General features: G+C 42.9%; 2 protein-coding genes across 6 annotated transcripts; one reads left to right on the forward strand and one right to left on the reverse strand.

Annotated features, from left to right (window-relative positions):
- Nucleotides 1-9,056: 9,056 nt before the first annotated feature.
- Nucleotides 9,057-68,749, reverse strand: ACOX3 (acyl-CoA oxidase 3, pristanoyl). Of its 4 annotated transcripts, none has more exons than XM_074951762.1 (18): nucleotides 68,640-68,749; nucleotides 60,854-61,038; nucleotides 55,709-55,942; nucleotides 54,415-54,489; nucleotides 51,977-52,066; nucleotides 49,611-49,754; nucleotides 47,330-47,418; nucleotides 34,087-34,183; nucleotides 33,616-33,798; nucleotides 31,275-31,397; nucleotides 29,973-30,093; nucleotides 27,950-28,072; nucleotides 26,988-27,101; nucleotides 21,108-21,223; nucleotides 17,779-17,953; nucleotides 16,902-16,969; nucleotides 16,042-16,128; nucleotides 9,057-10,906 (listed from the first exon to the last, which is right to left on the reverse strand). In XM_074951762.1, exons 2-18 carry the CDS (start codon nucleotides 61,019-61,021, stop codon nucleotides 10,787-10,789), a joined length of 2,127 nt encoding a protein of 708 aa, XP_074807863.1. In that variant the 5' UTR covers nucleotides 61,022-61,038; nucleotides 68,640-68,749; the 3' UTR covers nucleotides 9,057-10,786. The 4 variants fall into 4 exon arrangements, with proteins under 4 accessions (XP_074807863.1, XP_074807862.1, XP_074807861.1 ...); XM_074951761.1 differs by having other exon boundaries at nucleotides 9,058-10,906; nucleotides 68,636-68,699; XM_074951760.1 differs by lacking the exon at nucleotides 68,640-68,749 and having other exon boundaries at nucleotides 9,058-10,906; nucleotides 60,854-61,057.
- A 786-nt stretch (nucleotides 68,750-69,535) lies between these two features.
- On the forward strand, nucleotides 69,536-101,868 carry TRMT44 (tRNA methyltransferase 44 homolog). Of its 2 annotated transcripts, XM_074951764.1 has the most exons (11): nucleotides 69,536-69,787; nucleotides 74,566-74,683; nucleotides 76,560-76,779; nucleotides 79,644-79,712; nucleotides 83,371-83,478; nucleotides 85,225-85,296; nucleotides 88,785-88,891; nucleotides 89,544-89,727; nucleotides 90,235-90,640; nucleotides 91,673-91,789; nucleotides 100,438-101,867. In XM_074951764.1, the coding sequence occupies exons 1-11, from the start codon at nucleotides 69,586-69,588 to the stop codon at nucleotides 100,668-100,670; spliced, it is 1,836 nt and encodes a 611-aa protein (XP_074807865.1). In that variant the 5' UTR covers nucleotides 69,536-69,585; the 3' UTR covers nucleotides 100,671-101,867. The 2 variants fall into 2 exon arrangements, with proteins under 2 accessions (XP_074807865.1, XP_074807867.1); XM_074951766.1 differs by lacking the exon at nucleotides 74,566-74,683 and having other exon boundaries at nucleotides 76,589-76,779; nucleotides 100,438-101,868.
- The last annotated feature ends 42,311 nt before the right edge of the window (nucleotides 101,869-144,179 follow it).

Below are 144,179 nucleotides of genomic sequence, written 5' to 3' on the forward strand. Positions count from 1 at the left end.
ATTTACAGTTGATAAGACAATGAAAAAGCCAAGTGTTTGTGTGGGATTTTTTTTAAAAACTTCATCTGATTAAAAATACTCAGTGAAGTATATTTCAGGGAGAACAATTTTAAATGGCACCAGCTGTTCTGAAAAGGAGACTTCAGAAATCTTGAACCAGGATTGAACAAAACCATAGGTTGTTTTTAGTCTTTCCTTTGGAGGAGTCGGAATCACACAGACATTGCACACCCATCTTCTCAAAGAAAGTCCTTTGCTTAAATTACTCCTAAATGATTGACAACAAAATGGTTTTGTTTTGACATACAATTTTCCATTTTTGGAGCAACAGATTAAAGAAGAGCTTTTATGTGGGACTAATCCAGGAATGGCTGGACAACCAATTCCTCAAAAGAGTAAAGTAGAGAGTCGCAAAATATTTGTGCAGTGACAGCCTGACATTGCAATTTAATGGTTTGCATTCTGGTGCTATGGTTGTCACCACTCAGTTGTAATTGACATGATCTATTGCTGTAACACACCATGGAACAAAATGTTAGGGAATCACATCCCAATTATTGTGTACCTTCAATTTTATGCATTTTTTTTCTCCCTGCTGTTTAGTGGGGAGTGTGGGTAGGAGCAGGTTTTTCTTTTCTTTACTTCCTGCCCCCTTAGAAAGAAGGGGAAGTATTCTGGAGGCTTTTTCCATTTCTTCATCATTAGCAGCAGGCAGCATGGGGAATGGTCTTCTCATGGGTTCTCCACTCATTTTTGTTGTACCTGAGACCTGGCAGGGAACAAGGGCTGATCAAACAAGAAAACTCCATGGAAGTTATATGCAGGGCACCTAAAAAGCTGAATGTGACATAGGTTGTGTAACACTGGTTTATAGCTTCATAATAGTTACTAAGAAAACTGCCTTTGCTTGTGTATAGTGTTTTCCTGGGAGAGGTAATTCTTGATGCCATTGCAGATTTCTTGAAATATGTGAGATGTTGGTCATGATTTGTATCTCTGCATAAATTATTTTACCAGAAGTATGTGTGTTAAGGGATCTATCCGGCAGGACAGTTGGTCTCTTGCTTGTTTTGGGCCATAACTGCTGATAGTTTCCATGTGTCCCAAACCCAATATTAAATGTAAGAAGGCTACAGTCTTTTGGCTTGAATAGGATTAGAATTATGGATACAGAGAGAACCTTAATCCTGAATTTTGTGTTGATGGATTTGTTAGAAGTAGTGCTTTATTAATACAAATTGATACTATTAAGTCAGGGAGCACACTGAGATGAAGAGTCAGTGTCTTCTCGAAGCAAAAAGACATTTTTAAATACCACCAGCATATTCAGTGCTGTACAAGACCTAAAATAAGCCATTCCCTGTACTAAGGCACTTATCTAAAAGATCTACACAGAGAAAAGAAAGGAGTAACTTGGAGGATTTGATTGTTAACCGTTGACTTGGCGGTAATGCAGCAAAAGCGAGTCTTTACAAGAGATGTGGAGGAGAGGTTGGTGAAGCAGGATGAGGACTTTTGGTGCAGAGGGGGAGCAAGGAGCAATGCATGAAGATGAGTGGGTGAAGGAGATGATCCTCTATTGCCAGTAAGCACTGTGATTATTTAACAAATGTAAAAATACAGTAAATAGCAAAGATTCAGATACTTTGGGGACAGACATATCCTTAGTACTATGAGAATTTTTATGGCCATAATTTTTGAAGGAATGTAACAATGTGCACCTTCACTAGAAGCTGTTCTAGCCAGACACTGACAAATGCAGCAAATAAAATCCTAATGGAAGCACAGTTTGCTTGTGCCATACTTCAGTAGACAGACTCATGCTGTGTGAAGGCTGAAAAAACACAACCAGGCTGCAAATCTAACAGGAAAAAGTCACAACAGCCAACAGAAATCTTGTTCACAGAGAATTTCACCCCTCTCTTCGTACTAGGAAAGGAAAACTCCTATTGCATATTACAAATCTGTGTCTGTATAGCTTGAGGAAAAGAGACTGTCTGCTTCTTTTCACACTGAACTAGTTCTAAGCAGCCTGCTGTGATCACAGCTGACCTCACTCACTCTATCTCAGATTATGCTCAGTCACACACACATCTCATGCTCTGATGCTGAACTCCCTCTCGAGCTAAATAGGCTCCTTTAGCCAGTGAACCAAACCAAACAGATTTGGGGCCTCACTCTGATCTCCTACTAATGAGAATAAGGACAACTGAAACTTCAGTGGAGTCCATGACAGGCTGCTGGGTTTATATTTTGTTGTATCAAAGAGAAGGATGCTCATCTTGATAAATGTACAATAAGTGTTTTAAATTTAAATATTAAATCACCCCCAAGGCCTGAAAGCACCCTGACCCAGATTGCATCCTCCTGCAGAAAACCCCATGGATGGGGCTAAAGAACAGCAAACTTTGCGAGTGTCACCTGGCAGAATTTATTATGAGCATACCTCAAGAGGGAGGAGCAGAGGTGACATCAGGCGAATCATTCCATTTATCCTTGGGGATGGAACCCACCCAGAATCCACAGAGATTGTAGCCCATTCTGCAGGGATGGTTGAATTTCCATTGGCTCGCTCATCCTTTCCCCTGGCAAATGGCAGTACAGCTGTTGTTGCCAAGTTTCCACTCTCTTGCAGCAAGGCTATTAACCTGCTTCAAACAGCACTAACTCCTGCTAGGAGAACCAAGTGTTGAATGGACACTAGTGTCTTAGACCCCAGAAGTTCCCATATTCTCAAACATGCTTCCTTCTGTGAGAGGGCATCACCAGAGAAGCTTCTGCATGGAGCAAAGGTGGAGTAGGGACAGGTATATTTGTGTTCTAGGCAATAGTGTCTCACCCCTCCACTTGGGCAAAGATATTGTGTGCATAGTAGGCAAACTAGTGAAGGAGATGCACCCGCTCCTTGGGCAAATGGAATTTTTCAGTGCTGGGAAAGGGATATAAAAGGGCTTCAATGCTTTAATGGATTGTGCAGTCAGACCTGCAGAAAAAGGTTGTCACAAAGGGAATAGTTTTAAAGCGCATTTGGTATTAATTATTATTAGGTAGTTTTACAGACAAAACACAAACCAGGAAAATAGGAATAGCTTGGAGATGTCATGGTTATGGGGTAGGTTGTGCTTTAGACCCCTTTATTCCCTCTTGAGTGAACCTAGCCCAAATGTTTCTCTATCATTGTAACATAACTGGCCCATTTAATACCTGTAAACCCTCTTTCCCCAGAGGCTTGTGACAGCTGCTAATTAAGTGACTCAAGCAGCTTCTTCAAAACAAAGCATGCTTTATTCATCAAAGGTACACAGCAAGCACTAAGAAAGGAGAAGATGAGAAAAGGCCTGGTTCTTACCCACTCTTAGGCTATGTCTACACTGGCAATTGAACAACAAAACTTTTGTCTTTCGGAGGTGTTTAACCCGCCCCTCCCCCCAACCAAAAGACAAAAGTTTTGCCATGACAAGCACCAGTGTGAACAGCATGTTGTCGGCAGGAGCGCTCTCCTGCCGACAATGCAAATGCTGATCATGGGGTGGAAGAAGTTTTTTGTCTGCAGGAGAGCCAACAAACAGCAGCTACATGGTGTGACTTTTAGCAACATGGCTGTGTTGCTTCAGCCGTGCCGGTAAAAGCTGTGTAGTGTAGACATAGCCTTACTGACACTTTATTCTCTTGCCTTGTTAGTGTTGGATAAGTTCCACTAAGCCAGGGCCTCCCTCCAGCCCCGCCCTGCTGCTGGTTCTCAGCCAGCGGTATGCATACTGCTGGGGGTACACAGAGGTCTTGCAGGGGATACCTCAACTCATCTCGATATTTGCCTAGTTTTACAACAGGCTACATTAAAAAGCACTAGCAAAGTCAGTACAAACTAAAATTTCATAGACAGTGACTTGTTTATATTGCTTTATAAACTGTACACTGAAATGTAAGTACAATATTTATATTCCAATTGATTTATTTTATAATTATATGGTAAAATGAGAAAGGAAGCAATGTTTCAGTTATAGTGTGCTGTGACACTTCTGTATTTTTATGTCTGATTTTGTAAGCAAGTAGTTTTTAAGTGAGGTGAAACTTGGGATACGTAAAACAAATCAGACTCCTGAAAGGGGTACAGTAGTGTGGAAAGGTTGAAAGCCACTGCTCTACAGCATCCTCTATGCCAGGCTCCTCTCCAGCTGCTGCTGCCCACTTTGCACCCTTCCCCCTAGGCAGGGATCTTTAAGATTTTAATATCACCTTTGATCCTAAGTTCAAGCCTGGGAAGAATAAACCTTGCTAGCTTAGTTGGAGCCAGGCAGGTGCATAGTCCCTCAGTTAATAGCTTCCCAACTGTTTCCTCAAAGACTATTAGTATCAGGGGTACTGGAATAGGGAGTATCAGAGGGCCATGGCCCCTTTACTTTTTACCGGCCATAAGGGAAAATGATGTGGGGGGAGAGGCCAGAGAGGAGCAAGTGGAGGGGAAGAGGTGGTGCATGGGTGGGGTCTCGGGGGGAAGTGGCAGCATGAGGGGGTGGCATGGGGGACGGAGCCCCAGGGGGCACTGGTGGCCCCCCCACTTTTAGGGAGTTTCTGCCATTCCTGCTTAGTATTCACTGTGATATTCTTATCTTTGCCATTGTTCCATTTGCTTTTGGCTTCCCTCTGCCAACAGCCTCCTTTGAGTTAACTCTCTATGCAGTCAGGCAGAACAATATCATGAGTGCCTCAGGGCTTGTCTACACTGACACTTTACAGCGCTGCAACTGTCTCGCTCAGGGGTGTGAAAAAACATCCCCCTGAGCGCAGGAAGTTTCAGCGCCGTAAAGTGTCAGTGTAGACAGTGCACCAGCGCTGGGAGCTGCGCCCCTCGTGGAGGTGGGATTTTTTTTTTTTTTAGAGCACTGGGAGAAATCTGATATCTATAAAAAGTACTACAGATATTTTCCTTGTTCTCCACTTAAAATTGCTTTGTTAGATGTGTTCAGAGTGAAAGTGGACAGATAGACTCCATTTCTACTGAGACTTGGGGGTGGACTTTCTTTTCATAAAATAAAACATGAAGACAAAGACGGTCTTACAATGAGACATGTAGCCTGAGAACATAACAGACAATAGATTTTTGCAGACTTATCCACAGGTACCAAACCAAGGCAAACATGTATTATTTAATGCCTTGTAAAAGAAGCAGAATGCTTTTAGCAACATTAAATGCTGCAGTAGTAATTGAGTCTCTGCCATGTGATTTAGTACAGGATGCCAAATTTCATTACATCTCTCCTTGCTGCCATTAACTCTGCAAATTAATCTCTCACTTGACAGTTAATTCCAGCTACTCCCAAATGCTCCCTCCAAAAGATCTCCAGAACCATTGAATCTATAAGAAAAGGACATTCCATTAATATGAACATACAGCAACATTAAATCTAAAGAGATATCAGTCACTGCTCCACGTACTCCTAAGTTAATAGTTATTAAAACACCTACACAGAAACACTAGGACCCAGATCCACAAAGGGACTTAGCCACCTTGACAATCACTGGAATCTTTAACCTTGGGTAAAGCACCTAGACTCCCTGTACAGTGCATGGGGAGAGATAGATGAAGGAGAGTAGGCTTCACAAAGGCTTATGGGAGATGCTGATGAAATGGGTCTTGCCTAAGCCTTGCCCCTCTTACAGAGTTGGGTCTCTATTTATGCTTGAAATCCACAGCCAGGAACCCTGCATTAGATTCAGGGGCCTAAGCCAGTCTTGTTTGCCCAAAAGCAGCCGGGGGGAGGAAGAGGCTGAGGAGGAACCAGCCTCCCTTATAACCTCTGGCCTAGTAGTAGGGAGCTCCCACAAGATATGGGAGACCTGGTTCAGCTTGCCCCCTCTGCCTAAGGAGGAGCAGCGATTTGAACAGAGATCTCTTGCCTCTCAGGGGAGAGCCCTAACTACTGGGCTAAAGAGTATAAGGGAGCTGTTGCTGCCATTCTTGCTCCTGCTGTTGTATGTGGCATTAGGTATGTTCTGAGCATGCCTGCTGGACTGGGCCCTGCAGGTGAGATATGTAGGAGAACACCTGGTTTGAGGATCATGCTGGGGCACAGGTATGAGCTAGGCATCCAGGTGCCTGCCCGAGGTAGCAGTGTGCGTGCCCGGGGCAGCAACTTAGGCACCTAGGAGATTTTTACAGCAAAAATATAGGTGCCAAGTAAGTTTAGGTGCCTATAGGCAGAGGCTCCAGAGACAGGAGAAGGGTTATTGCCCCTTCCTGCTTTTGAGAACCTGAACTTGGCATAAAATGCGGGAGAGACAAGGAACCCCTGACCAGAGTGAGGTGGTGTAAGGAGCCCCTTCCCTGCTGGCATGATGGAGGGTTGGTGGGGCCAAATTTGAGTGAGTGGTGTTGCAACCTGGTGCTTGGGCTCCCTCCCTTCTGGAGTCCTTCCATTGCCCCCGCGTGCAGGGTTAGGCAGCAGCTGAGTGGGGGTTTGTGGATTGCAGTAGCACCTATATAGGGTTTAGGCACCTTAGTATCTCTTGTCATGCAGTGGGTGTCGATTTAGCAGGTCTAGTGAAGACTTGCTAAATTGATGGCAGAGCGCTCTCCAGTCGACCCGAGTACTCCACCTCTCCGAGAAAAATAAGGGAAGTCGACCGGAGAGCATCTCCTCTTGACGCAGTGAAGACACCGGGGTAAGTAGACCTAAGCTATGTTGACTTCAGCTACGTTATTCACATAGCTGGAGTAGCGTAACTTAGGTCAACTTACCCTAGTAGTGAGGACACGCCCTTAATGGTATTTAAGCACCTAATTTGCACTGAAATTAATGGGAGTTAGGTTCCTAAATACCATTGAGAATCTGGGTCTTAGTCTTAAAAGTACCCACCAGCCTTTTTAACAAAATCTTATATAACAAACTCAGCAAACCACAGCGAGAAAGCAGATCCTTTCCATCCCTTACTGTATCCAGGAACTTACTACCTTCAACGGTCTCCAAAAATCCCTATCAAATTAATGGCTTTTGCAACATGCTGAAAGTCATCAAATCTGGGCTATTTCAGTGCATGTTCCATAATCCCAGGGCCCTTACAGAGAGCCTCCTCTTTAGGAGGTTTCAGCTCAAATGCTCTAATTACCCCTGCTGTGGCAGTATATCATGGGGGTGGGAAGGTGATCACTCACATAGGTAGATTCCAAACTTCATAGGTCACATGCCCTTATGAAGGTGTTGATTATTCCCACAGCCTGTGCACGTGTACCTCTCTGATCACCTATCCCCAAGCACCGGTCGTCTAAACCTGCTCTGCATGAATATTTGAACAAACCAAGGTTCCAGTACATGCTGTATATACTCCGAACAGTGATTAGGTGGGTTTTTAAAGCTTTTTACCCATCCTTATCCCCCTTTCATGAAATCTCCAAATGAGATTCATTTCTCAGGCTCTTTGTATGCTATACCTTTTTCTTCCCATGCACATTATTCTTTCAGTTTGCACATAATCCTTCCACCCATGTTTGAAATTTATTATTATTTTTGTCTTACCAACATGGTTTTGCGAAGAGGGTTTGCTAGTTGACTGTTGCAGCAGAGCCAGGTGGTGTTGGCCAAAATTACTGTCTCTTACAAAGACAGAACTATTATTTAGTTCGTCTTTTTTAATTTTTTTGGCCAGAGTGGTGAATTTTAAAAGACTAACTGTAATATGGCTAATGGAAAATTTCCCCTAAGTCATATGTGCACTGATGTGATATAGCAAATATCAAGTTCCATGTATAAGTGTTTACAGGGTGTACTTCAGTGGTGCCCATCTTTAGTGTTTTTTTAAAAAAGTATTTCATGTTAAGAAGTCTGAATTTCAGTATGTTTCATTTGGGAAGAGCTGATATTTAAAAGAAAAATCAGATCTCTCAAATGACCCACAGCTATCAAGTTATGCAAATACTATAGTTAATTTCTGTGGTTACACGAGTTACCGTATTTTTCCCCCCTTCTTCCCTCCTGTTAGTTGTGGTTTCACATTTAATTAAAAAATCTTCAGAGCAAGGACTATGTCTTCCTGTGACTTTGTCCAGAACTTAGCATGATGGGGTCTCAGTTCTGATTGGGGTGCTACCACAATACTAATAATAAATATATTAATAGGATCATGCGTTGGGGTATTTGCGCTGTGTGCTAACTGGCCATACCTTTGACATGCCCATTATCTCCCTCTCTTCTCTTGTGGAGACCAATCACACAGGTCACAATAATGGGGAGAACTGGGATGCACAATTCCCTTGGTGGTCACTCAAATATTTGATCATCAATGTAGCAGGAACACACAGCATTAATGTAGGCTTTTGATTCTTATCATGACTGGGCCTCTGCTGTATATTTAAAGTTAATGTAACATTTATACAAACAAAAATAGTCCAGTTGCAAGAGTCCCTGCCTTCCACGTGTATGGATCTAAGCATGGTAGTGCTGTGTCTGCTTCAGTGGAACTGTGTTAAAATTTTGTCTATGGGATGATGCCACCTATTGGATATTCTTAGAATTAATAAGCTGAAGCAATTCAAAGAAAAACAATTCTGATATGCATGAGGAGTTCTAATAAATCTGGCCATGTTTACCTCTATTTTATATAAACCAGTTGCTAGAAGAAAGTGTCTGTTGGGACACTCTGAATTTCGGTGTACTGCTACCAAAATGAAAGGATATTGCTAGAAAAAGCAGTTGGGAAAAGAGAACTTGGATCCTTTGCCACACAACTGGAAAGAGAAAATGAAGAACAGAAAAAAAGAAAATGAGAACTACAGACAGGGCTTAAAATAAGAAGTTTTCACTTCGAGGCACTTTAAACTAATCTCTTGAATTGCTCTTAGCAACCTAAACTGAAATGTTAAAAGGTTTCTGCTTTGGAAAATGTACCTTGAGATTCTCCGAGAGCACACTGTTAAAAATGAAATGCCCTTTCAATGGCTTTTCCAGCAAACACCTTCTAAGTTCGATCTGATTTTGGTGAAACTTTAGAAGGAGCAATATAACTACTTGATCATATGGCAAAAACTGAAAATACCACTTTATTTTTTACTTTGATTAAATGTATTCTAGTAATATTTGCACACAAAAAACCAGCACAATAACAGTTATGTAATATTTGAGTCATAACACTATAAAGACTTACAAACTTTGGAATTCTGGCATAGAAACACTTCATCAGAATCATAAGTGTAGAGCTGGAACAGAATGGTGACAATTAAAAAAAAAAAAATCCACTAAGGGCCAGGGGTTTGATCCTGCTCCCATTGAGAGTCAATAGCAAAACTCCCATTGACTTTAATGGCACAGGATCAAGCCCTGAATCCTAGACACCTTCCTAACAAATAGTCCCCCTGGCCTGAACAGGACAGCTCACGTGAGTACAGTGAGCAGGATTTGGTCCTTGATCAGTTCAGAGTAACAGGGAAATCTACAGTATAGAAAAGCAGGCAGTATCTTTCCAGATTTTATTTTAAAAATATAAAATATTCAGCACTTCAAAAACTTACTAGTGCCTCTTCATTTGCAAAGGAAACTACTCATTACTTGGGGAATATTTACTAAACATATACAAACAACGGTTCTCCCTCAGCTGCAGTAATTATCATTCTACTTTCTTGTCCCTGACTAAATGTCTACAACATCTGGCAACAGACATCATTTTGTTTATTTTTAACAACCCACTTCCAGATTATTGGACTAAATTTGGACATGAAGGAAGCAGGTGGAGCTCCAACATGTGTTGACTTGCACTGATTGATCTGTTGAGCTTAAAAGCTAACACTGTATAGAAGGGAAAACAATAAAACAATCTAACTACTGGTGAGGTTATACAATCATTTTACATTTACATTACCATAAATTAATATAACAATGACAAGTGAATGAGAAACTTTGAATTAGTGATATCTACAGTGATACAAAACTTGAGGGGATTAATCAAAACCTCAAACTGGAAGTCAATTTATCACATCTCTTGCATTGAGAGAACAATCAACTATTTTAAACGTTGTGGAACAGATAGTGTAAAGTAGAGTAGCTTCATGGACTTCAAAGAGACTCTCTTACTCAATTCCAGGTTTCAGAGTAGCAGCCGTGTTAATCTGTATTCGCAAAAAGAAAAGGAGGACTAGTGGCACCTTAGAGACTAACCAATTTATTTGAGCATAAGATGAACTAAGCTGAAGCTCACGAAAGCTTATGCTCAAATAAATTGGTTAGTCTCTAAGGTGCCACTAGTACTCCTTTTCTTTTTACTCAATTCCAGTGATGCTATCCTAGTTTATCTCCACTGAAAATCCTGCCGGGTTCTAAATACCCCTTTGCTTTGCTAATACTCCCCCAGAAACTTGAAAAAGTAAAACTGGCCTGTCTGTTCATAGTTCAAGGTAGACTTTTTTGCATGTTTAACTTTTGTAGCATGCCAGCAATTACAAGACTTTTAGACCCTATTTGCTCTCAGGACACTGATGAAAGTAATATTTAGTTTTATATGTACTGAAGCTGTGAGAAGCAATTAACTGTAATGAGACTTCTTTTTCTTTTAATCTGTGACTGATTAACATTAGCATGATTACTATGAACTGCATGCAGATGTGTTGCACTGTTCTTGCCATTATGTCAACAGTCCTTAAGATTGGGTCATATCGGATTTCAAACTCATTCTACCTCTTGGCATCTTCTGTATGAAATCTCCTTCATTTGCAACATTTGAAATATGTGCTTCTTCACGCTCAGTGTCTGAAATATGTTCTCAATCGTTGCTCTATCTGGGCCACTCTTAAATGTTTGATTTACATCCTCGACCTCAGCTTGCCGACAACGGGTTTATTAACACAAAATTCTGCCCACCATGATGGTCTCTCCAGCACCTTGCTGCCTTGAAGGACTATTGTCCACAGATTTTTATACAGCTGCAAAAGAAGAAGAATGTAGATTAACATAAGCAGAAAATCATTTAAATTTCACAAAAGTTTAAACAATTCAAATAAAACCAACTGAAATGGAATTGCAATTGCAACTGTATTTCTAGGAATACAGAACAAGCACAAGGAATAAGCACAAAATAAAGTGCATAATTATGTGAAAGCAAGAACAAAACAAATTTGGGATCAGATCTTCAGCTGGGGTAAACTGGACTAACAGTTTGACTTAGCTGAGTGAGGCTGATTTGTGCCACCTAAGGATCTGGCCTTTTAACGTTCTAACTGCTATGAAACAATCACAAAGCAAAAGAAAAACACTGAAAACGCAGTTCATAGAGGAAAGATTAAATGAAGCTGTTTCATTCTGTCCATGCCTCTGAAAGTTATAGCTGAAAATACTCTGTTTTTACCCTTCTTTCTATATGTTTTTGGCAAGTTACAGAATTTTTCTCCCAGATGTGAACACTTCTGTTTGAGCATCAGAAATTCCTCTCCCATCAGCACATTGTTAATTCTTCAGTCTTTCCCAACTTGTTATTTTATACAGCCCAGTTAAAAGCATTAAATGGGAAATAAATTCTGCAAAAGGCCACTTTAATAGTGTAGATCTGTTGAGCGCTGGTCAGGTTATACTTTTTGCTATTTGGAAATATTTGACAGTTTCACAATTAATTTAAACTTTTTAATACCATCCTAAAAAAATGGGAGGAGGTGAGGGAGACCAGATCCTCACCTGGTGTCAATCATCATAGCTGCAATGACTTCCATGGTGCGACACCGATTTACACCAGCTGAGGCTTTGGCTCTACATGTTTTAAATAAAAATGTCAAAGAATCTCCAAAATAGTTAATACATTTGAACTTTGATTTTTCTGGACTATGGTTAGCTGAGACACTTGGGTCCATAAAAAAGTTCGTTTGACCTCCAGCATACAAAATGTTCGATTTAGTACTGAAAAGCTAACGAAAACTTTATACACTTAGGCTGAGATTTTCAAAGCTGCCTTGGATGGGAACTGGGCATCCAAGTCTTCCAACTTTACTCTTGAATCATTCAGTCCTAAAGCTGCACAGTAAGTTCTAAAGCCTCTTTCCTGCATAGTTTAAGAACTGCAGATTCCTGACCCCACCAACCCCACCTTAACAGAACCTTGATTATCCAAATGAAATTCATTTCCCTGTTACACTCAGATGATCTGGCGTGTACAGTCCTGCAATTTGTACTGTATTTTTTCCATTGCCTTTCTACTCTTCATTCTCTTTATTTTTACCTCTGAAATACAAGCTGTCTGTAATTTATTAACCAGTTAAATCCACACTCTGTTCAGAATACACATTCTTACTGTCATCAATTTCTTCTGCTTCTTACTGGATATTTTAACATTCACATTTACAGTCATTTGGATACCTTTCTTTCTAATTTTCTGCTTTCAGTTATTTTGTCTTTGGATTCTCTGACTCATAGCTGTGGCCCTAATCTTATTTTAAGAACCATAATTTCCCTTTCCCGCTCTGTAGGTGGTTCATGTTTTAGTCATTTTTTAAAATTTTTTCCCTCTAAACCACTTCCTCAAAAACATTAATTGGATGTTCAGATTCTGTAGGAAACTTAGCAGGCAATTGGGAGCCTAGGACTCTGACTGTCCATGGGATTTAGGCTTCTAACTGCATTAGGGCCAGATTTTTAAAAGTATTTAGGTGCCTAGAGATGCAGGTAGGCACTTAGTGGGATTTTCACAAAGGGATTTCACTCCTATAGGAGTTAGGCACTGAGGTACTTTTGAAAATTCCATTTTGAATGTGGGACTTAGGCTCCTAAGTCACAGAGACACTTTTGAAAATTTTACCCCTAAACTTTAATAAAGGCAAGAATCTGTATAACTCCACCAAGTACCCTAACCTTATGAGCCACCCAGACAAGTGGCTTTACTTTAAGGACCTGTATGAAAATGAGACCACTGATTTAGATGCCCAAATAGGAAGTTAAGTACCTAAAAGCAGACATGCAAGTGTGAAATTCTGACCATGCAATTGCTGACACTTAGCCACAGGGTGAGTTTAGCCCTTTCCCCCCATGAATAACCCTCCCATTGATGGGGAGTCCTATTCTTCGGAGGCCCCACCCCAAAACCACCACATCTAGAAGAGTCTAACAAAGTCACAGGTAGACTGTGTTCAGTGCCATGAAAATGACCACCTCCTCCTCCTTTCTCCTAATTCTCATGCATCTGACCCTCTTTGGTAACGACTCCCCTGCAATTGAATAAGTGAATTAGAAGCTGCTGCTTTCATTTTGGGTAGCTGCAACAGCTTGATTAAGAAGAATGTGGCTCTTTCATTTAGACAATTTTTATGTTCTTGATAGTTCAAGCAGTAAACAAGGAAATGGAACAAAAACTGTCTTCGGCATTTTGATGATGTGTCTAAAATCACATTTTAATTGGTGTCTGCACAAGATAAAGCTGAAAATGCAACTTAGGGTTCCTGGAATGGAGACATCTATTGGAATAACAGGGCAGATGAGTGATCTTTTGTAGAAGGAATGAAATACTTTTTAAAGGAGCTTTGCTACCACATGATACAGGGCCAGATTTTGCCCGGCCCTTACCCAAGTACACAATATGGGTGACAAAGGGAACGATGTCAATATAGTACAGCATGGATCAGACCCAATATTCAAAGAACATTCTTGTACCCTAGCATGGCCTGCATACAGGCCAGGCAGAATTGCCATGTGTCTGCTTATGAGCTCAGAGATTGTTCCATTCGTGCTCCCAGGAAGGGGAACGCTGAGGAAAGCAGCACCTCATGAAGGGGTGGGTATTGTAGTAGGTGCTCTCTGCTGCATACTACAGAACTAAAGGGGGGCATTCTTAATACTTTTCACTGTTCCTTCAGGGAAAGTGCAGCTCTGCACGACCCTGTTCTGTGAGCTGTCCTATCAAGTGTATTCACTGTAGCTCTCTGAAAACAGTACATATTGTTTTGTTCAGCCTCATATGTAAGAGGCTAGTAAGATCCACTAAGAGGAATTTTTAGAACAGAAATCTTACAAGAATCATCCAGCTGTACAGAAAGACACTTTCCAAAGCCCTTTGCTTTTAACTGGAAGGAAGAAACTGACATGCATAAAGAGAAGAACAGACTGCCTCTAGGGATATCTGCAAATGAGCAACACTTCCCGGACCCATGGCACAATGGTATTGCTTAGGTGGTGCTAGAACTGACTGAATGGCACTACGATGAAGGCAGACACTGAAACACTCGGGCCAAGATTTTCAAATGTGATTTTGGGTGCCCAACCTGAGACACGTTGAAGAGGCCTGATTTTCAGAAAGTGATGCGAATCTATCCCCTTCAAAATCAGGGCCTCTGAAAGGTGCCCCAGGTTGGATACCCAAACCCCCCAGTCACTTTTGAAAATCTTGACCTGTTTTTTTAAACCAAATTGGTTTGAGGCTCCGTTAGTTAATGTTTGTAAAATACTTTGAGATCCTCCCAATAATGGTGTAAAGCACGGTGGTGGTGTTATTATTATTTCTGGTCTATAAGCGTACCTGTTACTTTTCAAGCTAAGGGCTGTCTCAATCCAGCCTAGAGAAAGGTGGGGTGAGTTGTGCATCTCTGCCATTTATACCACACACCAATTTCGGCAGCATGTCGTGTATGTGTAGCTACATGCTGCAGTTTAAACGGCTGCGGCCACACTGCGGTGGGTAGCTACATGTGTCAGTGAAAGGCTCTGGCAGGGAGGAGGCGGCAGGGAAAGGATCAGCATTTTCTCTGCTGCCTCCCCCGCTGCCAGAGACTTTCCCTGCTGGAGTCTTTCCCTCTGGCAGGGAAGGGCTCCAGTGTCAGGGAGTTGCTGGGGCCTTTTCCTGCAGAGGGAAAAGGCTCTGGCACTGGGATGCAGCAAGACTCCACACTGAGAGTCATGGCATGAGTGAGCAGACAGCATGTAGTGTATGTACTCCGGGTACATTCCTACACCCTTCCGGCATACTTTTACTTGCTTACTCCATGTCTCACGGTCTACACTGCTATTTATGTCTGTGCTAGGAGGGCTCTGCATGTACATACACTACGCACTGCTGAAAGAATCCTGCAGTGTAGACACACCCTTAGGGAGCAGCCTGCATTGTGTCTCTGTTTTTTGATTCTTGTGTGTTAAGGTTCTGGATTTTAAGAAATAAAGTAGTGTTAAATCTTTCTGGAAGGTTGCAATGTAATTTCTCTGTTTGTAGGCCATGACCATAACGCTTCTTAATTGGAACAAGTTTTAATTCCACTTTGCTCTCATATTAGATATTTTCATTAAAAATCAGGAAAAGAGGGTAAATTACATTAACAGATGACACTAAAATGAGGGTGTTGTGAGCACCAGTAAGATCAGAGGAATCATTCCTAGAAAAGTTAGAAATATGGGCAAGGAATAAAAACACAAGATTCCAACTGGTAAAATGAAAGCCATTACATCTGATGAGACAATAATTTGAAACAGCAACAGAACTAAACAAAAACAACGACCTAGGATGAAAACCTAGCCCAATTACAATCAATGGGAGTTTTGCTATTGACTTCAAAGGGGCCAGAATTTCACCTTTAGGGTGATACTGGATGGCAAATTAGACTATGCTGGGCAAAGTGATAGAGAAGTAAAAAAGACCAGACCACCTTTGGGGTCTATGTGCATAGGCAGAGCATCACGGAACAAGAAGATAGTAACAGAGAACCTGACTCAATGAGTTTGGGAATCAGAAAGGCTGGCAAAGTTAGAAGGATGTTGGAGGCCCTCTAAATATTTAAATATCTAGAAAAGAGATCTTTCACTGTGGAATTATGGGATGTACAGTAGCTTCTTCAATCCAGGGTATGCACAGAGTTCTACCAAAGCAATACATTCTGAACAGTAGCATGTGACTTCCCCATATACTGGAGCATATCCTCAGCTAGTGCAAATTGTCATAGCTCCATTGAAGTCAAAGAAGCTATGATAATTTGCACCAGCTGAGGGTCTGCCCTTTTCTTCTAGCTGTAAAGCTTCTTAATTTAAAATATTAGTCCGGTTACATAAATGCCTTTTTAATTATTAGCTTTACAAACACAGGAAGGTTTCTCTTTACCTCTCCATCAGCTCTGCCAATAGGCGAGTTCAGAATGAAGTCAGGAGGTGCAATGACATCCACCAAGGCAACTGCATCATCTTTCAACTGTTTAAAAACAAAGAGCATAAATTTGGCAGCTCTTCTAGATTTCTATGGTTACCTACGAACAACAAAGCAGTGCTTCAAGAAACCAGCCAATGGTAACTTAAGTTGTTACACTTTTAAAGATCCACTATCAACACACTGTCTATTCACACTATTTTTGTCTTTCTTCCAGAGCAATAAAAAAGAAAAAAAAGACCCAACTCTATTTTAGAAGTTTTCCATGCTTTCCTTAAAAGCATTAAGTTTTATTTTCACCTAGGCAGTACTGTGTATGTTCATACAAACTGATCAACACACAACTCATTCATTAACATACAATTTCCAGATTCTTCTTCTTTACAATTCATATCTTGCCTGGTCAAAATGTGTGCTAGCTTGAAAAGCTATGTGTTGAGAAAAAAATAACACAGACAATATTTATGAGCTGAGATGATAATGAAATAAATAGAACGGCACTGCTGCTCTCAAGTGTTTTATTGGCCTCCCATTTCATCCAATAAACACATTACTTCAAATGACAAATGAAATCCAGAGCATCATCTTCCAAAAATTTCCCCTCAAAATATGAAATATTACTTTCTCTGAGCCCTTGTAGAATACTCAGGCTTTGACCCAATGCTACTAACCTTCCCCTTTTTAAACAGGCTATTCAACTGCAAATAGGATAGCATCCTGGTAATCTCTTGAAGTGCAGAGTAAGTGGTATGTCTTTCTTCTGTTACTAGCATGTTGTGTTGCTGTCCATCCACACCAAAATGATATTAGAGACTTACCTTGGAACAAAGCTCCAGAATAGCATGCTGTATGAATCGACCAGGCTGTTCACCTGAAACATATCCACCTGCAAATATATTTACAATGAAATTAAATGGTGAAGCTAAGATTATGTTGCTATATTCCTTTTACCAATGGCATGGTTTTATAAATCTGTTTGGTATTTATGAAGATGAAACTTGTGAGAGTTGTGATGACTCTCTCACTCAAGAGGTAGACTTTAAAAACTCGCTCCCTCAGGCACCTGGAGCCTTTTACATGTGTAAGTCACAAGGCTTGTCTACGGTCCCAGGGTGTGTGAATTAGAGCATGCACTAGGGTGCTGCACTGTAACTGTCCCATGTGGATGCTGTGGGCATGAACTAAAAGGTACCTAGTTCACAGTAACATAGTCCTGTTTGAAAGAGAACTATGTTAATGCGAACTAAGTTCCTTTCAGTTTGCACCAGCAAATGTCCACATGGGACAGTTACAGCACAGCATGCTAGTGTGCACTACAGTTCACTCCCCCAGAGTCTGAACTGCAGGGCCGGGTAGACAAAGACGCACTTGCAGTATGGCTATATATCATCCCTACCCCAGGGGCTGGATCTCACAGAGGTGTATAAGTTCACTACAGCCCTTGTGCTAACAGAGCTGAGGCTTTTAGCTTAGCTAATAGAGTCTGACTCTTTTAGATCCAGAGTTGAATCCCTGCTTCTGACAGCCTACCCAGTAATGTTGCATTACACAGGCAATAACTAAATGTTCTATCATATACTCCAGTCAAGATTCACTTTCTCCCTGCCAAAGTGCAATGCACTATATAGAAAAAATGAAGGTTACAATTAGGGCTGTTTAAAAAGTGATCCACACTGAAGATAGATTTGATCTCACCTTGGTAGAGCACGGCCATGTGTTTACTTAAAGACCACAGTCCATACAGAGCACTAAGATGCTTTAGCACAGGCTGGAGTGTAGATGGTGTGTCGGGATCATGAGTGTATTCGTGATACCTTTGTAAGACTGTTTGCTCGATAAAAGCGATGGCTAATGAACGACAGTAGTATACCTTAAGAAATAGAAAAGGATTAAATAACATGTTGACAAACAAAACACACAAGGGCCAGATCCTCAGCTGCTATAAAATGGCATAGCAACATTGAAGTTAATGGAGTTATGCCGATTTACACCAGTTGACAATCCAGCTCAAGTTTTAACAAATAAACAAGACTCTCTGGGAAGTGTGTGCCTAAGGAAGTGCTTTCAAAGTGTGCATTTCAAATGTCTGTTTGGCTAGGGACAATTAGGTTTTTCAGAAACGCAGTGGACATATCTACTGCAACTGGAAATAAGGTTCCTAATTCTCCACCACCTCCCAACTCGTACAGTCACTTGTACCCCTTGTACAAACGGCAGGGCAAAACTGATGTATAATATGCTACCGTTCTGATCTGGAAGCATTTCATACCCACTTTGTACAGGTGTAAATGACTACATAAGGTGGAACACAGTTGAGAATCAGGTCCAAGATCTTGTTAATGCCCATTGAGCCCGAACAGAAAATGCTATAGAAATTAATATGAATGATACCAGTAGGGTTCTATGGAAATGATTATAAAATCTATAGTACTGAATAGAGACTGCTCTCCTTTCAATAAATGTTTTTAAACAATCTTATGGAATTCTGTAGCAGGGATAGAATTTTCTACTAAATTAGAGGAAAAGGAAGGGTCTGATCCTATAAACACTATTGGACATAGTGCTTACTAGTCCCCATTGACTCTAATGTTGTTTGAAAGAATGACACAACTAACCCTTTGCTCTTACCTTATTAGCAAGGTAAAAAAAAATCACTACCTCTTACAATATTTTTAATACACGGGATAAAAATATAGGGTGTGAGTATTTGCATAGGAAGATTTGGTAGCCTTTACATATCCACTTGAACTGGAATACCATTTAAATTTGAAAGAGGATGTTATATGAATGAATATGTATATGAGAGTGAATCCAGAGCTGAATAGGAAGCTGTTTGTGTTATAACAGTTTGTTACACTGCTCTCAATTGTTTCATACAGGCATTAATTTTGTATTAATCAACTTGTTGGGTTTGTTCTATGTTCAGTAAACCACAGTTGGTTGGGTTTCTTTTAAATCACTGCAAAAGACGGGATATTTAAAAAACCAAAGACCTCTTCCAAATAATTCCACTTTCTTTGTATAGTTCTTTGATAGCACCCTTGATCAGTGTCACAACCAGAGATAAGCTTGAACCACAAAAAACACATCTGAACACCCATAAACTTTGGGAGGGCAGAGAGATTTTTTTCACCCTCAATGGCTGGACCTGAATTTAGATCAGAATTTCATGATTAGACCAATTCTCTAGTCACAATCAAATGTCTCTCACAGTATCCCTGTTGGAGCCCTGAGAATGAGTTCCCTCCTCCCCCCACTTCTTCCTACTTTATAAACCCAGTCTTGTAGTCCTGCATTTTCCCCATTAACCTTGTGGCTGAGAACAAATGGACAGGACTCCCTTCTGAGCCTGTTAATCCTGTTCAACCAGAATGAGACATCAGAGATGAGTGATACAAAGCATTCCCTCCCCTGCTACCCTGGGATGTCTTCAGTGAACTCTCAACTCATAACAGCCCAGGTATAGGCCAGGAATCTGTCCCAGATCTCCTGCAGCATGACTGAACACTACATCATTTCTCTGCCAAGGGGTTGACAGAAAGTGCTTCTTCATGGCCTGATGTTTTAAAATCAATTCTGCAAAGGTCTCCAAAGCTCCAGCATGCTAATAATTTTCAGATGTATTTAATGCACATTATTTACAAGAAGAAAAGGAGTACTTGTGGCACCTTAGAGACTAACCAATTTATTTGAGCATAAGCTTTCGTGAGCTACAGTATGCATCCGATGAAGTGAGCTGTAGCTCACGAAAGCTTATGCTCAAATAAATTGGTTAGTCTCTAAGGTGCCACAAGTACTCCTTTTCTTTTTGCAAATACAGACTAATACGGCTGTTACTCTGAAACCTGTCATTATTTACGAGAAAAATCCTCCCCTGTGCTGCACAAGCATTGTAGGAAGGGAAGAGAGCCTAATGAATATAAGGAAGAAGTAGGGCAGGGCACCTCTATATTGCTCAGCTTCTTAACACACTTGGTTATGCACGACATTCCCAAAGGGGTGTAGTCATTCGGTAATGGGCCGTACCAGATGCAATCGTAGTTGTATTTATGCTGCTGTCAGTAGTAAGTGCTAGCCAGGGGACATGTTGTTGCTCTGATACTGACCCAGCAAAGTAGACATTTCTCTCTTATTCTAAGCTGTTGCTTTGATGAAGGCTCTGATGGTGGTTACTTCTACCATAGCTTTTGCAAAGTCCCAACCAGCAGAGCTATCCTGGGTGGTGGATGCCTGGGTGAAGCCAGGTCTTCTCTACTTGGATACAGAGTTGAGTGTTTCTTGTTGCAAGTTTTCAATGTACTTTGCAGGTAAGGTTGGTAAGATTGGCTGCCTTCAGAGCAGCAGATCCCCCTCAGGAGTGACAAATGCCAAGAATTCTGTGCTTTTGGTTCCAGCCAGTTTTGCTCACTGAGGATAGAGATGGATGGGGAAGTGCTGCAAGCTGTGATTTGGAGCCATGCCCTCCTTGGCTGTTAAAATCTTGTTAGGGGACAGTGGATCCACTCGTAGTATGACTGTCAATGTTTCCTTTTCAGTTTCCAGTACTGTCAGTCTGGTATCTTTCATGAGGGCTCTGCATTTGAATTATAGACATTAGAGACGGAAAAGACCTATTAGGTCATCTAGTCTATCTACCTGCCAGAGCAGGATTCTTTCCTACAGTATGTATTTGGCCACAAGCGCAGCATAATAAGCAGATGTAGATGTACTAATTAGGAATGGTAGTGGATTTAACAGTAGTAGGTGTAATTTTAAACTCCTCTTTTGAACATTAAGATTAATTTGAATTTATTACACAACTATGTCTGCATGGTTCTGAAGGAAACTATTTTCTGAAAGATTTTACTGATCATAATTGTCCTCCTTTAATACTGTTTAATACAACGCACATGAATGGGAATACATTTTTATTAGTTACTATGATTTGCTGCTTTATGAATGACAGAAGGATACAGCAAACAAGATCTGGCAAACTTGGAGGAAAATAGACAGTAAATAAGGTAGGACTCTGAATAAAGTGTTACCTGGCTGTTGTTTTTTGCTTCAAAATCACTACTCCCAGACTGTTTCTCGTGGCTCAATTTAAGGACACTTTCTCGGAGCAGGTAACAAACCAGCCATTTATATGCAGCTAACGGAACTGCAAGACAGAAGAAATTTTCCATGTGGGAAAGAGAGGAAAACTGAAATATTGCATGTTGATGCTCCCATTGCTAGTAATCACAAACAGAATCGACTTTATTCTAAACTCATGTTATGTGGGATGGACACTGGATTCCTATAGGAGGCTTACATAAATCAATAAAAATCTCCTGCAGCCATCGCATCACAAATATTCAACCAAACAGTGTTGGGCAGTGTTATTCCCTGGACAAGAACCTCTGAGGGCCACCTAAGCACTGCAGCAAATGATTCTCCTTTCTCTGAGCTGACACTTAACCAAGGCACCAGCGTGGTCTTAGGGGACACTGTGTTGCTGGAGATGCTGGGGTAGATTCTCCCTTGTGGACAAGTTCTGCTAATTGCAGAGCATAGGGAAGGTTTCAGGGAGTCAGCTGTGACCCCCATTCCTCTGCAACCTGACCCTAGCATAAGGAGCTGCTCTAACTTATCCCTCTGAGGTAAGGTCCCTGAATGACTTATGAGAGTGGAGGGCAGGCATAGCAAAGCTCCACTCTGCCATGACCCTTCTCTGCTTTCAGCCTTTTCCTCCAGCATCCTGGAGATGGGTGTGGGCAGCTTTCACAGGAGGAGCTATGCCACCTCCACCAGCTTGTGACCACTGGAGAGTTTCCCTTTGCTAGGGGAATGCTCTGCTGGCAACCCACTGCCACAAAACTGCAACTTTGAAGTGCCTGACTGGGGCAAAAAGAATCCTGACAATAGTCTTTGAAATAAGAATAAACAAGGTCTTGGCCACGTGCATTGATTAAATGTCCCATGACACTTTTCACAAGAATGGGTTGTTTCCTGTAACAGAGTCAAATTCTCAGTTTATTATTTATATTCTGCCTCCCTACAGGTTCAATCACGTAAGTTATTTTCTCTTCCTCTTCTAAAAATCAATCCTGAAAGGTACTGTGTATCTCCTTGCATTGAGGATAGCCCACAACTTGTGGGTTGAGCCCTCAAACGTTGTGGAGTGATGGTACATGCCATTAAACTGTTGCCATGTTCCACCCAGATGGGGCTGCATTTAAGTGACAAGTGAAGTAACCACTGCATATCAGATTGTTAAATTTTTTAAGCACTCTGGGATTATTAGGGAAGCAGGTATTACAGAGTACATATGGGCATGTTTAGTGTTGAGAAAAAGAAGGCCGAGGGGGCACTTTATAACCGTCTTCAAATATATTAAGGACTATTATAAAGAGGATGGTGATCAATTCTCCATGTCCAGTGAAGGAAGGTAGGACAAGTAGTAATTGGCTTAATCTGTAGCAAGGGAGATTTAGGTTAGATATCAGGAAACACTTTCTAACTATAAGGATAGTTAAGTACTGGAATAAGTTACCAAGGGAGGTAGTGGAATCCCTGTCATTGGAGGCTTTTAAGAACAGGTTAGAAATACACCTGTTAGGAATGGTGTAGGTACACTTGGTCCTACCTCAGTATGGTGGGGGGCTGACTAGATAACCTCTCAAGGTCCCTTCCAGCTCTACATCTCTATGATTCTTGGCTGAATCCTGGTGGCCTAAATCCTAGTCAGAGACTTAGTCCAGTGCTATTAAATTACTTCTAATAGAAAATTAATACAGATGAACAGATTTAGTGTTTTTTTTTCAACTGTGATTTGGCTGCTTCAGTAGGTATTAACTGAGGAGACAAAAATGTGCTTAGTTATTAGTTTGTGCTGTCCAGCATGTCACAAGCTTGAGATTTATCACAAAGACAAAGCAAACATTTATTTCAGCAAGTCTTTCTTCTAAGCCTTTGCATTTTGAAGCTAATCAGATGTTAAGTTTTTGTCATAACTATTGAGGCATTATCTCACTTGGAGCTCTGCATCATTACCGAGACTTCAGTAATCCCAGGATTTCTTCATTCAATTAGCTGAGCACTGAAGCAGTTATTTGGATTCCAGGAAATAAGTAGATTGCCTGTTAATGACATCTATAAATTAAGGTTAAATTTCTACCCACAATAAGTTCTCAGTTTCATAGACTGACTTTTGTCTTAAATCCTCATATAGATCTAATTCCCTCTAATTTCCCCCTAGGGCCAGTTTGGGTAAATAGCAGCAATAAAATCGTGGGAATGGCATGTACTGTCTTAATTTGATTATAGCAGAGAAAACTAAGACAACTGCTGAAGTTTTTTTCTCACTGTTTCTCCATTTTTTCCAACCAAACTAAAGACGATTACTACACCGTGACATACTTTGTCCGTGCCTATTGTACTATTCAAAATGTTGCCCTGCTCTACACTGTTCTAACTCACATGCATTTTCCTTATAAAGCTATTTCAAGGCCCCAACCTAATTTCATCAAATGGAGATCTGGCCCACATAAGAGTCTCTGGCCATATCTACACTACACAGTTTTGTCAACAAAAGTCAGGTTTCATAGACAAAACAGCGGAGGTGTACACGCAACAATGTTCCTCCCACCGATTTAACTCTCCTGCTATGCCAACAGAATAAAACCACCTCGACGAGAGACACAGAGCTTTTTGCAACAAAGTTACAGTGACACAGTGTCAGTGTAGACACTGCACTTGTTTATGTTACCCTCAGTGGTCTCTGGGAGGTGTCCCACAATGCCCATCATGACCACTCTGGTGAGCAGTTTCTACTCTGCAAAGGTACTCAGGCATGCACTCCTCCCACTTTAAAGCCCTGAGTATGTTTGAAATTCCACTTCTTGTTTGCTCAGAGTGGACAGCCCACATCACATCTTCCCATGCTGGCTTTCCACAGCAAACAGGCTCCCGTGTGGAGTACAATGGAATTTGCTGGATCTGTTGGGTCTGTGGGGAGAGGAGGATGTGCAGTTGTAGCGCCAATCCAGCCATAGGAATGTTGACACCTATGAGCAGATTGCTTGTGGCATGGATGAAAAGGGGCAAAAAAGGGACATGTAGCAGTGCCGTGCGGAGATAAGGCAGGCGTACCAGAAGGCATGGGAGGCCAACCATTGCTCTGGTGTGGCACCAAAAACATGCTGCTGCTACAAGGAGCTGCACACCATCCTCAGCAGTGACCCCACCTTCCCCGCCAAGAGCCCCATGGATACTTCGGGGGGACTGGAAGCAGCAGCCAGTGGGTCAGCCCTGAGGAGGTTGAGTTGAAGGAGAATGTGGGGCAGGCGACAGGCTCGTCTGGTGGTATGGCGAGCCAGGACCTTTGACTCCGGAGTGGTCTAGCCTGTTCCAGCAGTCCGGCTCTGGTATGCCTGAAGCAGGAGATGGGAGCTCTGGTATGCCTGAAGCTGGAGATGGGAGCTCTGGTGAGTACTCATTTTACTTTGATAGTGCATGGTTGCATAAGGTAGAGGTGTCTTTTATTTTGCTACATGGTGCATGTGGGAGAAGGGATTGAAATTAACAATACTAGGTACTGTTTGCGTCTGCTTCACGTTTTCCTGTGCAGCCATGCAGTGGAGGTCTTGCAAAACAGTTTGTTAATGCACACTGGGATCTCCTGGGAATCCTCCATAGAGATGAAACGGTTACCCACCTTCTTGTAACTGTCGTTCTTCAAGATGTGTTGTTCACATCCATTCCAATCAGGTGTGTGCGCATGCCGCGTGCACAGTCGTTGGAAAATTTTTCCCTTAGCAGCTCCCATCAGGTTGGCTGGGGAGCCCTCTGGGGTGGCGCCTTCATGGTGCTCAATATATGACCCTGCCAACCCAACCCCCCTTCAGTTCTTTCTTACCATATGTGGCAGCTGTTGGAACTGTCTTGCTTGCCTTGCAAGTACTCCCTTAGCTTAGTTATCTAGTTCTCTTTTTTTCAGAATACTGTTACTAGGTGCTTGCAGTGATCCCTTGGGTCAAACCCTCAGATCAAGCTCACCATGATTAGCGCTCTGGCCATGCTTGCCAAGGAAAAGTGAGAAAGAGGCGTATGTAACTTTTATGCTTTTATGATTCAAGACTATGAGTGAAATCACAATACTGACTGTGTATTGTTTCTTTTGTTTCTGCAGATGTGCTCTTGAGGGCCAGCTCCTACACACTGTCAGATAAGGAGGTGAATGAGGAAAAGTAAGGGCAGCTCTCATTTTGTAGTCCTTGTGCTGTAGGGCGGGTATGAGCTCTGCACAGAGTTGAAGGAAGGTGGCTTTATGCACATGAAAGTTCTGAAGCCATTGCTCGTCATCCCATATCTGCATCACAATCTGATCCCACCACTCAGTGCTTGTTTCCCGAGCCAAGTAGCAACAATCCACCGTGTGCAGCTGTTCCGTGAATACCAACATCAATCTTGAATTGTTTCTTTCCATGGCACACAACAGCTCATGAAATACTGCAGGATCAGCAGTTCATAACACTTCTCACTAGACTGGTGAGCAGTGCAGGATCCATGCTTTCAGGCAGAGATGGCAGGTGCAAAGTTTACAGGGGCAGTTGAAAAATGTCCTGAAATGCAGCTGGAAGACCTTGGAATTTTGGGATGGAGAAAACTCCCAGAACTCTTAGCAGGAGAAGGTGATGATTTGCACAGTGGGATAGCTACCCACAGTGCACTGCTCTCTCTGTCGGTGCTAGAACACCAACTGTGGACGCACTCTGCTGACACAAGGAGCATTGTATGAACATGCACAGGCGATGTAATTATAGCAGTTTATGATAATCGATGTAACTTAAGTCGACTTAACTCTGTGGTGTAGACATGGCCTCTCCTAAAAACAATACAATAGTGGAGGACAACTACCAACAAATACAACTTTAGAGGAACAAGGATAACATTTTACTTGAAGAATACATGCAAGCCAATACTGCATGAAACCATTCTGTCTAGCAATTTCATGCTAGAATTCAATTTGCACATTTTGTGCCAATGAGACATATTAAGAAATGAAAATTTGGTCCCTAGTAAATTGCAGTGTGCATCACACAACATAAATAAATAGTAAAATGCAATTTGATGGAGAATATATTATAAGAAGTGATGGTTGACCTGAAAAAAGCACTGGATCAGGTGAGAATTCAAATGTTCAGCTGTCAGCTTATCAGATCTAGAGCTGGATGAATAATACAGAAAACTTTGTACATTTTTTTATAGGATCTTTACATTTTTGAAAAATACCAACTCTATAAGTTGGCTGAAAAACAGCAAATATTTTTGCCAAAAAAATCATCAAAAATTTGAAAATTTTAAACCAGCTCTGTCTGATTCCTTTTGCTGTCTAGAAAGCAGGCTGAAAGGACGTAGCACTTCTCACGGCCACTCAGGTTACAAGTAGCTCAAGAATAGCACCTGTTTTTAGTGTGTCTGCTTTGGAATGAAACCAAAAGGTGAAGAGCTGTGCAAAAGTAGGAATAAAAACACCCAGCAGATCAAGTTAATTCACATTTTAATCTGAATTAGTTTACCCATCCCAATTCTCTTGCAGTCAAGGCTCTACACATATCATAATAAATACCAGAGGAAAAACATTGCTTATTAGGGATCATAGAATCATAGGGTTAGAAGGGACTACAAGGGCCATCTAGTCTAACCCCCTACCATGATGCAGGATGTTGTGTCTAAAAGGATGTGCCGTAGTTTGAGCTCCCTTGAATACTGTGAGTTTGGAAGCATCACTCAATCTCTAATGCTTATAGGTAAGCTGTCTGCTTATAAAAGATGGTGGAAGAATACAGAGCGGACAAAGAGAGAGAAGAAAAATCAGCTGGGCGGGTGGAAGGGACAGAATGAAAATAACTATTTGTATCGAGAAAATAGAAAATGGCTACCTGAGGAGTCCATGCAGTCTTCAACACTGGAGGCTGTGAATTTCTGGCCAAGAATAAGATTGTAGTCTTCCAAAAAATTTAGTGTTCCAAGAGGGGATGCAATAGGAGCTTTATCTGGAATACCAATGATGAATTGATTAGTTACAAAGTCGGTGTCAGACTATTTTGAGGTAAAACACTATCCTAGGGCTAGGTTTACTCTTTCTTGATAGGCCAGGTGCAGAAATGCCAAAATATTTAGCTTATTACTGCCTAGTGGAGATTCAGCCGAATAAGGAGAGGTGAATAAGTGCTGAGGAGCTGACCTGGCTGGTTGCAAGCTCCCAGTGGAGTGGAGATTGTAGATTCAATACCCATGAATGGGTTTTCCACACCTGGAAGATCTTGGCCAGAATCTTTGCCAGCAATTTGTCCCGTGATCTTTTATCCAGAAAACAACAAAAGGCTTTAATAATAATTATTCAGTTCGGCTAAACATTCTGCAACCTGTACTCTCAGTGCCTAGCACCAGAGTTCATTTGGAATGAATGACACGGATTCAGATGCTATTTAATGCGTATAAGGGTGGTAGGAGATAGATAGCCTTTATATTATTTTTCAAGGACCACAGAGCCCCCCCTCTCTGTGCAGAAAGCTTCTAATGACTTCCAGTGGACTTGGGAGTTTGAATCCCTAGCAGATACAGCACCAAGCCCTACATTTCTTTTATCATGTTAATTTTTCAAAATTACCTACTTACAACATGGAATACAACTAGTTACAACGAGGTCCAGATACTGTGGAGATTGATGCAATAGAAATATATATAGAGAGATCAAGACACTTGTTTATGAAGGTACCTAGCACGTTATTTATGATCTACAAATAATGATTAAATAAATTCTGTCATTATGAAATTATCTCCTAATCTTGTTACCAAATCACCACTAAATCTAAAACAAGATATAGTATGACATGCTAACCTTGGTGTTTAGCGTTCACCCAGCTCAGTAAGTAGTTGCTGGTTTGCTGAAGCAGAACGTTATTGTCTCCTTCATATGTGCAGTTTGGGTCATTGTCATTTCGAATATCACCTAGACGATTCACTTTTAAAAGAAAAGTCACAAATTTTAATTCGTAATGTAACTCAATCATTATAGAAACATGGGTCAAAAGAACTTGGAAACAATTATTCTGTGATTAAAAAAAATAAGAAATTGGAATCAGTTTCCAATACAATATAATTATTCTTATCAACAGATGTCGCTGAAAAGTTACCCTTTGTTTACAAACCTAAATACATGGGAGCAAATTTTCAGAAGCATGACGTCCATTTTATGAGGGCAATCTGCATGTGCAAAATCTGCATCTGTATTTCTCCTCCTTTATATGAATTGCAAGGGCAGTCTGGATAGTTGTAACTGCCTGATGGCCAGTGCAAATATTCCACTTCGCACCTGAAATTCATTTTGTGGGTGCAGATTTTGCATCTGCAAATTGGATCTGTGTGACACTGTACCTCAAAGTAGCACCCTGGAACCCCCATCTTCACCACTGTGATATGATTATGATATGTTTTGTCCAAAGAATGCCTTGTGAGCTATCATTTAAAAAGTTTTGATCTGTTGAACATTAACATCCTGTTGAATTGTATGTGCTATCATTATATGTGACGTTATGAAGTACTGCTCTGTATGTGTTACTGAAATATGTTGTGAAGTGGGGAATGCCCACAGCTAGCCTTTCAGTAGCAACAAAGGAGCAACTATCACTGGCCAGATAGGCGTTGATGGCCCATCAAGAAGAATCCGCTCTTCCAGAGGCTTCTCGGAGAGGGCACGTATGCAATGAGGGCTACCTAACCCCCACATCACAGCAAGTATCTTTCTAGCAGCTGGAAGAAAGTATAAAAGAGGAACAGTGACATCATCACTTGGCCTCTCTCCTCCCCCATCTCAACACCTGGGAGAGCATCTGGAAGACAAAGAGTTTGAAACAGGGAGATTGGTCCCAGGATGGGAAGGGAATGTAGCCTGTGTATTAAGGACTGTGAGCTGCCTGTAACACCTGTTAGGGTGAGAAGAGCTATTTGATTCAGATCTTGCTTAGGCCATGTCTACACTTACAAACTTACAGTGGTACTGGTATAGCTGTGTGGCTGAAAGAGCACTTGTGTAGCTGCGTTATGCTGACAAGAGAGAGCTCTCCCGTCGACATAATAAAACCAGTTCAATGAGTGGTGGCAGCTACGTTGGCAGGAGAGGGTCTCCTGCTGACACAGCACTGTGCGCATGAGCACTTATGCCAGCAACACGTATGTTGCTCAAGGGGATATTTTTTTCACACCCCTGAGCGACAAAAGTTTTGCCAACATAAATGCTAGTGTAGACATGGCCATAGTCTGTTAAAGTTAGAATTTAGACTGCGTTTCTATTTTTATTTCCTATGTAACCAACTTCGATCTCTGTCTGCTACTTATAATCGTTTAAAATTGATCATTCTGTAGTTAATAAAACTGTTTTATATTTTATTTAAAACTGTGTGGTTTTGATTAAAGTGCCTGGGAAATCTCAGCAATGGTTTAAAAGGACTGTTGCACGTCCCTTTGTTGGAGTGACAAACTAATTAATGAGCTTGCACTATCCAATGGAGTCTTGAGCAGTGAAAGATGGTATATTGCTGGGGTGCAAGGCTGGGGTGATTGCTGGGTGTGAGTCTCCACACGCTGATGGCTGAATGATAATAGCACCTGGTGGGGTTGGCGGTTTGTCACTGGCATAGCATTGTGAGAGACCGCCCAGGCTGGAGGGTTAAGGGGGCATAGCAGTCCGACAGCTCCAGGTTGTACCCTGGGGACACCATCACAATATGTAAAAAGGAAGATGGGGCCAAAGCTCTTTTGAAAACTTACTGCCACTGATACATACACCTGTACCCAACAAAAACTGTGACAGAATTGTGTGCAAACAATCTTTGACTGTATCTATTCAGGAATTTGTAACTTACTGGCCAGGTAACCATGTCCTCCACAAGCTTCTCGACACTCCTGTGCCGCCTGCTGGGCAGTCCAGGAGGCCAGTGGTTTACCACCAGTAGACAAGGCATGAATCTCACGTCCAATTTCAGCCTTTGTAAAAAAAAAAATAAGCTCATGGTAAATAATGTTTTTTAAACAAAACAAGTCCAAGAGTACACCCAAAAAGCTAAGGGTGAAATTCATCCATGCGACTGCCAAAGTCTTGACCAAGACCAGGGATTGAATCAAGTACTAAAAACATGAATACCTCTTGAACAAAAAAGAGCCAGGCTCTCTAGCTGTGAGCTGTATACAGACCCACATCCTCTATGGACTGGTCACAAAAGGAGACACACTAACCGGGGTGCAAGGCCTACACCATTTAACTTGGCCTACACAAAGCCTGAGGGTTTAAGTGAGAATGAAGTGATAAACAGTCACTGTGCAGACACAGTGTGTCAACACAGACCTTGACACAGGGGTGAATTCCACCTTAAGTTATTACAAAAATAATTCTATTTACAAAAAGACTATAAAAAACTATATAGTGCACTTATGCTGGTCAGAGTCAGGTCCTGTAAAGTGCAGAGAGATCAAAATATTTCCTTGACAGAGATTGCCAAGAAATTCATTGTACTGCTCATTTAACCCACATTTCATAAATGTTAATATTTTACGTTAAATTATTTTCAAATGTATTAACTTGAACTGCAAACTTGAGCCTGACTCTGAAAAGATATTGTTCTGGCTTATTACAGAAACTCTCTGACATGTATCTCATGCAGTGTCAATTTCAGTTGACCAAAACTGAATCTTCATTAAGGCAATGCAGAGAGGCCAGGGGGATGAGGTAATATCTTTTATTGGACCAACTTCTGTTGGTGAAAGAGACAAGCTTTTGATCTTACACAGAGCTCTTCTTCAGGTCTGGAGAAGGTATTCTATGTGTCGCAACTAAATACAAGGTGGAATAGATTATTTAGTATAAGTAGTGCATATTGCAAGAGCCCATTGAAGGTGCAGTGACCAGTAATTACTTAGGCCTCTATTCAAGAAGAAACATCTCTGTTTAGGAAAGAACTCGAACGTATGCTTAAATCCCATTGAAGTCATCAGAACATAAACCCATGATCAAAGTTACCTGCTTTCCTGGCCTTTAACACTAATGTTTCTCACCACTCGTCCCCTCATTTCTGAGCCACTTGTGTATACAGGTCCTTGGTTTAACAATTGGAAGTTTACTGCATTGAAAACCCGAGTTGCAATTAAAAGGATATGTATAAACATTTCACCTGTCTTGGACTCTTATCCTTCATCAGAAGACCTATGTGAAATTCTATGAAGTTCATGAACAAAGACTTGGAGAAATGGTCTAAGGCATATGTAGCTGCCAGATAGGGAAGCAGGCGCCATTGCTGGAATGAAAATTAAATCTGTGTGAGGGAAGGTTGATATATACATATTATTAGGGGCTTTTCCAAGGATACTCAGAACCCCTGTGGTATATTTTTTCAGTTTCTAGAAAACTACCATATTTCAACTTCAATCTTCTAATTATTAAGCATCTGCCCCGCACCTGAAATACCCTATCCAAATACAGACTATATTGTTTGTGGTTATGTTCAATTAGTAATTAGAGGTGGATGGGAAACAATTTTCCTGTCCCACAAAAATTTGAGATTTCAAAAAAAAATTCCCATCCCAAATGAGGACAAATCAACTTTTCATAAACCAAAAATCCCCACCCCCCAAAAAGAAGAATTTGGGTCAACTGAAACATTTCAATAATTTTGAAATGTTTTGATTCTGCTTTTGTTTTTTTCCTACCACAAGTAGTTTAAATTTCAAAATGAAAAGTCATTTTGTACCAGAAGGTGGAGTTTTTCATTTCAAAAATAATTTTGACAATTTAAAAACTTCTTTGGATTGAGAAATTTGTTGAAATCAGCCCTCTCCAGTGAACAGTTATGGTTTTGACAAATTGGCATTTTTTAATGAAAAATGTTTCATTGAAAAATTCCCAACCAGCTATTTTTGTAATGGCTCTTTAAATCAGTAAAGTAAATAAACCTTCTTCACAGGAATGCTCATGGTGAAACCATCCAAGTTCGTGGTTCCTATTAATTTCTGATAAACATCAGATTAAACCAGCACATTGGTTCAATGAAATTCTTTGGGGGCAGAGATCATCTTTTTATCCTGTGTTTGTACAGCTTCTGACTTGGGCTACAGCAATACAAATAATTATTTCTATATTTTCAAAGGTTAATAAAGAAAAAAGGCTAAAGTAATGCACACAAACATGATAACAAACAATTGGTGCATTGACAAAACCAATGGTAAGGTGGAGGGTATTCTTCTTATTGTTTTCTTTAATACCCACAATGTTGTAGGCAATGTTTACACACAAACACCCTACCCCCAAGAGCTTTCAATTGATGATGACAAGCCAAATCAAAAGGTGAGAAAGAGAAATATAATCAAAAGAGGTACAGTTGTTATATAAGTTATGCACTTCTTGGTTTGTTAAATAATTTACACTTCAATGGTATCTGACTGCCCCTAATTTATCTATGATTAGTTTGCCTGTTTCTTGACGGCCTCAAGGAAGAAGTGGGTCTTGAGGATAATATAGAGTACAGCCCTTATGGGTCAGTTGAAGGAAGGTGCTCCATGGATAGGGAACAGCATGGAAGTAGGTGCAACACTGGTTGTGGGAGATGGGGAAAAGAGGGTAATCAGGGCGAGCATCACCAAGGGACTATGGAAGAAACAAAATGTGAGACAAAAGCAAATAAATAGAGAGGGGCAGAGCTGTGAGGACCTTGAAGGTCAGGATAAGAAATCTTGAATTTGATGCAGTGGAGAAGTAAAAGTCAGGAGAAGGATTCAGCAGATGGGGTTACATGTTCAGAACAACAGATGAGGAAGATGATCTTAGCAGCTGCATTTGGAATAGACTGGAAGATGACGTCAATGTAGGGCAGACCAACCCAAAAGAAAGCATGATGAAAGTTGATATGAAGCCAGAGCTTCTGAAAAGTAACAAGTTCCCTCCCACCAATGTCAGAAAAGTGCTTCTAAGAGCTCAATAATATATTTGGGTTTCAGTATTCCAGGGTCTGATTCTTATTCACACAAAGCCAATTTACACCTCTCTGGCAGTGAGAGGTGGGTGCTTTAAGGCCTCTTTACATTGCCAGATTGATGTAAAGGGGCCTAAGGGCTTGTCTACACTTACAGTGCTACAACAGCTAGTGCTTAGTGAAGATTCAACCTATGCTGACGGGAGAGATTCTCCAGTTGGCCTAGGTACTCCATCTCCCCGAGCGGCAGTAGCTATCTTTGTGGGAGAAGCCCTCCCAATGACATAGTGCTGTCTACAGTGGGGGTTACGTCAGTATAACTATGTGGTCGGGGTGTGGCTAGAGAAGTTGGTAGTATAAACCAAATCTTATTGAGAATCAAGCCTTCAGAACTCTATAGGGCCAGACATTCAGCTAGTGTAAACTAGTGTAACTTCATTGCTTTCAATGCAGCTATGCTGATTTACATAAGCTGAGGATCTGGCTTTATATTTGAATACATTCCCTAGATTTGAATGAAATGCCGTATTGTAGATTTAGTTAGTACCTGCATTTGGTATTCCAGGACTGGTATTTCTTCTTCATCTGTTGGTCCAAACTGACGGCGTGTGGCTGAGAAGCGAATGGCTATTGATAGGGCAAGCTTTAAATTAACCACAGACATGCCTATGATCATAACTCTACCACTGGACAAAGCCCCAAGAGATGCGCCAAAACGCTGCTTGAGATCCTGAGGGAATAAAAGACACACTAAATGGGCAGGTTCAGCCATTCCATAGCTTCATAATTGCACTGACTGCAACATCAGAATCCTGGTAGTTATGCCAAATGCTATACTTTCAAAGGCTCACTCAAGGAGTTAGCACCCATTGACTTTAATGGCCAATGCATTGCTAAAACCCCATTCAGCTCTGAAAATAGAAGGGAGCAGTTAATAGGTTTGAAAAAAAAATACAAACAATTCCTTCATAGCATATTTGATAGACTGGATTCATTGCACATACAGTTCATTGCATACCTTAAATGAGCTGACGTATACCCCCTCAGCTGTGACATCTCCAGTTCTGTTCAAAACGTTTTCTTTAGGTATCTTGACATTATGAAACATAGCAAACCTGTTCAAGTAAATAACTATATTAATAATAAAATAGGAAGATGCTTCATGACATAGCTTGGGTATATGCCCCAACAGATGGCCATGATGCATTAACAGCTGGCTGCATGAAGATTTCATGCACAACAGTGAACTGAAAACAATATCACACCACCTGTATCTTTAGAGTCAGATTCAGCCACAGAGAGGAGGATGCCTGCGAGAATACAGGTCTCCACATAAAAAAGTTCTATGAAACGCAAGCTGGGTACGTTTTCTGTTACTCTTTTTATTTCTTATGTTAAATTTGTTTTGGTTTTTCGAAATAAGTATGACGCCTCCAGGAAAGACCCTCACTGACTGCACTTGTATTTTCTTTCTGCTGAGTTATCTGACCAGCTAACATTTAAAATATCATGTCCTGTGATTATCTTTAAAAGAAAGAGATTTTGCAGAAAGAAGAGCAATGAGAGGAAGGACTGTCTTCTGGTTAAGACACTAGACATGGACTTATGCAAGCTATTTCACTCTGTGTCTCTATATACAAATGGGGACAATGAAACCTTTGTCTACCTTGTCTATTTTGAGTCAGATTCTTACACTCATATTCAGGTCAAATCATGTGTTACTCCACAAATAATACCATTGAACTGAATGCCTCATTCGTGATGTAAAATACTGCTCAATATAAATAAGGAAATCAGAATCTGGTTCTGAGTTTGTAAATTCTTTGGGGCAGGGACTGTCTATTACTATGTGTTTGTACAATCCCTAGCACAACAGGGCCCTGAATTTGATCAAATATCTAACATCAACAAGAACAATATAGACTCAACACAGTGAAAGGGAACTGGAAAAAGGCATTATTGTACAGGAGCTCCAGCTATGATTTTTGCTCGCTGATACGATGTAGCATCTTAAAAAGAAATTAATATTGATAGAAGCTGCATAAACAGGACACATCTTTTTCAGAAAATCATGTACTAGTCATTTTCAGTCAATTAGACAATAAGGGCTGGCATAGTATCATAACAGCAGCTCTATTTCTGAATATCTCAGCATCTAATATTGCTTGAAAATCTGTATTAATAATCAAAGCAAATTCCTCATACTTGCCAATACAGGCAAATATATTTAATAGCACACGAGAGAGCCAGGTCTTTTACATCAATAAATTATATAAGCTTTACAATGCTACATGTACTTTAAAAATATGAGTAATTTCCAAGGAAACATATCTGCATATTGTATTTATTCTGCCTCAGAGACACAGGGCATTTTTTGACTGAGCAATATATACTGATACAAATGGTTGAAATGTGCAGACTAAGTGAGCATCAGATTCTTGAATCCTTACTCTGCATATAGACCCACTGATTTTGGTGGGACTACTTACAGAGTAAGGTACTACACGGTGAGAGTGAGGGTGGTGGAGTCAAGTACAATATTTACAGAAATCCATCTTGGACAATGGTTTTGGATCCTCTACAAAAAATGTGGGGTTTTTTAAAGATAAGAGAGCTTTTGGTTTATATGCAACCCTCTGCTTTCCCCACCCCTGAAATAAACCCATCAAAGCTAAAATAAATCCCCAACGGCCTGTCCCCGCCTAATATTTGATAGTGACAAAATGTACAGGCTAGGTACAACTACAGCATTCCTGTGATACTAGGGTCTCCTCTTGTAAACACTTACTGGGGGGATGTAATGCTTATTACTACTGGGAGCTGTCCTACTGAAGTGAATGACAATACCCCCAGTAGTAATTTCGGTGGAGAAGACTGTAACCTACCTCATGGACCCACACAGGTTCTTAATACCCCTTACGTCCCTATATGAGCTACCTGCATTCCTTGTGTGAGCACAAGAGGGAGGGCAAGTCCTAGAGGCCAACAGCTAGTTTCCACCCACAGAGGTGAGCAGGGACTTGGCAAAACATAAGTGAAACCATCTGAGATAGCTGAGCCAATGTCAGGGATGAACTCATCCAGTCCAGCTACTCTCTCTCTCTAAAAAAAAATGGGGGACAGGGTGAGCAAAAGACCTATCACAGTCATGGCTGTTGATTCTAGAAGGAAGCTCCACCCCTGCTTAAGAGTTGCTTCTGACATCATTACCTGTGGAGAGGTAGGAGCAGGCCTAGAGGCAGCAGTTGCTACCTGGAGAGAGATGCCTCAGGCAGCAAGTGATTTAAAAAGTGATGGTCAATAAACTAGTATCTCAAACCATGCTTTGAAGCCAAGGACAATTCCATTGCTTGCATCACTTCTCCATTCATTAATCTGATACACTCTGCTAACTTTCACTACTAGGGAACTTTCTATTAGTTCAATCTTAATTGGAAGCCTGATATGCATTCAGTCACATGACCCTTTTAAAATCCAGCCTCAATATTAAAAGTTAAGTAAACAGAACCAATCTGATTTGTGTAAAATTAGCATATGGGTACAATTCTGCAAATACTTATGCATGCTAATAACTTTACTTATGTGAGTAGCTCTGTTTATTTCAGTATGACTATACACTTGTATAAAGCTACTCATGTGAATATTCTGAGCCTTTAATACTCAATTTCAAGTCCAGCGAGTCTCTTTTATAACACCATACTGAAGATGTATAGCTATTTATATGAGAATATAAATTACCCAAATATTCTCACCTACTAATTCTAAGAAGCAAAAAAAGAATTAACAAAATAAGTTGCATGTTGTTGTAGTGAGTGCTCTTAACGGACCAGCTATAAAAACAAAATGCCAGACATACAGAGTATTGTTTGATTATCTCTATACTGCATAAAAGATTATCCAGAATGACCTTGATAGAAAAAAAATCCATACTATCACATTTCTTATAACTAGTGAACCAGAAAATTAAATTACATTCGCTTAACAGTAACTGATCTTCTTGGTATTACACTTTATGGGTTACATATTTACTGCTTTTTCCTCAGCTAATATCTAAATAAATCCATATAGCAAATGGTAAAACCTTTAAAAAGCTTGAATAAGTGGGCAGAAAGATAAGTTACAAATCCACTGACAACTACCGTGAGTGAAGAAGTGAGATTTATTGTTTATGAAGACTAATGATGAAAATAAAAGCAGACGCATCTAGGACTCTGGATTTGGATGGGCTTATGAAACTACAGCCAGTTCTCCAAGAACTTTTATGCTTTTAAAATCTTATTTTTTTTATAGTTAACCATACAAACCAATTGGAAGGTGATGTTGGAACATATTAAAAATAAATAAGATTTCATAAAGTTATAGATCACATTTTGAATGGCTATTCTCTCAGAAAACATAATAAACAGACACAGATCATATCTGTCAACAAGTTTAGGGGAAAATCCATTTAAATGAACGGAAGAGCACACAAGAACCTACACAATGGGCAAGGTACATGTAGTGGTGACATTGGAATCCACCTTTCCTGTGGCCTCCATTGCAGAGCAGTTAGTGTGATCAGGGCTCGACTCATTTTGTGTTCTGACAGATGGCTCTTATCTGTAAATATACATTGTTGGGATAATTCCATCGGGGTTTGCCTCTGGTTGTGTGTTCTTCGTCATGGATAAGTTGACAAGTTCACAGATTTTAAGACCAGAAGGGACCACTAGATCGAGTCTGACCTCCTGTATAACACAACAGGCCATCAAATTTTACCCCATTAACTGCCATAGTGAGCCCAACTTGTGTTTGGCTAATGAAGATCTTCCATAAAGGCATCCCCATCTTGATTTAGACTTCCACCCACACTATTAAAAAATTGTGCCTTACTTCTTGTGTTAAACATTGGACTGCATCCCAACAAAATAATGAATGTACTGCTCTCCAAACTTATTTCACCCATCACCATTCAGCAGCCATTATCATTGCATTCTTGCATGCACAATCCCACTTGAGAAGGGCAGTCACATCCCCACAATAGCCTCTGTGTCAGGGATCTAGGGTTGACAGTGTCCAGTGCTGCTGCATTGCTAATCAGTGTCCCACATACAATATTTTACAAATAATATACACAGGAAATGTTATAAATCTAGTACTCTGAGGTTTTCCACCTTTCACCTGCATTCATCACTGATGCATAACTGGGCTACACGTATTCCTGCCTGGATCAGTTAGGCAGGGTGAAGTCACAATCCCACAGCAGCCTCTCCGTCAGGTCTGCGGCCAGTGGTGCGGAGAACATTTCAAGCAAAATTAATCTCTCTTCCCTTAAATCATGCTACAATCATTAATCTGGAGCTCAGTAACATGGATAAAAGTGAGCAGCTGGAAAAGCAGCACGCTCCCTTTGCCAGTACTAAAGTAATAAACTGTTACCTGCAGTGCAGATGGCAAGACTGTGCTTTTGGGGAATTTCAAACCCACTCAGATCTCTTTTGATGGTCAACTTCTGTTTTTGACTATCTTGAGAATGTTGAAGTGGCAATTCCTTTAATCCTCCTAGCCAGATGTAGCCGGCATGGGGATGGGATTGGAAGATTGGGGATCAGTGATGGTTACAGGGCACAATGATGGTTACAGGGCACAATGATCAAGTAACGTTAGAGGCAGAGTAGACCAAGGGCAGAACGGGGGGCATAGAGGGATGGTGAAAGCCTGCAGAAGACAGAAAGACCAGTCACACATTTTAGAATCTGGAAGCTCACAAAGGGATGAGGCTGAAGAGAAGGAAGGGTGCCGGGAAGCTGGGGAAAAGTTTTTAAAGCAGCATTTTAGGCCATATTGCCACAGTCAAAAGTAGAAGCTTGCACCTCTAACAGTAACACACAGTAGCTAAGTTAATACACCCACCTCATTTTATAGTAGCTATAACTGTGCCAGGCACTTCATGGAAGAGACAGAAAGACACAGACCCCCACTTCACTGTGCTTACATTAAGGCCCAATCCTGCAATGAACTCTGTGTGGGTGGACCCTTGCATCTGCAGAGAGCCACACTGGTTCTGGTGAGACTCTGTGCGGAAAGAGGCTGTGGGGAGCTTACTGCAGGGCTGGGGGCTTAATTTTAGATGTTCCAAAATGAGCGGGAGCGACAAATTGCAGAGAGGGGATGGACAAGGGCTACAATCACAGCTTAGACTGTGCACTCCAGGAGGTTCTGTTTAAGATTTTTGTTATTTTTTAAGTATAAAATAAGAATTGAGAGAGAAGATGGAGAACATTAATAATTCACATTGCACAGCAACTAGTTAGACTTAAATGGAGACTTTAAAATATACAGGGCACGTGCTGTGTGTGATTCAGGGTTCTTAGGAGAACGGCAGCTTTGGCACTGCCTGACTTGGGTGTGTTCAAATTTGTAAAACTTCATGTAGACTGTTTTTAATTTGTTTAACATGTTAATATATTTCAATCTGTTTGCTTTACTATTGTTATTACTGTGAGCAGCCAGTCAGAGTCAGTGCAAACTCATGTTGTTTCACAAGACATCAGAGATTTCGTTTCTGAGCTTTTTGGGGTGGGGCCTGTCTTTTTGGTCTGTGTTTGTGCAGTGCCTAGCATAGTAGGGTCTTGGTCCATGACTGGGGCTCCCAGGTGCTACTGCAATACAACTAATAAATAAATAATAATGTATTTAAAAGGGGCCTACGAAGGACGTGAGCTTGCGTGACAGCTACCATCTTGGCCGACACACTGGGGGTTGAATGAGCGACTTCCAAAACTAAAAGCATGAGCTACTACAACTTAAATGGAAGAGCAAAGTCTTCCTAGCTGGGGGTATGACAGATTCACAGAGGGGAGCTGTAATATACACTCACCAGGCAAAAAGCAAGAAATGGTGACCTACCCTCCTTTGATAAAAGAAAAGGAGTACTTGTGGCACCTTAGAGACTAACACATTTATTTGAGCATAAGCTTTCGTGAGCTACAACTCACTTCATCGGATGCTGTCAAGTGAGCTGTAACTCACGAAAGCTTATGCTCAAATAAATGTGTTAGTCTCTAAGGTGCCACAAGTACTCCTTTTCTTTTTGCGAATACAGACTAACACGGCTGCTACTCTGAAACCTCCTTTGATAGGTTTTTTTTTTTTTATATTGGGGAGTATCAGGAACATTGTGTCTGCCCTGCCACGATTTTTCTAGAGAACCTCCAGAATATCTCAGAGCATGTCGTATATGGTGAGAGCTCACACCTCAGTGAAGTGGATGTTGACTCATTAACACACTGTATTTTTCCAAAGTTTTAGTCTGTCATTGAAATGAAATATGTGTTAATAAACCCCTCCTCCCAAAAAAACCCAACCAAACCCATATGTTTTGGAAAGCGTACTAAACACAGTTTGCCCTTGGTTATAGCTGAACCTGCACTGGGTTCAGTCGCAATCATTTGCTGACATACATTTTCAGGAATCGGCAATTTTGCTACTGTAGAAAAAGCCATAGAGCCTTCCAGGCAGACAAAAATCTCAATTTCTAAGGTGAAAAACCAGCAGAAAAAAAAAGAAATACACGCTGTCCTACTACCCCCATCCCCAAATTCTCTCCTCCCAAACCCCTCCTTTTACACCTTTCTTATATATTACAGAGAAGCAAAAAAAGGTCACAAGCTATGAAAATTGGGGAATCTGTCTGTACAATTTATGAATTCTGTTTATCTTGACCTAGCTGTAAACTCCATTTTGAAGCTGCAGCCTTTTGCCTTCTCTATGGTCTGTTTGCCTCCCTGTTGGGTTGAAATTCTAAAGGCTGGTGACAAAAGAACAACAAAAGGTAACTGACTTAAAATGTTTGCCCACTGAAATGTAATAGCTCTGACAGGCTCCCAACTGCAGAATAGACAATAGACTGGCTCCCAACTGCAGAATTAGTCTAGCAGGGGAGAGGTTGCCTTGGCCACAAAGGCACTTGGCAGAGGTTTTTGCTCAGATGGGAAAGTTGGCAAGAACATCTCCTGACAAAGAGGGTTAAGAATTATAGAGAGGAGTTGACCTAACTGAGGTGTTTGGCCATTTTGTCTCTGGTTGTGGAGGAGAGAGAAACAACCCAGCATGTAAGGTTTGCATGAGGCAGGAGACCCCCAAGCACAGGGTGAGCTAGCGAGGGGTTTAGGATGTTACATTCTATATGCTCTGAGCTCTCCTGTGATTTATAAAGGTAAGTAAACAAGAAATAATGTGTCACACTTGTGAAACGTGTCTCTGTGTTAAATGCTTCACAATCAACACAGAGTTAAACTGTAACCCAGGAGCTGCACACCTTTGGGGTGGAGTTCTGAGAGAGGTGTGTGCAAGTATGGGAGAGTATGAAGGGTCACCATTGTGCCCACAGGTTAGGCTGCTGGATAGCAGGTTCCAGTTCTCAGAAGGGAATGCCAGACAGAAAGTCTGCAGCCCGACAGTGTACCTAGGGCCCCCAGGATGGTGGCAATTTCTGAACTCTATTCAGACCCTGGCAGCTTAAAGCATTCAGGGACCCAGAAGTTTGGATTCTCCCCATAGCAGTCTGGTGGGTGACCAGAAAGGAGGCACCTGACTAGATCTATATCACAAGCCCAGTTATTATTTTTTGAACGATCTCCATTTACAGAATGCAGCAAAGCAACACACACCCAGTGCTAGTAACAGGCGGATACTTTTATGCTACTCCAAACATTAAGGCATGACTGAGGCTCTGAAGCAGGTACACCCTCTGGTGGCTGCATTATGTTACTGAATGAGAAAGATGAATAACTTGGGAGGAAAGAATGTAAAGCCTGCAATGTGCAGAATGTGGTTTTTTTAAATACTACACAGTGATTTGTATGCACTAAATGTTGTGTAAATGGTAGACAAGAAAAGAGATTAAAAAAATAGTCCTGATTTTTATTTTATTTTAAATGGGTGCCTAAAGTTAGGCTCCTAGGGAGAGGTTTTCAAAAGCCATGTGCCCTTAGATCGTGAGGTGTTCATGTACTAGAGGGAATGGGGGGGGGGGGTCTATAAGAGTTTGTTAGACAGACAGAGTAGTCCATTCAATGACTTTCAGTGAGACTTCTGCTCCAAAAGCCCTTAGGTGTTTTTGAAAACCCAACCCCTGATAAAAACGTTACCAGGTCTACGTTACCAGGAAACCAAACCTCGGCCAAGCAACCCAATCGATTCGTAGTTTTCAAAACCAGAAGGGACCATTATGTATCTAGTCTGACCTCCTTAACACAGGCCATAGAATTTCACCCTGTAATTTCTGCAATTTCTCCCGGCGCACCAGTCCTTAATAGGTACCTAAATATGAATGAGTATTTAGGAGCCTAAATTTAGGCACTTGTTTTTAAAAATCTTGGCATTAGCCCCTTCTATTCCAGTAGCAAAACTCAAGAACAGAATGTAAAATTGCTTCATCGCTTTCCTTATGGGCCTGCTTCTGGTCTTGCTTCCGACAGTCTTACATCAGTGTAACTCCACTGAATTCCATGGAGGATTTACAGAAATGAGATCAGAATCAGGCCTTGTGTGTGCATTCTTATAGCTGGCAACATCTATTAAACACAGTAAAGTTTTAAGTAACTGCATATTTGGGGTGAAACTTGCCCCATTCTCATCTCCACACACAATGGAAACTACAGCATACAAGAACTTCCCTTAAGTAGTCTTTTGCCTTCTAAGGAGCATATTGTGGAATATAACTATTGACCTGAGTAGGAGGTGATGTACCACCCTAAGGGGAGTCAGGGAGGGTGTATGCCTCAGGGAGGACTCTCTCCTTATGAAGCCTCGTATGCGGGGACTGCACCATATGCACCCGCATCACTGAGAATACTACAGCCTGCCTGCTCTGCAAGCTGGTATAGGAAGGCCAGGTCACATCCTCCCCACTCCCTTTGGGGCTTCATGTGCTTCTGGGAAGCAGTTCATCCAGTCCCCTGACTACCCGGGCTGCATTTGTAACAGACCTTTGTGCTAGCTCTGCAAGATGTGTGGGCGGGCAGTGGGAAGGATCGGTTCTTGTGAACCCTCATCTCCGATCCCCAAACATCCAAATAAAGTCTAGCAGACTTTGATGTGCTGGTGCCTTACTCTACTATGACTTCCATCCCAGCAGCTTTTCTGCCACTGTGGGTTATGCTGTCAGAAAATGAATTAAATGAAATGAATTTTCAGTTATTTTGTGTTTGAAGGATGTTGCTGCCTATCCAGGAGGAACTGAATTAGGGGAATATAAAGCAACCAGCTGGAAAAAGCCAGCCTGAATCTAATCACAGCCCCTGGGGAGAGGGCTGTGGGATCACCTCACCAGGGGAAAGGGTTTGGGCCTGAAGGGCCAACAGAAATGGTATAAAAACTTCATAAATCAGACGCTCCGGGAGGGGAATTGTATTTTATACCTCTGGACTGTGGGGTTTTTTTGGAGGAGCCCTGAAAGAAGGAGAAATCGAGGCAGCATGCCTCAGAGCCCCAAGGAGAAACTCGGGAGGCAGCCAACCCCATTACACTCTCCCATTTGTCTGTCTGTATCCACCTGTTGTCTTGTTTTATATTTAAGCTTTTTGGGGCAGGGACTGTCTCTTTGTTCTGTGTTTGTACAGCACCTGGCACAATGGAGTCCTAGTCCATCAGTCTGGCTCCTAGAAACTGCCATAATATAAATAACTAATAAAAAATAACTTATACCCATTAGCCTGAGAGAGGGGGGTTAGGGAAAGCGAATTGAAAGAGTGGTTAGAATACCCACAATTATTTTAAATTAGCAGATGTCCTAACCAAGGTAGGGGACTGTCTCATGACATTTACACAGCATGTTGTGTGCTATTTCTTTCTTTTAATGTACTGCATGGGCTTCCAATCTAAATTACTGTATGCATTTTATCTCAAAGTACTGATTACTGCCCATACACTTGAAAATAAACTGTGTAATGAAAAAATGTCTACAGGGGCTCAGGATTTTAGAATACAAATATCTATAAAATAATCTACTGTTTCAGCAGTGATGCACACACATTATGGACACACACACGCCAGATTAAATGCTTTCTGTGTTTGTGGATCTGTACTTAAAAACTATTCTGCAGTTCAAATATAAATTTCAGTGTCATTACTCCATCTTTGCATAAATGCGAAGCTGAATTACTCCATTCAGTTTATTTAGACACATACAACAATGCCACCTGCTGGACGGTAGCTTGTGGTACATACGCAACTACGCATTACATTTCAAAAAACAAGTGGAATCATTAGAAAAAAGTATTGTGGAAAGAAAGAAGGAAAACAAGAAAGAGCTCAAAATAACTGACTTCACGCTGGTGTTGTTATTAGGGGGAAATCTACCTGAATTTCCTATTGTATTTCTCCTCCCTGCACCCTGTATTTCTTCAAATGGCCTGCCTTATGGGACTTTCCTGGAGGGCAATGATGCCCGGAGAGAGGTCTATTAATGAAGCTGTGAGTACTGGAAAACAGGCTCAGAGAAAATGGAATCATTCATCCATAGCTGCTTAAAATTTCAGATTTTTTTCTCTGAAAAGTTAGCTTGGTTGTCCCAATTTTGGGGCTGTGGCCTCATTTACTCAAGTAACTTAAAATGAAATATTATTGGTGGTGGGATATTTGCCTGCTTTGTTTTGGACTGATGTGCTGGTGTTTCTCATCTTTATTCTCTTGTTTTCAATGTGTCTGACTCTCACTTCATTTTATATGGTTAGTTTTGTCCTTGCTTCAGGGCCAGATTAACTCTCCTGTGGGCCCAGGGCTATTAGATTTTGTGAGGCCCCTGTATACAAGTCTTTTTCCTAATTTAAAACAAAATGATCACAATTATGGCATCGAGGCTATTAACGCTATACTAAGCTTGCCTTTTAATTAACATAAACCCATTCTGTGGTTACATTTGCGTCTTAAAACATGGAGAATTCAAAATAGCCTACTTCTTACCTTAGAACAGTTGTTATATTAGTTTCTTTCTGGGAGGGAGTTTGGGTGCAGGAGTGGGCTCCAGGCTGGGGCACAGTATTGGGGTGCAGGAGAGGGTGAGGGGTGCAGGAGTTTGGGTGCAGGAGGGGATTCTGAGGTGTAGGCTCCGGCCGGGAGGCACTTACCACAGGTGGCTCCGGGCTGGCAGTGCAGCAGGACTCAGGCAGGCTGCCTGCCTGCCATAGCCCCACACTGCCCCTGGAAGCAGCTGGCTGCTGGCATGTCTGTGTGCCCCTGGGGGTAGGGGGACAGGGTGTTTCTGTGAGATGGCCATGCCTGCAAGCACCGCCTCCACAGCTCCCATTGGCCGGTTCCTGGCCAATGGGAGCTGCAGAGACGGTGCTGGGGGCGGGGGCAGTGCATGGAACTCCCCCTCCCCCTCGGGCTGCAGAGATGTGCCAGCAGCCGGCTGCTTCCAGGAGCTGCGTGTGGGCCATGGCATGCAGGCAGCCTGCCTGAGCCCTGCTGTTCCGCTGGACTTTTAGCAGCCCGGAGAGCACGATCGACTGGCAGAGGCTCCAGGATTGACCAGTGAATTGCAATTGGTGGGTTGGTGACCACTGAATTGTATATAATTATGAATTTATTTTTGCGTGGCCCCCTTAGCCCGAGGCCCTGGGCTACAGCCCCTAAAGTCCCTGCATTAATCCTGCTGTGCCTTGCTTTGATCGGAGTTAAAATGCCACTGCCACCAGTGGTCTGAGACTATGTAGTCACTTATTTCACACTGAAATGAACATTTTCATATCTAAATGTTATTATGGATAGTCTCTCTAAGGTCTGAAACCTAGATTTCAGCATTACTCTAGTCCTCCTCCACCAAAGCTGCCTGCTGTTGCTTCTGAGTGCTCAGTGTGACTGTGTCCACCAATGTGTGTGTTCCTAGTTCTCCCCTCTCAACAGTGTCTACCGCTGAGCCATTAACTCATATCTGCTTCAAGCCCAGGAGTGTGCTTTGCTGAATATACATGCTTGGGCTTGTTTTGATTAAGTTTGCTGTGGAAAACCCACATTCTACTTCTGTAGAGCAAGCGGATAATGAGAAAAATATCAGAAGAGCAAAGGAAGGTATCCAAAAAAGTAGGTGAGCTGGTGGCTAAAGGCTGTGTTAAATTGTACGTGCAACACTAGTTGTGGATTTTTTGGTATTTAATTGTAACTTTAGAGGTTAATCATGCCTTTCCCTATTAATTCAATACCTGTGTAAAATGACACAGCAGATTGCCATAATGGGCCAATTGTTTTCTTTAATCACTAGGCCACTAAGGGAAGGAAAAGCACGAAAACAATGTGAATGGTGTTTTGCTGTAGCCTGGTGAATCTGGCATCCATCCATCTGCTCAATGGAAGCTTCAGCATGTAGATCTGATTTTTCTCATCTTCTGTCCCTAACGATCCAGAAATGTTCATCCCTTCAGATTTACCATCCCTAAGAATAAGTTTTTTGATATATGGGCCAAGATGGTCTTTCATTACTGCAAGTCTCTTTCTAGCTGTTGTAAATAATGATTAAGTCCTTCAGGAAATACAAGGAGCCCACAATTTTTCTGGTTGTCATCCGCACTTAACTCAGATTACATCAGCCTTGGCTCAGTTTCTGCAATATGTTCTTTTTGTGTGATGTTGTGTGATAGGGTGTACTGACTCTTTGGACTATATGGAAAGAAATCTATTTGGCCAACAGTCCCCTGCATCAAGCTGATGTTTGGAAGAAAACTTTACCACCTTACCCTCTAATCTAGGGGAGTTTATCCAGGAATCACAGAGGCTAAACAAGATGGTGAATTTGACTGGGGGGCTTGGTTAACCCTATATATTGGCTAACTATAGACTTGCTCACCTTGCTTAGGTGTGCCCTGGGGGCTCAGAAACCAGAAAGACAGTTAAGTAAGGATTCTTGCCCAGAGAGCTGGGGAAGATAATTTGCGATTACATGTGACTATTTGTTTCGTTCATTGTAATTGTTGCTGGGTAAGTACAGTGTATATTAATATTATTATTAGAACACTTGGATGTTCACAGAGTATGAATGGTGCTATGTACAAAACAAATCTACTGCTGTAGAAGCTAGAGAATGGAAAAGCAATGGTGGGTATTAAAATAGAGAATACTAATACTGAAGGGTCTTCAGTTTATATTTTGTAAATAACAAAATATCTTTACAGTAAGTACTTGCCTCAACAGAAAATGGAACAGACTTAGCACTTTTGCACCATTTATTTATAAGTAGCAATATAAGTATAGTGATTTTCTTCATTCAAATGTTATTGACTTACCCATTATCCAAACCATTCTGCCCAAGTTTCTTTCCTATGTCACCCACCATCACCCCTGGCATAGGAAGCAGCGTTTTTGTATCTCGAATCTATGTGCAAATTAAATGAAACATTATATTAGTCCTGAGAAAACTAAAGCTCTTGATGGAATCCTTTCAAACAGTGAAAAGTACTCCCAATCTATTTTGTTATTAGCATTTAAAAAAAAAACCTCACTATTTTTCCAAATACAGATAAATAGAATCCAGTCTTGGATACAGTTTCTGCTTAACACACTCTTTCGTCCAGGATACTACAAATTCAATAATGAAAGCGACTTGGAAATCTTTCACTTTCTTTGATAACATGCCACTAATTACACTATCATGCTCCCAATGTGCATCTATATAGAAGAATCTTCTGATCACAATTAGCATGAAAACCTTCTTTTGGTCTATGTGGACAGGAACAGGAACCAACAAAACTGATTAACTTTATGTACTAATTGTGTCCTGCCTTTCCCAGGGATATATGACATGTTTCATCTGGTCAGCAACCCAGTTCGTTTAAATACGTGTAGCTTTGCCACTGCTTCTGCAAGTTTTCTACTGAAAATGGCTCCAATCCTGCAAGCTGATCTCTGTGGTTGGAACCCTGCTTCCATGCAGATTGGCTTGTAGGATCAGAACAAATACTGATACCTGAAAGAGAGGGCTTGAAAACCTGGCTCACCCATTTCAAGGAGGAAACTTTCCCATGAGAACGTGATCAATTTCTGCAAAGTCCATGCTTTCATTTAAAAATAAAATTTGGTAGCCCTTAAGATTACATAGGTAACTCTCCAAATGTGCCCAGCATGTGAACTAATGCAGAGCCCATAGCATTAGGCCATTCATTTGTATTTATTTTGTTTTTGCAAACAACCTTCTTTACACATTAGGGTTTTTATGTTTACTGATTTTAAAAAAAATTTCTTCATGTTTAATGCCCAGAAGTTCCTTTACATTGACTTTTCTGTGACTAAGCCCCAGGAGGTCTCCCTCTCCCTGCCACAAGTATCATCTCTCCCTGGTTTAGGCTTGCCCTTCTCTCTTCCCTCTGTTGTGGTCACACAAGGACCAAAGGGCACTACCAACTACAGCAGGCTTGCGCTACAAGATGACATCCATGACCAGCCAGTAGGGAAGGTCATCCCACAGTGGATGCTGCAAGACAATGTTTTCTAAAAATATCATGTTTCACAAATATGTCAAAGGACTGTTTTCGATCAGGCCATGTTTATGGTCACCTAGTGCTTACATTCCAAATGCAAGGGTAACCCACTGGTCAGTGTGTGCTAGGCAACCCTTTCTGTACCCAAATCACAGACAATGTGAGTCTGTTACAGCCCCTGATTCTTTAGCGCGAGCTATAGAAAACTTGCTCTCTGAGCTTTTAGGTCCCTGATTCAATCCCACTGTCGTCCAAGATGACATAAGCAGCTGGAATTTCAGCAGTTTGTAGCATCCTGCATGCACATTTCAGTTGACATTATATGCTCAGGTTCTACCTTGCCATAAACTAGCAGTGGCCTGGCACAGTCTATTAGTATGTCACAGTTGGAAAGCCAGTGTTTGCCTTTCGTTTCACTTGCAATACATGCTGTCACTTGAAACGTCACAACTCACTCCATAAATTCCATTTTTTGCTTCATACATGTAATGTTCAAAAAACAATTGAAAAAATATATCCCCACTTCATTCATCCCAGAAATCTGATATTTCAAAAAATGATGCTAGAATTAAATTACCGTGTTTTTGGCCCCTTTGGGAGATCCACAGAAGTCAATGCAGGTGCACCGTGCAAGTGATGAGGATCCTCATTAGAAAACAGGACCTGATCTAATGGTCACTGAAAACAATGGAAGTGTTTCTACTGTTTGGCTTTGGCCATGCATGACATCCAACATATGCCATCACTTATTCTCATTGTATTTATTATTATATATCTGTCCAGTTTGTGTTAGGCACTTTTCAAACACTTAGGGACATTTTCTGCTCTGAGGAGCTCCTGATCTAAAGTATTTCACACTTTGTAGGCTATTTCAAACTTCATGTGTGATGCAATAATATGGAGATTCATTTCTACTTTCTAGTTATAGCAATTTGCTACTATTAATTCGACTGTATTCTTGCCTCAAAAGCACAGTGGTCAAATAAATACTGAAGTTTGGTAGAAAATGTTAAAGACATTTTTACAGAAATTGCTTAATGGACATAATACAGTGACATGAAAAAAACATAAAGTAGTACTCTTTTCTCACCTGCACAACAAAGGAATGTAATCCGTGGCACTGCCCATCAGGAGTGTACAGCTGGGCGTAGACGACAGCATGAGTGGCATTTTTCCCCATGTTGCCAACCCAAAACTTGGCAGCTTCAAAATCAGGAGTGTTGATGATAAATTTCTACAAACAGTCAAAAAGGGGGAAGTCTGAAATCATATGAATCAATGTACATCCATCACTTCTTTTTGTTTGCTGCCACTGTAACATTTTGAAAATTGCCAGCATTTCATACTGTACTTCGATCCAACATGCTCACAACAATGAAAGTGAATTTGACAGGAATCTATCGGGCTGAGCTTTATTCTAGAACATGTTCTGCCCTGACTTTTCCCTAGACACAAGAGAGCGACTGTCAACCTGAGGCCTAAAATTCAGCCTCTCAACTTTCTTATAACATGAGGAGGGGAGGGAGTGCCATGGAGACACACAATGGTCTCTGGGTTTGGTTTTTTTGTGAATGCAAAACGCTCCTGACATTTGGGCATAATCAGGCATCTTGATATCAGGCCCTATTCTGCAATGTGCTCCTCACCCCACAGACCCCATTTGCTTCAATGGGACTTTATATGTGAGGACAAGTCTTCCGTCACTGAGCTGATTGCAGGAGAGGGACATGAGGTGTTATATTGCCTAACTGACTTAAACAGAGAAAAATATATCTGCAATCATTTGCTTTCACCAATATGGAGGCCCAGTGAAGGGCAAGCTGGAATTTTTGCCTAGTTAATGGCATATACTGTGCTTATGTTTTCAATCCCTAATTCCCATTGCTTATTATTTTAGAGCCACTTTATGACATACAAGATATGTCTACACTGAAATCACTGAGTGTGATTGCAGCTTGTATAGACATACCCACAGAAATAAGATGGATTTTATCTGAGACTGTACAACTTGCTGGACCGCTTCTGAGCAGCCTCCCTGCTTCGGGCACTGGAAGCAGAAATTTAAAAAAAAAAAAAAAAAAATGGTTTTGGTTCTTCCAACACAGAATTTTTCTGAAAATGTCCCTCCCAGGGAAAATTTCACATATCTGACATTTTGTTCCAATTCAGAATTAATTTTTTTTAAAAGCAAAATTTTTTTGTGGGATGGAAATTCCAGTTTCCACGCAGCTTTATTACTACTAAAAAGTGTTAGATATGAGCAAATTATTAATTATTGTTAATCATAGAATCATTTTGGCCTGATATCTTTATAACAGATGTGATACTCTGTATCTTGGGGGAACTCCCTGACCCCCACGTTCATCCTTATAACATGATTGTGTGGTATCCAATGCAAAGTTTGTCATGTCAGGTGTCTTCAGAAGGCTCATGATGCACTGAGCATTGTTATTATAGTAATGTTCTAGGTTATAATTTCATGTATATAGTTATGAGGCTGAAAATGTGTCCTCATGGCTTAAAATAAGCCCAGGCAAAACTCTCCAGGAACAGAGGGGCAGTTCACACCTCATCAGGGCACGTATGGGACAAACTCAGCCCAGCCTCACAGGAACAAAGGACACTGGCCCATGCAGCAACAAAGGATCGGTTGGACTCTTGACTGAGTCACCCCTCTTCCCTTGGTCAGTTTGGGACTACGATGAGGTAATGCTCACCTGACCCTGAAGTGGGTGGGGGGGCAAAGTCAAAAGGAAAGAAAGAACATGATAAAAGGGAGAGACGTTTGCCACCTACATCTACAGACACCACCACCAAGTGACTGAAGTGCTGATCAAAGGGGAGAGCCTGGCTGAAGGGCAACCAGCCAGCCTGTGGTGAGAAGCATCTAAGTTTGTAAGGGCACTGAAAGTGTTAAGACCAGCTTAGAATGCGTTTTGCTTTTATTTCATTTGACCAAATCAGACTTGTTGTGCTTTGACTTATAATCACTTAAAATCTATCTTTTGCAGTTAATAAATTTGTTTGTTTATTCTACCTGAAGCCGTGCATTTGGTTTGAAGTGTGTCAGAGACTCCCCTTGGGATAACAAGCCTGGTACATATCAATTTCTCTTCATACAAGCTTGCAGCGTCCAGTGGGCATAACTGGACATTGCAAGACAGAGGTTCCTAGGGTTGTGTCTGGGACTGGAGATATTGTCATTTGGTTGCACAATCCAAGCAGTGGCTGGTCAAAAGTGCTCACTCATATGCTGGGAGCAGCTTACATGCTAGAGGCTGTGCGTGAACAGCCCAGGAGTGGGGGTTCTCACAGTGGAGCAGGATAAGGCTGGCTCCCAGAGTCGAGGATTGGAGTGACCTAGCAGATCACTGGTTCAGATAATGCCAGAGGAACATCACAACAGAATGTAAACAATAAAGTACCAAATGTCACTTCTGTAGGTTACAGACTGACCTGTGTGCTGGGGTCGTATCTGGCAGTTGTCCGTATGCCCTTGGTATTGCTGCCATGGCTGACTTCAGTCAGAGCAAAACATCCAAAAATCTAAACCGTGAATCAGGAGGTGCAAATCAACTCAATGTTAACATGGTAACTCAAACATTTTAAAAGTCAAGAGTGTTACTCAATATGATATTGCTGAAAAAATGAGAGTTAATAAAAATCCAGCTGCTTAGTAGGAGGTTGCATTGGGCCAAATTCATCCCTTTTGTAAGCCAGCACAACTCCTGCAATAGGGTGGCAGTGCTTTTCCACTGAGCCATCTTTCTGGCAGGTGTTGTAATCCTGCAGGGAGCTGCTGATTATTAATTACACCCATCATATAAGAAAAGTGGGACTGGCTCTTTGAGTAGAAGGAACTGTTGCCTACAAGACAGGAATGGTGGGTCGGTCTCTCTGTAGGGAAGTCATAGGAACAGCCAGTGCTTAATTTATGCCAGGGCTGAGCATCGGCACCTTTAGGCTTGGCAGTTCATAGCCCTGGCACTTCTGAGCTTCCTGCGTCAGTTATGAATATGAAAAATTGCTTGACCCTCAGCACCTTATTGATTGAGCCCTGGTATCTCTTTCATTACAAATTAAGCACTGGGAACAGCTAGTTTGGAAAAAGATTAGGCTGTCTATGTTTTATTGAAAAACTGTCAATAATGCAAACAGTTGGAAGGGGTAAACTCAGACTAAATCCAGAGTGGGTAAACTCTTTTCTTAGCAAGATGTGAAGTCCACCGGCTCGCAATTCTACTGCATTCAATGAACTGCGTTCCCTTACACTAGGGCTATATTTGGCCTGTTGTCTTTATTCTTGTGCATCCTAAAAAGGCAGTGTAGTACAATTGGATTGGGGTGTGATTGGAAAGCAAGCCCGCACCGCACTCAGTCCACAGCAGCAGCTTGGCTACTGTCCCATGAAGCTAGGTCCAGCTTCCCGCTCCAAGCATTGTGACCTGGTGTGTGGAGTCAAAGAACCACTCAGGTTTGACCCAGCTGCCCCTCTATCATGATGGAGGGGTCCCTGGGCCAAATTTCAGTGAGTGGCACTGCAACCCTGTGTGCCAGGTCACAACACCACTCAGATTGGGAGCTCTTTCGAAAAGGTGGAAAGATTAAACTGAAACCTACGGCAAAACTACTGCAACAGATACAAAGCGCTAAGCTCTATTTGATGCTAAGGGTCTTTAATTGTGTCACTAATTGGATTCATATTGGTTTAACAGTGAGCCCATCTACATAATCAACTACTTGCTACATAACATGAGCTGATCAATAAATAAGCATTTTTTTAAAAAAAGGAATGAAAGAAAAAGATCACACAGTATTTCAAGTTAGTGGCAGTAAAATTTTGCCAGTATCGCTTTCATTATGCTAGTTATCCTACGGGAAAAAAATGAAATAAAATAAAATGCCTCTGATAAACAGGGGGTGCTCTTTCACAATAATTAATACTGTATCTAGATCTGTCACTAGTGTGATGTTTCTGGACTATGGAATGGAATGGATAATTCACCCTAGGGCTCTGACTGGGTGGCAGAGCCTGCCAATGTAGAGAAAGGTGAATATTAGAGAAGGCCTCCTCTCTCTAACAGCGTAATCTTAAATCTCCTTAAGGACAATGCCAGAGCAAGTAGCGTTAATGGCTCCAACCCCTCCTTGAGGAGCACCCAAGCCAGTACGACACAGCATAAACAGGATGGGTCAGGCAGATTAACAGAGCCAGACACTAAGGTGGATCTGGGCTGGCTAGGACTCAGAATGTGAGTTGGTTCATTTCTGTTCCTGAAACTTAAGAGAAAGCTTAACTTGTAGTGAAGTGTAAGAATAGACGAGAGTAAATATACATGTTGGCTGTCTTAAAATAACCTTTTTCTCTAATACTTTGTTCTAATGGCTAAATAAAAATACTTTGCTTTAAGAAGTCTGTTGGTCAATATCACGAGTCACAGGTTCTGGCAGGGTGGAAATGCAGGTGCCTGAGATCCAGTCAGACCTGCAGGGTAATAAGTGGTTTGTATCCGGGCCCCAGTATAATGATATGTCTAGACTCCAATCACAGGGTATGACTGCAGCTCAAGCAAATATTTCTGACCTACTTTTAACATCACTAGCTCAAGGCTAGCACCATGAGTAAATTACCCAGAGTTCTGGGCAGGCTTGTGTCACACTACCGTGGTTTCACTGCTCTGGCACTCAAGCTAGGCATCTACTCGAGCTGCAATCACACCCTGTTACTGCAGACTGGACAGACCCTAAGAGTGGAAGAACTGCAAAATTCCACCCCGAGTCAGGTAATGGTGAAGGGCTGAACACCTGCATTCAGAGATCAAAAAGGGCCAAGAGGTGCTGCTAGCCCCTTAACCATGACAATACCCAACCCTGAAGAGTTACCCCAAAATTACCTCCATGTTACTGGTTTGTTTCATGAATTCCTGATGCCTTTCAGAGCCAGTATTCGCAATTGCACCACCGAACACCTGAAAACACAAAATGAGAGAGATGACTGTGAAATCCCTGTCAAAATGCTGGAAAGAGTGCTTGAATAAACACAACAATCACTAAGCATGACATTCACCCTTAGTAGGGGGCCAACAGAAGCGTCCAACACTTACGTCTCACTTAAACGCTATTTTCAGGGCTTAAAGTGGTGATCTGGCTTTGTGCTAGCTCCTCTGCACTGGACTGAATGTCATACAAAGTCAGAACACACTTTGCATTATACAGAAGAGAGGCCAAGGATGGAATGGGTCATGGAGACGTTGCTCCTCATGACAAGCCCAGCTTTTGGCAGCTGTAACAGAACACTCAGTGGGTTCACTTTCCACTGGTGTCTGTAGTTACAGGTGCAAAAGCCCAGTTTAGGGAGGCAAAACCTTTGAAAACATACTAGCTCACTGCACGTAGTTTGGTTTTAAATGACTTGGGGTCTGAATCTGAAGTTGGCCAGCAAATCCATCCCAGATCAGCAGTAATTGAAAGCTTTTACAATCTCATGCTGTTCTAATTACAAAACAGTTGGTGGTCGTAATTCAGTTCCTGCTGGACAGCTATCTACATCACAAAAATCACAACCACAGCTGGTACTAAGTAGTAGAGCTGGCCATATAGCAGAAGAAATCATCAGTCAAATAGATCATTTAATGGAAACAGAAATAGTCACTAAATAATGCATTCAGCCAATGTGATTCAAACATCTCTATTGACTATCCTTACTGGAAGATTCAACTGAAGGACAAAGGATTGAGGGACAGATCCAAGGCCCATTGAAATCAATGGGAATCTTTCCACTAGCTGCAGTGATTTTGGGAGCATGCCCTGAATGAACAAGGCCAATTTCCCGTCTGACACAAAAAAGGGCTGGCCCCTCCAAGATGGAGGTGAGACTCATGTGGGGAAGTTTTCAGTACCAACACCTCTGATGCACCTGTTCTGTTATCCAAGAGTGAAGTCCTGGCATTACTAAAGTCAATGGCAAAAGGTGCATCCCATCGATTTCAGTGGAATCAGAATTTTGCACCAAGCCTGTCCAATTCCTCACTTTTAAACAGTTTAACTCACTTTTCTTATTTAAAAAAGAGATAAATAGTTGTATCGAGATATTGTTTTTAGAAAATGTTCCTCAAAGAGGGGGGGAAAAAAAATCTATGAAAATGCAGTGCGACACAGTAACAAGACTTTTCTCTGAATTGAACTTACCTGAGCATTTAACAAATATTTGGTACCGAGAGACCAATCATACATCCCTAGGCAGTTTATAAGAACCATAATTTTTAATGGCTTCTCCATGATATCTTCCAGTTTAAGAAACTCATATTCAAAGAGCCTTTTACAGCGTAGGAATGTCAGCTCACGATACTTGTCAAGGGTCACATCTTCTCCGGGGTAGCGAGCAAAGACAGGATCATTTTCAAAAGCAGAGAAGATTCTATTCTTGAGGGGAGAAGTTGGCAATAGATATTTAATACCAGAAAGTTGGAAGAAGTTCAGTATTAAAGAATCAAGTTAATTTTCCTCCCTGGCTGAATTAGGCTTTCTAGCACAGCAGCTGTTTGTTCAGCCAAAATAAAGAAATAAATACCTAAATAAAATTTAAAAACACAAAAGGCTGAATTAAAACAACTGATATATGCAAGAGAAAAATATATTAAAATGTGGTTTTACAGATAATGTGAGTGCCAGATGCATCTTTCAAAGTGAGGTAGCCACACACTTAGCACTGCATGAGTCAGAAGTTCCTGTAAATTGCCATTTATTAAAATTAAATCTCCACAGTACTGGGTGAGTCAACATATCCCAGGAACAGTGTTAGGCCATAGTTGCCTCACATGGTTGCATTTTAGCTGCATTATTATTTGATTATTGGCAGGAGTCTAATATTGTTTTAATGCTAGTCCTCCTTTGAGCATCAGTGTAGAGCGCTGAGGGTCATATTCAGGCTCTTCGCCAACTAGCAGTGGCTGTGTAATGCCATTTCAGCCATTATGTGGCCACCTATGACTGCTCTCTTCCCAGAAGGGAGCAGTTGCACAGTCCATCTAGTCCAACTGCCAACTATTGGCACCAGGGCTCAGTTCTAGGAACAGACTGCGCACCTTCTAATGGACTAACTTGGAGCAGTTCCTTCCCTGGCTGACTGACTGACTGATAGATAATCTGCCCAGGACAATTTTTAAAGGGAGCTTGTATCTGTGAAGATGTCTGTGTCTTCTTAGGCAAACAGCTTCATTCATATAATCTAAGGAGAAACACACAGAGCTTTTGGCAGAAGATGTGCCTTTCCCTGCTCTTCAGAGAGAAGGTGACTGGGAGGAAAAAGAGGGAACTCTCTCTCCCCCCATGAAGACTATTGTATTAATTCTGATGAAATAAATGGGCCCAAAGAGTGAAAGGTGTTAACGTGACCCTGAAACTGTCGAACATTAAACTGTTTAAACAAGGTTTGGGGTTCGGTATACAGAGATCTTTTATGTTGTCAAAGATCTCTGTATACCACATCCCAAACCTTGTTTAAACAACATAAAAGAGTGGACAGGAATGGACTTCATGGAGACTCAAGCACCGACACACGATCGTCAGGAGACAATTGGTTGATTGCTCATCAATGATGGTGCCCCAGTGACCAATGCACTTATGGGAGTGATGATGATGATGATACAGAGATCTCAACCTGCTTAGTCCCATGACAAGCACACCATGTTTGTCACCTTTTATCACAACCCAGCTCATAACAATAAGCGGTCTTGGCTGGCTAAGCCAGACTCTTATTAGACAGAAGGAGAAAGGAGAGGAATAGGAAAGAGAAGAAATGAAGTAGGGAAGGAAAAGGACTGAGCAAGAGATAGAGACAGTGGGTGAATCTGTCTGTCAAAGTGTCACATCCCAAATGGGTGTTTGGAATTCTGCCAGAGCTAGTGGAGGTGATGATGTCATGCCAGTCCCTTTCTTGGCCTGGTCTGGTCAGGACTTCTCTCAGTAAATGACAAAGACCCAATGGTATTACAGGACATCCAAGGAGATGGTGGGGGTGGCAGCCATGATGGTAAAGCTTGTTGCAGCAGCTGCTGGCAGACAGCTGCTTCTTCTGCTTAATTTTCCCACCCCTAGTGGTTTTTTTTTTTCTTTTAAGACCCCAAAAGGGAGTGATGGGCTGAATAGCCCATCCCCTCATTATTTTGTTTACTAATTAGGCCAAATTTTTGACACCCCAGTTTTTGTCAAGGTAGATAAAAATCAATACTTTAAAATAAAATTAAAAAAACTCAATTTTTTTCATTTAAATTAAATACAGGTTATTTTAAAAAAAGTAAACCTAGTTAAAATTAGATTTGAAACTGACAATCTATGTTAAGGCCTAAACTTAATATCTATTAAAATAATTTAAATTAAATACAAAAAATAATATAAATTACTACATATTTTTGCCTAGTTTTAATGAAGGTCAAGCACCTGGAACTAGATTTTGTTGAAGTGCTAAACCAGTTTTTGACAACAGTAGTCTTTTCTGCTGGTGCAGAGAGAATATTTTCTTCATTACAGTTTATTCAACGTGTTCAGTTCAATTACTAGATCATTCAAATTTAAGAAACCAAATGGAAGTTGACAAAGCAGAAAACACTTGTTTTCCTCTTCCAATCTGTGAATAAAAACTAGGTGTGAGAGGATGAAATCTACTAGTTCTAAAATATCGAAAGACGTGGTGACTGGAAACAATCAGTTCAATTCACTAACTACAGATAATGCTTCCTCTGTTTCATAAATCAGCTAGTTTTAAATACAAACCATGTTTTGATTAACTTTTTTATGTATTCAGCATATTAAAACTAATTTTATTTAATAAAAAAAAATAAAGTACTGTTGTGCATTTTTAATTAAATAGTCCATCCAAATAGTTTCTCAAATCACAGGTTTAAAAAAAAATCTTCTAGTAAATAAGAAATGCATCATTCACCATTTTCTAATAAAATATGTAAACACTAACAATCTGAATAAAGGTTAACTTAAGCTTCGTAATTGCTTAAATGTACATAGATATTGTGTATCCTCCCGATCAGTGAAAAGAAGCACCAAATTTAGTGTAAAGACTATATTTAGTTGCAAATCAGCATGTTTTAATGGTTACCAGCCAATGAGAATAAACCTCTCTTTAGGAAAATAACTAAAGTACAAATGCAAAACATGATTAAAATCAATGATTTAAATCAAGATTTCCTGCATGCTGATTTAAAATCATGATTAAAAGCAGTCATTTAAGTTACTGATTTAAAATCAGTCCACCCTGATTTTGGTCCATTGATTTCTTGTTTCATTTTTTGGTTTACCAGGCATGATCTTAACACAGTTCTTTAATTATGGTAATAGGCTTTTTGTTTAGACTAATTTTTTTTGTTTTTGTTTCCCCTTTGCAGTTTCTCTCATTTATTGGAAAATTTGATAAACTTTTAATTAGTTTTTATTAGTTGAGCTTACAATTAGGGTCAATTTGTAGTCCCAGTTATTACAACAGTGTTATCTGCCTGTGCAGCTCTGCAACTCCCTGGTACAAAAGGGTATTTTTGTCCTTTAGCTTTTCAGTAGGTCAGCCAGACACAGAGCAAGATATTTACAATCTCTCTGATCTTTTAAGGTTTGTGTATCTAAAGCCCAAAGATACTTTTGTGATGCTAGCAGACCAGGTGCCAGATCAAGCCAAAGTCCTCACATCTCAAGTGAACACTGGCAAATATATAGCTGGTATCAGTCTGGCTTGCCTGTGTGTAAGTATTGTTAAAATTGGTTCTAAGAAAGTGTTTAGACTTCATTGAATGCTTGTGACTTGATTTGTTGCATGTATTAATCTCACTTATAACATCTGTTCCCATATTGTATGGTAATATTTGAGTGGTTGTATTGTGAGCCTCTGTGACTCACCAAACAGGAGAGAGACATTAACTAGGGTGAAGTGCTGATCTTCAACAGAAGACGTTAAGTCCTGTCCAACAGGAAAGGTCTATCAGCACCAGATGGACTATTGTGGGGCATTAAAGAGGACAAAAGACGTTTGTTCTGCCCTTTTCCATGTGAAGATGAGTCATGCAAGTGGATTCCTCCCATCAGGGCAGCTTGCAGCTCAGGACATACAGCAAGAAGGGATAAAAACTCCTAACTATCCCTGCTTGGATTCTGGGGGTTGGGAGGAGGAAAGGGTTTTCTAACATAAGCAAGAAACCCCCAGATGTTTAGTCTGGGTTAGCCCTTAAGGACATATACAACTTTTTTATTATAGTAGCTTCTATTATCTTTTGAAACTTAAAATTGTAACTCATTTGTGTATATATGTTTACCTGCTTTAACCTTATAAATAACTCTTTTGTTTCCTTTTCCTATTTAATAAATATTTATTAGCATTTACTAGAGGATTGGCTACAAGCGCTGTCTTTGGTGTGAGATCTAAAGCGCAACTGACTTGGGGTAAGTGACATGGGGGTAACCTTAATATTGCTGTGATTCTTGGTGAAGGGATAATCTATCTCAAAAATATGATCACCTGGGGGCTGAGATCAATCAGAGTACCCAAAGGGACTGACTCTATGTTAATGCTTTTTATAGTGCCTGAAGAGTTTCCACATGATAACAGGTGGTGCAATCTAAGGGCAGGTCTACACTTAAAATGCTGCATCAGGACAGCTGCACCAATGCACCTGTGCTGCTGTCGCGCTAAAGTAAAGATGCTCCTATGCCGACGGGAAAACTCCTCCTGTTGGCGCAGTTAATCCACCTCCCCGAGATGTGGTAGCCATGTGGACAGAAGAAGCTCTTCCGTCGATGTAGTGCTGTCTACACGGCAGGTAAGGTCAGTATAACTATGTCAGTCAGGGGTATATCTAGGGTAGACCTGGCCAAAGTATAGAACTCACCATTTGGGATTTGTGCCCGGTCTCCTAACAGTCTGCCCTGAGGCTGGTACTCCTGCTCTTGAGTCAGCGCAAGCAGCACTACAACTTCGATCTGGATAGGGTCTTATGCAAATATAGTAGGTCACTGCTTTGTTAATTGGAAATGGAGACTTTAATTTGGTGTCTGCTGTAATTTAGTATTGCTTCCCTATATTCATCATTAGTAGTTAAATAAAAAAAGTGATTTGATCAGTGCATTGAAAGAAGTATTATTTAGAAGTCAGTTCTACTCTAAAAAGTGACTACATAAAAATGGTAAACCACTTGAGTGCTGATAGTCCTCCAATGCCTCTCTCCTCAACACTGACCCGTCATTTATTACTTCAACTTATGCCCTCCCCTTCAAAAATACCCTCACTTTCCCCAGACAACATAGCAATCCTTGGAAAAAAACAAAAACAAAACTTACCTTGAATTGGATGAGATCTTCTTCATCTATAAACACTGCCATCTCCTTCCAGCTGAAGGAAGCCCTCTTACGGTACTCACAAAGTGGCCCCTCAGGGAAATCTGGTAGCAACATGTCCCAAGAACTTTGGTTGCAAGTGGCTTCTTTCAGATCACTAGTCGATGCCATCTTGAATTTAAACACTTCTGCATCCAACAAGAACATATCTCCAATGAACTAAAACACTGAAAATGTCTATTTTTTCCCCACAAATTCTTTTATCAGTGGATAAAAAAGGGAATTAAAGAGTGTGTCAGTATATACCTCATCCTTTGAGGCCGCAGGGCCCTACTACACCCTGCCACAAAAGAAGAGCAGCAAAGGTGGGTCCTCAGGTCTTCTTAGAGAGGCCTCATTCGAAGCAGCCAATCAGACCCCAGTAGGCTCTGTTAAAAGGAGCTGCAGGGGCTTAGCAGCTCAATTCCTGGTTGGGGCCAGAGGGACATGGAAGGGTACTCTGCTCTGGCCAAAGGGAGCTGGACAGGTTGCATTAGCTAAACCTGTGAGCAAGAGGAGCTGAGAGCTGTAGCCCTAAAGTAATAGGCAGAGGTAAAAAGGCTTGGTTCAGGAGCAACCAAGTAAAGGAAGCAGCACATTGCTTCTATTTATAGGGTCTCTGGGTTGGGACCTGGCGTAGCGGGTGGGCCCAAGTACCTCCATCAGCTAAAGGGGAAATGGCCCAAGCCCTGAGAAGGGGATAAGGCTTATTTAGAAGCCCAAACAAAGGGCTGGAAGTTAAAGGCTCAGGGACAGGGCTGAAAGACCCTGTTTGGTGGACTCTTGGTTACTGCCCCCCCCCCCCAAAAAAAAGAAAAAAAAAACAACAGAAACCCCAAACCTTTAGATGACCTGTCTGGAGAGTTGATGCAGAGATAACTGGTGAAGACAAAGAGGCTCCAGGGAGACAACCCTGGGGGCGGTGCTCTCTAACAGGGCAGGGAAGGACTTACAGTTAGCCCAGAAGGGTCTGACAACTGAGCCCAGAAAGGGGGCTGAAGACACAACAAGGGTGCAGCAATAGTTCTTGTTGGGCCTTTGTTACCCCGGAAGGTGTTCATTCATGCCTACTGACTGTGTGTGACTTGGCTGGAGGGCTGAGCCACTGAAGATCTGCCTAGCGAGGTTGGCTGCCCACAGGGGTGCCTGGAGAAAAAGAAGATGGCAGCACCACACCCAGCTCACAGAAGTAACTCATGAGAGGTTAAGACTGGCCTTCTCTTTTTCTAACTTAACTGATTTAGTACAAGTTAAATAACTGTCTTTGATCAGATACAAATGGCTTATACACTCTTATTAAAATGTGAACTGAGCAATGTGAAAAAAATATAATTTATGCATACTAATAAAACTAGATAAAAGGAAGATTTAGATAAAAGGAGCAGCAGAAGAAAGTGCTGTGATTTAAACATCAGTAAAAAGATGAGCTCGCTCCCAAATGAAACACTATTAAAATATCAAAGCATCTCCACACATGCAAAAAAAACCAAAGCGTAAGATGCAGGAGATGAAAGCATTTCTTTTCTTCCCTGACTTGCCAGTTAATGTTCAAACGAACTATTCCAAATGGCATTTGTCAGTCAGCACTTTATAACCAAACGTTTTATTCTCGCCATATCACCAAAGTGACCAATGAGTGCCAGGAAGCCAAGGATCACACTGAAGCCAAACTAGACAGAAGTGATGTTGGCAGGGAGACAGAACTTTGGGGAACTGGCAGGAGCTCTGACCTCCTCTTCCATTGAGGTCATCTGCCCTTGTGATATCCCGTACACCTATGCAAAATGCATGTAAAAATGACTGTAAAATACTACCAAATCAGCATGGTATCACTCTGTACCTGCAGTACATAGGTATAAATGGGAAGGGCAGAATCACTACCAGGCCCTTTGCATCCACCGGCTATTTAGGGTATGTCTTCACTGCAGAGTTAACTCATGCTCTTACTTGGGTGTTGCTTCTATGGCCCTTCCCATCCACACACATAAGCCCTCACACAATCCAGACTAGCTGAGTAAAACTTTCACTCCGGGTAGTAACCCACCCACTTTGCAGTGAGACCTCAAGCTAAACCACTTGAGTGCTGATAGTCCTCCAATACCTTCCTCCCACAATGCAATGGGAAAGTCATAGAGCATCTCCTCTTACTGCATCACAAAGAACCATGGGATATGCCCCTAGAAATCCTACCAACACATGCTGGGGGGGCACAGTACCAGTGAGGACACAGTAACTTGGATAGGGCTTTGCGGTGTGGATGTTCACATTGAAGGCAGGCTAACCTGGGTGCTGATCACCCAAGCTAACTCTGCAGTGAAGACATACCTTCTGTGAAAAAAACAAACAAAAAAACAACCCAACAAACCATCTGCGACCATATCAAGACACAGTTGCATCGAGAATAGACTAGATTAAGCCCCCCGTGAAAGGGATACCCCCGTGACAGCAGGGACGGCCACTGCATTCTAAACTTGTATTTTCAGCCACTTAAAACTTTCCCCAAAATACTGACTTTTTAGGCTGCAATGACTTAGAAGCCTAACTCCTTTTTGTAATTTCTGAAGACCTCTCCCCACCCAAGGACTAAAATTGATGTGTTCTAACATTGCCCTGGATCCAGCAAACTGTGGGTAGAAGTCTCAATAAATAACTACAAATACAAATTGTTCATCTCACAGGATCCAGACAGCTATGTAAAAATGTTACCTTCTCATCTAAATCATTGCTTTCACTATTTCCATGAAAAACCCTTCTTTTCTACCTGCTTGTAACTTTTCTTAAATATTTTCCTTTAGGCTGAAATATAGAATCATAGATTATCAGGGTTGGAAGGGACCTTAGGAGGTTCATCTAGTCCAACCCCCTGCTCAAAGCAGGACCAATTTTTGCCCCAGATCCCTAAATGGCCCCCTCAAGGATTGAACTCAGAACCCTGGATTTAGCAGGCCAATGCTCAAACCACTGAGCTATCCCTCCCTCCTGACATCACATGCATTAAACAAGTGACTTGGAAGGGGGGAAGCCAGGAAAGCTCCCCTGTTCTCCTCTCTGAATTGATTAGTTCCTGGTTCTTGTTACACACTGAAAAACTTCCTAGACAAAGAATGTACCTCTTCCCCTGCATGCTTCTTTTGTTGTTGTTGTTTATATTACCATTTTTTAGATAGATTACAATGTACTAATGTGTTCAGACTGGCAGTGTAACGTTTGGCTGAGCACAGAGGTTTTGTTACCATGTCTTTCATTTGATAGACTAATATATGTATTCATGTTACTTTAATTGATGCACCTAGATGTGGAGGCAACAGGTGGCGTTGTAAATCCTTAAATAAGCAAATAGCGCTCTCCACGATTTTCAGGTCTTTACTGACTTCTGCTCCCCAGCTAGGAATTTCACAAATAAATCACTCCAAAGGTGTTCATACTTATTATCATTTTGTAAGCAAACATGAAATTCACCCTCCCTCTGACCTTACGCTATGCTCATAGTCCAGATATAAATTACTCATCGGAGACACTTATGACAAAATACAGGGTCTAGAATTCAAACTCAGCTTTTGTTTAAAAGTGCACTGTCTAGTCAATGAGAGAGTTTGTTTTAAAAGGAATAATATTTATACTGCAGCATTTGGAACCCCTCCCAAATATTGCAGAATCCTGCTGATAGAAGTCTCCATCCCGCAGCTGGATCTGTACAGGCAGAAATCTGTGCCTGTGTGGAGTACCACTGAATTTAACAGGACTCCATGGGGGTGTGAAGATTTAGTTGCAGGATCGGGGCCATATAGCTCAATTATGCCCTACAGAGATACCATGGGGTGCACTGGAGAATCTCTGGAAGCATGCACAGAGTGCCTCCACTGTTACACCTTTCCACAGGGTGCAGGACACTCTCTCCCTGCAACCCGCCAGCTGCATCTTATTCTCCACCCCATTTGAAATAGCTTGTGCCACTAGACCTACACAGTCCTGCTGCTGCAATTGTACCCAGTAGGGGGAACATGGGAGCAAAGGAAGGAAGTGTCATGGTCCAGATTCACTCGAATATTTAGGTACCACTGCGATCCACAAAATTAATCTTGCTTATCTTCCACCTAAACTGTAAGTGCCTAAACAAGTGCCTAAGGGACCTATAGTGTAGACAAAGCCTTATACAGCAAAAATGGAGGCCCTAAGTTTCTGCCCCAGAGAGGCAGCTGGACGTCTCTCATGCCTAAGTCCCAGCATGATTCTCAAACCAAGTGAAAATAGCTGTTGCCTGGCCTACCTTGCCTGCAGGGCCTTATCCAATAGGCATCCTTTGAGCATGCCTAACTGCACACACAATGGTTGGGGGGAGGGAAGGAGGCCACCTTCCTTAATAACTTTAGTCCAGTTATTCGGGTAGTCCCCTAGGATGGGGGAGATCCCAGTTCAGTTCCTCCTCTCCCTAATGAGGAGGGATTTGAACGGGGTTCCCCTGCTCTCAGACAAGTGCCCCTGCAGGGTCTGATCCATTGCTTGGTGATGCAACACCTACGTCTCTGCTGATTTAGGCCCAAGTGCTCTTTCATCCCATTGTACACCCACACAGAGAGGGGGCAGATCCTCAGCTGGTGTAGACTGTCATAGCTCCATTGAAGGGAACAGAGCTAATAATCACCAGCTGAGGATCTGCTTCAGGGACTCAACATAATCAGATTTATATGAATTTGAATCCTTTTGGTTTGTGAAATAACGCTACCCTGATCTCTACTCAGAGACCCATGGCCAACTCGTTTATTAACTTGATCTTGGATTAACTCCTTTTGAGTTAACATAAAGCAATCCTGAATTACTGTTACAATGAAAAGAAAAGGAGGACTTGTGGCACCTTAGAGACTAACAAATTTATTTGAGCATAAGTTTTCGTGAGCTACGGCTCACCTCATCAGATGCATTCCTGTAGCTCATGAAAGCTTATGCTCAAATAAATATGTTAGTCACTAAGGTGCCACAAGTCCTCCTTTTCTTTTTGCGGATACAGACTAACACGGCTGCTACTCTGAAACCTGTTACAATGAAAGTTTGAGTTAATCAAACTGCTGTTAGGTAAACTGTTTAAAAACAAAAGTTACCGCTGGCCCCCTCCCACACACACACACACACACACACCAATTTTGGTCTTTGTTCCCCATCTTATGATCTCACCTTTTCTCCTCATCCACCAGCCTACAGGCTGCTGAGGATCTTGTTCTTGCAATCAGCTCTTTTATATTGTGTTTCAAACCTGAACAGTGAGGGAGGACTCTCCCAATGTAATCCCAGATATGAGTAGAAGGAGGGGGGAATTCGAGCCATGCTGATTGAGGGGAAGAGATAGATGGGAAAGGCATAAAGATCAGCTTGCAGTGGGCCATAAAAATGCCAGAAATTAATCTGCATGCAAAAATGGGCAGAACCTACTGGGTGAAAATCTGAAAAGCCTGAGTTCCACTAAAATCAGGCCCATGGAGTGCCCGCTTGGTGGTGTAGACAGAGGAAGTTCTCTGCTACCTCCTACTGCAACCTACTCACAGAAGCTTACCAGAGGGTTGCATACTTGTTCATGTGGGCTGACATCCTGTGTTATCATGCAATCGGAGGCTGGAGGTGGGAGACTGGTTGGAGTGGAGTGTGGGACCCAGCTGGGAGGGAAGGAGGCAAGAGGGCTGGCTGAGTGTATACCCTGGCCTACGTAAACGACGAAGGAGCAAGTGACCAACAGTGTGCCCTTGTTGCCAAGAAGGCCAATGGCATTTTGGGATGTATAAGTAGGGGCATAGCCAGCAGATCGAGGGATGTGATCGTTCCCCTCTATTCGACACTGGTGAGGCCTCATCTGGAGTACTGTGTCCAGTTTTGGGCCCCACACTACAAGAAGGATGTGGATAAATTGGAGAGAGTCCAGCGAAGGGCAACAAAAATGATTAGGGGTCTAGAGCACATGACTTATGAGGAGAGGCTGAGGGAGCTGGGATTGTTTAGTCTGCGGAAGAGAAGAATGAGGGGGGATTTGATAGCTGCTTTCAACTACCTGAAAGGGGGTTCCAAAGAGGATGGCTCTAGACTGTTCTCAATGGTAGCAGATGACAGAACGAGGAGTAATGGTCTCAAGTTGCAATGGGGGAGGTTTAGATTGGATATTAGGAAAAACTTTTTCACTAAGAGGGTGGTGAAACACTGGAATGCGTTACCTAGGGAGGTGGTAGAATCTCCTTCCTTAGAGGTTTTTAAGGTCAGGCTTGACAAAGCCCTGGCTGGGATGATTTAACTGGGAATTGGTCCTGCTTCGAGCAGGGGGTTGGACTAGATGACCTTCTGGGGTCCCTTCCAACCCTGATATTCTATGATTCTATGACCCTTTAGTTTACCAATAATGGTTTCACTCTTCTCCTTTCCCACTTCTCTCTCAGCATCTCTTTCCCCACAACCTGATCCTCTTAGAATGATGCCACAGCACAGCTTTGCAGTTGTGGGTGATAATGTTTTGGAAGAGGAGTGGGTGGTAGAATTTCTGGGTGCCATCCTTCAGACACACAGGAGAGTTAGCAGCCCAGCATTGGTGCAGTGAAGATGCTGAGGAGCTGGCTTTAGAAGAGAAACAAAGTAACAGGCAATGGAAAAGAGCTTGAGCTGAAGCAGAAAAATAAACAAACTACTTTTCTGACACTCAGGCAATTAAAAAAAAGGGCAAGTCCATGGGGTGGTGAACTGGGCAGAAAGTCAGAGCCTCAAACCAAAGGATACAGGTTAGACTGATCTGAAGCAAGGAGGAAAACAAGATCAGAATCCTGCAATGAATGATGCAAGTGTGTAACTTCATTACATGGTAGCTCCATGGAGCTCAATGAGATGATGCATTTGAGTAAATTAATGCTCATATGTAAGCATTTGGAGAACTTGGGCCTTTTGTGTTTTTTAAAAATTCCATGACTTTCTTTACATCTTGGGATTTGTGTGTGGATGTGACTGTAAACAACTGGACCTGTTTCACGGAAAGCTGCCAAGTTAAAAATGGGGTACATGGGGGAACTCTTTTTAGTAGTGAAAATTCATAATTGCATAATAATAGCTGCTGATAAATCAGTACAGAACCATTTGCAATATACTGCTGAGAAATAACCAGGCACAAATAATGCAGCCCAGACACTCGTGAGCGATCGGAGTTCAGGGAATGGCATAAAGTAAAAGAACTGTCACTTATCAATACCACTACAGCAGCCCGACACACTCCTTGGGAAAGGCCGCTGCAGTATAATGCACAACCATCAGCGTGAAATAATTGAAAACGCGGTACAGAAATGACCCTCTGCTGTCCAGCCAGCCAGCCAGAAACGCAACAATAAAGGGGGAAGAGTAAACTACACACTGAACAACCTGTCAAGGTTTTATTAGAGAACCCTTTATATATATGGATTACAACCCACGAGGGACCCTTTCAACGGGGAATGACTATCACACTTCACCGCCTCAGGGCCACCACCTGGCCCACCTCCCTCCCCGGCTGTGGGTGAGGAGAAGGGTCCCGTGAATGGGACACTGGGAAGCGAGGGAATCGGACACTGGCACCAGAGGGCTGGTACAGGGGAGAGCTCGCCATGGCTCTATACGGGGATCAGCTGCTTCTGCTGTTGCCTTTGGCTTGTCCCCTTCGCTGCCAGGCTGGCTCTGGGGTGAACCCCCAGGACGCAGCCACCGGGAAGGGGGCAGCCAGCGGGACCCCCAGCGGGGCGGAGAGTCACTCACCTACCTGCCGCGGCCGCCGCCCCAGCCTGCCTCGCCGCAGGAACTGACGGAACAAGCCTGCGCCTCGCCCGCCTCCTCCCCGCCGCCGGAGACACGCTCACCCCGCGACGCCGGCCGGGCTCGGGCTGGCGCCGCGGGCGGCGGCGGCGGGGCACATGGGGCTGCTGGCGGGGGCGATCGTGTTGCGGGACAGCGCCGCGCTGCTGCCCCGGGGCTTCTGGGCCGCCGTCAGCGTCTGGCTGGAGAAACCCCAGGTGGTGAACAAGAGACTGAGCGGCTCCCGCATCGAGGCGGAGAGGAGAGTCCCCGCCCCGGCGGTGGCTGGGCGCAGGGCCGGGCCGGGCGGGGGGACAGGGGCCTCGGAGAGGAGGGGGGTGACTGGGGATGGGGGGAGGGGGACAGGGGCAGAGGAGAGGAGGGGGATGACTGGGGATGGGGGGAAGGGGACAGGGGATGGGAGTGGGGGGAGGGGGATGACTGGGGATGGGGGGAAGGGGACAGGGGATGGGAGTGGGGGGAGGGGGATGACTGGGGATGGGGGGAAGGGGACAGGGGATAGGAGTGGGGGGAGGGGGATGACTGGGGATGGGGGGAAGGGGACCGGGGCAGAGGAGGGGAGGGGGATGACTGGGGATGTGGGAAAGGGGACAGGGGATGGGAGTGGGGGGAGGGGGATGACTGGGGATGGGGGAAAGGGGACAGGGGATGGGAGTGGGGGGAGGGGGATGACTGGGGATGGGGGAAAGGGGACAGGGGCAGAGGAGGGGAGGGGGATGACTGGGGATGGGGGGAAGGAGACAGGGGATGGGAATGGGGGGAGGGGGATGACTGGGGATGCGGGGAAGGGGACAAAGGCAGAGGATGGGAGGGGAATAGCTGGGGACTGGGGGCAAGGGAGGGAAGAGAAGAGGCAAGTGACTGCTGGGGGTGGGGCTGTCCCTCCTCACACAATGCTGGAAGCTCTCTGGAGTGATTTCTCTAGCATGATTGCTCAGGAGGATTGGGAAATGCCAGCCTTCATTAAAGAACTTGGGAAAGAGAATCAGCCTGAGACAGATGCTTTTGGCCTCGATGCGGTCCTCAGAACTCTGTTCCCTAAAAGTCACCTTCACCATTGTTCCACTGCACCAAGAAAAGAAATGGTCATAAAAGGTAATTTAACAAAGGGGATGAATGACAACAAAGAGCCAGAGTTGTGGAAACTAGCTGGGGCTTTCATATGTGCAAATTTCAGCTGCCTCCTGGACCCATAGCAAGAGGGGATCATAGAAGACTGGGTTGGAAGAGACCTCAGGAGGTCATCCAGTCCCTTGCTCAAAGCAGGACCAACACCAACTAAATCATCCCAGCCAGGGCTTTGTCAAGCTGGGCCTTAAAAACCGCTAAGGATGGAGATTCCACCACCACCTCCCTAGGTAACCCATTCCAGTGCTTCACCACCCTCCTAGTGAAATAGTGTTTCCTACTATCCAACCTAGACCTCCCCCACTGCAACTTGAGACCATTGCTTCTTGTGCTGTCATCTGCCACCACTGAGAACAGCCTAGCTCCATCCTCTTTGGAACCCCAAAGCAAAGGATGATAGCAAAGGAATTAAGTCACCCTGGAAATTCCTGTGATGGTATCAAGGTCAACAGTGTCAGGTGAAAGGTATTTCCCACGGGTGCTAGCGGAGTGTGTCTGACTGTTTTGTCTTTAAACATATTAGTAAATACTTCAGACACTACCTTTTTAGGGGGAGGGCAGTAGGAGAATTTGACTTTGAAATGTGAACATCAACCTTCTAGATAAATGGGCTGAGGGGTTGTCTAGTTTCATTGCAATGACACTGTTTTTCCTCTCCAATGCACCTTCCCAATGTTAATTATCTTTCCTCATAATCTCACATTTCTTATGGGAGTGGATAAAGTAGCACCTACAATAAGAATACCTCCGATATCTTCCATTGAAATACTATTTTCAAAATACTGACCATCAGTAGGCCTCTGTGAATCAAACGAATACATCCTTCAACCTACAGAAGTATAGTAAAGCACTATGTAAATGCTAAAGATGGGATTTTCAAAAACACTTAACAGAGGCAGGCACCCAATTCACATGGAAAGTCAATAGGAGATTTTGAAAATTCCACCCTAAATATTTATTATTGAATCTGGTATGTCTATTACCCTGATATTGGATCCAAGTGCACTTTTAAAGGACACTGACAGCCTTAAACTAGAATCCACCCTTTAAAATACCATATTTTTTCAGCTGCTCTTCTAATCTTGAAAAACCTATTACCACCCAAAGTGAAGCGCTGAGAAAATTCCAGCTTCTACTAGATTTCTTCACAGCCTCATGCTTTATACTATTGCTAAATTTAGCCTGTCTGTTCCATTCTTGTGAACAAGGAGGATATTGAAATAATGCTTGTCTATTTTAAGAAGAAAGTAGACGTATGGTGGGGGGACTGGTTGGAGCTCCTACAGAAATAGGCCAAACAAAAACACAGCTGGCAGTGTAGGTGTAATGGTAGATTTACAAAGCTTGACAATAGCCTTTGAAAGTATAGAACTAAAAAAGGACATCTGCAGCTGTAGAACCTGACGTGGCTTGTAAGATTTTTCAAAGCAACTGGGGTCTCTCTGTCTCTTTCAAACTATCTTTTGCTTAATAATCCTGGTATTTAGGGTTGTGAATCCACCAGGATTGGCCAGGAGTCTCCAGGAATTAAAGATAAATCTTTAAAGAATGTCATATGATGAAATCTCCAGAAATACGTCCAACCAAAATTGGCAACCCTGCCTGGCATGGAATTTTAAGCTTTCCTGAACAGACACATATAGTAATGTGTTCTATGCACAGACCATCTTACTTTTTATGACCCTGATCCTGCAGTGTATCTATTCAGAGTGGATCTTTACACCTGTGTGTAATCCCATTGAAGAAATATGCAGGGTGTGGTTTGAATTCTAATACTGGTCCTTGGAAAGGAACCTAAATCCAAAAGCGAGTAAAGTAACTGATCTAAGACACCAACACTGATAGCTGCCTTGAAATACTCAAATGTCTTGGAATTCTTACTCAGTACCTTTTCTGAAACCAGTTATGGTGTGTATTGTACTTCTGAATAATTTTTTGAGGATGGAAAGAAAAATCACTTATCTCATGTTTTTATTAGTCAACAGCCCTGCGTCTGGTTGTTTTAAAACTTTCCCGGGGGATTCCACCCATACGGAATAGCTTGGTAGACATGTTACAAAAAAAGAAAAGAAAATGATTTTGGAACATTCAGTTTAAAATGGGTTTATATAGTCTCACATCAGACAGGGGACTGGGTAAAGATGGGTTAAGTTTATTAAGGTCATGCTTTACCAAATCCAGTGCTGTACAAAAGTGCAATGCTATCTAAACGTGTCCATACTAGTCACATCCTTTTCCTGATCCTCCATTCCTTGCTCACACAGAACTGCTGTTGAGATCAGTAGGAATTTTGATGGTCTAAGGAATGTAAGCGTAGGCCCTGACTTCCTATTTGGTGCCCTGTGACTATGTTGTTGTGTTGGAATGTATGTTTTGATGAAAATAAATAGAAAAGGACAAACAAACATTGACTTATGTTGTATTGCTGCCAACTGTAGGGTGTTGGAGAAATTCAACAGCAAAATATTTGCTAGAGGATACTTTTGTGGTTACCTTTATAAATTAATAATGCCAGCGTAGACCAATAACAACAGTGATAATTCTTTTATAGCAATGCCATATGGAACATATTAAGCAATTTAGGGTTATTTTATAGGAGGCTATATGGATATATTGAAGATGTGGGAGGTAAAATCAATAGCATGTGAGGACTAGTTTATATCATGCTATTTATGGTTTGCGGCTCTCCTTTTTGTTTTTCCTTGATAGGAAGTTTAAATGAAATACTGTTTTAAGTTATGTAGGAGTTAACCTTGGTATGCACACAATTCATGTTAGAAAATGAGACTTGATAGCTAGATGGTGCAGGCATTTCAGGGTCTGATCCTTAGCTGGTATAAGTCAACATAGCTCCATTGACTCTGTTTTGGGACCGTGTTCTACCTGACATCATTTGAAGATTATAAATGTCATTGGACCAGTAAGATGGTGGTTGGGTTTTACTCAGTTTCCTTTTGTTTTAGAAAATAACACTAAGGAACTTGCTTTCTGCTATGCGAAGTCATCCAGAAGTATCATGTGGCTATTTGTGTGCTGTCTGCTTGTACCTAGAAGGTTGTGTTAAGAGCAAGGAGTGGGGTTTAAGAACACTAGGACATACCATTTGACAATGAAAAAGGGAAGTTAATTAAAGCCAGCCTTGTACAGTATATGTTAACAAGATTTCAATCAACAGCCGGATTATTTGACATCTCCCATCCTTGCATTAACAAGGAAAAATGGTGTGTGAAAGTTTTGTCCACCCTCGCCCACAAAAAGTACAGTTTGGGAGCTGTGTGGTTATGCTTCCTTAGTGCTGTGTGTGTAATTAAGTGCCCAAGTGCTGCATTGTGCCTTTCAAACCTTTTTTTTTTTTTTTTTTTGGACACTGAACTGAGTATTTATCTATCCCAAGTACATCTGCTGCTGCTGATTCATTTTACTGGTGAGGTTTTGACTGCCTACCTTGCAAAGAATCCCAAAGATCGTTGTTTGCAGTTAAACACAAGGAGGCAGTTGTGATTGCTACAGATGCAGAATACAGCAGCCCATTATACTGCACTTCGTCAGAAGGAAGTTATCTTCTGAGAGAAAGAAGAAATGCTAACTTACCAAAAACCAAACAAGGCTCCTGCACCTGAAATGTATGACAGATGCTGTTGGGGGTGGTATTCGAGGGGCAGATGGGAATATCTGGCTTTTACATTAATGTTTTATCATCACAAACAACAAACCAGTTATATATAAAATTATATGTGATATCTATCCTTCCCCTTCCATTTATATGCCACTTGTCTTCTTAGACCCATATCCTTCAGACAGTTGGCACATGCATAAGTTTGCTCATGTTCTCAGTAAGAGTATTGGAGCCAATAGGACTGGTCAGATGTGTCAGTATTTGTAAGATCAGGGCATTAGGTCAGAGGCTAAAAAGTAGATGGAAATGAGAGGGGAGAGCTCTCACTGCACTAGCCGAGAGGGAGTGGTCGTGTAGGGGAGCATTGCTCGCTGAAGTTGGGGAGAAGAGAGAGTGCTCTTCTCTGATTTTTGGTCCCTCGCTCTTACTTTAACCCTTGCCTTGCTCCACAGTCCTGAAAACACAACTTCAGCTGAAACCCTGCACCAGGCCAGCTCGGAGATGCAACGGGTTCCCTTTGGGGCAGGGCCTTGTCTTTATGTGGGGGATCTGGATATTACTACAGTTGAAATATAATAGTAGTATTTTTTCCAGTTTTGAACAGGTTAGTTCACAAAATGGTTGATAGGTATCTTCCTGCTCTTTTGCATTACAACAGCTATGTACCACTCTGGGTAGTTGTATCTCCCTTAATTTGGAATTTACTTTCCAGGCTTCCAATTTTAAAGAGACAGTGAATTGCAATGTTATGGTGGTAAATGACTTTCAGTAATAGATATCTGGCCACAGATTGATTATACCACATGGTCCCTTAGAAGTCAACTAACATGTTTTCGAGTTAAGCACACATGCAAGTCTCTGCAGGGTCAGGGCCTTAGAAATGCTGCAAAACTGCAAACTGTATAAAGAATCAACAGTTTTAGATGGCAGAGCTGTTTCTTATACTACACCTCTCCTGAGCATTAGGTTCCTTTCTCTGCATCTAAATACAGCTTGCTTCACTAAGTTGTGCTCTGGTATAAGCAACAAAATATTAGCTTCTTATTTTGTGTGGCTTAGAATTACCCACGTTTCTACACAACATAATAGTTTGAGCCAGTAATATTCCACAGTTTACAAAACTTTTCAGATACCTTTAATGGGACTGTGACCTTTCTACCATTGGAGGAAAATGATGAAGGAAAATATCAGGTTAAGAAGTGCAACATTTATCAAATTCGACTTACACACGCTAAAGATGATGAATGGTGAGTGCTGGGGAGAGAAAGGGTAAGCAAACCTCTGCATTGGCCTAAGATGACACCCTCCTCTTCTATAATGTGTGTGGATGGTTTGATTTGTGTTATATAGGGCCTGATTCATGTGATAGTCCCCTGCTCCTTATTTAAGCTATGATCGTCCTATGGCAGTATGTGCACACCTGAATCCATTCACTTGATCTAAAATTGTTAGCTCACTGTTCTCAGAGACCTAACTGATCGCATCATCTTAGGGTATGCCTATACTACCCGCTGGATCGGCAGGCAGCGATCGATCCAGCGGCGGTCGATTTATCGGATCTAGTCTAGGTGCGATAAATCGACTCCCGAGCGCTCTCCTGTCGACTCCTGTACTCCACCGGAGCGAGAGGCGCAGGTGGAGTCGACGCAGTGAGTAGATCTAAGTACGTCGACTTCAGCTACGTTATTCACGTAGCTGAAGTTAGGTAACTTAGATTGATTTCCACCTCCCCAGTTTAGACCAGGCCTTAGTTAGGGCTTGATCCTGCTCCTTTGAAGGCAATGGGAATTTCACATTGACTTTAATGGGGGAAAGATCGACCCCTCAGATCCTTATTGAATGAATCATTCTGTGGATCACAGTCTCATCTTGCCGTAATAGAAAAGTAACCTTTTCATTTAATCAGTTCTGCTATCTTTTTATAATTGCTAGATGACAGTACTGAAATGGAATTAGCTAGATATTAAATGTTTCTTGGTTAACTGAAAAATCCCAAATTTGTATCTGTACAACTAAGCCTGTTCCAGTTTTGCATGGATAGGATTATGAATTGTGCCATCTGACTTCCTTGAAAATGTTTATAATTTGGTCACAGTCACTTCTGAAGTTTACTCAGAGTAAAGTTAAAAACTTGTGTGTTTGCAGTATCAGGGTCAAAGTTGGAGATTTCTCCAAGTTGGGACATGGTACTTTAAAATCATGAAAATTAGACTTGGGGAATGCCTGACTGATCACCCAAAGCACAGTCCTGCAAGGTACTGAGCACTCTAGTTCTGATCCCACAAAGCACTTAAACACACACTTAGTATTTAAGTGTGTGATTAGTCCCGTTGACTACTCACATGTTTAAGTGCTTTGCTGGATCAGGGCCAGAGAGCTGAGCCATCGTGCAGTGTCAAGTTCCTAGTCTACCCCTCAGCCAGTGCTGCAGTGTATACCCATGTGTAATGTCTGGTTTAGCTTTAAATGCCTTAAACAATGGGAATTCTACCACATATTCTGGGAGACTCTTCTACTGCCTGACAGAATTCATTGCTGAGATGTTTTTTCTTTTACTCACTCTGTTTTCTGTTATTTTCACGTATTACCTAGTTGTTTCTTATTCTGTCCCTTGCACCTCCCTTAATATCTCATTTTCCTCTTGGATCTTTATACCCTTCACATAGTTGTGTAATGTTATCAAATCTCCTGCATAGGCCCCAACCCGGCAAACAGTTATGTGATTAACATGATGTACATGAATACTCCTGTTGAAGCCAATGGGGCAACTGAAGTGAGCAAAGTTATGTGTGTACTTAAGTGTTTGCAGGATTGGCGTCCTAGTCTCCAGATAGCCAAGCTATAAATATAAATTCTTCTGATCTTTCCTGGTATGTCAGTTTCTTTCTTCAGTGCACAAGAGTGGGATTTTCAAAAGCACTCAGCATTGGGAGCCACTAACTACAATGGGAGCAGTTAGGCCAATGCTGAGTGCTTTTGAAAATCCTGCCCTATGATGTATGCAAAAGATAAAAGTAATAAAGCTTGTGTTTAGTGGCTTCTGCTGTTTTTTTCTCTTGACCGAGCCTTTCGTTCAATCATTGACATACACTGTATTTATTCAGATTTCTTATATTTTTAAAGGTCTGTGTCTGTTTTAACTTCATCTCCAGAAAACTGGGTCGCAGATGGAATTGTATACCCCAAAACAACGTGGCTTGGAAGTGAACTATTGTCCAAACTGGCCAAATGGTCCACAGAGAAAAAGCAGAGTGAATTTAAAAGTACACTCTCGCTCATTTCTGTGGCTAAATACAGCAGTGTTTATCAAGAGCTAAAAGAAAAATACAAAGAAATGGTGAAGGTAAGTGTGGCAATAAAATCTAGAGTCCCATTCTCTCATAGTGTTTTCTGCTTGCTAATGAGACTGGGGTCTTAGTTAAAAAAGAAGAAATCTATTTGAAAATCATTAAATTAAAATTTGTTCTTGATTTTAAGGTTCCCTGTGTATGTGAAGAGAGTTCAATGTTATTACATAGGGTTGGTGGTAGTTATGAGTCAAATTGAAATCTGCATTATTAATTCGTAACTGGGAGAAAATGAAGAGCAAGATTGCATCTGAGGTGCAGAGCCTTGGTGTGCTGCCGATAATATTTTCAAAAGCATCTGAGTGACTTAGGAGCCTACATCCCATTTTTCAAAAGTGACTTATGCACTTAGGAGCCTAAATCTCACTGAAAGCCATTGTTGCCTTAGGTGTTTAAATACCTCTGACAGCCTGGCTCTGAGTGACTTGGGAAAATGGGACTTAGGATCTTAAGTGACTTTGGCACTTTTAAAAGTTTTACCCTCAGTGGCTTGCTTTAGGCCTCTGCTGCCGATGTTTTACCATCAGGTTTCCTAAAAATTTCCACCATAGGCTTTGATAAATGCTGTGTACATTCACATGTGTGGGAATGTTTGCTTGCCAAGCATTTGCTCTTCAAGAATTATTTTTTGAGCTTCAGGGATCCTTCATCTCTATTGAGGGTGAATTCCCCCCACGCCAGGGAAACCATCTCAACTGTCCCTTCAGTCTGGGGGTGGCATTTTAACAAGACTTTCCTTTCTGTCTCAGCCTTTTGCTGTGGTTGGTGCATAGTAATATGTAGCTGCCCACTTCATGCTCCTTTCAAGGGAGTCACTGGCTTCAGCCAGCCCAACAATGCTAGGTAGGCTTGACATTGTGTACTGCTATCTCAATATCCTAGACCACCGGTTCCTCGCTGGTTCCCTTGAAGTCAGTGTGGTGAGAATTAACAGGGGCTTGAAACACACTGTCCCTGGCCGACAGCTCTGAAATGGACCTGTGATTGGGACCAGTTGGGTCAGAGAGATTCTCCTATGGCATTTGTGTACAAGAGGAGAGCTTTAGTACTCCATTTCCCATCCAGTTACCTCGAATGATATGTTTTGTTCTATCCCAAATCCTTTGCTTCCAGTGCTTTTCTCTTCCTTCCCTGGTTCTGCATAGTCCAGCTCTAGAAATCAGGATACAGGTACAGTAGGGCTGTGATTCACCTTACTTCCTGGCTCCCCAAGTAGCTCTCCTTTGGTGAGTGACAGGGCAGACCTAGTTCCCTCTTCTCACTCACTTAGGGCCTGATCCAAAGCCCATTGAAGTCAATGGGAGTCTTTCCATTGACTTCAGTAGACTTTTAATCAGGCTTTAGGCACCGGAGTCTGATTCTGTGAGGTGCAGAGTGCCCTCTCTTCCCACTGAAGTTAAATGACTTCACCCAGAACTTTGAAAGATTAAGCTATGAGTCAGTCATCCCAAGGATCAGTCAGCCCAGTACACAACCAGTGGATGCGGTCTTCTGGGCCGTGTAAGCTCCATGAACTGTGGCCAGGATTGGTCACTACGCTGCCAAAGATTCAACAAATCCTTTTGTGAACAAGTGGTGTAAAAATGTTACAGGGATATTATCTTCCCCATGGGAGAAATATCAGTATAAATAAGAGGGGGCTGGTCTTGTGGCCAAGACCTCTGACTCATGAGATCTGGCTTTAGTTCACAGCTTTGCAATAAGCAAATCACTTAGTCTTTCTGTGCCTCAGTTCCCCATCAGTAAAGAGGGTATAATGCTTATTTTCTCCTCCCCTTTGTCTTTCTTTTTTATTTAGATTGTAAGCTCAAGATTCCATTATACTAAGTTCATTTCCTGCTGTGACCTATAGGCACCTAAGTTCCCTCTAAGGTGCGTGGCCGTGCAGCAGGCTATCAAGGGCCGTGCAGGTAGGGAGAGGCACCTCTCCCCCGGCCCCTGGCTGCGGTGGTGAGACAGGGCTTGGGGGAGTCCTTTCTCTCCCCACCACAGCCCCGGCAGCCTGCACCCAAACCCCTCATCCTGGCCCCACCCCAGAGCCCACACCTCCAGCCGGAGCTCTCACCCTCCCGTACCCCAATGCTGTGGCCCAGCCCTAAGCCCCCTCCTGCATCCTGAACCCTCATCCCCAGCCCCACCCCAGAGCCTGCGCCCCCAGCCAGAACTCTCATCCCACCACACCCCAACCCAACCCTCTTCCCTAGCCCTGAGTCCCGCTCCTGCACCCCAGACCCTTCATCTCCAGCCCCACAGCCAGAGCCCACATTCCCCCGCACCCCAACCCTCTATCCTAGCCCTAGCTCCCTCCCACACTCCGAACCCCTCGGCCCCACCCCAGCCACACATCACTTTCATATTGGTGCACGTAACAACATTAATTCCGCACATGGATGTAAAAAATTAGAGGGAACATTGATAGGCACTGCTGTAATACAAATAATAATCTTTCCAGTGGCAGATGTAGCCATACCAATGGAGGTGAATTTTCCTGAGTCACATAATAAGCACCTGCAATGTACTAGAGAACATGTGGTGGGCTTTGTTCCATATGATTTGCACATCTGGAACCATAACTGGTCCCAAAACTTACCTTGACTGAATGACTGCAGATGTTCTCTATCCTAGTGTGTGTACACAAGTTAGTTTATTGTGTGACTCACAAAAATTTACGCAGTCTTTCATATTCCTTATCATGGGGCAAGATTTTTTTTTAATTAATTGGAAGGTTAGAATTCCATAATGTTCAGTGATAGGTTAAAGATGGGGTGACTATCAAGGCCAGTCTAGTTGAGCATGTTCTTTAAAGAGGTGTGGTTAAAATGATAACGCAATTGGTAATTTTACCTCTGTTTATCTGAAGGTGTGGCCTGAAGTAACAGATCCTGAAAAATTTGTATATGAAGATGTTGCCATTGCTACTTATCTGCTGGTAAGTGTCTGGTAATAGACTAACAGAATTTTAGAAAAGACTAGATTATGATATCTGGGGTAGCAAAAATGGAATAGTGGTTAGAGCAATAGACTTGAGAGTAGAAATCTGTATTGTATTTCTGGTTCTAACACTGACTTCCTATCTAATCTGATACGAATTACTTCAGAGGAGATTTTCAAAGCAGTCTAGGAGAAGATGTAGGTGCTTTTGAAAAATTCACCCTTAAGTCCCATTTTCAAAAGAAACTCAGGGCCAGATTTTCAAAGGTATTTAGGCATCTAAAAATGCAAATTGGTGTCTACTTGGATTTATCTGGATCTTTAAGCACCTAAATACCTTTGAAAATCTGGCCTTTTAGGCTCCTTAGTCACTGAGGCATTTAACGTTTTCAGAGGAAGTCTAAATGCCTTAGACTGCTCTGAAAATTTCAGTTATAACCTCTGTGATTCAGCTTCTTCATCTCTAAAATAAAATATTAGTGAAGATACTCCCGCATGGACCGTGCTTTATAATGCAATATGATTGCTTACAATTTTATTTTCAAAGGTAAATTTGTAGATGGATACCAATATTAGGATAATACAGTCACATTCTTTAGGGGTAAGATGATCACATCTTGTGGAATATTCTTAACAGTTTTTTGTTTTTGTTTTTAAATGTACTTTGTGACAATGGCTGTAAGTTTAACCTGTTGTGTTCCTTGAGATAATGTATGTCCTATGAAGTGACAGTAATTCTTTTAGTAACAGTTGTTAAAATGATTCAGTTATTGGTTACAAAAGCTACTCTGACATTACCCAGGGTAAAATCTGGACTGTTGAACAGCTGTGTCCTCTCAATTTTCCAACCTGGGGTGCCTTTTACATGCTTTGCTGTGAGAGCCACCACTCCTGGTTTGCTCACAGACAGCTTCCAGCATGTAAATTATTCCCAGTTCTATAGTGGCCATAGCCAGCCACTCCTGAATTATACTGCAGCGTAACACCAGAAAATTCCTAGTCCCAAACTTGTCCCCAGAAATGTGCATGTTATACTGCCCAGCTCTTTCCTTCTGGACAATATAAGCTCATAGAAAGTAAGCTTAGGAGGTTTTCATGTCAAGGTTCCTTCCCCACTCTGAACTCTAGGGTACAGATGTGGGGACCTGCATGAAAACCTCCTTAGCTTACTTTTACCAGCTTAGGTTAAAACTTCCCCAAGGTACAAACTATTTTACCCTTTGCCCTTGGACTTCCACTGCCACCACCAAACTTTATCTGGGTTCCTGAGAAAACGTTGTTCGGAAACGTCTTTTCCCCCCAAAATCCTCCCAACCCTTGCACCCCACTTCCTGGGGAAGGTTTGGTAAAAATTCTCACCAGTTTGCATAGGTGACCACAGACCCAAACCCTTGGATCTTAGAACAATGAAAAAGCATTGAGTTTTCTTACAAGAAGACTTTTAATAGAAGTAAAAGAGAATCACCTCTGTAAAATCAGGATGGTAAATACCTTACAGGATAATTAGATTCAAAACATAGAGAATCCCTCTAGGCAAAACCTTAAGTTACAAAAAAAACACACAGACAGGAATATTCATTCTATTCAGCACAGCTATTTTCTCAGCCATTTAAATAAATCATAATCTAACGCATATCTAGCTAGATTACTTACTAAATTCTAAGACTCCATTCCTGTTCTGTCCCCGGCAAAAGCATCACACAGACAGACACAGACCCTTTGTTTTTCTCCCTCCTCCCAGCTTTTGAAAGTATCTTGTCTCCTCATTGGCCATTTTGGTCAGGTGCCAGCGAGGTTACCTTTAGCTTCTTAACCCTTTACAGATGAAGGGATTTTTCCTCTGGCCAGGAGGGATTTTAAAGGTGATTACCCTTCCCTTTATATTTATGACACCCCCTGTGACTGGAAGGGCCTCGCTAACCTTGTTTGCCACATGACCTTGCTCTCCTCCTTCAGCACTTGCTTCACTCTCCTGATCTGTCAATCTTGTAACCCTTGTCCTCCTTGAGCCACTTTTATTATCCCTAGTCCTGTTATATCTCATTTAGGTAGTTAAGCTGATCGGGGCAGGACGTGTCCCTACTACATTGGCCCAGAAAGAAACATTTATCCTTATGGCATTAGGCAAATAATAAGTCATTTATGTTTATAAATTAATTGCTCTGAGATCATCCAATGAAAAGTGCTTTCTAAGTAAGGTCCCGTGTGCAATATGGCGAATAAAGACCTATGTTATGTGACAAGGCCAGCTCTGACATATGCGGCTGAGCTGCAGTGTGCTGCAGCAAACTCAGCATCCTGCAGCAACGCTAGGAGACTAGGAATTGTTCGACATCTTTCATTTAGTATTATTAAATAATGCTAGCAATGCCCCCACTATATGAAAATAATATACAAGCAGTGCATATGATTTATTTGCATTGTGGCAGAAGGATTCCACTTCTATGAGGCTTAGGAGCTGCCCAGCAGAGTGCATGGTTGGCAGAGGTGTGCGGTTGCATGAGGGACAGAAGAAGTCAAAGTGTGGTTTGTGTTAAGGGAAGTAGGTAGAGGTTTCCCATTCTCTCTCCTAAGTTGTGCGGGAGTTTTACTCCATTTGCGTAGGGCTTGTGAGTGCCTCATGGTAGCCACTCTCCTCAACTATACAACTTCCAAGATGCACAGAATTCCCCTGTCAAGACAGTGCTCCATTGAAGGCAGCATGGCCCAGTGGATAAGGCACCATTTGGGTATCACTGGATTCTACCCCCAGCACTGCCACTGGACTGATATGTGACTGTGACCAGGTTATTTTGCCTGATTGTACCCCAGTCTCCACACTCATGAAAGGTAGCATCTTAGAAATCTATGGGTAAAAGCAATAAAGTAAGGTCTAAGTAGTAATACTATCATTCAGACTTTTCTGCCCACCACCTATGGGGAAAATGGATCAGTAGGGCAGATTGCTTCTGAATCACAAATGATCTACTTTCACTACTTCCCATTGTGTGCCTTAAAGGAAAGACACAAACAAAATACCCCTGTGGAAAAGGGAGGCAAAATGGTATATGCACTAGCTGAGGGGTTGGAAGACCGCCATTTTTGTTGATTTATGTGGCACAAACCAAGATTTTTGATCACCTGTCGTGTGTTCCCACAATTGTGTTATTTCTGTCTCACATATTTACATGGGCCCCCTTGCCATAGTATCTCAGCCCCTCATGCTCTTTAATGTATTTATGCTTGCAACAGCCCTGTGAGGTAGGCAAGTGCTGTGATCCCCATTTTAGAGATGGGAAACTGAGGCACTAAGTGACTTGTCCAGTGGTACACAGGAATTCAATGGAAGAGCAGGGCATTAAACCTAGATCTCCTGAGTCCCAGGCTAGCAGCTTAATCACTTAAAACTATTCTTCCTCTCCATCAGTGCACTTGGGCATGAACTTTTATTGTTAGCTTATGCAACCTCTCATTTAAACTTTTTGCTTGAAAATGTATTATGTGCTTCCACTTGCAAACCCTTATTCATGTTGAGTAGTCCTTACAGGAGAAGATCCACTGAAGTCCATATCTCTACTCATGTGAATAAGAGTTGCAGGAATGGGCCACAAATATTTTAGTCATTGAGAAAATGCTCTGAGAGATTAAAACTTGTTTTAATTTTTGTCTTTACTTAGATCCTTTGGGAAGAAGAGAGAGCAGAAAAAGGGTTGTCTAAGAAACAGTCTTTTGTAGACCTAGGATGCGGAAATGGTCTGCTGGTTCATATTCTGAGCAATGAAGGGGTAAAAACAATCTTTTTTTTTTTTTTTTTTTTAACAAAAGTGGAGGTGTTCAGTATTCTGGTTCTCCTTTCCTTTATCTGGCATGTTTGATAGCTGGAATGTGCTTCATTAATATCATTAAAGCAAGGTTTTGAATCTCCGCAATTATCAGGAAAAAAAAAAGAACTGATTACAAGCTTTTTGTTAGTATAAGTGGTTCTCTGTGAAATGAACTTGTTTCCTGCTCAAGGCTAATGTAGAGGAAAAGAAACAAAATGTAATTATGCAGCCTAATCATGCTATGGGTATAGAAAGATGGGAAATAACTTAAAATCAACAAAATCTTCAGGGTCCTGAAATGAAATCTTTTTTGTAATCTGTTATCTGCTAATCATCAAAGACACAGTGGGCCAGGGCTTTAAAATGGAGTTTGTTTGACTGCATCAAAAAAGGTAACTAGGTAATATAATGTGTACTAAATGTATCATAGACTGTACTTTATGGCACAGTCTATGGGTTTAGTTGTTGCCTGTACTGCCTTTTTGGATTCCGGGGGAACACTTCTGGACTGACAGCACTCCACACCAACTTGATCCTTGGAAGGAAAACTAAGTAGCTCTGGTTCACTGCAGGATTTATCCCTTAACAGTAGTGATTAAGCTGATTTCCTTGGCAGCTGGCCTTGCTACCCTGCCATTTAACCCAGCAGGAAGTAACATAACAGCTGACATTTACTGGTAGTCAGAAGATGAAATGAGCCAGAGAACCTATGCTCTGGATTTAATTTTGCTACTGTAATTTGTATCTCAGAAGAAGGGAAGTTTGTATTGAAGCCAAAGTCCAACAATTCTGCAAAGCTACAAGATATTTTTCCTTACCATGACAAATGGTCATGTAATTGTGAAAAAGACTACCAGTACGTGGTGCTTGTGTGCATGGAGCATAACAAAATGTAGGTCCTCGAGTCTGATTTTTATCAGAAATGTTTGATGGAAACGAAAATGTTAAAGAAGAGTTCTATGTGATACAACAAAATCCCATGACTTTCAGAGTCTGTCTGTTTCATCTCAGAACATTTTCTTCATCGTTTTTAAGAACTTTTTGATAAGGAACTTAATAGTTATAAAAAAAAATTTTATAGGACTTTAGGCATTTAATGAAAAACGTTTTTAAATTTAATGGAAATGTTTATTTCATCCATCCAGTGTAACATAGACTCAATCTGAAAGTCAAGTTGGTAATTTATTCCTTTTTTCTTAGCTTAGTGTGCAGGCATAGCACCTTATGGTGAGATCCTGTCAGATACATGATAAACAAGCTTGGGCAGAGTCAATACTTGGATGGCAAAGGAACAGATTTGTGCTGTAGGTAGTGGTGTTTGGGAATGATTCAATGGATGAGTGAGAGATGAGATAGCTAACCAAGATTCTGACTTGTTTATGCTCAGACAGAGAACCAGGGCATTTCCCAAACAGGCATCAACCATCATGTCCAGGTCCAGGTCCAAATTGGGTAATTATATTCTGACGACCTACATTTCCCCTGCTCTTTCCATTAGACATGATATTCCGGATCTAACTCCACCTGTCGCGCAGTGCTGCTGTGTTTCACAGAGGTGGCTGCATGTCAGTGTGAATCAAGTTGTCCCTGTATTTGGTTTGTGTCTTGATTTGGCAAGTGTGTATGAAGTTTTTGGATGAAATACGTGCTTATAAATATAAGATATTATGTTTTATTTTTTAACCATTATTAATCCAAATATTTCAGTACCCAGGTAGGGGAATTGATGTCAGAAGAAGAAAAATATGGGACATGTATGGACCACAAACACATTTAGAGGTATTGTAAAAAACAGACCTACAGTATCTTTATTTTTATTTATTCACCAGTCATTGCTTCAAATTATTTAATTTAACTTGAATATATGAGTACTGTTCTGTCAGCTGCAGGGTGATGGTTCAGCATAGTCATGTTTGTAGGTTGTTGGCAAGGAAGGTTGGGGTTAGGATGTCTGTTTCTTATTGTATGCATGCATATGCGCAATTTCCCCCCAGTTCTCAGTTACAAGAACCAGCATGGGTAACCTCCCCGCCATCACCCTTCCCCGCCACGCACACAAAATAAATACAATCTTTGATCTTGAAAGATCAGAGCTTATATAGTGATGGTGCAGCAACACCACATAGTGCTGTCCTTAAGAAAATAGAAGTTCAAAAGCGTTTGGCTTATTCTTGAGAAGTTCATAATAGAATCACTCTGGAAATGATTCCAGCCACAATCCTCCTACAGTGCAGTATGCCATTTTGGAGCAGCATTATTGTTCGGTCTTAAAAGGAACAATCACCTGCTATGCTTATTTTGTAATAAGCCATCACAATAATAGCCTGCAGCAAACTGGACAGGAAAATGGGTCTGAAAGAGGGATTATCTTTCAAATTCCACATTAGCATTTTTATGAGAACAGAAACAACTAGAACACAGGAACATTCACTTTCAATCCAGCTGTGCATAGTCTTCTGTGTATCAAATCCTCACGTTGATTGATAGTTGCCTTGTTCCTTAGTTTCCTCGTTTTCTTTTCACTAAACTCCTGAAATTGACTTTTCCTATTTCCACTCTCTCAAAAGTACTCTAAGGTTTCCCCAGATTCAGCTGCTTAAAAAAAACCAAACTCCCTATATAGTTGTGTTCTAGTTGAGGCTGTTGATTAACATATGTCAGAGTTCAGTATGACTTTTCCCCACACTGCTTAAAAAAACAGGAATGTCAAAGTCATGGAGTTGAAGGGTTGATATTAGCTTCAATCAGGCCAGCAGAGTTTGTACAAGTCATTGAAGTTTAAGGTACTAATTTATTACATGCAACTCTGCTAATTCACTTCAGTGCTGGCATGCATCATCCCTGCTTTTCCAGTCCCCATCCTCAAGTACAGAGACCGCCAATTGCAACAAACTGTTTAGTGGCTCTCAAGTGTGGACAAATAGAGACTGAATGTGGCTATCACAGTTGTTTTCCCACGCAGTCCAGAGCCAGAATTTAAGCCAACGGTTTGGGAAGTAAAAGTCTAGAGTAGCAAGACAATGTACTACTTCAACTCCCATATGCTATATATATCTAGTCACTTCTGAACTAATCAGTCATGTTCTATTTTCTCCTGTTATATATTAATTCATTTAGGCCCTGCCCCATGAAAGTCATTGGACGTTTTTCCCATTCACTTTTTTGGGCTCAGGATCAGGCCATAATGCACCATCTGGTGAGGTGCTGAGCACCCTCAACTCTCATGAGCTTTTTTAGGAGCTGAGAGCACTCAACACAGTGCTTTGCACCATTGGACCCTTAATTGTATAGCAAGGTGACAAGAAGGAAAAGTATCTTCCTTTTGCCCTTTAATTTTTATTAGTCTTGTGTGTTTTTTTTTAAATTTGCAAGTGCAAGTAATTAGGTTACAGTCTTGGTTAAATGAACATAGAACGGTTACAAATATGAACATAAGCTATGGGAATTATACATAAACGTTTGAAATAAATGCCTTATAAAAGCTGTTTGGTGGAGGAGAAGATTTCGAAACCTTATTTCATCACATGCATTTGTGGCTAAGGGAATTTTAAATTACAGGGTTTGTAAAAGAAGAAACCACCTGTTCATAGCATCTTTGTGTTACCCTCAGAGGTTTTTTAGCTTGATTTTTTTTTTAAAGCACAACTTGTAGTATGCGTATTGCAATCTGTGGCATGCAGTGCCAATACTAAAATTATTCATTAAATGTGGAGTATTGCAGCACCAATCTGCTGTCAGACGTGATGAATACAAATCTGCTTATGGATAATTATTTAAATGCAGAATACGGCATTGCTAATCCATACGGTTTCAAAAATGAACAATCAAAATTAAAATATAGTGTCGGTGGTAATTTGTTTATCAGAACATAAAGGCATTTACCAAACATTTTGGTTTAGTATATTTGGATGAACTTACATGGAGCATTTTGAGGAACGTGTGTGTGCGTATGTAGCATGTGTGTGTCTATGTCGTGTGTGTACGTACATGCGTGCACACTGTATATAAAATGAAGGCATTGATAGTGACTCCACAGTTAAGGCTGTATGGGATTTTCATTTAAAGAAGGATTAAAATCTTTCTGTGTTCAGTTTCCATCTCTGGCCCAGTAACTTCAGGGGACTGTTAATTTTTCCATGGAAATTCTGAGAAAAAATATACTAACTTTTATGAGGAAGCATTTTAAAATGCCTCCTTTTTAAAATTTAGCTCTCTTCCTCACTGTTCTTTGGGTTCCTCTCGCGAAATAGCCACAAACTCCAATTTTCTCTCTCTCGCATGTGCTGACAGCATCTTGGGCGTTGGCCACTCTTGAATTTTTAAATTAAACCAATAACAGTTCCTGCTGTTCAGGATACCTTATGGAATGTCCCCAACCGTAGTTATTGCACAGTCTCAATGGCAGTAGCGTGGAGGGAAGGCGTCAGGAGCTGATGCCTCAGTGCAGACATGCTGAGTGCCCAGACAGCCCAACCCTCTCTAATTAAAGCTCCCCCCATCAAAATCCTTTTCCCCAGTTCCCACGCCCATCCTAGCAACTCCCTGACTTGGTGTGTGTCAGGCGGCAGCTCCGTGATAAGTTGAAGGGGCAAAGAATGGTGGCTGTGTCGAGGTGTGAGAGGGTGTACACAGATGACATCAGGGTGAGTGGCCACGGGGGAAGAGAGGAGCAGAAGGGGTGGAGAGGGGAAAAAATGGGATTTAATTTGAGGTGGACCAGGGGATGGGAAGCAGACCAGAGAAGCTGAATTCTGATGAATCACCTGCAATAGATGCTGTGCAAACATATGGAGACACAGTCCCTGTCCCAAAGGGTTTTATGATCTAAGACTCGGATCCTGCAAATTGAAGTCACTGGGGCTCTCTGGGGACACAGGAGTCTGCCCAGGCAGATACAGATTGCAAGATTGTGGTCTAAGAGGACAGGTGGCACAAGAAGACTAGTGGGGGAGGGATACAATCAAATTTATATAATTTTATATTTATGTTTATGCATGTTTTTGTTGTTGTTATAGTCTCTCTGTCTAGCTTTACATCTGTCTTGTTTTATGTGTTTCTACTATTATCTTATTTATGCTTTGCACCAATAAGACATCGTTGCATGGCAAAAGGATTTGCTTTTGGTTCAGATCAGAAAAATATTGGTAGTTCACATTCGCTGTTGCTGTTCCCCTCAAATCTGTTTTAGGGTTTATACTGCTGCCCTCACTGTGTCAAATGCAATAATTCTAAAAAATGTGGGAATGAAATGTATTTTATTTTTTAAGGAATGTGCAATCAGACCAGACGACAGTTATCTCTTTTCAAATGTTGACTGGCTAATAGGAAACCATTCAGATGAGCTAACGCCATGGATACCTGTAATTGCAGCTAGGTATGGAAAAAAGTTTCTGCTAAGCTCTATTATATGCATGCCCTGGGATAACTGTATACTTTTGCCTCCCGTGTTCATGAAACAATGTGGTGGTCTGTGATCTCATTGCAGGACTTGGTGGGGTTGGTGTTTAGCAGAGCGATGGCAACTCACAAAACATTTATCTCTGTAGGTATCCCATTAGGAAGCACGAGAATAGCGTTCCTGTGTAGAAGCATTTCTCCATCACAGACAGCTGCAGTAGCATAGCAGCTCTCCAGTTTTTTTGGCACAAGAAATCGAACTAGATTTTATTCTTAGATTTAAGTCCTAATCCTGCAAGCACTTACTATCCGGTTTAGTGCTTACTGCCTTAGATTGTCCCACTCACTACATCCAGCAGCAAGAGTTTGCAGGACTTGGTCCTTTGGTATTAAATTAAACTGGGATGATAAATCTCTAGAGCAAACCCCCAAAATAACAAGTGACTATTTCATTCAGAGGAGCACGAAAGGAGGAACATATTTATATGGCTTGACGTAGAAGCTCTGTCGCGCCATTAAAATGATTGTTTGTTGCTTGTATCTGAAGTGGTATTGACTGTTTCATACAGCCACGTAATAAAATTAGCCTTCTATAACTATTATTCAGTAGCCAATAATCCTTCTTGCAGGTCTTCCTATTCTTGTTGCTACTTTGTACTGCCTTGTTGCTTCTTTGATTTCCATGGAAAATATAACCGAAGGCAAAGCCAGAAGACACAATACAGAGAATATCTTGATTTTGTTACACAAGTCGGATTGGAATGTGGCTTCACTGTGGAAGAAGATTGCCTTAGAATTCCCTCAACAAAAAGGGTAATTTCTGACGACCTTTTAAAATGCTACTAGCTATTTATAACACACATACGTTTGTTCATTATGCCTATATTGGAGAAGCAGGCCACAACAGATTAGTACATAATTGCAGACAATATTTTCCATACAAAGGCTAAAACCATTCATCTGCCTCCTGCATAGTCTGTCACGGCCCACTTAGTGTCACGAAAAGGGGCCTAAAGGAAGCAAAAGGGGCTCTATCATTTTATAGTGCTACATAATCATATGCATATTAGTGGAATGAAAATCTTATGGTATATCTGCTTTTCCCATATAGTCTCCTACTGCCTTTGTTTGTCCCATAGCATTTAGGTTGTTTGTACCTTGCTGTATCTTATAAAATTCACACTGTAAGATCCTTAAAGTAGGGACCCATTTTTGGTCCTGATCCTGCCTTTTGGGTAGGGATTGTAAAGATGCTGTAAAGCATCATGAACACCTTTGGTGCAGTATAAATAGTAATTTTATTTATTTTTGCTAATATAGGTATGCCTCATTGGGAAGTCCAGAACATATCCACCTATGCAAGAGGATCGAATCAATAAACAGAGAACACAGTATATTAACAACCGTCAGTCCTGCACTGAGGTCACATCAGACAAAACAGTTGGATCTAATCAGTGTGACAACCACCATGTTGTAAACTGTGTCATTGACCAAGCAGCAGTGTCGGAGCGTGCTGCAGATGAGACAAAGACAGGTGGTGGCAGGGTCTGGTTATCTGGATTTCAACCCAGAGAAAAAGTAGAACAAGTCAGGAACTGTGCTGCTCTCCCTCGGGATTTTGTAGATGTTGTGGTTTTGACCGTGGCAAGCTTACTGTTAAATGCAACCCAAGAGAAACCATGGGATCATACACTTGACGTACGTTTGAACACCTGGAATAAAGGAGGTAAGATTGTTCTTTACATGCAATGTACATTGCATACAACAGTGCTTGCTATTAAAACTTACAGTTTTGCTGCTGTCAGTACATACCATGAAAAGTACTGTAATGCTAGTTCCTATGGCAAATATACAGAATATTCTTAGGAGTCTGTTTACTGCTGTCATCCCTGTAATTGGTACACTAATGTTAATTAGTTGCAAAGTCATTTGCAAAAATTTCTCTGCTAACCTCCTTAGATGCCATACCATTTAGATTTTTATATCATCTATTCACACTCTATTTTTTTATCATTTGCTAGATTCTTTTTTTCACTTTTAAATACTGGGTGATAGTCTGTATTTTTACTTTTAAAAAATTAACTCAATTTACGTTTCATTGTTGACAATTTTAAGGCTACTTTTTGAAAGCCTGTCTGCAAACGCTTATATCTATTTCTTAATTTAGTAAGTTTTTTTTTGACACAGTCCTGCATGACATTCTCATACACAAACTGGGGAAATGTGGTTGAGAATAAATTACTATACAGTGGGTGCAAAACTGGTTGAAAGACTCTACTCAAAAAGTAATTATCAATGGTTTACTGTCAAACTGGGGGACTTGGATAGTGGAGTGGAGAGTATGCTTATAAAATTTGTGGATGAAACCAATGTGGAAGGGGTTAGCACTTGGGATGACAGGATTAGAATTCAAAACCACCTTGACACATTGGAGAAGTGGTCTGAAATCAACAAGTTGCAATTCAATACAGTACTACCCTTAAGAAGGAAAAATCAAACGCACAATTACAAAATGGGGACTAACTGCCTAGCTAGGTGGTATACTGCTGAACAGGCCCTGGTGGTTATAATGGATCAACCAGCAAAATATTTCTGCCACTCTGGAGAGAAACCATACAAAATAACTCCAAAAATATCCTGTAGCTTCCTAACTGCAATGCTGGGATACCATGCTCCAGTGTATAGATTTTGCTTGTAATTATGCTGGTCTGGTGAACTGACATTCCTTTTTTAATGGCTATATTATTGTTGTCTGCAGAAAGTCTTTCCTTGAGGGAAGTAGCAGAACGTTTAGACAAAAAGACTTTAAAGAGATTAAAGAATGAATATGGAGGCCTGCAGACATTGCTCAGGAACAATCATCAGGTGTTTGAAGGTAAAGAATAGAGAGATTTTCATTGATAATCTCTCATTTATATTTTTCTGAGTTGATTTATATATAATTGAAAGATCACTGGATTAGATCTTCAAAATACTGAGCACACTTCCTTGATGAGCAGAATTTTCCTTATATTTACTCCTATTGTATTTCCTAAAATGTCATTTGTAGATCTTTCCTTTGAAGGGTAGGGCAGAATGAGATTGATGCCTTGCTAATTAGTCAGCTGGTAGGGATGAGCTGTGAATCTGGCATGCTTCCCTATACAAACCATTTCCCCCTTATTTACCTGTTACTGTAGCAGGAATTCTCAGCAGGATGCTACACTTGGACTAGATTGGAGAAAACTTCCCCCCTCCTACAGTGGTGACAGTGTTGAAGGAAGTCAAGTGCAGATTAAGAAAGTCTTCTGGAGCCTCTCATTAAGACTTAGTCTGGACTTAACAAGCACTCCAGAGAAAAATGCCCACACAAAAGACAACTGGTCTAGAGTAGAGCCTCTAATTATGCGAAGCTTGACAGATTTATACAGGCTGCAGTAGCCTGGCAGAATAGGAAGCTAACAACAAAATAATTTTTTTTTTTTAATGTTCTGTTGATTTTCTTCGGGTTTTCTTTTTTGCTGCTGTCATTGTAGGATTTTTGTGGCATTGATGCCTAGCTGCTGAATAATACTCAAAACCAGCACTTTCAAACGTTGGTGCATAGGTTTGTATAACGTGAGTGTGTTTTATAAAGAGTTTTCAGTTCTTGGATCCAATGGTCCCATGTTAGCAGAAATATGGGAGGCAACTGACCCATGACAATTGTCCAGAGTGTCACCAGGTACCAGTGGATGAACTGGTAGTTTACCAGAAAACGTATATTCTTCTTGTTTTATTGAGAGGAAGTAGGTAGAAGCTTCGTGGTAGTTCCAGACTATAGTAGTCCTGAGGAATAATATAAAAGCCCAGACAATGTTACGTCTACACGAGGACTTTCTATGGTATTAGTCCTAGCCCTGGGAAGTGTTAGATACCACAGAGGTTATAAACATGTGTGCCCTCTGTTGCTACCACCAGTGGAACTGTGTGACCATCATTAGGAAAAATGCTGGTTTTGACAAGGTCGGATATGGGTCAGAGTTAACACCCAGTGAGAAGAGTCAGTTCACACTTGTCCTTCGGGTTCATGCTGCCCCTTCCATGGATGATCATCTTGTGGTGGAACTAGTGAAGTTCCACTACAAAGCAAGGTGGGCAGGATTTGGGACCCCCAGCAGGAGGTGAGTTCTCCTGTTTTCCTTATGCCAAGCTCCTTGGGGGCTGTCTGCATGCTACCTGAGGAGAGGAGATTTGGATATGGGACTAATTGAATAAGTGGCACAGAAGTTACTCCACCTGTGAGGCTTCAGTAGAGACGTCACTCTGCTATTGTGACAGGGCTAGGGGGAGAGGGGATTCTTACCACCAGCCATCCTTGGAGCGAGCTTAAAACTGGCCACGCCAAAGAGGGCAAAGAGAAAATGGGGCCATAGCTCCTCTGCCTTCTCCACGCCAGCAGAACTGGGAGCATGGTGCACCTTTCTGTGGGAAGGGGATGTGGGTGCTCTCTCCTTTTATACCAGCGTGTTCTGGAATGAAGTGTCCTTCATGCCACTCCCAACACCAGTGCACAATCAAGGCCATTAGCAACATTGCTTGAAACAGCATTCACAGAGTTTGTGATGCAAGACTGAGTGATAGTTTGGGACATCTGGTGGCTCGATTTCTTTTTCTGACAAAGAAGATCCAAAAAGGCGGGGATGCAAAAAGAATAATTAGCCAGGAGCTTAAAATTACAAATCTGTGCTGGCATTTTATAGTCACATATTTGGTGTGTCCAGTTTGGGACTAATATGCTGGAATGATTGAACCTGATCTTACATGCTAGCATCCCTCTGTTCGATTCTCTTTGAGTTTTGAGAGAGATGGTAACACTAAACTGATTTCGCTTTTAAGAACTGGGATAAAATGTATTTATATATATTAGCCTATCACAAGGCAAAATAATCCTCTATCATTGGTAGGAGCACTTTCTCTCAGGCCTAAAGGAATGATACAGAGATGGGCAAAAAATGCAGATTTGGGTTAACCAAAGCATTTTGTGAATTTGTGACAAATTGTTTTGATTGGGGGGAGGGGAGGGGCGGGGAACAGCTTTTAAAAAAATTCCAGAAAAGCTGAAACATTTAATTTTCACATTTTCTAAACATTTTGAGTTTTCTATTTGAAGTGACTTTTCATTTTAAAATTACCTTTTAAATTTTTTTTTAAATTGAAAAAAGGAAAGAAAAGCTCAGTCAAAATGAAATTGTTTCATTTTGGATCAAACAAAGCACTTTAGTTTGACCCAAAACAATTTTTTTTCAACTTTTTTCACCAAAAATTCTGGTTCTGGGTAAACCGAAAATGAATTTTTTTTTTTTTAAATTGCAAGCGAGCTGAAAAATCAGTGGTATTAAGATTATATTGCACTCCATAGGTTTTTAAAAGTGATTTTCAGAATACAGAATAATGTGGATAAATTTTTAAAGATACAGGAGCAGTCCATAATTACATGGGCTAAATGGCATAAAGACAATAGCTCCCGGAAGCTTGCCAGTAATTGTTTATCTCCCCTTCCTTCCACCCTCTTTTCTTCTTCCTCTCTTGTGTATTAACTTGCTTTCTATATGGTTTCTTTATTCTTATACATATAAAATTCGGTATACAGTCACAGATGTGTATGTACAGTTTCTGGCCCTGATCCTGCTAGTGCAGCAGTTCTCAAACTGTGGGTCATGAAGCTGAAGCCCGAGTCCCACCACCCGGGGCCAAAGCTGATGCCCAAGGGCTTCAGCTGTGGGTGTCGGGGCTCAGGTTACAGGCCCCCTGCGTTGGGCTGAAGCCCTGGGCTTTGGCTTTGCCCTCCTCTCCCTCCCAAGGGCAGTGGGGCTCAGGCTTTGGTTCCCCCCACTAATTTTTGTTGTCAGAAGGGGGTCGCGGTGCAATGAAGTTTGAGAACCCCTGTGCTAGTGAATATGGCCAAGGCCTTTTGTGCCTGATGCAAAACTCCTTTAATTTCAGTGGTTCTCCATGCAGGCACAAAGATACATTCACATGATCCAATTGGAGGCTCTAAATCTCTTCTCTGTGGCATACTTTGGTGCACCATTCTCATTGCTGAAGATTCTCATTTACAGATCTCAGAAAGAACACCCTGCTTTTTATTGCCAATTAATTTTTAAAATGTGGAGTAATGCAGTATCAAAAGAAAGAGAGAACATGTGCAGGATTACAATATATAGTGTTCAGCTCCTAGCAAAAAGAAGGTTTAACCTGCAGAAAAATGTTTAGGGTAAAGCATTAGTAAAGAGGATTACTTGCAAATACCAGGTTTCTCTATATTACTAATACTCATTATATGTACTATCGCACCTTTTTACTTGGGGATCTCAAAACACTGTACAAACCCTTAATTAGACCTTGTGATACCCGAGTGAGAGGGATACATGACATATACTTTGCAGGTAGATGGTTGAACTGGGGCACAGAAATTTAAATGATGCTTAGCCCATAAAACAATAAATTAGTATATTTGTAGAGCCCTGCAAATCTGCAGATATCCGCAGATATCTGCAAACAATGTTTGTGGATCGCGGATCAGATGCAGATACAAATTTTGTATCTGTGCAGGGCTCTGTATATTTGCATTCCTTTATTCTGATGTTGATAGTATTGTATTTATTTAAATGTCTCACTCCGTGTGTGTACATGCGCGCACACACACCTCCATATGCTTTTATATGATTTATTTACAAAAAAATCAAAATTAATTTTAAAAAGATGTTAAATGACTTCCCTGAAATCACATGGTATTAAGGGAAGGTGGTAGAAGAATTAACTCCTCATTTCTAGTTTTCTCCTTTATTCGATGGACACTTCCTTCTCTATAGCGGCCCTGATCCAAAACCCAGGGAAGTCAATTGGAGTCTTTCCACTGATTATAGTGGACTTTGAATCAGGCTCCGAAAGGTTAACTTATTTGTTTGAAAATTTCCCTTTCCCTACAAATAAACAAAGTTGTTTTCCTTTTATAAATAGGTGCCCAGTGTTTGAAGCCAAGAGTTTTCATTCCAGGGCTAACTCCACCTCTTGTTTGGGTTGGGCTTTCCCAAAATTTATGTATTATTTATGCCATTTAAAGAGAGGGATGTTACTTTCCAGTATCTGCATCTCTTCGAGGGGTACCTCTATTTCTACACACAGGGTTTTATTTATTATATAGTTATTTATTTGCTATCCCCTGTAGGATAGTTTAGATCCTAATCCTAACCACTATCTACAAATTAGTCAGCTCAGCACAGACTACATAAGGTGCCCTAAAACTGTCCAATATAACAATGACATCCCCTATAAGTCCTGGTCTACACTAGGAGTTGAGGTCGAATTTAGCAGCGTTAAATTGATTTAACCCTGCACCCGTCCACACGACAAAGCCCTTTTTTTCAACTTAAAGGGCTCTTAAAATCGATTTCCTTACTCCACCCCCGACAAGGGGATTAGCGCTGAAATCGGCCTTGCCGGATCGAATTTGGGGTACTGTGGACGCAATTAGACGGTATTGGCCTCTGGGAGCTATCCCAGAGTGCTCCATTGTGACCGCTCTGGACAGCACTCTCAACTCAGATGCACTGGCCAGGTAGACAGGAAAAGGCCCGCGAACTTTTGAATATCAATTTCCTCTTTGGCCAGCGTGGCAAGCTGCAAGTGAGTGCAGAGCTCATCAGCAGAGGTGACCAGCATGGACCGAACGGGAGGTACGGGATCTGATCGCTGTATGGGGAGAGGAATCCGTGCTATCAGAACTCAGTTCCAGTTTTTGAAATGACAAAACATTTGTCAAAATCTCCCAGGGCATGAAGGACAGAGGCCAGAACAGGGACCTGAAGCAGTGCCGCATGAAACTTAAGGAGCTGATGCAAGCCTACTAGAAAACCAGAGAGGCAAACAGCCGCTCTGGGTCAAAGCCCCAAACAATGAGGTTGTAGATAGCTCACAGCAAGCAAGCGGAGAAACCAGTTTTTCCGACAGCCAGGAACTGTTGCTCACCTTGGACCTGGAGACAGTACCCCCCGAACCCACCCAAGGCTGCCTCCCGGACCCGCCAGGCAGAGAAGAAACCACTGGTGAGTGTACCTTTTAAAATACTATACATGGTTTAAAAGCAAGCATGTTTATCATAGAATAACAGAGTTGGAAGGGACCTCTGGAGGCCATCTAGTCCAACCCCCTGCCCAGAGCAGGCCCAATCTCAACTAAATCATACCAGCCAGGGCTTTGTCAAGCCTGACCTTAAAAACTTCTAAGGAAGGGGATTCCACCACCTCCCTAGGTAACACATTCCAGTGTTTCACCACCCTCCTAGTGAAAAAGTTTTTCCTAATATCCAAACTAAACCTCCCCCACTGCAACTTGAGACCATTACTCCTTGTCCTGTCATCTGCTATCACTGAGAATAGTCTAGATCCATCCTCTTGGGATCCACCTTTCAGGTAGTTAAAAGCAGCTATCAAATCCCCCCTCATTCTTCTCTTCTTCTCTTCCGTAGACTAAACAATCCCAGTTCCCTCAGCCTCTCCTCATAAGTCATGTGTTCAGTCCCCTAATCATTTTTGTTGCCCTTCGCTGGACTCTCTCCAATTTTTCCACATCCTTCTTGTAGTGTGGGTCCCAAAACTGGACACCGTACTCCAGATGAGTCCTCACCAATGTCGAATAGAGGGGAACAATCACGTCCCTCGATCTGCTGGCAACGCCCCTACTTATATGCCCCAAAATGCCATTGGCCTTCTTGGCAACAAGGGCACACTGTTGACTCATATCCAGCTTCTCGTCCACTGTCACCCCTAGGTCCTTCTCTGCAGAACTGCTGCCTAGCCATTCGGTCCCTAGTCTGTAGCGGTGCATTGGATTCTTCCGTCCTAAGTGCAGGACTCTGCACTTGTCCTTGTTGAACCTCATCAGATTTCTTTTGACCCAATCCTCCAATTTGTCTAGGTCCCTCTGTATCCTATCCCTACCCTCCAGCGTATCTACCACTCCTCCCAGTTTAGTGTCATCCGCAAACTTGCTGATTAATTAAATCATTAATTTAATTATTAATTTGCCCTGGCATTCGCTGCTCTCCTGGATGTACTCCCAAAGCCTTTGCAAAAGGTTTCTGGGGAGGGCAGCCTTATTCCGTCCACCATGGTAGGATACTTTACCACTCCAGGCCAGTAGCACGTACTCAGGAATCATTGTAGAACAAAGCATTGCAGTGTATGTTTGCTGGCATTCAAACAACATCCGTTCTTTATCTCTCTGTGTTATCCTCAGGAGAGTGATATCATTCATGGTCACCTGGTTGAAATAGGGTGCTTTTCTTAAGGGGACATTCAGAGGTACCCGTTCCTGCTGGGCTGTTTGCCTGTGGCTGAACAGAAATGTTCCCCGCTGTTAGCCACGGGGAGGGGGAAGGGGTGGGGGCTAGCCACGCGGTGGGGGGAGGCAAAATGTGGCGTTGTAACGAAAGTACATGTGCTATGTATGTAATGTTAACAGCAAGATTTACTGTGAAAGAGTGTACCCATTGTTCTATAAAATGTGTTTTTTTTAAATACCACTATCTCTTTTTTTTCCTCCACCAGCTGCATGTGTTTCAAGGATCACAGGATCTTCTCCTTCCCAGAGGCTAGTGAAGATTAGAAGGCGAAAAAAAACGCACTCGCAATGAAATGTTCTCTGAGCTCATGCTGTCCTCCCACACTGACAGAGCACAGACGAATGCATGGAGGCAGACAATGTCAGAGTGCAGGAAAGCACAAAATGACCGGGAGGAGAGGTAGCGGGCTGAAGAGAATAAGTGGCGATCTGAAGCTGAAAGGTGGTGGCAGCATGATGAGAGGAGGCAGAATTCAGTGCTGAGGCTGCTGGAGGATCAAACTAATATGCTCCAGCATATGATTGAGCTGCAGGAAAGGCAGCTGGAGCACAGACCGCCGCTACAGTCCCTGTGTAACCAACTGCCCTCCTCCCCAAGTTCCATCGCCTCCTCACCCAGATGCCCAAGAACGCAGTGGGGGGGCCTCCGGCCACCCAACCACTCCACCCCAGAGGTTTGCCCAAGCAACAGAAGGCTGGCATTCAATAAGTTTTAAACTTTTAAACTTTTAAAGTGCTGTGTGGCCTTGTCCTTCCCTCCTCCACCACCCCTCCCAGTGCTTCTCTCCTCCACCACCCCTCCGGGGCTACCTTGGCTGTTATCCCCCATTTGTGTGATGAATTAATAAAGAATGCATGAATGTGAAGCAACAATGACTTTATTGCCTCTGCAAGCGGTGATCGAAGGGAGGAGGGGAGGGTGGTTAGCTTACAGGGAAGTAGAGTGAACCAAGGGGCAGGGGATTTCATCAAGGAGAAACAAAGAGAACTTTCACACTGTAGCCTGGCCAGTCACGAAACTGGTTTTCAAAGCTTCTCTGATGCGCACCGCAGCCTCCTGTGCTCTTCTAACCGCCCTGGTGTCTGGCTGTGTGTAACCAGCGGCCAGGTGATTTGCCTCAATCTCCCACCCTGCCATAAATGTCTCCCCCTTACTCTCACAGATATTGTGGAGTGCACAGCAAGCAGTAATAACAATGGGAATATTGGTTTTGCTGAGGTCTAACTGAGTCAGTAAACTGGGCCAGTGCGCCTTTAAACGTCCAAATGCACGTTCTACCACCATTCTGCACTTGCTCAGCCTGTAGTTGAACAGCTCCTGACTACTGTCCAGGCTGCCTGTGTACGGCTTCAGGAGCCATGGCATTAAGGGGTAGGCTGGGTCCCCAAGGATAACTGTAGGCATTTCAACATCCCCAACGGTTATTTTCTGGTCTGGGAATAAAGTCCCTTCCTGCAGCTTTTGAAACAGATCAGAGTTCCTTAAGATGCAAGCGTCATGTACTTTTCCCGGCCATCCCACGTTGATGTTGGTGAAACGTCCCTTGTGATCCACCAGTGCTTGCAGCACTATTGAAAAGTACCCCTTGCCGTTTATGTATTCGCCGGCTTGGTGCTCCGGTGCCAAGATAGGGATATGGGTTCCGTCTATGGCCCCACCACAGTTAGGGAATCCCATTGCAGCAAAGCCATCCACTCTGACCTGCACATTTCACAGGGTCACTACCCTTGATATCAGCAGATCTTTGATTGTGTTGGCTACTTGCATCACAGCAGCCCCCACAGTAGATTTGCCCACTCCAAATTGATTCCCGACTGACCGGTAGCTGTCTGGCGTTGCAAGCTTCCACAGGGCTATTGCCACTCGCTTCTCAACTGTGAGGGCTGCTCTCATCTTGGTATTCATGTGCTTCAGGGCAGGGGAAAGCAAGTCAAAGTTCCATGAAAGTGCCCTTACGCATGCAAAAGTTTCGCAGCCACTGGGTATCATCCCAGACCTGCAACACTGTGCGGTCCCACCAATCTGTGCTTGCTTTCCGGGCATGAATAGCCCATTTATAGTCCATATATGTATTCGCAGATGATCAGTGTAATTCCCACTGACCTCTAGTAATGGTTTGTGTGCTTGCTTTTTTTTTTTTTTTTTTTTTAAACCCTCAGTTCTAAATGGAAGAGTTCATATTCGTGACTGGAGAGAAGAGAAACCCTCAAAGCGAACCAAGTCAGAAGTAAAACGAAGATTTTCTGCTGAAGCTTTTAAAACACGTCTCTGTTGGTTTTTCATCCACCATCCTGATGGCTGTTCTCTGACTTCTGAATCTTGTCCATATGCTCATGGGACTGAAGAGCTGAGGCAGTCTCAGATTATGAAAAAGAAAAAGCACCCACAGTAATGAAGTACTGTTGGTTACTCTTAAACAGCACAAATAAATGGATTTCTGATTAATTGAATGGACTTCTGAATGCATGAAGAATGTATAAGATTAAGTCTCTCTCTTTATTTATGTGTTTGTTGTATTTATCCAGTTTCTTATAAGTCCTTTTCTAATTTTAACTGATTTTTTTTCTTTTTTAGGGATTTTTATGGACATGAAAATGTTGAAATCCAGATGAAAATGTCCATGATTTATTTTTTTATTTTATTTTTGGTAACATCCTTAAAGTATAGGGTTTTACATTTTGAAAACAGTTGTGGTCTGACTGCTCACTGTTTTTTATTATGTTTTGTTCAAACAGAAAAGTAAAACCAGCTTTTAAAATCTCAGCACAGTCTTCAAGCTCTTTGGCTGATTGGGGAGGCCTCATCTGGAGTACTGTGTCCAGTTTTGGGCCCCACACTACAAGAAGGATGTGAAAAAATTGGAAAACGTCCCGCGGAGGGCAACAAAAATGATTAGGGGACTGGAACACATGACTTATGAGGAGAGGCTGAGGGAACTGGGATTGTTTAGTCTGCGGAAGAGAAGAATGGGGGGATTTGATAGCTGCTTTCAACTACCTGAAAGGGGGTTCCAAAGAGGATGGATCTAGACTGTTCTCAGTGGTGGCAGATGACAGAACAAGAAGCAATGGTCTCAAGTTGCAGAGGGGGAGGTGTAGGTTGGATATTAAGAAACAGTATTTCACTAGGAGAGTGGTGAAGCACTGGAATGGGTTACCTGGGGAGGTGGTGGAATCTCCAGCCTTAGAGGTTTTTAAGGCCCGGCTTGACAAAGCCTTGGCTGGGATAATTTAGTTGGTGTTAGTCCTGCTTTGCGCAGGGGATTGGACTAGATGACCTCCTGAGGTCTCTTCCAACCATAATATTCTATTATTCTAAGGGGTATCGGGGAGTGAGGAACAAGAGCTTTTCCTCTGCAAAAAGCTAAGGGAGATTGCCTCTGCCTCTCTTTGATTCGGGGAGCACCCCCTTCTCTGCTTGCTGATGCAGTGAGAGTCTACCTCCCCCATTTCAATCTATGATAACCATTGTGGGTTTTGCTTTTAAAGTGTAAAAGGAGAGCTCCTTGGGCCCTGTGGGGGAACCAATATGGAGGACTCCAAAGCATTTGTTCTGGGACCTTCTAAGTCATGACCGGCCTTCACTGTTCATTAAAGGTTCATTAAAATTGATCGAGTCAGCACAAACTGTGTTTAATGATAACCTTTCTTAGATTGACAAGACTTACGGTCGTCATACAACAATGGCATGTCTTGTCATCCTCCAGTTGGTTAAGCTCCTCCCTGCTGGAACATGTCATTTTCTTTAAAGGGCAAAAGTCTCTGTAATAATTGGTGTAATCTTCAGTTAAGTGATCTTAGAGTTGAAGGTTCACTATCCAGTCTCCAGTACAACAAGTCATTTCAGTCCTGGCCTGACAGCATTGTTCCATCCAGGATGTGTTGAGGCACAGACCCTTACACTGTGAAACCATGTGGGAGGAAACTCACTGAGACAGGATTTTGTATGTAACTCCACTGCTAGTTGGAGCAGCAGCATGAAGCAAGGCTGGAGAATGAAGAGAAGAAATGTGTGGCCAGGTGAGCTAAGCAGGGGGTGAAAGCAATGAGGTTGGTTGCAGGAACGGAGGCAGGACCCAGGAGTGAGAGCGGGCAAGTGTGGCTGATAGAAAGGGGAGTGGAAGGTACAGCAAAACTGAATGCTGGCAGCAGTGCAAAGGAAATGAGAGTTTGAGAAGGAATGAAGCATGGTGAAGATGGAAGAGAGAATGGAGGAGGAATGTAAGTGGTGACAATTTTTTGCAAAATGGCTCTGAAACCACTCCCAGCTTTGCTTTAATAGTTCAATAGTAGGCAGAAGAAAGAAGCAAGGCAGCAAGGATTGATTCCTTTGCCTCCATGGCAGAGACAAGCTGGCCTCAAGTCACTTTTCCCTTACTAACTTCTGTTTCCAGGGAATATGGGTATCACTGGCCATCCCCCTCTGACACACACGCTCCAGTGTGCACCTTGGCCTTTTTATAACCAGGTTTAGCCTCGGCTACATACGTGCAGAGCAAAAAGGAAATATAAAGTCCTGTGCTTGGGCTCCCCAACCTGCACTTCTGCCACACCGTGGGGGTAGGGTTTGATGGAGAGGGGAATCCTCTAAAACAGCGGTCTCCAAAGTGGGGTGCGCAAGATCATCCCTGGGGGTGCGCAGCAGTAGGAGTGCCGCCAGAGTGGCAGGAGGGTCACTCCTGCACCTTTGATTCTTTGGCAGCACGCCTGCGGCAGCTCGGCTCTTCCCTCTCTGTCTTTGACCACTGCTCTAAAATAATGCTTTCATTGCAAGAAAATCCACAGGGGTTTGCATGGATATGGTGGGGCAAAGAGTAGCCTCCCATTCAACCATGCCCCTCAAAGGCACCACTTCAGGAAAGGAATTAATTTTGTGCTTAACTTGAAGCATGTGCGTAAGCCCCCATGCACAGAGCCCCAAAATGTATTCATGCATAAGGGCTTGTGTAGGGTCAGAGGGGAAGGTTAGAATGCCAATTTTCCGCTCTTTTATTTCCTCTCTAGCAAAATAGATAGGGCATGCTGAGGCCCCATCAGCTGGTCTAGTCATGTATATATTTATATCCTCGACCAGTCTCAGCTATTTTTACACATAGCCTTTTCTCCATCTATTGTGCAGTTTTCTTATAATTGGTGTGCCACACAGAATGACTTCCTCTATATAACTCTATTTTCTGCATTCCCCCACATACCATTCCAGCAACCTGTCATCAAGAATGCATGATTGTTTCCCTCCTTCCCACCTGCCATCACTGCGGGCAACAAACCGGTCAACAACTCGCATCCAATTAAAGAAACTTCCCTGTTGACTTTAAAAGGATTGGAAGAAATATCCTCCCTTTTCATGCTCTTTCATCAAAATGTTAGCCTCATAAATAATTTCTAGATGTAGATGTGGGGTTAGATGTGGAGGAGGGTTACTGTATCTACCCTGTCACTTTGTCTGTGGTTTACTACCTCAGAATGGCATTTATACAACACAACTTTAACAAGTGCAGAGGGTGCTCAGGGAAAAGTAATCCCACTTCTAAAAATTAAAGGCAACTGAAAAAAATGAAGCGATACAGAGCCCCGTAAACTGATGGGGTATTTTTTCCATTGTACTTCCTGGTTTTTGAGCATCACCGCTTGCTTTGATAACATGACCTTATTTGACTTTTATCATTAGGATGAAAGAATATTTAAAAATAGAGTTGCACACACCCCTCCCCCGGACAGCGCATGATGATGGATGTCTTGACAGAAAAGTGCTAGGTGATTGCTCCTATTCCCAGGCATGCTCTGGGTTGAAGATGCCTGCTAAATAGTTTCCGTTTTGACCAGTTTTACAAATATGCATGTAAAGTTGGTATTCTAGGTACAAATAGTGTGTTAAAATGGGTGCCAGTGATTTCTCTTTTTTAGGACTCAATCCTGACTTCACTGGGGTTGATCCCAGCTTTGGATCAGGCCCATAAACCAGAGAAGAGCAATAAACAGCTGTTTATGGGTATCCTGTGAGTAGCCTACTTAACGAAACATGTTCCAAATCAATGAAAGCTGTATCATTTTGAAGATCTATGTTTATGGTATCACTATCAGCCAATCATTTACTGAATGATGTGACACATTATTAGGTACACCAGATTTAGAGGCTGTGCTTCCAGGAATGATTGCAGCTAGACTGGCTTCAAGGTAGGTTGAATAATGAAAAAATGCCACTGTGATATCAGACTGTGTTTTGCATCAAATCTCACCACCTTTCTCCCCCAGCCAAAAACCGTAACTCGGTTTAAGTCTGATCATTAGTGAACTTTGAACCATGATTTTGTGGGCTGAATATCATTAAAATGCAACATGGTGGATGATTAACAATTTCAACAAGGACATTATAAAAGGAAGTGTTTCACAATCGACAGAAATTCAGGATGAGACGAAATCAATGTCAAAGCAGTGTATATGTATCAGGTATTTGTGTCCCACCCCTACTGCTAAGTAAAAGGTTATCAGCACATATGATCCTGGTCTATCCAAAGTTGGATGTCTGCCTCCTGTAGCAGGCAATGGTTCCTGATAGGTGGTTGTTAGTAATTTACCGCCCACGTGATTTAAGAGGTACTTTCGTACAAAAATTGCAGTTGTTTGTGAATGCCTCAAAAGCAATTCTGTCAGGTCATTAAAAGCTGCACATTTCATGGTCATCTACATATGCTATTCTAGTGTACAGAAACTGGGTAGTGCTCTTTAAATAATTTCTGAACCCTCTAGTGGTGCTCACTGTCGTCTGTGTTTTAGAAACCAGCCAGAGCAGCAGTGTGCGCATATGTAACTAGACCTTGTATACTGTGAACAATTTTAGTGAACAGTGTTATGCGTGTGTGGTTGCTTTATATTATGCTTATTGTATTAAGAGCAAAATATACCATGGCTATAGCGTTCAGTTACCATCTTCCCATCACCATCACTTTGACTTATTTCTAACTGACTTGTATAAATACGCTACAGGATGAAACATGGTAGATAATGGCAGCCTAGATCCACTCCCCCAATCCCCCGAGCTTTATTGTAACTGGTTTCAACAACTTTAAATAGATGAGACCCAGTTTCAGGGTTCTTTAAGGTGTGTAGCAATATTCTAAAAATTTCTTGAATGGATGGACATGATGCATGGTGCCAATTGTTCAGGAATTAATGGATCCAGGTTAGCTACAATGTCGTTACTTAATGTTTCATACTATGGATTGGGACAGAACAGCACAATGGCTCCAAGCACCAGTCATCTCAATGCGTGCTATAGGGCTGAGTTGTGGTCTGCTGTATCTGGCTGCAGCCTGGCACCCTTTTTAAGCAAACCCTCATCCAGCTCCTGTTGAATATCGCTGCCTAACAACTAGCTAGATACTTGCTATTGAACAAACAAAAGGCAGATAACCAGAATTTTGAGGACTCTGAGGGGTGCGTTTCTGTTTAAATGGGAAATCTTTCTAATTGCGAACTTGTATCTCCTGAAGCATGTGCAGAAAGACACCATTCTAACCCCAAGAACCGCTGTGAGGTGACAGCCTGACTGCACCCACACTGTACGCGTCAAAATTTTGTTGTTCAATGAGCAAACGCGGATCTGGGTGGGGACATTTGCTTGCTCTTTTTCCAGGGGCCAAACATCAACAATTCACAAGGTTTTAAAGTTGTCTATTCATTTGAATTTGTGACCCTTCCTATCACAGTGTTTTTTTCCCTCACTAAAACCGGGAGAGACAGACTGACACCAACAGTAGCATTCTGAAAAATCCCCTAATTTCTAACTGAAATGCTTATGGAATACCCTGGGCATGAACATTTTGGTTCTGAGCTTTAATTTTCAAGTATAGTTTAGCATGTTGGTTCTTGCCAGGACCTCAGATGGTTAAATAAATACCTTGTTTTGAACATCCTAAATGTTAAAATGAACATACAATTTTTAGCATAATTTTATTAGACAGTTTCCCACTCTCCATCCCAAATTTCCCACATGTTGTATTCACATTTTAAAAAGTAACAGATTATTTTCAGCAAGATTGCTTTTCTATTTCTGAAATACTTTATGCATCAAATATGTGCATCCTTGCTCTCAACAGCCTTTTGTCTAGATCTTTTGGGACCGATCCTGATCTTATTCACCCTGGTGTAAAGCTGGAGTAACTCCACTAAAATCAATAAAATTACAGTGGTGTGAGAGAAGAAACCTCCCTTTCTCCAAAGAGGTATTTTCATGTTGATGCTGTGCTGTGCTCCAGTATGACCAGCAGGTGGTGCAAGCTAAGAAGATGCTGTAATGGGCTTCCCCTCCCTCATTAGCTGGGCTGTAGGTGGATATCATTTGAGCAGGGGAGGGAGCAGGCAGTTGCAGGGAATTTTGGGGAGGCAGGAACAGATACGATAGTTCTTGTTATGTTACAGTTTGTGGCATTTTTAGGCAATGTGGTCTCTCTTCATTCTTTTTGTAGCATCAAAGGTACCTAGAAAATCTGCTATAGCACTTTTTGTTTTCTTACCCACACCCCTCCCTTCCCAAACCACCCTCTTTTTAAAAAACAAATCTTCAAGGTGTTGCTGCTAAGTAGAATTTCTGGTAACTGGTGTAATTAGCTGCTTTCAGTGTTTTCTGTGCACTGGTGATCAGATCTGGGGGAAATGTAAACTGGCAGTGTAGAGCTTGACATCTGAAAAAATGATACACAAACCATTTCCCCCAAGATGTCACTTTTTTCTCTGAAATGTTCTGCAGACTCCTAATGGGACACACTCCAACGGCCAATACAGCCCACGGTGAACATCACATTGACTTAGATTAGTGTCTCCTATGAGTCTAGTGTCTTCATGTGAAACGGAGAGCATGTCTCAGTGGCAGAGGTGGATTAAGGTCTCCTGGGGCCTGAGCAAGTCGTGGGGAGGAGTGCTGGAACTGTGGCCCTGTCCCTTCTGCCTGCAGCCCTGCCTATAGGCCCACCCAGTTCTGCCCCTTCCCCCACAGCCCTGCCCCTGTTCTTCCCATGGTCCCACCCCATTCTGCACACACACACCCCGACTGCGACCCCATCCCCCATTCGCTCCTTATGGCAGCCCTGAGACCGGAGAAGCTCTTACCCCCGCCATCATGGACCATATCCCTGGACCACAGCGGGGAGTGAGAGCTCCTCCAGTTTTGGGGCCACAGCCGGAGTCCAGGTGCTGGGGCTTCCCCTGCCCTCCCGGCGCTTCTGCGGGGGACCGGGGCGTTGGGGCTTCGCCCATGACGCCAGCCCTGCACTTCTGTCGGGGACTCGGGTCAGGTCTCTGGGCTTCTGCCGCCCTGCAGTGGATGTCTGCTGCGGGACCCATTTTTCCGGGGGGCCCTGGGCACAGGCTCCATGGGGCCATTGGATAATCTGCCACTGCTTAGTGGAATAACAGAAGCTTCCTCACCTACTCCTTACTACTCCATCTCTTCTTCCTTCTATGCAACATCCGAGGGTAAAATGGTCATTTGGGTGGGATTGAGGAAGATTGGTTCGGATAAAGTAAAACCCAACTTAAACCACAGCAAAACTTTAATGGCGATTTTTGACAATTGTTTTTCTTTTTAATTTTTTTGTATGATTTTAGTGTTCTTGGAAAGCGATGAACTGAAAGCCCTGGCACCTGAAATCCTTTATTTACCACTGAACAGGAATAGTTTAGGTAGCTTCCCTATGCTGCCCTGCCAATATGCCGCATCCCTGACCTGGAGGGACCACTTACAGGGCTGAGAACCTCCAAGGCCTCAGGGGTAACTAGACAATAACTGCAAAACAAACGAAAGGGATGCTGCTGGTGGAAAACACAATATTCCAGTGAGCAACTTCATTTGAACAGCATACTGTTCAATGATGAAAAGTTAAATTTCTCTATTTCTATAGAAGGGAACTGTTCTCTTTTCTATCTCCAACTCTCTCTTCCCACCTTCTTCTTCTTCCTCTGTACATCTCTCCCCATGTCTTCTCCTTTGTTTTCTTTCTACTCTCATCATTTCACACTCTAGTCTTTCCTCTTTTGCCTTCTGTCAGTGGAGAAGAAAAACTGACCAAGGCCATTCTAAGGCACTCTAGGCCTGATCCAGCTCCCACTGAGTCAATGGGAATCTTTCCACTGATTGAGGTGGGAGTTGGAATGGGCCCCACCCCGTCTTTCCCCCACACTGAAGGCAGCCAGAAGAAGAGGACTGGATAAGACTGCAGTTTCATCTAGAATATTTGAGAGCAAGTATGGCGCAGGAGCATGGCACTAGTCAGTCCCATGTTCAGCTTCTTCTCTTTCAGTAAAAACACCAAAAGGGACAGTGGACCTGCAAATTTCATTAAGGATGGGACACAGATGTTTGGCTACTGTGCAACCACGGTCACCCTGATTAGGTGTGACCCAATCATGAAATTACCAATTTCTAAACATAAGGGATAGGAGAGTTTGTCATCTTTCTTGCACTTTCCCAAAGGATATTTAACAGTATTCTGCACCTGATACCACTTGCAAAGCTGTTTTGCATGGTGACTCAGTCGTTGAAACATCTCGCTCTGTTTAAACACTGCAGCTTTTTTACAGTAAATATTTATTCTTTGGATTTATATTAAAAATGCTTACTCTGTTTCTGGATCTAAAGATTGATGAGTGTAGGCTGATCTATGTTACGTTGCCCTATCAAAGATGATAAATTGGAAATCATCGTTATGCTGAGAGAGAAAGAGAGAGAGAGAGAAAACTGGCTATGGAAATGAAAAAGGTGGACTTCAAACTGGCTACAGTCAGAGAGGCTAACAAGGTAGTAATTCTCAAGGAATATTTACAATATGCTTGTGTTAAACCAAGCTATTTTCCCCAGACACTTCAGTCAAAGGGACACTGCTTTAGATTAAAACATAAAACAAGTTTCTTAACTACAAAAGGATAAATTTTAAGTGATAGTAAACAGATCAAAGCAGATTATCTAGTAAATAAACAAAACCACAAACTAAGCCTAAAATTCTAGAAAGATTGGATGTGAACTAGCAATTTCTCACCCTGACTGATGATACAAGCAGGTTTGTAGATTCTCAAGGCAAAAGCTGCACTTGATTTGCAGCTTGGGATCTCCACCCCCATTCCAAGTCCTTTTCTTTCGGAGCTTCTCTCAGGTGTTGAGTTCTGGGGGAGTGAAGAACAACATATGATGTCACTCCCCACCTTATATAGCTTTAGCATAGGGCGGGAACCCTTTGTTCCAAAAACAGTTCCCAGCCCAGTTTGTGGAAAAATACAGGTACCCAAAATGGAATCCAGAGTCATGTGGTCTGGTCACATGTCCTTACAGGCTGTCTGGAGCATTCTCAGGAAGGCTCACCAGGTGGGGGATAAGCTTCTCCTAAGGCCTGTTGTTTTTCTAATGGCCAGTTACCCTGAATAGACCCTTCACAACCAGCTGTCTAGGCTGGAAGCATTTTGCCTACTGGGTGTCACCCAGGTATAACCACATTTGAAACACAGATACATAGTCAATATTCATAACTTAGATACAAAAATGATACATGCATACAAATAAGATAATGATATCAGCAAATCATAACTTTTCCAATGACACCTCACATGACCCATCTTGTACAAAAAGCATCACAATTATGCCATAATCATATCATAATAACATTACTAGGATGAATATGGGGTGTAGTGTCACAGTGCCATTTTGCACGTAGCCTCTTCACGGGCATAAGGGGGCAATAACAAAGTGATGCCCCACAGTGGCCCATTTAGTTTTGATAGACCTTCTTGATGGGCAGGAGATGATCCCTCCCACCTCACAGTTTCAGAGCAAACATTTTTTTTTACAATTACAAAGCAAAACTTAACTATTACCTTACAGCAAGGGATAAAGATGTTATAGGTGAGATTAATGGATGCAGCAATTTATAAGTATTGCATACAGTCTAAAGACATTGTTATACCTCCAATACCAACCTTAACTATACTAACACACAGGGAAAACAGACTGGTTTCCAGTAATGAATTTGTCAGTGCTCAGCTGAGGCCTAAAGCCTTGGCACGACCTGGCACCTGGTTTGCCAGTGTCCCATCCTCACCACACTAATACTGATTGTCTACATTTAATAAGTTCAATTGGACTTGAGGCTATACACCATTTGCATGAAGGGGGGATGGATGCCTTTTATGGAAGGGGAATACTGTGTCACAACTAGTTCTTTGAAGCACTTTCCCCTGTTGACCAGCACCACTGAGGTCTTACCTAGCCACTCTTCATCCAGGAGCTGATTTCTTATAGATGTTGTGACATGTTTGTGATGACAATGGTTGCATCTGTGGAGAATGAGATATCTAGTCAGGAGTCATTGGCATATTGTTGACAACAGAGTCTATGGGATGTCACTACCTCTCCAAATGATCTCATGTAGATGTTGAAGAGGAAGGGAGATCAGAAGGATCTGAGTCAGAGAGCTGTAATGAGAGTTTTAGGGATAAGGGAAGTGGTTATCCATTAACACTGCCTGGGTCTTATTGGAAGAAAATTACTGGAGGCCCCTCCCCCCAAAAAAGTAGCACTAACAATCCTATTCCAGCTTTCGTTCTGGCTAGGGATGGTTAGAAAACCCACTTTTTCTCCTCCATTGAAAATTTTGCCTAAAACTCAGCACTTTATAAAGACAATGAAGTTGAAAGTCTGTCATGCTAAAAAACATCTTTGTGCAAATAAAAGTTTGTATAGATAAGAACCTGGAGTGATTGCAGACTTCTTTGTGTTTATGGACAGCACAGACATCTACGGTGTGGGATTACTGTACCTACACCCACTTGCAAAGGGTTTTACACCTCGGCTTAGGGGAATTACTTCCTACAGCTGGCAATATGGAAATCTTTCCCTACTAAAGTCTAGCAGTGAGGTGAAAAATAGAATAATGTTCCTTTAAACTGTCCTTGGGGGAAAAAAAACAGAAAAGAAGGGAAAATTATGATTGATTTTTATTTTTATTTTTATTTTTTCCTAGGGGTATAAATTTAGTTTTATGAGTCATAACCTCCCATTTTCAAAAATGGTCCTGACCTATAAAATGCTAACTCTTGTTAATATCTGTAATGAAGGTTAAAAGTTGCATTTTTAGAACCATTCACCAGTAATTGTGCAAATTAGGCAGTACAGTGTATCCACAGGAATAATCCTGATTGCAGGCAGAACACAGAAGAATAAAATGCTGTACTCTTCATTACTGAATATATCAACTACAGCTCCATTTTTTCGGTGACAGAGGTAAGGTGTGCTGGCACACATGAATGCCATGTGTGCTTGCGTGCCTCTTTGCAAGATTTTTTTTGAGCATAAGGTCAGCATCTGTCTTGGACAATTCCTTTCTATTCATTGAAATACCTGAAGCAAATATTGACTGGAGATATAAAGCTGAGGTTATTTTATTTAAATAAATAAATAGTGTTGCAATACAGGCTTTCCCCATTTCACACACAAATCCATGTTTACATACAAGTAGGCACTGAACTGGTTATTATTGCTCTATGCACTATTGTTGTAGCCATGTTGATCCTAGGACATTAGAGACAAGGTGAGTGATAATATCTTTTATTGGACCAACTTCCATTGGTGAGAGAGAGACGCTTTCAAGGTTACACAGAGCTCTTCAGGTCTGGGACATTTTGGTTATGTCTACGATACAAATTTGGTATAATTTACGTCACTCATGGGTGCAAATAATCCATATCCCTGAGTGACATAAGTTAGGGCTTGTCTACACTATCGCGCAGAGTGTCGATCTAAGATATGCAACTTCAGCTACGTGAATAGCGTAGCTGAAGTCGACGTACTTAGATCTACTTACCGCGGTGGCTTCACTGCGATAAGTTGACAGCTGATGCTCTCCCGTTGACTCCGCTTGCGCTTTTCATTCTGGAGGAGTACTGGAGTCGATGGGAGAGCACTCAGTGGTTGATTTATCGTGTCTATACTAGATGCGATAAATCGACCCCCACTGGATCGATTGCTACCCGCCAATCTGGTGGGTAGTGTAGACAAGCCCTTATACTGAACTAAATGCCTGGGTGGACAGCACTATGTTGGCGCGGAGAGCTTCTCCCGCCTCCATAGCTACCGCCTCTTATGAAGGCAGGAGGTATTAAAACGATGGGAGAGCAGCTGTAGGGGCTTGTTAGTGGGTTAGAGGTCAGTGTGATTGGGTGTCCACCCCACATGAGGCCTGAAGGGGTAATTAGGCCATATATTAGGTAACATATAGGCTGCACCTGGAGGAAAACCAGAGCCTGCTAAGGCCTAATTACTAATGAAGTCCAGCTGGGGCAGGAACAGGCAAGGTTTCTGTAAAGCCTAGGAGTTGAGGCTGAAGGGTGCTGTGGTGAGGAAGCCTACAGTCCTTGATACAAGAGGGAGTATAAGATACAGGAAAGGGAAGGTGTGGTAAAGTCGGAAAGGGAGGAACTCGAACTGTTGGTTTGAGGGTTCCTGGATTGGAATGTGGTGTAGTGGGTGGGCCTGAGTTCCCCTAAAGCTACACAAACAGTATTTTATCCTATTCATTACTCTACATAACCTGACTGCATACAGCACCCCTGTTTCAGCACTGATACGTACAAACTCCTTCAAAGTAGGGCATCTCTAGCAACTCTGCTGAGTTGCTAGGACAACATCAGGAAACTTATGAGTTCTTCTTCCCAAGAAAGAGTGCCTCTGGTGGTGTTGCATTAATTTATCTTGCTCTATATTTATCACAGGTAGAGAGAAAAGTGACAATTAAACTATGACCCTTCTCCAGCTGACACAGAGGTTGAATCAGGGATCTCCGTAGGTAAAAAGCATAAGCAGACTTGCATCCTCTGCAGATCAGGCACAGAGAGGGACTTGTAATAACCCACTGCTGAGTGTATGTAATCAGAGCATCTAGGGAGGGAGCAATTCACTGGCCAGAAAAGCTGAGCGGTTGTGTGGGGTACCTTAATTTACTTCTGTTTTGAGCTAGCACAAGACTACTCTTCCCTGGGAGCTGGGAGAAGCGGCCAGGGCATTGTGCCACAGATGGTATCTCCGAAGCTCAGTGCCTCCCATGGCTACTGGTGTAGCTTATGTGCTCAGGGCTGTGCCAAGGGGTGCAAGTTAGCCCTTCATTTGCAAGCGGTACAGCAAATCACGGCTAATTACTTCCAGGGATATTTATGAATTTAAGCCATCCGTTCAATGAAACTGAGTTCAGTCCCATTTGGTAGCCTGTAATAGGAACAACTGTAAAAGTAACTTTAAGTGAAATTGCTGATCTCTCTCAGCTTCAGATCATGTACCCCTCAACGGGCAAAGCCATCCAGGAAAGGGGAGGGACAACAAAGTCTGGGAGAAGATGGGTATCTTCTAATAAATACTATATCCTAATCTAGTCCTATCCATGTCATACCAGAGAACTTCCCAGATATCCCATTATCATGGTATTCATGTGCACAAGTTCTACTATAATGAGTGGTTTGATCCTAAATCTTACAAGAATTCAATTTAAATTGCATTATGCATTCCCAGTCACTGGACTGATAGCGTGGAAACACCATAACTGAGGAATATTCCTCAGTTACATTCTGTTGAGAGTAAAGTATAATAATCTGACTCTGAATGGCTGTGAGAGATGAGGTTTTTCTTTTTTTTTTCTTTTCTTTTTTCCCCCTCCCACTTCCTGTCTCTTCAGGCTGCACTCATTAAACCAAACTGTGAAGCAGAATATTTGAGACCTGGTCTACACCAAACAGTTAGGTTGAGCCAGCTACACTGCCCAGGGGTGGGAAAAATCCATACCTATGAGCACTATAGTTAAGCTGACCGAACTGCTGATGTAGACAGCACTAGGCTGATGGAAGAAGTCTTCTGTTGACCTAGCTCCCACCTTTCAGAGGTGGATTACCTATGCCGATGGGAGAACTCCTCCTGTTGGTGTAGGTAGTGTTTACACTGAAGTGCTACAGTTCTGCAGCTGTCGCATTTTAGGTGTGGACAAGCCCAAAGAACAGCAAAGTCTGATAATCAGAAAACTAAAATGCATCTACTAATTTGGTCTCAGTGTTTTAGGTTTCCTAAAGGCAATGGTTGTGTTTTGGTCTCAGTTTCAGGTTGACGTTATACAATGCAAACCAAAAGGCTTCTAAAGAGTGTCTCAAAACAAATGTGACCTTTGTAGCATATGTTGGTGTGTGGAAAATTATAAACTTTGAAAGAGAACATAACTGCAAGAAATGAGACTGGATCCACTAAGTAAATATGCTTTCAATAATTACACAATGTTGGCCCCAAACTCTTTGAACATATGTGCTGATAAATTAATATGCTGCTGTTTAAACGCTTTGAATATCCTTATTTTGCGAAATAATTTCAACAGATGGTTAATATGACCCCAAAACCTCAGAGTGTGAACCAAAGCTTTGCTGTACTAGGCTAAACTGATCCTTGGTGTCATTTTGGCTTTCGTGGAATTTTACCAGGGAAGATTGTGGCCTATACAAGCTCTGTCATTGTATTGCTCTTCTGTTCATGTCTACAACTTATGTGCACTTAGTTTTTCTATACAATACTCTAAAAAAGTAATCTGACATTCACTGCAAATATATTCTATACACTTTGAAATGAAAGATGCTCCCTGCATACATTTGTAACAAATACAAAAAACATAGTATTAGGGAAGCAAGTAAGGAGAACATAACATAAGAGAGAAATAATTCAATAGGAACCTAGAGAGGTTCAAAATATGTACAGAAAATAAGAGGAGATTTGATGTGGAAAATAGATACAGTTGTGGAAATGCAAATAATCCGAAGTATAGATAATTCAGTGGAAGGGAGAAACTTAAGGAATAGTGCAAAACAGGATTTAGTTATTTTATTCCTAGACTTTTCTACAGTGCCTTTTGTATTAGTATATGTGCACCTCAGAGGCGTTAGTGAATTTATCCTTGTAACACATGCTGCTAAAGCAGGATAATGGCATTATAATACCCATTTTACAGATGGGGGAAAACTGAGGCACTTTTTTTTTTTTTAAGTCTTCAATCTTGCAAAGAGCTGAGCATTCTCAAGAGGAGTAATTTGCTGGTCTAAACCTCCTGAGCATTCCTGAGGGATGTGGCATCTTACAATTTGGCGCATTCCTGCCAGGTGCTGAAGGTTCTCCTCAGCACAGGAACAAGGATATAAAGACACTGGAGGGAAGAGCCAGGAAAAGAACCCAGATTGTCTGCCTCTTAGTTTAGGGCCTTAACCATAAAACCATCCTTTTCTTCTAGGAAAGAGTAGATAGCAAATTATGATCCCTATTCTTTAACCCTTCAAGTCTCTTCAATGGGTTGATTCTCAGGCTCAAGAATCACTTATGTGAATGAGGGTTGCAGGATTGGACCCTATGTGCAGAGCAGTAAGGCAGCATAAAGGCTAACGTACGATTTGGGCTGATTATACAGGGCCATTAAGACATAGATCATGGAGATATTCCTTTCATTATGGCAAGGATGCTGCAGTCATTTCTGGGTGCCTTAATATCACAGAAAGGTAGATAACTTTACTGTAATCCAAGAAAAGTAACAATGCTGAGGGGGCTAGTCAGGAGAGATGAACTATATGGCCAAGATTCCCAAATAAAGGTGCCCAAACTCAGGCTCTTAAATCAGTAGTTAGGCACCTCAGGAAATTACCTGATTTTTTTTCAAAGGCGCTGAGCACCCAGCAGCTCCCGCTGATGTTATAGTATTGAGGGAGCGCGTTGCCCTATTCATGTCTCTCTAGGGACTACTAGTAATAGTGCTCACCATTGCCACACCTGGGACTCGGGGTGAGTCGCAGAGTTGTGCCCTTGACGGCAATGCAGCCATGATTTCACCCAGGGTGGTAAGCCCTGAGAAGGCAGCACATTGCATCACTCTACGCTAACCCTTCTGGTAAATTACAAAGCAGCCATGAAGGATGAAACCCTTCCCCTGCCAGAAGGTTAGGGACCACAGTAATGGAGGAAATCAGAAGGCTGTTAATTCTTCAGGCATAAAAGGGGATGAAGAGCAACTAACAATGAAAGGCAACTTCTCCTGTTCTTTTCAACGTGCCCTAACACTGATTTGCTCTACTTTAGAGCTATTTACATGGAAGCCCTCCAAAAAGGAGAGGCTAGTCTACACACTGCTTTTTTCCCCCTCCTTCCCTTTCTCTGGAGACCATTTACCAGCTGGGGATTGCCAGAGTGGACCAGCCCCACCCAGTGCCTTGCCTTGCCTTCTAGGTTTTGTTGGTCCTGCCTCAGGGTAGGGGCCCGGACTTGAACTCTCCAAGTACCTTCCTGCCCTATGTTTCTATGATTCCCTGTGCCCAACAGGCCCCTCCCTATCCCAGAGGCTCCACTGGTTCTGTTCCTGGTGGGGCATCCTCCACCCAGGTAGTATCCCCAGAAGGGTAGTTAGGGACAACGGCCCCTCCATATGTGCTATCCGAGCAGCGCAAAGTGGCCAATGCATGTTTGCCTTTTGACTCTGGATTTCTGCATCTTTTGTTGCTTAGAGAAAAGCAAATTGACGGGATAAAAATTCTGCCCAGATGGGAACTTCACAGATGAGAAGATGCTGCATCATCTTACACTCAGTTCTGTTAAAAGCTTCCTACTCATCTGCTGCTTCAGCTTCATCTCATTGGCATTTCCTGATGAGCCTGGTTCCCCCATATGTGAATAATCTTTTTCTAGACAATGATAACACCTACAGGAAACAAAACATCGTTCCCCATGTACTCAGAGGGAAAGGGCTTTGGTTTTGATTATTTATTTTCAGTTGTGATCAGTAACGCTGGCTTTATTAGGCATGCTCCTATGTGGAATTCCTCAGGAGGGTCCTAAACTAGCATAAGGCCATCACACTGGTTCCACTCCTTGTCATTATAATTAAGTGATGGTGGGTCACCGATCCAGGATCTCTTCCTTGCATCCAGAACACACAGTGCCTCTAGCTCACCTCCTACAGAATTTTTATTCTGTTCATGCTGTTGTCCATCAAAGCCAGAACCAGGAGAACCAGTTTGTTCTCAAGTTCCTGAGACACAGATGTCACCAGGTTTTGTGCACAAATGTGGATGAGGGGCTTGGATCACTCCGGAGACCATGAATACATAATCCCAATAATTTTATGACTTGATTTAGTGTTACTCTAAATCAAGTCATAAAATATGCACAACCAAAATCACTAGTAAAAACTCCAAATAAAACAGCATAAAATCCCTTTACTGAGAATCAGTCCAAAGGGCTAGGAGCTAGCATCACAAATAGACATAGGCATCTAAGCCTAGGGGGCAGGTGCCTAAATCTCATATTTTTAGGCACTGCTGTGATTCGCAAAACCCCTAAGGGGCTGCCACCTAATCCTGCCAATGCATACCTTCTCTTGGCACCTAAGTTTTGCAGTAAAAGTTCCCTAGGTGCCTGTGTTTCTGCCTCTGAGCATGTGTGCTGCTGCCCCCCTCTAGGTACCCAGATGCCTATATCCTGCCTAAGCACCAGAGCAATTCACAAGCCAGGTGAAGACAGGTGGTTCTTTACCTAACTTTTGTGTGTGGGGCCTGATCCAGGTGGAAGAAGGGTTCCCTGACTACCCTAACCACTGGGCCAGAGCTGGCACTAGGCATAAGCAGACAAAGCAATTGCTTAGGGCCTCAAGCAGCTCAAGGGAGCCCCTATTAATTATTAGGGTGTGTGTATGGGGGTGGGGCAAAATATTCTTGTTTAGGGCCCCCAATGGGCTAGCCCTGGCAGTGCACTGGGCTAAAGACTCTCAGCTGGGATGTGGGAGACCCTTGGTTCAAGTCCTCCTTCCACCTCATGAGAAGAGAGACTTTAAACAGGGATTGGGAGACTGCATTAACTGCTGAGCAGGTAGGGGATAGTCTGATTGGGGGAGGGAGTTTCCTCAGTCTCTGCAATTGAAACAATAATTGGGCCAGAAACAGTGAGAATGACTCTACAGCCCAGTGGTTAGGGCACTCTCCTTAGAGGTGGCACATCCCAGTTCAACTCTCTTCTTTTAATCGAGCAGGGATCAGGCCCCACATGTAAGTTACACAGAAGAGTGCCTCTTGTCCCCTGGTTCATAAATTGTTAGCAGAGATAGACACCTAAGTCCAGACTGCAAGGAGGCACCTATCTCCAACAGAGGGGTGAGGGTTAACATACCTCCCTCTTTTCAGCATCTCCCATTGGCTAGCCTGCCTACCATGCTGGCTATGTGAATTGTATTCTGAGGTGCCTGCCTCTCACCATTCATTGTAATGTGAGCCTAGGCAGGGCCGGCCCACAACATTTTGGCACCTGAGGTGCGGAGCTCAAATGACTCCCCCACGCCCCCTTGCTTAGGCCAAAACTTTGAAAGGTCTCAATTCTGCCTTCTCCCTGTTCTACTCTCATGGTACTGCTCTGCTACCTACCCCAGTAAAGGAGAACTAACAACTTAAAATGCCTTGTTCAAAAATGTGAAGTAACACTTAACTTTCAAACGCCTGAACAGCAAATGTAACTTTTCTTGTCTGCATAGTAAACACCGGCATTTTTATCTGTTTGAATAATCAAAGTGGTGCTTTCTGTGCTTCTTGGTTGCAAAGATTTGAACTGCTTCCTGCTGAGGGTCCACAGTCTGGGCCAGCTCATGATCTATTGACATGGTTGCAAGGCCATCAGTCTCTCCTGTGTCATTGTGGAGCATAGATATGTTTTTATTAACTTCAGCTTGGAGACGCTGCGTTCTCCACTGGCAACTGTTACAGGAAGTGTTAGAAGTATGCGCAGAACAACAAAAGCATTTGGAAAGAGGGTGGTCATCTTATTTGTGCACATATATTCCAGAACAGCCTTTGGAGTTGATCCTGCTGAAATGTATCTTGAAAGGGCTTTCAGTTCATCACCTAAATCACTCACATCAATACCGCGCATGTCATCATGTGTCAACACTGTCTCTAGTGCCCTGCATTGCTGGTGTAGGTCTTCTTCAGGTATAGTGCGGAGTTTTGGAATATCATACAACATCCCAAATATACTGCTGTGTTCCTTGAGCTGGATGAAATGTTCTTCAACTGACTGTATTGCACAATCTAGCACCCGGTTAAAGAATTCAACTTTGAATTGTTGTTTGGGGTCTCTTATGGGATTATCCCGTGCCTTGTAATCAAAATGTCTTCTTCTTCGGTGACTCTTGTATTCTTGATTGGGTGGGAAAATAGCTTCAGTGTGAAGTTCCTCTGCCAACTTCTGTGCACTCTTTAGAACGTTTTGAAATTCCTCATCTTACCGGTAAGACTGTAGGTATGACTTTGCTTTCTCCAGTTGTTCCATTGCTCCAGATATATCAAGGTCAACACCTTGGAGTCTCTTGCTTACAACATTTATTTCAAACAGTATGTCATGCCACAATACTAAGCCACACAGAAATTTGAACAGGTTTCAGAGTGGTAGTCATGTTAGTCTGTATCAGTAAAAATTTGAAGTTATGTATGTTTCTGGTGATTCCATTTCCCTCTGCCACTGTTCTCCCACAAACAGTTCCTGTCATAGCATTATCCTCCATAACGGCAACTATGGCATTGTCTGTCTTCCCAATTTGGTGTTTGATAGGCTTTATCGTCTCCACTTGACTTTCCCATCGTGTGGCACTCAGTGGTTTCAGTGTCAGAGAGGATGTTCCCAGATGTTGCTTCAAAATTTGCCATCAATGAGTTGATGCAGAGAAAAATACATAGATGCTTTGAATTACATTAAAAAATTCAGCAGCCTCACTAGAAGCTGATGCTGCATCACTGATCACCAAGTTCAATGAATGAGAACTGCATGGGACGAAAAAAGCTCGAGGGTTTAACTAGGGCTAGGAGCTAGCATCACAAATAGACATAGGCATCTAAGCCTAGGGGGCAGGTGCCTAAATCTCATATTTTTAGGCACTGCTGTGATTCGCAAAACCCCTAAGGGGCTGCCACCTAATCCTGCCAATGCCTACATTCTCTTGGCACCTAAGTTTTGCAGTAAAAGTTCCCTAGGTGCCTGTGTTTCTGCCTCTGAGCATGCGTGCTGCTGCCCCGCTCTAGGTACCCAGATGCCTATATCCTGCCTAAGCATTCCTCTGTTGTTTCCTCTCATGTTGACACCATTATAGTAGCCCTGACCTCTCATGTCAGCTATCGCAATTCCCGTATCCTCCAGCTTTTTAAGAAGCACATTTGTCATACCAGCTCCTGTAGTACCATCAATGTCAATAAATTCTAGAAAATGCTCTCTGACAGTCACCATTGCAGGGACATTTTCACTAGGTTCTGTTGTTGTTACAAAATGCACCATTAAAGTAATTTGTTCCGTATGGCTGATGCCAGGTGTACAGTCCAGAATTACAGAGTAATGTCTTGCTGACTTCAGATCTGCCACAATCTTCTGTTTGACTTTTGTTGCCAGTAACTGTATGATCTCATTTTGAATTGTTTTTCCAAGGTAGTGGTGTACATTTCTTGGGTGGTGACTCTTCTCAGATGCTCCTGGAGTACAGCATCAAACTCAGCCATCAGCTCCACAATTTTAAGGAAGTTTCCATTGTTTGGCACATACAGCTGATCTGAAGTGCCACACAGTGCTAGATTTTGGGTAGCAAGCATTCTCACAATGGCAATGAGCCTTTTCAGAACATTTTGCCAGTAAAGAGACTCTGATGCAATCTTCTCTTGATGCTGATCATCTATGGTGGCCTTTCACCTTTGTCTCATCTCAAGCTCTTTCCACCTATGGAATGCTCTCTGGTGAGTTGCTGCCTTCTCATGGCATGCCAGATTTCTAGCCAGATTTTTCCAGTCCTTTGTTCCTGTAGAACCCAATGTGGCTGGAACTTTAGCCTGGAAGAGTTTGCAACAAAAACAGTATGCAGCATTCTGGGTTTTTAAGTACATAAGCCATGGCCTCTCCACTTTGTCACCATTGGAGATTTCACGCCAGTAATGTGTTGGATGGAAACTTCTATTTTCATTGTCTTTGGGGAACATGAAGTTTTTCACTTGCTGTGGCCCATGCAGTACAAGGAAGTCCCTCAGGCTACTGCTCAAGTGGGTCCACAGTCCTGGATCATCTAGACTTAAGGAACTAAACTCAGCAGCAGCTGTCTCTTGCACCTCCACCACACTCTTCTCTGATCTACACTTTTCTTCAAGAATGTGCATGGTTACATCCATTTGAGATGGAGATATGGTTTCTGCAGTAGCTGCCAGGTCACCTGCACTCTGACTAACTGGAAGACCAGGCATCTCCTCACCACTCACATCCTCACTGGGGCCCTGGAAGGCTCACCATGAACATTTGTGTCTATGTATCTCAGGAGAGCGCATTCCTGCTTAGATAGAAAAGCTTCCTTTGCTTTCTTTCTTTCTTCTGAATGCTTCCCCAGGGGGATGTTTTCTTCTTTCACTAAAGATTGCTCTTCTGTGCCAGCCATACTGGCTCTCAAAACTTAATTGAAGGGGACAAATAAGCAGGCTGGTAGCAGGGCCTGAGTGAGGGAAGATATCAGTGTCTTAAGGGCCTAACTGGCTCCTACCACTTCAGTTGACTGCCTGTTCTCCTCAAGTGGGTTCAGGGAAGCAGCAGGAAACAGGAAGCTCCCTGGGAAGCTGGTGTTAATCAGTCCAGGCTCCTGGGGGTGCTAAAGAGGTATATAAGAGGCTCCTCCTCCTCTCTCTCCCTGCAGCTCCTGCTGCTTTCTGTTATTCCCTCTCACCTTTTCTCCTGCCTGACTGTTATGTCTCTTGTGCCCTCCTTCCTCCAGCACAGCACTCCATCATCTCTGTGCATCTAGAGCAGAGAGAATACATATGCACCAGCAGCAGACACAATTTTCTACACTCTGGGTCCTAGTGGCGCCCCCACCCCCACCCCCCACAGTCTGGCACCTGAGGCGGCTGCCTCAGTTCACCTCATGGTAAGGCCAGCCCTGAGCCTAGGCACCTAACTCAGGCCTTGTGGATTGTGATATTCTAGGTGCCTAAAAGTTGTGTTGTGACACTCAGTATCTCAATACCTAAGTCCCTATGTAAATCCAGACTTAGGCGCTTATGGGATAGGAACTTGTAACTGCAACTCCAATAGATGACTTGACAGAGAAGGAGACATGGAAGGAAGAGTTTACTAAGCTAGTATGGGGCATTAAGGAAGACCCATAAACATTGCACATAACGATTCTGAAGGGGACCTGTAAAGTGCAGTGTAGTAAAGTGGGCATGATAGGGTTGGCTGGGTTACTTGGAGTATTATAGGTTGCAGCCATGTTCCACCCCTCTCTTACTTACCATTCAGTCAGTGGGAATTTACCCTCACTCTATTGCGATGCAGTTAAATAAAGCAGCAAGTTCCTACCCTGCCCTCCTGTCAGTAGACATAGTTTTATTGCACTGAGTGGTCCCTTTCCAAAATGCAGGCTGCTGGGATTTCACATGTTAACGTGACTGTGTATTTTCCTCTTAAACTGTTGGGCTCCAACTGACATCAGGTTCCCTTTCTGCTAAGTGCTGTATAAACACATAGTAAGAGACAGTCCCATCCTGCAAGACTATGGTCTAAATAAACAAGACAAGGGAGAATGGAAGGATTGTCTTCCCCATTTTACTGATCGTGAACTAAGAAAACTAAAGGCCCAAATCCTCAGAGGTATTTAGGCACCTAACTCTTTTATGTGCCTAAATACCTTTCAGGATCTGGGCCTAACCAGCTGATTCTAGGTCACTGAGGACATCTGTGGTAGACCTCCCAAATGACCCTAGGTCTCCCAAAGCCCTGCCCAGTATCTTAACCACAAGATGATCCTTCCTTATTTCACATTATTTGTGTGTGTTCTTCCATCTATATTGTGGAATGGTGGGGAGCATTTGACCTCGTGATGTTCCCCATGAGTAAAAAGAGACCAGACTCGGTGATTTTTTTTAATGAGGCTGCTGGACTCACACAGACATCAGCTCTCTCTAGGTTATGGGTTGGAGAACACAGTGTCACCACACAGAATCTGTCTAAATCCTGGCGCAGCTCAAACCAACATGCAATGGATTGCTGGTTCCATTTTCAGGTCTTTACACATTAAGGAATAAGAAAAATAGTTCTTCAAAGAGTCTATCTTTGATGTCATTTGAACGATGCTTACGGTACTTCCTCCTTCTACTAGGGATTCTACTTAACATGAGGAGATATTCTAATTAATGTATTCATTTATAGTAAAAGTAAATTAATATTGTAGTCTCTTGGGTAGGTTAGATGCATAGGAAGGCCTAGGAATACAATACTCAATAGTAGTACTGGAAATTGTTCAGATTTTCTCAGGATATGAATTTTATGGTGAGGGACTGAGGGTGAAGGTTATATATTAAACAGTTACATTCTCTTTCATCTAACCAGTTTCATCTCTCTAGCTTTCAACATCAAGGACCAAATTCAGGCCTAGTGCAGCTCCATTGACTGCAACTGAGCTGCGCCCTCTTCCACCAGGGCTGACAGTGGCTCTTGTTGTTTGAAGTAGGATGACCAGATGTCTTGTTTTTAAAGGGACAGTCCCTTTTATTGGGACTTTTTCTTATACAGGTGCCTATTACCCCCCACCCTGTGTCCCATTTTTTCACAGTTGCTATCTGTTTGAAGAGGAAAAATAAAGAACACCAAACTGTGCTTTGCTTGGGTAAAGTACTTTCTACACTTATACCAGTGCTACCAAAAAAAAATTATAGGATAATGAGATTTTTATATAAAGGGTCTTAAATGTGAAGCAACCATACAACTGTGAAAATTTATTGGCTATGTATTTAACTGCTATCCTGACATTCTGGCCAGACCACACTTGAAACTAGAGAGACCAGGAACTTGAATTTAATTTATTTAGAGCACAAAATAAATCAATAAAAGAAATAGGACATCTCTTACAGGCAGCAAGACGGCTGGCTATTGGAAGCTCTGCTACTTGGTTTCTAAGGATCCAGGAGGCCACAGAAGATCTATTGATTTCAGTAGGCGCTTCCTGTATGAGTAACCATTATGATTTATTCTCTCTGCCTAAAGTACTTGGGCTCTTGTCATAGAATCATAGAATCATAGAATCATAGAATATCAGGGTTGGAAGGGACCCCAGAAGGTCATCTAGTCCAACCCCCTGCTCGAAGCAGGACCAATTCCCAGTTAAATCATCCCAGCCAGGGCTTTGTCAAGCCTGACCTTAAAAACCTCTAAGGAAGGAGATTCTACCACCTCCCTAGGTAACGCATTCCAGTGTTTCACCACCCTCTTAGTGAAAAAGTTTTTCCTAATATCCAATCTAAACCTCCCCCATTGCAACTTGAGACCATTACTCCTCGTTCTGTCATCTGCTACCATTGAGAACAGTCTAGAGCCATCCTCTTTGGAACCCCCTTTCAGGTAGTTGAAAGCAGCTATCAAATCCCCCCTCATTCTTCTCTTCCGCAGACTAAACAATCCCAGCTCCCTCAGCCTCTCTTCATAAGTCATGTGCTCTAGACCCCTAATCATTTTTGTTGCTCTTTGCTGGACTCTCTCCAATTTATCCACATCCTTCTTGTAGTGTGGGGCCCAAAACTGGACACAGTACTCCAGATGAGGCCTCACCAGTGTCGAATAGAGGGGAACGATCACGTCCCTCGATCTGCTCGCTATGCCCCTACTTATACATCCCAAAATGCCATTGGCCTTCTTGGCAACAAGGGCACACTGTTGACTCATATCCAGCTTCTCGTCCACTGTCACCCCTAGGTCCTTTTCCGCAGAACCGCTGCCTAGCCATTCGGTCCCTAGTCTGTAGCGGTGCATTGGATTCTTCCATCCTAAGTGCAGGACCCTGCACTTATCCTTATTGAACCTCATCAGATTTCTTTTGGCCCAATCCTCCAATTTGTCTAGGTCCTTCTGTATCCTATCCCTCCCCTCCAGCGTATCTACCACTCCTCCCAGTTTAGTATCATCCGCAAATTTGCTGAGAGTGCAATCCACACCATCCTCCAGATCATTTATGAAGATATTGAACAAAACCGGCCCCAGGACCGACCCCTGGGGCACACCACTTGACACCGGCTGCCAACTAGACATGGAGCCATTGATCACTACCCGTTGAGCCCGACAATCTAGCCAGCTTTCTACCCACCTTATGGTGCATTCATCCAGCCCATACTTCCTTAACTTGCTGACAAGAATACTGTGGGAGACCGTGTCAAAAGCTTTGCTAAAGTCAAGAAACAATACATCCACTGCCTTCCCTTCATCCACAGAACCAGTAATCTCATCATAAAAGGCGATTAGATTAGTCAGGCATGACCTTCCCTTGGTGAACCCATGCTGACTGTTCCTGATCACTTTCCTCTCATGTAAGTGCTTCAGGATTGATTCTTTGAGGACCTGCTCCATGATTTTTCCAGGGACTGAGGTGAGGCTGACTGGCCTGTAGTTCCCAGGATTCTCCTTCTTCCCTTTTTTAAAGATTGGCACTACATTAGCCTTTTTCCAGTCATCCGGGACTTCCCCCGTTCGCCACGAGTTTTCAAAGATAATGGCCAAGGGCTCTGCAATCACAGCCGCCAATTCCTTCAGCACTCTCGGATGCAACTCGTCCGGCCCCATGGACTTGTGCACGTCCAGCTTTTCTAAATAGTCCCTAACCACCTCTATCTCCACAGAGGGCTGGCCATTAATCATATTCATTCAGACTAACAGGGTAGCTGAAAATATGCTTCTCCCATATGCATATACGTGGAAGTTAGGCCACAGAAATGTTAGGCCACAGATCTGTAAGTCCTTAGGCAGTTAAAATGTCATTAGGGATCCACCCAGAGTTCAACACCAAATGGGTTTCACTTTCTCACTGAGTTCCTGGTTGATCACCTGCATGGGGCACCTCACCCTCCCAGGACACTACAGGTTTCCTCATCAGGCACTCGGGTGAAGAAAGGCACAAAGAGAGTGGATTTAGTTTATTTATTGTCTCTCCTTCATTAGTTGCTTTTCCTCTTACAATCACTCCCTGAGCAAAGTCACCTCATAATGTGGCCAATAACGGACTCTCAAGGTGGTAGAGATCCAGTAACCATAAACATGGATGAAACATTGTCACGGTGCAGCACTCTTCTCAAATGGTGACAAGGGTGTCCCGTAGATTAATGCTTTCTTCTGCGCCAACGTAAAATATGTCTCTTTTCACCTCCATGTCCAAGTGCCAAGCAGTGGTGTAGAGAGTAGATAACACAAGAGGAAATCCTCACCTCAGATCTGAGATGGTCTTATGCCGTAAGCATCACTGATGCAATGTTGCTGTCCCAGAGGGACTTACCTAAGGTGATGGAGGACTTGGAACATCAAACAGGTTGGCACCTGACTAGCGTTGAATCTGGCATGCACCCTATTGTGCCAGCCAGACAGATGGGCTTGAATACATGCAGCCATAAAATAATGCATGAGCATCAGAACTGCTTCATGAAAGCAATAAATCTCTGCTATGAAAGGCAAAATTGCAGTCTGTGAGGAAGCCACCCATCTGAAGTTGAGGGAATATGCTATTGCTGTTCTAGTTCTTTGCTTGAGCTACTTCAGTAAAGTAAAAAATAGCTTCATAGCCCAATTGAATGAAATTTTAGAATGCATGAATAAGGATGGTGAGTGGAGAGAAAAATATTGTAACTTGTCTACTACAGCTGCCAAACCCTTACAAATTTTGTAGCGCATCAGAGCCAGTTCACAGGCCTAGACGTTTGAAAGGGTTCAAGTTAGGACAAGCCTCATTTTCAAAACTTGTTTCAAACCCAATATCAAGGTTTGTGCACCTTGCATGGACTCACACTGGGTTGGTTGGAAGAGGTGACCCAGTAGCCGTGATCTTATCCAGCAAACCCGATTCAGATTTGAAATAGACCCATCAACATCAGACTCAAAATTGTAAATAGCTGTCACAATATCACAGACCGTCAGCAGGAGGCATTTATTAAAGAAAACTATACATACAAACAAAGAGGCTTTCACACAATCTGAGTTCAGTTGTTATCCTCCTTATTTACCAGGGACCACATCCTGTCTGAAACTCACCACAACAACCAGAGACATCTAGTAGCTGAATGAAATGCACAGATAATCTTTCTAGTTTACAGGTCATGCTTGAATTGGGACGGACCTGGGGTACATTCAGTGTTCAACACTAATGTTAATCCAAATTAGCTAAACAACAATTGCAGAGGATGGCCAGCTTTCTGCTGAACAGCTAGGAGTGGCCCACCTGTGTGTATGTGCTTGTGAAAAGCCTCATGTATCCTATTTCTGCTGGATTCATCCTTAGGCGCTAAAGCAATAAAAATATCACTAATGTTATGTAGTCATCAGGATATAACAGTAGTCCTCAAAATATGGTCTGTGAAGCACTTACTGGTGGTCAATGCAGAGCAAATGGGTCATATGGCACCAGCTCCTTCGCCTTCTTTCCAGCTGCTAAATAGCATTGAAAGGCAGCTAAATGTACACAAAGAGCTTTGCTAATATTAATTTAACAGCAGTCACCGCAGGCTGTGGTTTTCAAAGGAAGCTAACAGAGATAGGTGTTCAATTCCTATTGAATTAAATGACATTTGTGTGCTCAACTCCCTTAGTCTCCTTTGAAAATCACAGCCATTTTGTAAGGCTTTTATAATGCTTCCATCACTGTGATATCTGAGTGCCTCATGCTCTTTGATGTATTTACCCTCAGAATACATAAGAACATAAGAATGGCCATACTAGGTCAGACCAAAGGTCCATCTAGCCCGTATCCTGTCTACCGACAGTGGCCAATGCCAGGTGCTCCAGAGGAAATGAACAGAACAGGTAATCATCAAGTGATCCATCCCCTGTCACCCATCCCCAGCTTCTGGCAAACAGAGGCCAGGAACACCACCTCCTGTCCATCCTGGCTAATAGCCATTGATGGACCTATCCTCCATGAACATATCTAGTTCTTTTTTGAATCTTGTTATAGTGTTGGCCTTTACAACATCTTTTGGCAAAGCGTTCCACAGGTTGACTGCATTGTGTGAAAAAAATACTTCCTTTTGTTTGTTTTAAACCTGCTGCCTATTAATTTCATTTGGTGACCCCTAGTTCTTGTGTTACGAAAAGGAGTAAATAACATTTCCTTATTTACTTTCTCCACATCAGTCATGATTTTATAGACCTCTGAGTTTTATAGACATCTGTGAGGGCTTGTCTACATTACCTGCTGGATCGACGGGCAGCGATCGATCCAGCAGAAGTCGATTATTGCAGCTAGTCTAGATGCAATAAAATCGACCACCAAGCGCTCTCCCGTCGACTCCAGTACTCCACCAGGGTGAGAGGCGCTTGTGTGCACAGCATTATGTCAGCGTGAGACGCTCTCCCGCTGACTTAGCTACTGCCTCTCGTTTAGGTGGTTTTATTACGTTGATGGGAGAGCTTTCTCCTGTTGGCATAGAGTGGCTACCCAAACGATCTTAAAGCAGCACAGCTGCATTGATACAGCTGTGCCACTGTAAGTTCGCTAGTGTAGTCATGGACTACATCTGCGTGATTTGCCCAGTGCCACAGAGGAATTCCATAGCAAAGCAGGGAATCAATTCCAGCTCTCCCAAGTCCCAGCGGAGCACCCCAACCACAGGACCATTCTTTCTCTTTAGCAGCTTTTGGTACAGAGATGCTATCTGACCATGGGTGGGAGGCGAAGCTGTCTGCATGACTGGGAAGGGGTAGGGAGGTGGGTCCAAAGACTATATATTATGTTGAGTTAGGTTTTCATAAACCTTGGTATAGAGCAGTGATACTCAGACCTCAGTGGTTCAGGAGCCAAACTAGCGATCAACATTACCCAAAAGAGCCACAGTACTGTGAATTCATTGTTTCATTTACTATAGTACTATCTATTCATGTATAACCAGTATGTCAGGGGAAATAATTTAGTGTGTGTGATATATATAATCCTATTCTCACAGCAAAATGACTGACCAAGTATTATTATTTTACCAGCTACAGTTGGTTAATAACATAGTAGAAGCATCCTGATTGGTTAATAAATTAGATGGTTACTAATTAAAGAGCCACTTGTGGCTCGGGAGCCACAGTCAGGGTGTCACTGGTGTAGAATGTATAATAGAGGTTAAGTGAAATCTAGGTAACTGATTAAAATGTTTAGTTTTATCTACATTTGCATCTATTCAAGTAAGTCATGTGTAAATTGACTGCATGTTTTGTTTCCTGGTATGAACATTAATCCCAACAATTCTGTTTTTATTTAAATATGATTTTAAATCTACTGGCGTATAATTTAGCTCTACATGTGGTAAACATTATATCTCAAGTTATTATAGGATAAGGACCTGTGAGTTTCTCCGACAAGTAATCATCCATATCCACTGTAAAATAAGCTATGAATAAACTGGCGTGCATTCTGAACTCAGAATATATATGGTTAGGAAATCATATATGTGTGTTCAGGCTTCTTCAAATAAATATTTTCCATCTTGATGGGATCATTAGTAACAACTATATTTTTATTTTTTTCTACACAATGCCAAACAAAACTCGATGGATTTCCACTTACCCTTATCAAACACAGAGCATATTAAGCAAATATCCAGCTTTGAAAACTTTTTTTCAGTTTTCTTCTGAGTTGCACAAATATTTCTGTGGCATTTACTGCACTGCTTATTGTAAACCAATATCTATCAACAAACATTAGCTATACAATAATGGAAATCTCATCTCACAGAGAAAAATCTTTAGGAAATGCAATACAAACAGTATATACTTTACAATAACTATCTCCTGCACAATATTTTTCTAACCCAATCTGAACAGTGGAAGGTTGGACATATGACCAGGGAAGAGTATAAAAATATTGCTCGGGCATGTAGGAATGAAATCAGGAGGGCCAAATCGCACCTGGAGCTGCAGCTAGCAAGAGATGTCAAGAGTAACAAGAAGGGTTTCTTCAGGTATGTTGGCAACAAGAAGAAAGCCAAGGAAAGTGTGGGCCCCTTACTGAATGAGGGAGGCAACCTAGTGACAGAGGATGTGGAAAAAGCTAATGTGCTCAATGCTTTTTTTGCCTCTGTCTTCACTAACAAGGACAGCTCCCAGACTGCTGCGCTGGGCATCACAACATGGGGAGTAGATGGCCAGCCCTCTGTGGAGAAAGAGGTGGTTAGGGACTATTTAGAAAAGCTGGACGTGCACAAGTCCATGGGGCCGGACGAGTTGCATCCGAGAGTGCTAAAGGAATTGGCGGATGTGATTGCAGAGCCATTGGCCATTATCTTTGAAAACTCGTGGCGAACGGGGGAAGTCCCAGATGACTGGAAAAAGGCTAATGTAGTGCCAATCTTTAAAAAAGGGAAGAAGGAGAATCCTGGGAACTACAGGCCAGTCAGCCTCACCTCAGTCCCCGGAAAAATCATGGAGCAGGTCCTCAAGGAGTCAATCCTGAAGCACTTATACGAGAGGAAAGTGATCAGGAACAGTCAGCATGGATTCACCAAGGGTAGGTCATGCCTGACTAATCTAATCGCCTTCTATGATGAGATTACTGGTTCTGTGGATGAAGGGAAAGCAGTGGATGTATTGTTTCTTGACTTTAGCAAAGCTTTTGACACGGTCTCCCACAGTATTCTTGTCAGCAAGTTAAAGAAGTATGGGCTGGATGAATGCACTATAAGGTGGGTAGAAAGTTGGCTAGATTGTCGGGCTCAACGGGTAGTGATCAATGGCTCCATGTCTAGTTGGCAGCCGATGTCAAGTGGAGTGCCCCAGGGGTCAGTCCTGGGGCCGGTTTTGTTCAATATCTTCATAAATGATCTGGAGGATGGTGTGGATTGCACTCTCAGCAAATTTGCGGATGATACTAAACTGGGAGGAGTGGTACATACGCTGGAGGGCAGGGATAGGATACAGAGGGACCTAGACAAATTGGAGGATTGGGCCAAAAGAAATCTGATGAGGTTCAATAAGGATAAGTGCAGGGTCCTGCACTTAGGACAGAAGAACCCAATGCACAGCTACAGACTAGGGACCGAATGGCTAGGCAGCAGTTCTGCGGAAAAGGACCTAGGGGTTACAGTGGACGAGAAGCTGGATATGAGTCAGCAGTGTGCCCTTGTTGCCAAGAAGGCCAATGGCATTTTGGGATGTATAAGTAGGGGCATAGCGAGCAGATCAAGGGACGTGATCGTTCCCCTCTATTCGACATTGGTGAGGCCTCATCTGGAGTACTGTGTCCAGTTTTGGGCCCCACACTACAAGAAGGATGTGGATAAATTGAAGAGAGTCCAGCGAAGGGCAACAAAAATGATTAGGGGTCTGGAACACATGACTTATGAGGAGAGGCTGAGGGAACTGGGATTATTTAGTCTGCAGAAGAGAAGAATGAGGGGGGATTTGATAGCTGCTTTCAACTACCTGAGAGGTGGTTCCAGAGAGGATGGTTCTAGACTATTCTCAGTGGTAGAAGAGGACAGGACAAGGAGTAATGGTCTCAAGTTGCAGTGGGGGAGGTTTAGGTTGGATATTAGGAAAAACTTTTTCACTAGGAGGGCGGTGAAACACTGGAATGCGTTACCTAGGGAGGTGGTAGAATCTCCTTCCTTAGAAGTTTTTAAGGTCAGGCTTGACAAAGCCCTGGCTGGGATGATTTGATTGGGGATTGGTCCTGCTTTGAGCAGGGGGTTGGACTAGATGACCTCCTGAGGTCCCTTCCAACCCTGATATTCTATGATTCTATGATTCTATGAACACTGGTACACTTAACTTGTGACAAACCAAACACTTGGACTAAATTTATGCATATTTTCCTTTTAACGGTGTAAATATTTGTATAGCATCAACAAGCCAAGCTTTTGTGTGTTTGTTTTTACAAAGTTCTGGAATTAATCTTCAGCACCCCACAAAATGATGAATGTTATTAACCCTATTTTACAGATGGAGAAAGTGAGGTGCAGAGAGAGTAACTGATTTGTTTAAGATTACACAGTAAATTAGTGTCAGAGGCAGCAAGAAGACCCAGATTTCCTGCTGCTCAGACTTCTGCTTTAGCCTCACAGGAGGCAACTTTACCCTATTAGCCGCCTGGGCTATTTGCAAGCAATCACAGGATAATACATAGGAGAAATAGTTGAATTAGGTTTTTTGGCGCTGTGAATAAAAGATTAGACAAATTTACCTGATTTTCTGTTTGTGACTTGCAAAGTTTGGACAACTATTTTTCATCCTAGGACATGTATACAAGCCACTTGACCTATTTGTTATTCACTGCTTGTTATTCATGCTCTGCAAATGGTTACCTAAGACACATGGCCCTGTTTCTGCTCCCCGATTGGATCTTTTTAAAAAAGGAGAAAAAAGAATGTAGATAACAGATACTCTTCATAGAATATCAAGGCTGGAAGGGACCTCTGGAGTTCATCTAGTCCACCCCCTGCTCAAAGCAGGACCAATCCCCAATTTTTGCCCCAGATCCCCTAAATGGCCCCCTCAAGGACTGAACTCACAACCCTGGGTTTAGCAGGCCAATGCTCAAACCACTGAGCTATCCCTCCCCCTGTTTGTTCATAAATGGGTTTTCATATGTGGCAGCAGTTTATTAACTGAAGGCTTGTCCGCACTTGAAACACTACAGCCGCACAGCTATGCCACTGTAGCACTTCAGTGTAGACACTACACCAGCAGGAGAAATGCACCTCCCCGAAAGGTGGATGCCAGGTTGATGGAAAAATTCATCCAGTGTTGACCTAGTACTGTCCACACCAGGGATTAGATTGGTTTATCTGCATTCAGGGGCGGCTCTACCAATTTTGCCGCCCCCAAGCAGTAGCTGCTGAATTGCCACCACGGGACACGGACTGCCGCCCCATTCTGACGGCCGCCCCAAGCACCTGCTTGGAAAGCTGGTGCCTGGAGCTGGCCCTGTCTGCATTGCTCAGCAGTATGGATTCTTCATATCGCTGAGTGTCATAGCTGCGTCGACCTAACTTTTTAGTAAAAAGAAAAGGAGTACTTGTGGCACCTTAGAGACTAACCAATTTATTTGAGCATAAGCTTTATGCTCAAATAAATACAGTATTTTCCACTGAATGCATCCGAAGAAGTGAGCTGTAGCTCACAAAAGCTTATGCTCAAATAAATTGGTTAGTCTCTACGGTGCCACAAGTACTCCTTTTCTTTTTGCGAATACAGACTAACACGGCTGTTACTCTGAAACCTAACTTTTTAGTGTTGAGCAGGCCTCAGACTCATCAGTTTCACTGCTTCACTCATTCACATTCACACATTAGATAGGTGAATATGGGAGAAACATCTAAACCATGGAACCTCTAGTGAGCCACTGCCCTCTAAGGTCCTTCACCAGAGGGACAACCTTGATTCATTCTCTGTCTCCAGAAGCCATAGCATGGAATGCAAACTTAGATGTCAACCTTTAATGCTGCTTTTCAAGTTGCCCTACAAAGGAAGGAAACTGTTGCATCAGAAGTGGAACTAACCTGAGACTTAAAAGTTTCCCTCAGCTACCACTCCAGAACAGTGGAAGTTTTTACTGCAGATGATAGTGATTTTAAGTTGAGAGTATGCTTAAAATCCACGTATTTATCCACTTATCCCTATACTACAGGGAGTCCATCAGAGAGTTTTCTGGTAAGGTACAGACAGAACCAGGGGTGGCGAGTTATATCTCCATGTGGTGCCTTGGCACCAGCAATATTCAGAGCCCAGGGGCCCAGCTCCAGCAATATTTGGGGCCGGGTGTCCCTCCTGGTCCCACCTGCCACCCCACCGCACCTCCCCCGAGTGTCCCCCAGCCCCCTCTTGCTGCCCCCGGCTCCCCTTGCGCCTCCCTGGGCCCCCGGAGCAGAACGCCCCTGCCTCTGCCTCTTCTGAGCAGCTCCACGCGGCCTCCCTGCAGCAACTGCTGCCGCAGGGTCCTAGCGCCCTCCATCTCCACTGCCAGGGCAGACTGACTCTGAGCCTGCCCTTCCCCCTCAGACCCTTCCCTTTTCCGGCGGGACCCTCCACCAGCACAGGGGGCCCCTCCACCTGCAGTCACCGCTCCTGCCCCATGCTGGGCAAGGGGCAGCCCCATCCCTCACCCCCAGTGAGGCTACAGTTGGGGCAACAGCAGGGGAGGAGGCGCATGCGGGCCCCCCCAGCACCCACCCCGGGGGAGGCGAGGGAGATTCCTGGGCCTGAGAGTGGCCCTAGGAGCACATGCAGTGACAGTGGTGGGAGTGAGTGTGCTGCTGGGGGGGCCGGAAAGGGGGGCTCCTCCCCCAGAGTTTGCTGCTGCTGGCAGGGAAAGGGCTGGGGGGAGTCCTTCTCTCTGGCCCCTGTCCCGGAGCAGCCTGTCTGCACCCCAAACTCATCCCCAGCCCTGCCCCACCCCAGAGCCAGAGCTTTCACCCCCCCCACACACCCTCAACCCTCTACCCCATCCCTGAGCCCCTCCACCACCCCAAACACCTTATCTCCAGTCCCAGCCAGAGCCCTCATCCCCCCGCACTCCAACTCTCTGCCCCAGCCCTGAGCCTCTCTAACCCCCAAACGCCCCAGCCCCAGACAGAGCCCTCACCCCCAACACTCCTGCTCTCACCCTGAGCCCCTCCCATACCCCAAACCCCTCATTCCCAGCCCCAGACAGAGCCCTCACCCCTACACCCCTATTCTTGCCCTGAGCCCCTCCCATACCCAACCCCCTCATCTGGAGCCACACCCCACAGCCCTCACCCCTGCACCCTCCCTCTACACCTCCTCCCATCCCCATACTCCCTCCAAGAGCCTGCACCCCAATCCCCTGCCCCAGCCTAGGACCTGCATCCCAGACCTCCTCCCCCATCCAAACTCCCTCCCAGAGCCTTGGGCAGGTGGGGGGCACAGTTTGGGCGGGGGCAGGTTCTGGACACCACCAAAATTTCTACAAACCTGCCACCCCTGGACAGAACAGTGAATGCAGTTGTTTCAACTGAAAAGTGTGCGTGTTGACGTGTACTGGGGAGAGGGGTCACAAAACCCTCCAAGTTGGAAGAAAACATAAAACAGACAGAGGAACTGATTGCCCTATGCCCTGCACTTACATCTGTGCAAAGTAGCTGGAAAATGCTACCATTCTGATCTGGAAGTATTTTGCACTGGTGTAAATGACACGTTGTGCAAGGGAGGAGACACTCCGTCTCTGAAAGGTAACCTCAGGTTGCATGAGCCACTGCAACTGCCTCATGCTGCAGAAAGTTACCATCCCTCCTATAGGCATGGACAGAAATGGAGAACGTAACATACATTTTGTCAAAGTGGTTTTGACTCTGAAGGAAACCTGGAAAACATAGGTGTTAGAACTAGGGGTGCTGCTGCACCCCCCGGCTTGAAGTGGTCTCCATTATATACAGGGTTTACAGTTTAGTTCAATGGCTCTCAGCACCCCCACTATATAAATTGTTCCAGTTCCCCTGCTGGAAAATATAATCTTTTATCAGCTTTAGGCAGATTTTGGGGACTGAAACAGCAGCAGTCGTGACTGGCAGCCTTGTCTCGTCAAGGAGCTGACAGCTGGAAGCTCTGGGAGTTGCTCTGGTCCCCACAAGTATGGGTAGAAAGTAACTCCTGTTGGTGTAAGTGGGTAGCTACCCTCTGCATTCGCAAGCCTTGGGTATTCATTCCAGTCACATACCGGGCCTGTGGGCCCCTAGAGTGGGTTCTATCACAGCTGTAGAGAAAATGAAGGTTTGCAAATATATGAAGAGAACTCCATTCAGCAGCATTTAAACAAAAAAGCTCTCTGGTGGTGTGATGCTGCGCTGCTGTGATCGAGTGAGTCTTGACATGTCTTTTAATTTTCATCTCTGCAATCCCACAACACTGAGAAATTCAAGCTGACAGAACAATACAAAGAGTTCTCTGAGACACAGGCTAGCCTAATGTGTTAGTGTCAAATGAAAAAAAACCCCCAAATAAGCCTTTGGAGGGATTGGTCTGCTACAGAAAAGAACTGAGAGGCTTTTATAGATGTAGCTTTGTTGAACAAGGGTTTGGGGGCAGGGATGGGAAGGTGAGATTAAAATATTGGTGGACGCACTGAATGGATTAAAGGATATTAAAAAATAAACTCATATGTCTGTCTTACATAATTAGTGACCGCTGAAGTAAAAACTAAAGTCTGATGTGAGGCAATGGCTTCAGAGAGGTGTGTGCGCTGGGGCATTTACTCAAGTAAACCGTCAGTGGTGAATCATTGACTTCAGAGGTCTGGTGTGCCATGACACAACAAGCAATCTTGTGATGAACAGCTGGTTTCACAGAACCATGTGTGCTTTGGCATTAGCCAAGCAAGCCACCCTGTAGTGAAGCCATGATTCCACCAAACCTTTTGCAACTTGAGTCCAGCACATGAAGCTAATCTGTATTGATGTCTTCACACATTCTGGAATGAAGGAAACAAGCCTGTGTTGATGGCAGGTGGGATTTTCATAGGAGATGTAGGAATGCAAATCCAATTTAGGTACTTCTAAAACTCCCATCTGCTCTACAGAGGCCTGTGTGCATGACAACAGCCCAACAAACAGGCCTGTGACAAGGCAATGAAGGCACATGGGTGTGTGTGCCTTGATGTCTGTCCTGCAAGCTGGGATGTGATGAGTACATGACTTCAGAGGCTTGAATTCAATCTTGTCAACTAGCCTGTGCTGAGCAAAGTTCGGCACAGAGACCCACCCATCCAACAAACAAATGAGTGAGTGGTGAAGCCATGATTCTACTCAAAACCTTGGTGTCAGCATAGGAGGGTAGCCTGTAGCGAGATGGTGACTTTGCCAAGGCTTCTGGGCCTTGTCATAAGATCAGCAAGTTAGCCTGTGATGAAGGTATGATTCACAGAGGCCTTGCTGTTCTGACATGAACTCAGGACACTAGTCTTTGGCTCTCCCAAAATAATTAGCTATCCAAATAAAGAATGGGTTCTTTTGTTGCATTGGTTTTCGCAAATAAAGAAAGACATGTTACCTACCTCATGCTTTTACTAGTGTAACCCTTCTGCCCATCAGAGATGGCAGCAACAAGGGCCAGGTTCAATATCTAGGGGATCCATTCCAATAACACAATGCAAACCAGCTCGAGCCCCCACCCAGTGACCTGGGACAAATATATACCACCCCCGCTGGGCGCCTTCAAGAGGCAATACTTCCCCTCTCGCAAGCACATAGTCTGAGTGTAGCAAAAAGCCTTTTAATAACAGAGAGAAACAATGTGGCATTATGTTGGGGAGACACCACCAACAGGATTCATAACACAACCCATGAGCAAAAAAAACCCCACCCCAAGCAAATTGGGGCATGCCCCTTTCCCTCGGGTTCTTGAGTCCCAGCACCCAAGCGTCTCTTGAGTCCAGCAATCCACAAATCACCCAAAGTCCAAAAAGTCCAGCCCCAGAGTTCAAAAGTTCATCTGCATAGTGTTACTCCCCAGTCTGGCTAAAATGTGCCTGTGTGTTGGGGAAAGGGGTAAGGGGCACCTTACGTGTCCTGAAGCTGGCTGCCCCACAGGGCTCTGCTCCACCACGACAGGCTCCGCTCTGCACAGCTCGCCGTCTCACGAACAGCTCTGCTCAGCTTGCCATCTCACGAACACACCGCTGTCTCACGAACGGCTCCACTCCACCACAACCGGCTCTGCTCTGCACAGCTCGCTGTCTCACGAACAGCTCTGCTCAGCTCGCTGTCTCATGAACGGCTCTGCTCTGCACAGCTCGCCGTCTCACGAACACACCGCTGTCTCACGAACGGCTCCGCTCCACCACGACCGGCTCTGCTCCGCTCTGCCAGCCTATCCACGAACAGCACCACTGCACTCTAGATCTTCTGGCTCCCCACTACTTGACATAGTGCTCAGTGATTTCAGCTCATAGTAGTGGGGGCCTTAGTGCTGGTGCACCATAAGGCCAAAGTGAATGCAGCACAGTACCTGTAGCAAGACTCTTAATAGACCCAAAATTAGCTCTGACATGCCACAGTAGAGAGAGACAGAGGTGCAATTGGTGCTTCAGGCCCTCACAAAGGGGCCCACACCACCAGGTACTAATACCTGTCTCAAGTCTCTCTCTCTCTTCACAGAGTTTTGGAACCCATGTCCCTTGCCTAGCGAGTGCTACTCAGTTGATGGTGAGTCCCTCCATCATAACAAAAGGCCAAGTACAGTTCCAAGCACAGTTCCCATAATCAGGGTAATAACAATTTACTCTTCCCGCCCCAATAACAAAGACACTGGGGATCCCACAACAGCCAAAGTGACCATTTGGGCAGTTATGGCCTCATTCTAGGCGGGGTGGGTGTGCCTATGCAAATTGAGATCAGCCCCTGAAGTTCTTTTCCACTACTTGCCACACCTCGCCACCAGATGTCAGGGTGGAGCCCATCCTGACTCTGCTTACACTAGGCCTTGTCTACACTACAAATGCTTTGCTGGTATAGCTCTGCTGGCAGAGCCACCTAGTGTAGATACAGCATATGTCGATAGAAGGAGGTTTTCTGTCAAAATAGTGACACCTCCGTCCCAAACAATGTTAGCTATGTGAATGGAATCACTCTTCTGTTGGCACATCTGCATCCACACTGGGAGTTTTGCTGGCATAGCTAAACTGGCTAGAGGATGTGGCTTTTTCGCACCCCTGACTGACATACTTATGTTGTCAAAACTTTGAAGTGTAGACCTGACCTAAAGTTGGGGAAGATTTTCAGTTCATTTCAGAGAGTTGGTTCATTTTTTGTATTTCTGTGGTAGAACTTCTGAACAGGGACACTTATTGTAAAGGCTGTCATTCTGAGTATGTAGTTAAAAGAAGATATTTAAAAACTGTACAAAACCTTAAACTGGAAAAATAGTAATGAGTCAAGATAACTCTCCGTGCACTTCATTTTTATTTGAGATTTTTTCTTCCTTTAACCTTCATTTATCCACTTACACATTAAAAAAACTGGAGTTCAGAGTTTCACAGGTAGTTAACACTTGATTGAACATCACTCAACCACTAGTAATTAACAGCATATGTTTCCAAATAGTTTCTCTGTTACTGCATTCACTGGCAAACAATTTAAAGAGACAAGGTAGATGAGGTAATATCTTTTACTGGACCAACTTCCGTTGGTGTAAGGGACAAGCTTTTGAGCTACACAGAGCTCTTCCTCAGGTCTGGAGAAGATAACCAGAGTGTCTGAGATAAATACAAGGTGGGACAGATTGTTTAGCATAAGGGGTTCACACATGCTGTAAGAGACTACTTAAAATGAAGTGGGCAATTAAGGGTTAGCAGGATGTATGGTGTGTTACAAATTGTTGTAATGAGCCATAAAAACCATTGTCTCTTTTAAATCCATGATTTTTTGTACCCAGCAGAGTATGAATTTAAGTTCCCAGGCTTGTCTTTTCAAGATGTTATGCAGATTTCCTTTGAGGACAAGGTCTGAGAGGTCAGATATGAAGTGATTACTTTGTGAAAAAAGTGTTCACCCACAGGCGATATGGTGTTTTTGTCTTATTGTTTTTCTGTGTGTGTTCATTTGAGAACATAGTGATTGTCTGTCTGTTTTCATCCATGTTGTTGTTGGAACATTTGATGCACTGGATGAGGTACACCACATGTAGTAATAGGCATGTGTAGGACCCATTGATATTGGTGTGTTGTTGGGGATATTGATCATCATAGCAGTGGAGGTATATCTGAATATTTTGCATACGTTGTTCTGGCAGGGTCTGGTGCTGCTGTGAGTTAGTGTGTCCTTGTCTTTGGGGAGTTGCTTCTGATGATGAGGGTAGAATGGTTGGGAGGTTGGTTGAACGCCAGAAGAGGGGGTTCAGAAAAAGATTTCTTTCAAGATGTGATCCACATCAAGTCTGGTTTAAAATATTTGATGATACCTTGTATGGGTGCTAATGTGGGTTGGTAGGTGTCAACTAGGGGAGTATGGTCAGTGGGTTGGGTTTTTTTTGTATTGAAGTGGGTTCTGCTGGGGTATTTGGTTGGCCCATTGCATGATGCAATCTACTTCTCTGGTGGAGTGCCTTGTTTAATGAAGGTTGTTTTAAGTGTGTACCCGAGACTTTCTCTTCAGAGCATATTCTGTGATGTCTGAGTGCCTGGCTGTAAAGAACAGGTTTCTTTGTGTGTCTGGGGTTGTGGCTGGATCTGTGAAGGTAGGTGTGGTGATCCTTGAGGTTTCTTGAATATAGTAATTTGTAGAGTTCCATTGTTGAAGCTGATAGTGGTGTCCATTAAGTTGATGTTCGTATGAGAGTGTTCCAGAAAGAGTTTGATGGATGGGTAGTGGTTGCAGAGGTGAAAGTAAGCCGGTGCGCCCCGGTACGGCGTACCAGTAAGAGCTGGTGCGCCATACCAGGACCGGCTTTCAGAGAGGGCAATTTAAAGCCCAGGGGTAGGGGCGGCAGGGCTGCGGCAGGGATTTAAAGGGCCCCGGAGCTCCAGCCGCCGCTACTGCCCCGGTGCCCTTTAAATCCCCGCCTGAGCCCGGCTGCCCGAGCCCTGGGGTAGCGGCAGCAGGGCTCTGGCGGGGATTTAAAGGGCCTCGGAGCTCCAGCCGCCGCTACTGCCTCGGGGCCCTTTAAATCCCCACCTGAGCCCAGCTGCCCAAGCCCTGGGGTAGCGGCAGTGGCTGGGCTCTGGCAGGGATTTAAAGGGCCCCGGAGCTCCAGCCCCCGCTACCCTCCTGGGCCCTTTAAATCCCCGCCTGAGCCCTGCTGCCGAAGCCCTGGGGTAGTGGTGGCGGGGCTTCAGGGGGGATTTAAAGGGCCGGGGCGGAAGTGGCGGCTGGAGCCCCAAGCCCTTTAAATCCCCACCTGAGTCCTGCTGCCCAAGCCCTGGGGTAGGGGTGGGGGGGCTCTGGCGGGGATTTAAAGAGCCCCAGAGCTCCAGCCACCCCTACTGCCCTGGCCCTTTAAATCCCCACTGGAGCCCTGCTGCCAAAGCCCTGGGGTAGTGGCAGGGGGCTCCGGTGGGCATTTAAAGGGCTGGGGCAGTAGCGGCGGCTGGAGCCCCGGAGCCTTTTAAATCCCTGATGGAGTCCGGCCACCGCTACCCCAGGGCTCGGGCAGCAGGGCTCAGGTGGGGATTTAAAGGGCTAGGGGCTCCGGCAGCTGCTAGCACAGTGGAGCCCCAGGCCCTTTAAAGCTCTGCCAGAGCCCAGAGCTGCGGGGTAGCGGTGGCAGCCGGGAGCCCCCAGGGCTCCTCAGTGATTTAAAGGGCCCGGGGCTCCACTGTGGTAGCGGCAGCTGGAGCCCTGGGCCCTTTAATTCGCCCTCGAGCCCCGGGGCTCCCAGCCGCCTCTGCAGCTGGTAGGTCGGGGGTGATTTAAACGGCCCCGGGCTCCCAGCCGCTACTACCACAGCTGGATTTAAAGGGCCCAGGGATTTAAGGCCCTGCCTCTTCTGGTTGAGGCCACGCCTCTTCCGGTTGAGGCTATGCCCCCTGCTCAGGACTCCAGCGTACCGGTAAGTCCTCTAACTTACTTTCACCCCTGAGTGGTTGTTACAGTTGTGGTGGAAATCTACAAGTGAGTTTAGGTTGTCTGTCCAGAGGATTAAGATATACTCGATGTATAACACTAGTTTCCTGGTGCATTTTCCCGGAAATTCTTCCTTGGGGTGGCTCACGAAGAGGTGGCCATGATGGCATTTTGGGGAGCCATCTTAATACTCATGGCTGTCCCCATGGTTTGAAAAAAGTGTTTGTTGAATGTAAAACTTTTGTGGGTGAGGATGAAATAGATGAATTTGGTGATGTGGCTGGGGTGGATTCTAAATATTGCATATTATCTTGTCAGTATTTGAGATAGGCAGCAATGCTATGGGGGGGAGGGATAGCTCAGTGGTTTGAGCATTGGCCTGCTAAACCCAGGGTTGTGAGCTCAATCCTTGAGGGGGCCATTTAGGGATCTGGGGCAAAAATTGGGGATTGGTCCTGCTTTGAGCAGGGGGTTGGACTAGATGACCTCCTGAGGTCTCTTCCAAGCCTGATATTCTATGATTCTATCCTGGTGAGGGATATTGATGTATAGGGAGGTGACATCCATGGTGGCAAGGATAGTGTTCTGAGAGAGGTTATTAATGTGGTGGAGTTTCTGGAGGAAGTTGGTTGTGTCCTGGAGGAAACTGGCCCTTTGTATGCTCTGTGGTTTGAGGATGGTTATTATGATATTCTTGGTATACATTCAGTAAGAGTGTCATGGCAAGATATGATGGGTCTCCCTGGGTTCCCTGGTTTATGTATCCTGGGAAGCATGTAGAAGGTCCCTGGGGTGGGTTTGTGTGGGATGAGGTTGTAGAGTTTTTGTTAGTCGTTTGGGGAATGATTTGGTGATGTCTTTAAAATCCTGTGTGGATTGTTGTGTGGAGTCTTCTTTTAGTTCTCTAGACTAGGTGGTGTCAGAGAGTCGGCCTTGTTGACATAGTTATCACAGTTAAGGACTATCATGGTGCCCCCTTGGTCTGATGGTTTGATCACTGTCTGGCGGTTTGATTTCAGGGACTGTATAGCTATCCTCTTGGTAGTGGAAAGATTGTGGTGGAGGTAATATTTGTCGAGGATTTCACAGTTGTTTTCTGTAGCAATTGATGTAAAATGATCCAGTGTGTAGTTTCGTCTTATGAATTCAGTCAGATGATTCTTTCTTATGACTGTCGGTGGGGATGTTGTCATTGTGGATGGTGGCATCTTTGTATTATGTTAGTGAAAGACTTCTTTTAGTTATTCACGTTAGTATGGTATCAGGTTCTGTGGTTGGGCAGAAGTTCAGTCCTTTGGAGAGTACAAATACTTCAGTCCCAGTTGGGGTAGTCTTGATAGGTTGGTGACGTTGGAGTGTCCACGTGGTGGGTCCTGGTGTTGTGGTTTCTCTTAGATGTGGTGTTTTGTTCGTTGTGGAATTGTTGTAGTTGGGTCCCCTTTTTGTTTTTGTGTTGGGTGGCTGCCATCAGGTTTTATGATAGTTGCTTTGGGTTTCGTGCATGATATAAAATATATTACTTCACCTAGTGTCAGGAATGAGGGCCCGCAGTGGCACCTGCCCAGTCACCGGGCAGCCAATCATCACAACTGGGCCACAACAGAACCACCTGATAGGCTAAGGCAGTCAGGTGGCTTTCTCTTAAGCCCAAGAACTTTAGAGGATCTGTTGCTGCTTGATGCCTTCGCCCATGGATTCTCTGTTTCCCTGTGCTCACCTCACTTCAAGCTCTGCTCCTCCTCTGCTCCAGCCTAGACTTTGCCTTGCACTCAGCCTTCTTCCAGTCCTGTCGTAGCCTTGCTCCTGCCTTGGAGCCAGTGCTGCTCCTATCTTCCCTGACTCCAGGTAATCCCGTTCTGACACTCAGCTCTGATTCCTGGCTTTGGACTCTGTCACTAGGCCTAACTTCTGCTCCAACTACAAGGCATGGCCACCTACAATCCAGTCTCTCAACACCTACCTTGCCTCTCTCAGATCTGGGGACTGCCATGGCTAGAACATCATTGTGAAAAACATTTTAAATGATTTTTAAAATACCCTGTATTTTTGAGGTTAAAAACGTGAGAGCAAGGTTAAAGTTAAATTATCAATCTCAAATCACAGAATCATAGAACCATAGAATGACTTTTGATTTCTGAGCCTTAACACTGCATTCATGCTAATTTTTTTTTGTTAATCTGTGTTGGTAACTCCCTGTATTCAACAATTTGCAAATGGAGGTCAATTCAGATGGAGAATCTCTGAACTCCACACATGGAAAACTCAACTCAGATCCTGGTTTGAACTTCCCAGTTCAGGCTTCAGGTTATAATGGAGCTCAACTTGAACCCTGAGTCTTC

This window comes from Natator depressus, chromosome 4 (genome assembly GCF_965152275.1).
Source record: "Natator depressus isolate rNatDep1 chromosome 4, rNatDep2.hap1, whole genome shotgun sequence".
Lineage (NCBI taxonomy): Eukaryota > Metazoa > Chordata > Testudines > Cheloniidae > Natator > Natator depressus.

Coding starts and splice junctions, on each gene's coding strand:
- TRMT44 (XM_074951764.1), top strand. CDS start 69,586: ATGCTGGAAGCTCTCTGGAGTGATTTCTCTAGCATGATTGCTCAGGAG. Junction 76,780..79,643: donor AATACAAAGAAATGGTGAAG/GTAAGTGTGGCA, acceptor GTTTATCTGAAG/GTGTGGCCTGAAGTAACAGA. Junction 90,641..91,672: donor GAACACCTGGAATAAAGGAG/GTAAGATTGTTC, acceptor TGTTGTCTGCAG/AAAGTCTTTCCTTGAGGGAA.
- ACOX3 (XM_074951760.1), bottom strand. CDS start 61,057: ATGTTCTTGTTGGATGCAGAAGTGTTTAAATTCAAGATGGCATCGACT. Junction 55,943..60,853: donor AAGATCTCATCCAATTCAAG/GTAAGTTTTGTT, acceptor TCTCCCCTCAAG/AATAGAATCTTCTCTGCTTT. Junction 30,094..31,274: donor AGGATAAGAGTCCAAGACAG/GTGAAATGTTTA, acceptor TTTTTTACAAAG/GCTGAAATTGGACGTGAGAT.